The sequence below is a fragment of the Bubalus kerabau genome, chromosome 9, assembly GCF_029407905.1.
Source record: "Bubalus kerabau isolate K-KA32 ecotype Philippines breed swamp buffalo chromosome 9, PCC_UOA_SB_1v2, whole genome shotgun sequence".
Classification (NCBI taxonomy): domain Eukaryota; kingdom Metazoa; phylum Chordata; class Mammalia; order Artiodactyla; family Bovidae; genus Bubalus; species Bubalus kerabau.
Window position 1 is genome coordinate 27094424 of NC_073632.1, and position 144179 is coordinate 27238602.

General features: G+C 41.4%; 1 protein-coding gene across 1 annotated transcript; it reads left to right on the top strand.

Annotated features, from left to right (window-relative positions):
* Positions 1-2421: 2421 nt before the first annotated feature.
* SH3BGRL2 (SH3 domain binding glutamate rich protein like 2) lies at positions 2422-83843 on the top strand. The gene is made up of 5 exons (XM_055534731.1): positions 2422-2431; positions 8823-9274; positions 56421-56606; positions 76744-76824; positions 80828-83843. Exons 1-5 carry the CDS (start codon positions 2422-2424, stop codon positions 80837-80839), a joined length of 741 nt encoding a protein of 246 aa, XP_055390706.1. The 3' UTR covers positions 80840-83843.
* The last annotated feature ends 60336 nt before the right edge of the window (positions 83844-144179 follow it).

Here is a 144179-nt window from a genome sequence, read left to right on the forward strand (position 1 = left end):
ATGATCCAGCAATTATTCCTGGGCATATATCTGGAGAAAACTATAATTCAAAAAGATACAGGCACCCCAATGCTCATTGCAACACTATTTACAATAACCAAGACGTGAAATGTCCACCAGCAGAGAAATGAATAAAGAAGAATACTACATACATACGATGGATTACTTGGCCATATAAAAGAACAAAATAATGCCATTTGCAGCAACACAGATAGACCTAGAGATTATCAAACTGTAAGTAAAGCAAGTCAGACAGAGAAAGATAAATATATCACTCACATGTGGAATCTAATTTTTTTTAAATGATACAAATGACATTATTTACAAAACAGAAACAGACTCACAGATATCAAAAACAAACTTACCAAAGGGGAATAAAATGGGGGGGATAAATCAGGAGCTTGAGATTGACATATACACACTATTATATATAAAATAGATAATAAGGACCTACTGTATATGACAAGCGCCTCTACTCAATATTCTTTAATAACCTATATGGAAAAGAAATCTCAAAAAGAATGAATATATGTATATGTATAACTGAATCACTTTGCTGTATACCTGAAACTAACACAACATTGTAAATCAATTATACCCCAATAAAAATTTTTTTAATAAAAAAATAAAAAGCTACATGCTCTGGGAAGTGTAAATTTGGTTCAAGTAAAATCAGGCATTTCCACCACATTGTTCTCAGGGCAAGAAGAATTTAATGGATTTTTCAAATAAGTTTAGCTTATAACCAGAAAGCAATTAACACTAGAAGGACTAGAGCTTCATTACATTATTAAGTGCTTCATTTTGTCATAAAGTTAGTGATACCTGGACCAGATCACAGCTCCCCAGTACAGTGACTACATTCACAGGGAAGTCTAGTTCCCTGACCTCGTTGTTAAATGGAATTCCACTTAATGCAAAAAAATGCCTTCCCTCTCAAAGATGCTATTTAAATCCAACGGCTCTCATTGCAGTGGAGACCAAGGTAGAGTGATGCCTGCAACTTAAATTGCTTCTAAATAAACTAACTTGAGAAGGATGCAAAGAACTGAGGAAAAGAAATGGTAACCTAATAAAGTACTCTATATTTTTTTGTTGCTCTTTAATTTTACTTTCAGGAAAGAGGTGCAAAATTTAAAGGTAAAGACCTCATCATTCTTTTTAAAATCATTATGGCTCAAGGTATTTAAAAGTACTATAAACAAATGTTAATCATTTCCATTCAGTAGACCCTTCAGAATCCTAGGGAAAGTAATAATAAAAAATAACAATTGCTACAATACCACTTTATATTTGTTTAAGCTGACTTTTTCATTTTCTCTAATTATAGCTATATATAAACATTTTCTTATACTTGCTCTGTTGCAATTATTCTAAATGGCCTTTATGCCTAGCATAATGAGAAATTATAATGAACTGAAAACTCATTAGCAATGTATTCATAAGGAATCAAAATAATTTCAGAATTCAACAACAACCTACATGTAAATTTTTGTTTATTACCATATGGTATTCATTTATAAAGTAGCGAGCTAATAACCAAAACACTAGTGTATTGGGAGTTCCTCTAATAGTGCTGCCTAGAATTACTCAAGCAATATCAACTTTAACCTTTATTTTGTTATGGTGATATTGTCTCCTGATCTGGAATGTAATCTTGAGGGGTGGGGTGGGGTTGGGGTGTGTGTGTATATCTATCTATCTATCTATCTATATGAAAGTGAAAGTGTTAATCACACAGTGGTGCCCGACTCTTTGTGACTCCATGGACTATAGCCCGCCAGACTCCTCTATCCATGGAATTCTCTAGGCAAGAAAACTGGAGTGAGTAGCCATTCCCTTCTCCAGGGGATCTTCCCAGCCCAGGAATCTAACCCAAGTCTCCTGCATCGCTGGCAGATTTTTTCCCATCTGAGCCACCAAGAAAGCCATATCATTTTAAAAAGTTGATTAGGAGAGTCTTATAAGATTATATAACAAAACAACACAATGAAAAGATTCTTTTCATCAAGTACCTAGCATACTCTTTTCATCTTCCTGATTAGCCATAATCTCCATGAGGGTAGGGATTGTGTTTGATCCACTGCTGAATCCTTAGCAGCTAGCATAGCATCTGACACAGAAACGAACTGCACGTAGGTTTTTAGTCCTTCCTGTGGTTACCAGCAGACCTAAAGCTTCCTTGGTATAGTTCTAATAGTGCTCCAAGATGCTGCCTTGTGCCATTCACCTCTCTTCTAACTTTTTTCAGATTCTAGTGGGAATAAGGTATTGGGGAAATGAAAGTGTTTTCTCCTGTTAGAGAGGCTGGGGAACCCTATTCATGTGGTTGAATATTAACTGATTCAAGAATAAGTCCTGGTGTGGAGGAAAAGGAATACTCTAATACTGTTGGTGGGAAAGTGAATTAGAATAGCCAACATGAAGGACAGTATGGAGGTTCCTTAAAAAACTAAAACTAGAATTACTATCAGTTCAGTTCAGTTCAGTCACTCAGTCATGTCCGACTCTTTGCGACCCCATGAATTGCAGCACGCCAGGCCTCCCTGTCCATCACCAACTCCCGGAGTTTACTCAGACTCACGTCCATCGAGTCAGTGATGCCATCCAGCCATCTCATCCTCTGTCGTCCCCTTCTCCTCCTGCCCCCAATCCCTCCCAGCATCAGAGTCTTTTCCAATGAGTCAACTCTTTGCATGAGGTGGCCAAAGTACTGGAGTTTCAGCTTTAGCATCATTCCTTCCAAAGAAATCCCAGGGCTGATCTCCTTCAGAATGGACTGGTTGGATCTCCTTGCACTCCAAGGGACTCTCAAGAGTCTTCTCCAACACCACACTTCAAAAGCATCAATTCTTCAGGGCTCAGCTTTCTTCACAGTCCAACTCTCACATCCATACATGACCACTAGAAAAACCATAGCCTTGACTAGACAGACCTTTGTTGGCAAAGTAATGTCTCTGCTTTTGAATATGCTATCTAGGTTGGTCATAACTTTCCTTCCAAGGAGTAAGCGTCTTTTAATTTCATGGCTGCAGTCACCATCTGCAGTGATTTTGGAGCCCCCCAAAATAAAGTCTGACACTGTTTCCACTGTTTCCCCATCTATTTCCCATGAAGTGATGGGACCAGATGCCATGATCTTCGTTTTCTGAATGTTGAGCTTTAAGCCAGCTTTTCACTCTCCACTTTCACTTTCATCAAGAGGCTTTTTAGTTCCTCTTCACTTTCCTATATGACCTAGCAATACAGCTCCTGGGCATATACCTGGAGAAAACTATGATTCAAAAAGATACATGCACCCTAATTTTTATAGCAGCACTATTTATAACAGCCGGGACATGGAAGCAAACTAAATGTCCATTGACAGATGAGTGGATAAAGAAGATACGGTGCACACATGCACACACACACACACACACACACACACACACATATATATATATATTTATGGGATGGAATATTACTCAGTCATAAAAAAGAATGAAATAATGCCATTTGCAGCAACATGGATGGACCCAGAGATTATCATACTAAGTGAAGTAAGCCAGAAGAGACAGACAAATATCATATGATATCATTTATATGTGGAATCTAAAAAAAAAAACAAAAAACTAAAGCATACAAACAAACTTATTCACAAAACAGAAAGAGACTCATAGACATAGTAAACAAACTTATGGTTACCAAAGGGGAAAGAGGTGGAGGAGGGATAAATTAGGAGGTTGGGATTAACATATACCCACTATTACATATATATATATATATATAAAACAGATAAACCTACAAGGACCTACTGTATAGCACAGGGAACTATACTCAATATTTTGTAATAGCCTCTAACAGAAGAGAATCTGAAAAAGAATATATGTGTATATGTATATATATATAAGTATAAAAGTTATATATATAAATAACAGAATCACTGTGCTGTACACCTGAAACTAGCACATTGTAAATCAACTGTACTTTAATTAAAAAAAAAAAAAAAGAATATGTCCTAAATGTTGGTTTCAAGCCTAATTCCTTGCTTTGTGATTTACCTCCCATTCCTAAACATGAGGGCTGAAACTTTCATCCAATTCAGGGATTGCTCAGTATGACTCTGTTAATTAAGATTTTATTTTATTAAGAATAGACAGAATGGTCCTGATGAAGCCACATAAAAGCACCGGCTGAATTCTCTCATGAAATCCAAGCTGCCTGATTTGACTTTATGCCTGCTTCATTTCTCTAATATTCCTTTTATCTTAAGCATGGCCTCTAAACTTCATTAACATCAAAAAGATTTTGTTAAGCACTTTAATGGAACATGGCACTGTACAAAGAGTCTTATAAGAACCAGATTCTTGTTATTTAGCAAGTTCAAATCACACACTTAAGACAGAAGTATTTATAGGACTCACACGCTTTATGCAAATACAGGCCATTCCTTGATTTACTTTGCATGATTCATAACAGCTAATACTTCCTGAGTCCTAACTATGTCCCAGGCATTATGTGAAAAGCACTTTCCTTAATCTTCTCCATGAAGTCCCCTAAAAACAATGAAGAAGGGGAGACACTGGCAAGTTACATAAACCTTCCTCAGTTAGTTATTAGTGACTCGGTCATGTCTGACTCTTTGCAACCCTATGGACTGTAGCCCCCAGGCTTCCCTGTCCATGGAATTCTCCAGGCAAGGATCCAACCCAGGTCTCCTGCATTAGGAAGGTCCTTAGGAAGGTCATATAGCTGTGACACCAATCCAGGTAGGACTCAGAGGCCAGGCCGGTTCTTTAACCACTCTGACCTGCTCCTGCCCTTTGGCTTATAACCTCCTCTCCCACAAATCTATTGCCTACTAACAGCCAAATACGCTCACTCAGCATTCACGGCAGCTACTGCCTGCAGCGGGGGCACGGATTGTGGTAGGCATGGTGTGGTGACCGACATTCCTTGAAAAGTGAAATTCTTGGGTAGCCAGATAGTATTGGATTAAGTATTGGATTAAGTATTGTTAAAACCAGGGCAATCCTTGACTTCCCTGGCGATCCAGTGGTTAAGATTCTGTGCTTCTAATGCAGAGGACGTGGATTTGATCCTTGGTCAGGGAACTAAGATCCCACATGCCTGCCACATGGTGCACCAAAAAAAAAAAAAAGAAAAGGACAGGGCAGCCCTGACAACACAGAATTATCAATCAAACGCAATTCTACTCTAAAAATAAAATCTGGACAGTTGGGACTCCAGACTGTTTCAAAGAGCTCTTCATTTAATCTGTAAGGAAACCTTAATGAAGAGTGTTTCTGCTCCCTGGCTCCCCTGCAAGCTTCTGTCCTCACTCATCCCCTATTACTCTTCATCCTCCAATTAGGATAGACTAGATTGCTGCCTCTACTGCCTCATTAACCATCAGGGCTCCGGACTCTGCCATTTGACTTCTGCCTCCACCCTTCTGCTGGAAGTGCTCTCCCAAAGGTCAGCAATGATAACAGACCACCATTATAATAATACCCAGTGGTTCCCGTGGATTTACTGGGCTCCAAACCCCATGGTTGGAGCTTTCTTTACACTGGAAAAACCAGGAGAACCTTAGGGTTGTACTGGATTTGCAGATGGTTTTGGCTTGGTTGGCTCGATTTTTAAAAATCAAGTCAGTATTAAAAGATCAGAATATCTTAGACAAAAGTCTGTATTTTGAGCGGTGCTGCCCAGTGTGCTATGGTCCTCACGGTGAATATATGTACATGTGGAGCTATCCGACCTCTCTCATTTATGTCACCTGCCTGACTCCCTATACGAGCAGTATTTACTCTCAGTGCTTTGCATGGATATTCTGGTTGGGACTGTGTAGCTGCCAGGAAAAGGGATATTATACACCTTAAACTTACAGAATGTTATATGTCAATCATGTCAATAAAACTAAGGAAAAACCCACATTCGCCAGATAGTCTATCATGACTTGTAAAAACCATCAAGTCCTAGACAATGCATGAGCACCTTCTGTGATGTCCAGTGGCCTACTCCATTTTCTGAGCTGTCTTTATGTTTCAGCCACCTGCTCTATTTGCAGACCTGCCTTGTCAGATCAGCAGTGTATCCTCTCTGTGCTAGGATACCCTGGGGCTGATCTTGGACACTTAAATTATATCCCAGATTGCTTTTTACTCTCTCTGTCACTCTCTGGGCCTCAGCTCCATCCTGGCTACTGTGGGTTGCTGGACTGCTGACACTTTGTCCTGCATACAAGCTCTGGAGACAATCTTCTTTATCGAGGGTATTTAAAAACAGAGTGAGCCGGGACCAGAATAATCTTCTCAAAGTATAGTTCTGATCGTATCCTTCTCCGCCTCAAAATGCCTGCAAATTAAGTATAAACTTCTCAGTTAAGGCAGCTAGGATTGTAAAAAAAACAGAACCCTACTTGGGGTGACTGAGGTCAGATTTATGACATGGATACAGGAATATTACACAGGCCTCCAGAGCAAAGATCAGGAACAGGCTGAACCATAAAGAGACTGGCAAACTTTCTCTGTAAAGGACTACAGAGTAAACATACTAGGCTTTGCAAGTTATCTGGTTCCTGGCACTCTGCCAGAGACAATAGGAAAAGTAATGTGCTCTAATAAAACTTTATTTACAAAATAGACACCCAGCTGGATTTGACACACAGGCCAGAGTTTTAGGGTCCCTGGGCTTAAGCATTATCAGAGCTCACTGAAACATCTCTGTCATCCTCCACACACCTGCTTTGTTGTTCTCTTCCTGCCAACTACCATCCTTAGCATCTCTGGTGCCCATGTTGGAAAATGGCTTCTGAAAGCACTGACCTTTCAGGTCACAAGCTAAAGTTCAAGTGTTCTCATTCTCTTTCTTAGTCCTCATTCTAAATTCTTCGGGCAGAGATGTGGCCAGGCCTTTCTTGAGTCAGATACTTACCCTGAGACTAATCAGCTGTGGCCAGGAGTTTGGGTCTTGCTTTATGAACCAGAAGGGTGTTGGCACCCCCACCCCCAAAATCTCTTAGATCAAAGCAGAAGAACAGATTCCAGAAAAGGGCAAGGAGTTGGGCAGACAAGTTAGTGAGAGTCCCTGTCTGCATTCATCCAAAGCTGTATTTTCAGCATTGTCCCCTATTAGAACCCTGATATTTCTTCTTGAAATAAAACGAACCCCTTGCTGTTCCTATGGACCCTGCATATTCCATCCTGGATGTGTGAACTCAGTCGCCTCCTACTCTTTGTGACCCTGTAGACTGCAGTTGGCCAGGCTCCCCAGTCCACAGGATTTTCCAAGCAAGAATACTAGAGGGAGTTGCCATTTCCTTCTCCAATATTCCATCCTGTATCCCTTCCATTTGCTAGCAGAAATTCTACTCATCTTTAAAGTCTCTTCTAGAAGGCCATCTTTGCCCTCGCTTTCCTCTTTATATCCACACAACTCTATTGGTACAGTGTGTCTTGTCTCATTGCTATTTCTGTATCTGACTTTTTTGTTTTGCAGTCAATAGATGCTCTGCTGACTGAGGAAAGGACTTACTCAGCATTTCATGCACTCTGGTACCTGTCAGAGCACGGGCTTGGAGTTCTCATTTGTTGAGTTTAACTACATCCTCAAAGCTGAATAATTCCAAATGGAAGAAATTTAGATTTTATAAAATTGCATCAATACAGGAAATACGGTATCTATGTTTAAGAAAATATTTTCCAAGATATAAACATTCATTTCTACATTTAGGGTAGCCAAATTAAAGTACATGTGGAGACAGAGATTATTTACAGCCAGCAAAATATATGTTTAAAAATGGCTAATAATAAGAAGAAATAAAGTCCCATTAGGATTGTCTTTTCTGTTACCGTAATAAATTAAAAAATGGAATACTACAGACATGACGTCTGATAAATAATAGGGAGGGTTATACACGTGAAGTACTCAAAATCGCTCTAAAAAACAAATGCTCCGAAACCAAAATGCTCCAATGATTATGCAAGAATTTTACCAAAGAGCCAGAGACCTCATCATCTAATCTCTTTCTTCCTAGAACTATTAATTAACATTGTTCCCATAACTCTGCTAAAACTCCCCTGCTGAAAGGAAGAAAGTAAATACAGTACTGCAGAGAAAACTGGTTCATTCTACAGGAACTGTGAGAGGCTTGCGCTTTTGCGAAACAGAAAACACTTGCTGAAGAACTATTCCTAAACTATTAGAAACTACCTAAAAGCTTTTTTATTGTAACAGCATCCTCCTTGGAGACTGCGCTGGAATGTGCAGCAGGTCTTAAAACAGCACAGATTTGGCTCAAATCTGTAAATATTAGATGCACAGAGCCGAAGCCATTGTGTAGGGAATCGGGGTGGAGCGGGCGGGGTCCTGATTCTCGATGTTGATTAGTAGAATTCTAATTTCGTTTAGGAATTTTTTTTTCCCCTACAACAATTATTACAGTTTCGCTAGAAAAATAAAATATCGGTTGTGCTCTCACCTGGGTTTCTAATTTTCAGCGTCTACCGGAGGAAAAAAAAAAAAAAAAAAAACCACCTCGTATTTATTCCCCAAGAATCACCCTTCTGCAATCTGCTGAGCCGCTGAGAAAACAGGAGCGCACAGCCCCACCGCGCCCCCAGACCCCGTTCCCACCGCGGCCACCTCCCAGCCGCCCAGCCCACCCCGCGAGTCACCCGGAGACGATGGGTCTCCGAGGCATCACTGTTGTCTGTTGACGTTTCTGGGTGTGGGGAATGCTTCAAACCAGTAAACCACTACACACAGAATCCCAGCTAGGACACCGAACCAAGCTATCCTCGCCTAGCTTTCTTTTCTCCCCGGCCTCGTCTCGCCAGGATCCTCGCCACCCCGGCATAGCGTCTCCCCGCGGCCTCGGGTGGCCCTCGAGGCACCTGCGCGCGCCCAGGACTCAGTCTCAGGGACGAGGCGGCGGGAAGGAGCCCGGCGGCGGCCACTCCGGGAGCGGCCCGGACTACAACTCCCATCACGCCCCGCAGCCGGCTCCCTCCCCGGCCCGGCCCCGCCTCCCTACCTCGGCCGGCGGTCGGGCAGCGCCGAGCTTTTATCTGCAGACCGGGCGGCCGGGCGGACTCCAGGTCCTTGCCGACTCCCCCCTAGACGCGAGCGCTTTGCCGGGCAGCAGCAGCGGCGGCGGCGGCTCCCAGCCGAGTTGTGCCTCCGCGTCCCCGCCAGCCCGGAGCCCGCGGGGGGCGCAGAAGGTCCGTCCCGACCCGGCGAGAGGATGGTCATCCGCGTGTTCCTCGCCTCCTCCTCGGGCTTCGTGGCGGTAAGCACGCAGGGGACCGGCCGCGGGCCGGGGTCGGGTCCCGCGGGGAAAGGGGACGCGGGTCCCGCGGGGCGCGGGCGGCGCTCGCCCCTATGCGTCTCGGCGCGGCGGGCGGCGGGAGCCAGCGCCCGGCAGGTGATCCATCTCCCTCGGACGACAATGAACGGGGCGGGGAGCCAGGGTGTGTGTGTGTTGAGGGGGGGGGGACCCCGGACTCACCCCACACGCCCACCCTGCACGGTCCGAGAGGGAGACCGGAAAATTGATTCGGCGGGAAGCCCCCGGCTCTAGTTGCGAGGCTCGGGGATTTGGAGAGGAGTGGTCAGAGAGCTTCGGTCGGGGGGCGGGGGGGGGGGTCCCACTTTCCTTGATGAGCTTGACCGATTTGGGACATTCAGCCTGATTCCATTTGGTACGGGAACTTGTTAAACTGCTTGGTTTGCTCACCTAGCTCCTGAATGGAACAAGTTTAAGTGGAACTTGTTCTCCACCCTCTGTGCCCCGGCGCCAAGCACTTTACTTCAGTTTTATACCTGCGCAGAGAGGTTCGTAAACCAGGTTTGTCCTGTTGTGCCAGGGGTTTTTGTTTTTTCTTTTTTGCCTAAGGTGCTATAAATATGTTTACATCTATATGTAAATATGGTGTGTTTGATTCATCTTCCTCTATGTGCTTAATTTCATCTTGGGGGTATGTAAATTGTGGTCTCTTTAATTATTTTAAGCTATTTTGTTTGGTCCGATGTTCTCGAATTTTTTTTTTTTAGGGAGAAGTTACATAGCTAGATGTCAGACTTTAAGGAAAAATTCAGTAATAATAGCTCACTGAGTAAGACATGTAGCAGTATGTTTTACATGATTATTAAGATTTGGTTACCTTTAGCTGATTTAAACTGTAGATTTCAGGGGCTCTCTAGTGAGATATAGAGTTAAATACATCAAAAACTACGGTATTGATTGTTTCAAATTTAGTCCGGCCAGTTGATTGCCTGCCCGGAGACTCAACTAGGTTTTCCCCAAATTGGTTTCAGAAGGCAGGTTCGATGGAGAATCGAAGAAAATGTCGTTTGCAACATAACTCTGAAGTTTTTTATTTTAAAAAGAATTAACTTGTGGTAGAAAAAAGGCCCCCTTTTGTATTAGTAACAGGAGGTGGGAAACTCCAGTTTATCTTTATATGCAGGGATGTTCCTGGTCCCCAGACTCCTGATAGTTTTAGTGTTGCTTGCTCTCTGGGGCTGCTTAGTCATACCTGCCTTTTATAGATCCCTCCACCGCTCCACCGAAGCTACACTTCATGTGTTTGGGAACCCATAGAGTTTGTGGATAGATTTGTTTCACAGTCACTCCTTCATAAGTTCTACAAAGCTTTTGGTTTCACCGTCAACTTCCATAATTATTGCAACAGTATTTCATTGACTGGGAAGGGATGCTTTACAGTATTGATATTAAGAAACCTATGTTATCTATGTTGGACAAGTCAGAGTCAAAATTCTGAGGTCATCACGTGGCTTACCCTTCAGTAGGTAGTATATCAAGAGAGTTCTGGAACCCTGCATCTCTGTTTACTTATTTCCATTAACATATTATTGCCTGTCTGCTATGTGCCTTTTTAATTTTTAAATTTAATGATGGGTGTTTTGCACATGAAGCTAGACCTGAGAGAACCCAGGCAGGCTCTGATGAGCGGAATGAGCTTGGTTGAAGTACCTCATCTCTGCCAAAGTTTCTCATCGATAGAATGAAGAGTTGTGATGAAAAAGTCAGCATTCCACTCTAGCTTTAAAGTACTTTGGCTTAATTAGTTGGATAAATGCAGATAAATCCTCATAACAGCTTCTTTCACATTGACAATATACATGCTAGTATCAAAGTGAATTTTTTTTCCCTTTGGTGTTTTACTGGGATTCCCTCCCTGCCCCACCCAGTTTGTGTTCTAACAAGATAAGGTTTGAGCTGGAAGACATACTCTGTTATCATGTACCATATGTACAGCCCATGAACACTAATTATCTATTTTAGTGTACCTGATCTTTTTGGGTCTCAGACAATCCTCAGTCACTGAATCTCTCCACTTGTAATATCTCCTGTATCCCTGCACAGTTTTTCTGTAATTAATATATCATTGATAGTTTTGGTAATGATAAGTTTCTGCTTGTATGCAAGAATAGTGATTTCTAAGAGATAATGAAGTTGTTTAGGTCAGCTACTGAGCAGTAGAGGCTCCCTGCTGGCATTATGCTGTGTTGAACTGTGAGGGCATAGCAGGGTTTTCCCTCCAGCAGTGTGGTACTGGCCATTGGCTCTGTTTTATCCAGTGGCCAACCATGACCAGCAAGTGCAAGGGAGAAAGAATATTCCTAAGTCAGTTTGGTTTTAGCTGAAGTTGATTAAACCACACGGAAGTAATGTGACTGGAAGTAGACTTGGCTAAGTAAGTCCCAGAAATTTCAAAAAAGATGCTCTGCCCCAATCCACAATAGATTTAAATAAACTGTTTAGGGAAAACCCTCATATCTTGTTCTGATTTCCCTGAACTCTCCAGCTTCAACACCTAACAGTGGTAATTGTAATAATTAACACCAAAAGGTGATTGCCCTTTTCTCTTCCTCAGCTCTGTGTAAAATCTGCTTTTATAAGAAATAAAAGCAATGCCACGTTATTATGCTGTGGCTACCTGATAATAAGATTTCTTATCCAGCTGTCATCCATCTCATGGCAAAGGGCATTTTATTTCAGTCCTAAGAATATACTGTAGTCATAGAAGTGCTGTTTTAAGACGTCTTGATTTATTTTGGTTGTATACCCAGCAGGGGTGATCTTGGTAACTTTATCCAGGAAATGTATTATTAATATGACTTTTTAAAAAACTCTATTTTGTATTGGAGTATAGACAGTTAACAGGGCCGTGATAGTTTCAGGCGGATGGCAAAGGGACTCAGCCATACATATACATGTGTCTTCTATTGAAAAACATTGAAATCAGCCCGTTATTTCATAGTCATTATTTTATTCATTCAGCAAGCATTTTATTCATTCATCTAAGTGTCTGCTGCTTGCCCAGCTCTGTAAGGACACGAATTGCCTGGGCAAGGCAATTCTTATGGGAATTGGAGGAGCGCAGAGGGTGTGGTTTCTGTGTTCTCAAAGAATTCCGGTGGGGATCATGCCGGGAGATAAGATAGGAAAGGTGAAACCACCAGTAATAAAGTACAACCCAAGGACACTTGCCTCTTTCAGGAACATTCTTAACAGAGATAGAAATAATATAGGCGGCAGAGGGATGCGTTGCAGGATGTCAGATAAGGAGATGTGCCAGAAGTCATAAAATATGCATGTGGGAGCCTCAGGCAGATGGCGGAGAGAGGGACTGACTTGGATTTGGAAACAAGGGGAGAGTGCCCAAGCCCACCTTGTTCAGGCTGGAAAGGGGGCACCTTAGATGGGAGGGGGCAGGCTGCAGGGTTCCCTGTGGACCTCTCTTGAGGACAGGGCAAACTCTGAGTCCATGAAGTGTTCGCTGCTCAGTCGTGTCTGACTCTGTGACCCCAAGGACTGTGGCCCACCAGCCTCCTCTGTCCACGGGATTCTCCAGGCAAGAATACTGGAGTGGGTAGCCATTCCTTTCTCCAGGGGATCTTCCTACCCTGGGATTGAACCTGGGTGCATTGCAGGCAGATTCTTTATGCCTAAGCCACCAGGGAAGCCCATGATAACAACGTCCAGAGTGCTTAGCGTCTCAGAGATGTCTTCAAAATCTGCAGCTGATGTGCTGTCTGGACCTTTGGCCCCAGGGAGGAAGGTGTGGTCTGATGGGGAGGGACCCCTGGGATGTGATTTCAGAAGAGTCTTTACCTTCCTGCCTGTCTTGACTGAAATTTCTCCAAAAGGAAGGAAAGCTTTTCACTCTTTGTTAAAGTCCTTGGGCTCCAGTGTTGGGGCTGGCAGAATACCGAGAGAGATTTTCTCGTGAAGTCCAACCACCTCATGTCACAGAGAAGGAAATACGGCTGAGACAATAAGTGACCTGTTCTGAGGTCATTTATGTCAGTCAGTGCTGAGCTGAGGGTTAAATGGAGGCCCGGTCACCTGACTCCTGAATGTGTTCATTCCTGTGTTCATTCGGCCCCGTGTGTATTTGTGCCTTGATGGACTCATTCATACATTAATCATTGAAAACCAACTGAGTACCAGGCTCTGTCCGACAAAGGTCTGTATAGTTTTTCCAGTAGTTATGTATGGATGTGAGAATTGGACCATAAAGAAGGCTGAGTGCTAAAGAATTGATGCTTTCCAACTGTGGTGTTGGAGAAGACTCTTGACAGTCCCTTGGACTGCATGGAGATCAAATCAGTCAATTTTAAAGGAAATCAACCCTGAATATTCATTGGAAGGACTGATGATGAAGCTCCAATACTTTGGCCACCTGATGCAAAGAGCCAACTCATTGGAAAAGACCCTGATGCTGGGAAAGATTGAAGGCAGGAGGAGAAGGGGACGACAGAGGATGAGATGGTTGGATGGCATGACTGACTTGATGGACATGAGTTTGAGCAAACTCTGGGAGATGGTGAAGGACAGGAAAGCCTGGCATGCTGCAGTCCATAGGGTCGCAGAGTCAGACATGACTGAGCGACTGAACAACAACCAGGCTCTGTGAGGTGCTATTATGTACTGGGTATATACCATGGTCAGGAGAACAGACACAGACTGCCTTCACAGCATAAATCAGTGCTGAAGCCCCACAGCTCAGACTTGGACTGTAAACCATTTCACCAAAGAGAATACAGAGCTGATGCTGGCCTGGGGGATGTTTCCATGGGACAAGGTGAAATGAGCCAGACAGCAGTAGTTTGGATGTTGGAGGGGACAGTCACTGGGAGGAAAAGATACAGAGAAATGGGAAGCAGAGTTGGAAGACGTGGACCTTTGCCCACAGCTGCAACGCTGTTTTCAAGAGAGGTTGGGAGTGGAGAGGAAACGGAACTGTGCTCAGAGTTGTCTTGCTCTTTTGAGCTTAGAAAGGCATTTTATTTTGCCTGATTTATAACTATTTGAAACATGCAGAGATCTGTTCCATCTCCACAGAATGTATCGTGAAGCTTTATTTGTGTAAGGCAACCTCCGAAAGGAATTCCAATGTAAATCAGAATGTGACCATGTAAAACAGACTGAGCATGAATTCTTAAGTGACTCTAATCCCAGAAAAAGCTGGTGAGGGTAAGCCTGGACTTGCTAGGATCTTTAATTCAATCCTGAGCCACATGGCAGGGTTGATTGCCATCTTGCAAGTGCAGAGGCTGAAGGTAACTGACCTGATTGAGATCATTTGCAGTTGAGGGTGAGACCTTGAGTCAGAGTCTGGCTGGCAGGTGGCTCTAAAGCTTCTGGAGCCAAGTTTCTGCACTGTGGGCACTGTCATGTCCTTGATGGAATGGAAGTGCCAGGGATGCTCGACATCCTGCAGTGTCCTGGACAGTCGCCCAAAAGAGCTGCTCCATGCAAAATGCCAGTGGTGCCCGACAAAAAATACTGCTGAAGGCCTTTGGTGGCGGGAGGTGTGGAATGACTTTAGGGAATTGGTGGGAGCATATAAGAAGATTAGAAGATAAAAGAATAAGGCTTCCCTCATAGCTAAGATGGTAAAGAATCTACCTGCAGTGCAGGAGACCTTGGTTTGATCTCTGAGTCAGGAAGATCCCCTGGAGAAGGAAATGGTAACCCACTCCAGTATCCTTGCCTGGAAAATCCCATGGACAGAGGAGCCTGGTGGGCTGCAGTCCGTGGGGTTGCAAAGAGTCGGGCGTGACTGAGCGACTAACAGACTAACATGGGGACAAAGTTGAAAGAGAATGTCAGGCTGGGAAGACTTGTGTGTTGTTTTTCTATGGCTGCCATTACCAAAGTACCAAAACTGTGGGGCTTAGGCAACAGACATTTGTCTCAAAGTGCTGGAACCTGAAAGTCAAGATCAGAGTGTTGGTCTGATTGCTTCCTTCCAAGGGCTGTGAAGGAGACTGCGCCATGGTTCTCGCCTACCTTCTGATGGTTTGCTGGAAGTCTTTGGTGTTCTTTGGTGTGTAGATTATCCCTTATATCTGTCTTCATGTCTGCATGGCATTCCCCTTGGTGTATGTCTTTGTCTACCTTTCCTCTTTTTATATTGAACTTCAGCCTACCCTTTTACCTAATTTTGACTTGATCATTTGCAGAGGTCCTATTTCCAAATAAGGTCACATCACAGGTACTATGGGCTGGGACTTCAGCATCTTTTGGGGGGGACACAATCCAGTTCCCATAACAGCATGCAAGTTGAGGGTTGAACTAGAAGTACTAATTGATGGCACTTCCAGCCTTTAATTGGAAAGACTACAGGCAAATTTCCTGAATCCTAAAGTCAGCATCAGTGTATGAAATTTTAGTCATTGTATACACTAAGGTCCATCACTAGCAAGGGAGATTCTTCATCATCCCAAGTGAAGACCTGACCTCAGTTTTTCTAATTTTTCCCAAATTTTACATCTTTTTTCCATTCTGTGATATTTTAAATTTGTAAATATAATCAAGGGCATGGACCCCTTTACGAAATTAGGGACTTTTAAAAATCTGTTTGCATTAGGACACTTTAAATAAATATTCCATTCTATTTGAGGAAACTAAATTTTGACAGCTGTTTATAAAAGTATGAGGTGGTTTCCACGTCGCAGGAATGTAAGTCTAGTTGTCTTGCTTTTTTCTGTGTTTTTCAATTTTTTGATCAAAACCAGAGAATAATGGAGAAGGCAGTGGCAACCCACTGTAGTACTCTTGCCTGGAAAATCACATGGATGGAGGAGCCTGGTAGGCTGCAGTCTATGGGGTCGAGAAGAGTTGGACACGACTGAGTGACTTCACTTTCACTTTTCACTTTCATTCTTCGGAGAAGGAAATGGCAACCCACTCCAACGTTGTTGCCTGGAGAATCCCAGGGACGGGGGAGCCTCGTGGGCTGCCGTCTATGGAGTCACAGAGTCAGACATGTCTGAAGAGACTTAGCAGCAGCAGCAAAGAATAACTGTTGTGAAACTAACCCCAACAGTTCTGCAGGAAGCAGTGAGATACTACCACTAAAGAACATTTCTTCCTCAGATTTTTTTTCATGTTTAAAAAGTTGCGAAATGAATTACATGCTTTTTTTTGGTCAGTAAAGTTATAAATGGGTAACAGAGTAGAAAAAATCTAGATTAGCTATGACAAACCTAGAGAGCATATTAAAAAGCAGAGATGTCACTTTGCCAACAAAGGTCTGTATAGTCAAAGCTGTGGTTTTTCCAGCAGTCATATACAGATGTGAGTTGGACCATAAAGAAGGCTGAGTACCGAAGAATTAATGCATTTGAACTGTGGTGCTGGAGAGGGGTCTTGAGAGTCCTTTGAACAGCAAGGAGCTGAAACCACTCAATCCTAAAGGAAATCAACCCTGAATATGTTCATTGGAAGGAGTGATGCTGAAGTAGAAGTTCCAGTATTTTGGCCACTTGATGCAAAAAGCCGTCTCATTGGAAAAGACCCTGATGCTGGGAAAGACTGAGGGCAGAAAGAGAAGGGTTTGACAGAGGATGAGATGGTTGGATGGCATCATCAAGTCAATGGACATGAGTTTGAACAAGCTTTGGGAGATAGTGAAGGACAGGGAAGCCTGGCATGCTGCAATCCATGGGGTCGCAAAGAGCCAGACATAACTGAGTGACTGAACAACAAGATTCTTAGTGAATGTGTCATTTTAAGAAAAAAATTATTTTTTGCTGCACTGGGTCTTTGTTGCTTTTGCATAGCTCTCTTTAGTTGCAGTAAGCAGGAGCTACTCTTCGTTGAGGTGGGTGGGCTTCTAATTCCTATCCACTGTGCCCCTTTTAACTTAAAAATTTATTATGATTTAATGATTTTATGTGAAAGTTTAGAACACTTTTTTGAAATGTGGATTTGGAAAAAAATGGGATCAAGAAATTATTAGTTTAGCTGCCAAATGTTAATTTTTTAAAAATTTGTCCCCCCAACTCTAAACTCAGAAGGAGACCCTTTTAGGTTTCATATGTTTTTCAGTACAGACTGCTTTAATAGGTGTTAGTTTAGCTGCAGGGTTAGTTAGAAACTTAAGTTATCATTTAAATCACATTCCTGTATTTGTTATTTTTCTGTGGTCAACTTTATATTATTTTGTTTATCCATTTTGCAGGGAAGGAGCTTAGCTTTCCAAATTAGAAATTTATTGAAAATTTATTCCTTCTGTAAAATGGTGAATGTTTGTTAACCTGTGAGGGAAATCCTCCCCTTCTGATGATGTACACTTGTCTTTTGGGGTCCTCTTGTAACAAGAAGTCATCGAACTCTTCTGTTTGGTGTTTTTAAACCAATAGGGATCAGTTCTTACCATTGCCAAGTTTCTGATTGGTGGTTGGGATGGCTGGGGTGGGGCAAGGGTGGGGGGAGTCAGAGATTGGAAATTGACACCTGCAGCAGCTAAGCGGCTAGGTTAAAGCACTGGTTTCCCTTCTGTCCTCTTCAGAGGCTTGTCTGGGTTTTCCTGCCAATACAGGCTAGTCCCTCAGGACTGGGATTGTGGCAAATATTTTCTCTTTTTTTGGCCATGCAGCAAACCTTAGTTCCCCAACTGAGGAGGGTCATACCCACTCCCCCTACAGTGGAAACACAAAGTCTTAACCCCTGGACCCTCATAGAAGTCCCAAGACTATAGCAATTTAAAGTTAGTGCTGTTATTTCTTTTACGTTTGATTTTTTTTTTCCCCACAAATGCTAAAAGAGAAATCAACCCAGGAAAAGTACTTCATTGAATGTTTCCGTTCCAGACTCATGACAGCTTTGCTGTAAACTGACAGCTGAACTAGGTGCTGGCAGAGGGGGCTCCCCACCTATAACCCCAGGGCCCTTTAGGCTGGTATGGCCCCTGGGAGGTGCTGGAGCAGTTTGATTGGTCTCCTACATCTGATCCCTTGTGTTAGCTTTGACAACTTATTTATTCCTGAGAGGACCTGACTCCTTTGTAACTGGCAAAACCCCAAAGGGAGTTTCCTGGAACTGACCCCTGACAGTGGAAGGATAGGAGTGGAAGGATAGGAGTGGTCTGCCTTGTTGTGGGACCTTTGTGAGCTCCATGCCAGCATTACAGCCTGGCTCTTGAAACCGGAAATGGAGCTTGGCTCTGACTATGGGCAGAGAGTTCTACTGCTTCAGGATGCATTTTCCACTTCCCAGTAGTAGTCCAGGGGGTCGCTAGGAGTCGGACACAACTGACCAACTTCACTTTCACTTTTCACTTTCATGCATCGGAGAAGGAAATGGCAACCCACTCCAGTGTTCTTGCCTGGGGAATCCCAGGGACAGGGAGCCTGGAGGGCTGCCGTCTCTGGGGTTGCACAGAGTTGGACACAACTGAAGCGACTTAGCAGCAGCAGCAGCAGCGGTGATGAGTAGCCCATATCTGGAAATGGCTTGTTATCACCTTGGCTCTAGTGCCTTTGGGAGTGGAAGGCTAAGCGTGAGAGGTGACTTGCCTGACAGGTCAGTTCAGTGGTGTTTAGTAAATGCAAATACATGGAGTTAAAGTCAGTAGCTGTTGCTACACACCGATCTAGTATTAAAAGCAAAGCAACCAACAAGGTTGCTTGTATAGTACCATGTATAGCTTGTATAGTTCCCTGTATAGCACAGGGAACTGTATCAGTGTCTTGTGATAACCTATAAGGGAAAAGAATCTGAAAAAGAATAGAGATATATGTATGTATGTATAACTGAATCACTTTGCTTTATATCTGAAACTAACGCAGCATTATAAATCAACTATACTTCAATTAAAAGAGAAAAAAAGTAAATTAAAAAAATACACCACCTGTTGTGCATGTTAAGTTGGGAAACAATTTGTGGCTATATCTGATTTAAATAGGTTTATGAATACCATCTGATTTCAAATAGAACGCGTTCAAATGAAAAACAAGACAACAAAGCAAAACAAAACCCTCAAAGCAACGCAACCAACATAACTTTTGAGTCAGTTTGTTTTCCTTCTGTGGGTTGCCCGAGGAATGGGAGTATGTCTCCATTTATGACATCCCCACGTAGATTGATGCTTCCAGCTTCTCTGCTTTATTAATCATGTTCCTTAGGACAGATCCTTTGCCTAAGAGTTGGCCATTTCCATAAGCCTGGATTCCCCCCCTTGACAGGAGGTTTGGGTTGCACTATCCCTTTATGACAAAACAACATATTTGCCAAAGTAGATCTTTGCATTGAATATCTGCTGGTTTATTTAATTTATTTAATTCTCCAGAATTAAATACATTCAACTCAAGAGCCTACTTCTGCCTCGTCTTTGGATTATCTACCCTTGGGTAGATATCACCAGTGCAAGCACATTGGCTACATTGATGTAGCCTCATGGTTAAGGCGGGACTTGGGCCAAATCCTAGTCTGCGATTGGTGAGGGATGTGGCATTAGGCAAGGAGTCTCTGCCCCTTCATTTGTAAAAATGGGACTGGAGTGGTACCTTCTGTATAGGATTGCTGTGAGCATTAAAGATTTCTTCAATGAAGTATTCCATATAGAGTGCCAGGTACACAGAAAGTATTCAGTACCTGTTATCTATTATTTTCATTGTATCATCATTAACAGCAGCAGTAGTAAAAACAGCAGTAATAAAAACATGAAAAATTATAACCCTGAATCGTACAAGATCTTTAATCATAAAAATATTGTGTTCAGTACATAATACTTTACTAAACCAAGGGTACACACTGGTATAATTTTTAGAGAGCTTTTAGTAAATTTAAGTTCAGTTTTTGACTGAAATTTAAATTAAGAGCATTATTATTTGAGGTCATTCCCCAAGCAAATCACTTAATTAGAGATCTTCTGTAATGTGTGAGCACCATATAGGGACACAGCAGGCTGTGCGTGAGTCATTAAGCCATGTTTATTCACAGCCCACGAAGTGCTTACTGTGATGCAAATGGGCACTGTCCTTTGCTGTACATGGTATGTGATTTTAGAGTCCTCATCTGATTTAAGGCTTCCTAAACTTCACAAGTAGGTTTCATCCCAAATGGCAGCCCTGCCCAATGGACGGTGGCTGCCTGGAGAGCTGGGAGAGGGTTTGGGAGCCTTGTCTGGGATGAGCTGGGAACCACACAGTGTGATTGATTGTTGATGTCTGCTCTGGCACCAGAGAAGGCGGCCTGTGCCGGGGCTCGTCCCCGTACTTGGCAGCCCTGTCTCTGCCTCTGTGCACATTTCAGATTCATGTAACTGAATGTAGAATGTTTTCAGTCTATGAGTAGGAGGGAATAGAAATATTCGACAGTGGATCCAATTGATGGATTGTATCCTTTGCAAACATCTACTCTTAAATAAGGGGGTGGCAGCAGAGAAAGGTCAGGATCTCCGTGTTTAATGAAGATGAGTGATACTTTCCAGAAAAGACCATCATGATTCTTCTGACTGTGAAACTGAACACCAAACCTTGATGTGGTGAAAGGTAGGCAGGGTTCTTTCACATCTGGCAGATGGGCAGAGGGATGGTGGTCAAAGAGAGCAGGGGCTTTGTGGAACAAGGTGGTGGAGACAGGAGAGGGAGAAAAGCACTGGAATAGATGAGGATCAGCCTGCGTGCCCTGCTGAGCCTTGAACACTGAAAGATTGGGTGAGTGATGAGTGTTTACCCATGCCTAGCAGTCTTGGACAGTTTTTTCCTGCAGGTAATTCAGTCCTTACAGTCACTCTACAGACTACAGGCTATATACCCATTTTGCAGATGAGAATATTGGGGGCACAAGAGTGGTTAAGTCACATGCCCAGCATCATTTAGCTCAGTGAAACCCATGTCTTCTGGTTTTGTGTCTAGTCCATTTTTTGTTACCCCACGTTGCCTACCAGAAAAGCCCCTGATTGGAGGCCAGTGAGAACCTGGCCATGCTGACCCAGAAAACTTGCTAGGATAACAGTGTGTGAGCCCAAGCTAACAAAGCGGGAGGGGCAAGACTCCACAGAGCCATTCCAGGGGCCTCCACTCAGCTGTGGAGCAGGTCATTTTAGGGACAGTGTCCTCAGGGCTTGTTTAAACAATGGCTTTGCTTCTTTAGAGACTGATGAAAGCTATCAGGAATGCTATAGATTGAGGGACCTCCCTGATGGTCCAGTGGTAAAGAATCTGCCTTCTAATTTAGGAGACGTGGGTTTGATACCTGGTCAGGGGACTAAGATCCCACATGCCACAGGGCAACTCAGCCCTTGCACCACAATGAAGGCCCAGCACAGCCAATATAAAAATAAGTAAGGTTTTAAAATAAAAAAAAAATTTTTAAGTACTGTTGACATGGAAAGCTAGTCTTTCATAATAATAACTGTCATTCACAGCATGTGCAGGAAGTACTCAGGGCTTTGTGTTTGTTATTTGTATTCCTTAAAGGAACTTGGCCTGGTAGCCATTGGAAGCGGAGAGAATGGATTTTCAGCGCAGAAAGACCTGGGTTCAGATTATGCTTCTGGTTCCCCAACTGGCAGTAGAGTTTAGCAGGATAGTTTAGCAAGTCTTTTTATTCCTCTGGACCTCAGCGTTCCCATTTGTAAAGTTGTTGGGAGTTTCAAGAAATGGCAGCTGTCAATAATATTATGAGTTCATTTAAATTTAAGTTAACAGTAATTCTGTGGTCTTTGGTAAATTTTCAACTTCAAGTGAAACTATTAAGATTTAACTAAAGAAAAGAAATTGTTCTTATAACCAAACAATAAGTCCTATATTCGATGGAACACATTCCTAGGAGGACCTGAATTTGACATTGCTTATTGTGGTTAACATGTGCTACCTCATGGCCTGTTTGCAGAGGCTGGAACCCCCTTTTTAAAAAATTTTTTAATTGGAGGATAATTGCTTTACAATATTGTTGGTTTCTGCCACACATCAACATGAATCAGCCATAAGTATACACATGTCCCCTCGCTCTTAAACCTTCCTCCCACCTACCACACCTCTAGGTTGTCACACAGTACCCGATTTGAGCTCCCTGTGTCAAAAAGCAAATTGCCACTGGCTATGTATTTTGAATACGGTAATTTGTAGATTGCTGTGCTACCGTCTCGATTTATCCCACTCTGCTTCCCCAGCGTGTCCCCAAGTCTGTCCTCTGTCCACATGTCTGTGTCTTCATCACTGCCCTGCAAATAAGGTCCATCAGTACCATCTTTATAGATTCCATGTATATATGCGTTAATATACAATATATGTTTTTCATTTTCTGACTGACTTCACTCTATATAACAGGCTCTAAAAACTAGGAATAGAACTACCACGTTGTTGCTGTTGCTCAGTTGCTCAGTCATGAGCGACTCAGTCATCTCTTTGTTGACTTCATTGAATGCAGCACTCCAGGCTTCCCTGTACTTCACCATCTCCTGGAGCTTGCTCAAACTCATGTCCATTGAGTCGGTGATGCCATCAACCATCTCATCCTCTGTCGTCCCCTTCTCCTCCCACCTTCAATCTTTCCCAGCATCAGGGTCTTTTCCAGTGAGTCAGCTCTTCGCATCAGGTGGCCAAAGGACTGGAGCCTCAGCTTCACCATCAGTCCTTCTAATGAATATTCAGGGTTGATTTCCTTTAGGATTGACTGGTTTAATCTCCTTGCAGTCCACGGGGCTCTCAAGAGTCTTCTCCAACATCACAGTTCAAAAGCATCAGTTCTTCGGCCTTTAGCCTTCTTTATGGTCCAAGTCTCACATCTATACGTGACTACTGAAAAAACCATAGCTTTGACTGTACAGACCTTTGTTAGGAAAGTAATGTCTCTGCTTTTTAATATGCTGTTTAGGTTTGTCCTAACTTTTCTCCCAAGGAGCAAGTGTCTTTTAATTTCATGACTGCAGTTACCATCTGCAGTGGATTTTGGAGCCCAAGAAAATAAAGTCTGTCACTGTTTCCATTGTTTCCCCATTTGGGAAGTGATGGGACTGGATGCCATGATCTTAGTTTTCTGAATGTTGAGTTTTAAGCCAACTTTTTCACTCTCCTCTTTCACCTTCAGTTCTTCAGTCTTTCACCTTCATCAAGAGGCTCTTTAGTTCCTGTTTGCTTTCTGCCATAAGGGTAGTGTCATCTGCATATCTGAGGCTCTTGATATTTCTCCCGGCAATCTTGATTCCAGCTTGTGCTCATCCAACTGGGCATTTCGCTTATGTACTTAACCTATAAGTTAAATAAGCAGGGTGACAATATACAGCTTTGACGTACTCCTTTCTGAATTTTGAAGCAGTCCTTTGTTCCATGTCCAGTTCTAATTGTTGCTTCTCGACCTGCATACAGGTTTCTCAGGAGGCAGGTCAGGTGGTCTGGTATTCCCATCTCTTTCAGAATTTTCCACAGTTTGTTGTGATGCACACAGTCAAAAGGCCTTGGCATAGTCAATAAAGCAGAAGTAGATGTTTTTCTGGAACTCTCTTGCTTTTTCTCTGATCCAGCGGATGTTGGCAATTTGATCTCTGGTTCCTCTGCCTTTTCGACATCCAGCTTGAACATCTGGAAGTTCTTTGTTTACATACTGTTGAAGCCTGGCTTTGAGAATTTTGAGCATTACTTTGCTAGTGTTTGAAATGAGTGCGATTGTGTGGTAGTCTGAACATTCTTTGGCATTGCCTTTCTTTGGGATTGGAATGAAAACTGACCTTTTCCAGTCCTGTGGCCACTGCTGAGTTTTCCAAATTTGCTGACATACTGAGTGCGGCACTTCCACAGCATCATCTTTTAGGATTTGAAATAGCTCAGATGGCATTCCATTACCTCTACTAGAAGTGAAATACCACATGACTCAACAATCCCACTACTGGACATGTACCCTGAGAAAACCATAATTGAAAGAGATACATGTACCCCAGTATTCATTGCAACACTATTTACAATAGCTGGGACATGGAAGCAACCTAGATATCCATCAACAGATGAATGGATAAAAAGTTGTGGTGTGTATATACAGTAATATTACTCAGTCATAAAAAGAACCCCTTTGTTTTTATCTTAACAGTTTAAATTTTTTTGAGCAAAGATTTTAAATCCTGGGGGATGTCTTTCTCACCCCGACACATGATCTGGATTTCCCATTCTTGAGACATCAGAAGATTTTTTGGCCTCCATCAAGGCAAAGATCCACTGAAGATGGCTAGTGGTGGCCCCTTCTTCATCAGGGCATATACCCCTGGGGTCACCAAGCTCCCCATCATTCCTGCCATCTTTCCAACTCTGAGCCATTTGTTCTTGAGCTCATGCTGTTCTTTTTTATATTTATTGTTGTTCAGTCCCCAAGTCATGTCCAACTCTCTGCAAACCCCAAGGACAGCACGCCAGGACTCCCTGTCCCTCACCATCTACTGGATTTTGCCCAAGTTCATGTTCATTGAATTGGTGATGCCATCCAACCATCTCTTTTTCTTACACTAGAACCTATTTCTTGGCATCCATGACTATCAAAGTAGGTAAAGCTGAGAGTCTGTGAGAAGGTTAGATATGTTTCATGAAGAATGGATCTAGTGAAAGTCTTTTTTGTGGAAGGAAGGACGTAATAGTCCTAAATGGTTATTAGGTGTTTGCGGGCAGTGGGTATGTGATGGAGTCTCACTATGGTTTTGATTTGCACGTCCCTTGCGACCAATACTATTGCTATTATTTCTTAAGAACTGGTTCAGATCTTTTTTTTCCCAGAGCTAACTCTAACTTTTTAATTCAGATGTTAAAGAATCTGCCTGCAATGCTGGAGACCCGGGATCAATCCCTGGATTGAAAAGATCCCCTGGGGAGGGGAATGGCTACCTACTCCAGTATTGTTGCCTAGAGAATTCTGTGGACAGAGGAGCCTGGCTAGTCTGCCCTCTGTCCATGGGATTGCAGAGAATCGAACGTGACTAAGCAAGTAACACTTTCACTTTTTTTTTCTTTTATTCCACACTTAGACCAATATGACAGAATTGAGTCATTAAAGGATCTCTCTCTCTCTCTCTACTTATATATATTAGGCTTCCTGGTGATGCTAGTGATAAAGAACCCACCTGCCAATGTAGGAGACACCAGAGATGTGCTTCTGATCCATGGGCAAGGAAGGTATAGATTTAAAATTAATTGAGTTAATCCTTTCCCATATGTTCATGAGTACTTTTTGTTGCCCAGTGTTCACCCATGTTCAGGACACAACATGAATACATGGCATGATCCTTTCCTCCAGATAGCTAGTCATCTGATTGAGCAGAAAAGATGAGCACAGAAAACAGAGTCCTAGGGAATATAATGCTAGAATGATCTGTCCTGTTAGTAAGCCTCCAGGACAGGTAGATTTATCTGGATGAGGGCAAAGAAAGCCATATTCTGAACTAGCCAGAAAGATAGCGTCTCTTCAACTGGGAAGATGACTATTTTTAAGATTCTAGAAAGTGTTACTTAAATAAAAGGCTTTAGAGGAAAACTGAGAGACTTTTTTTTTCCAAAATATTTTGTACGAGCTTGTGAACTGGAACAGATATCACCTTTCCTATTCTCTTTTTGTCAAAGAGATGGATTGGATTGTGTGCCATGCTGCCTGGTGTCTTAGCCTAGATGATTCCTTTTCCACTGGCATGCGTTTCGCACTTGTAGAGTGAGAGCATGACACACACATAAGCTGTTGTGAGTTCCACAGTAATATTTAAGTGGTGAGCTTGGTTCTAAGCGATGATTAAGAGAGATGAGATTAGTACTTCACCTTTTAAAATTCCTTTTCCATTAAAAATGGGAAACTAAGCATCTTCCTTATAACAAGATGAAGTCTGTGTTCACTTCAGAGAATGTAGGAAAATCTCATTGTCTGCTGACACCTGCTCCCTTCAGGGCCTCACTTCTTGGGCTGGCACCTTGGGCCCTCTGATCCAATCCTGACCTACCTCTGCAGCATTTTCTCTACTGTATATATCAGTTCAGTTCAGTTCAGTCGCCAGCCATGTCCGACTCTTTGCAACCCCATGGACTGCAGCACGCCAGGCTTCCCTGTTCATCACCTACTCCCGGAGTTTACTCAAGCTCATGTCCAGCCAGTCAGCGATGCCATCCAACCATCTCATCCTTTGTCATCTCCTTCTCCTCCCGCCTTCAATCTTTCCCAGCATCAGGGTCTTTTCAAATGAGTTAGTTCTTCGCAACAGGTGGCCAAAGTATTGGAGTTTCAGCTTCAGCATCAGTCCTTCCAATGAATATTCAGGACTAATTTCCTTTAGGATGGAGTAGTTGGATCTTGCTGTCCAAGGGACTCTTAAGAGTCTTCTCCAACACCACAGTTCAAAAGCATCAATTCTTTGGCACTCAGCTTTCTTTCGGAGAAGGCAATGGCAACTCACTCCAGTACTCTTGCCTGGAGGATTCCATGGATGGAGGAGCCTGGTGGGCTGCAGTCCATGAGGTTGCTATGAGTCGGACACGACTGAGCGACTTCACTTTCACTTTTCACTTTCATGCATTGGAGAAGGAAATGGCAACCCACTCCAGCATTCTTGCCTGGAGAATCCCAGGGACAGGGGAGCCTGGTGGGCTGCCGTCTATGGGGTCGCACAGAGTTGGACACGACTGAAGCCACTTAGCAGCAGCAGCAGCTTTCTTTATAGTCCAACTCTCACATTCAGACATGACTACTGGAAAAACCATAACTTTTGACTAGATGGACCTTTGTTGGCATGCGTATGTGCTAAGCAGCTTCAGTTGTGTCTGACTCTTTACAACCCTGTAAATTGTAGCCCTAAAGGCTCCTCTGTCCAAGGGATCCTCCAGGCAAGAATACTGGAGTCGATTGCCATATCCTTCTCCAACTATATACACATACAGGCTTTTCTCTTTATTAGAGGCTACACGGGCTCTTAGTTGTGGCATGTGAGATCTAGTTCCCTGGCCAGGGATCAAACCTAGGCCCCCTGCGTTAGGAATAGGAATCTTAGCCACTGGACTACCAGGAAAGTCCCCACACCAGGCTTTTTTAATCCTTTCACTCTGGGCCTTTTCTCACGGCGCTTTCTTTCCCTTGATTGTGCTGACCTTGCACTGGGACTAGGCCTCCTCCTTCTTTGAAGCCCGTGCCAGTAACATTTCCCAGTACATCTGCCTCACAACCCAACCTGTCTCCCTCTTTCACCTTCTAAATCAGGAGGACTCGGTTTCCCCAGCCCCGCAAAGTCCAACCTGGGGAACTGCTCTCCAGCAGCCTCAACACATGTAAGCCTTGTGCGTGTGTGCTCAGTCTTGGCTGACTCTTTGTGGCCCCAAGGACTGTGGCCCGCCAGGCTCCTCTGTCCACGGGATTTTCTGGGCACGAATACTAGAGCCAATACTAGTAGCCATTTCCTACTCCAGGGGATCTTCCCAACCCAGGGATTGAACCGGAGACTCTTGCATCTCCTATATTGGCAGGCATATTCTTTACTGCTTGAGCCACCTGGGAAGCCCATTTCACACTTGGTTACAGTGATTTTGTACCCAGGTGATTTGAACTCTTAAGTTCTAAATTCACTGAGGTCAGGTTCTGTTCATTTTTTTTTTTTTTAAGGAAAATATTTATGTTTTACAAGTGCTTTTATAGCGTTATTTTCTCAAGAGCAATTTTAGGTTGGCAGCAAAAGTGAATAGAAAGTAGAGATTTCCCATATGTCTCCTTCCTCCTCATATGCAGTTTTCTAGTCATCCTTTTATTCGCCCCATGCTTCCTGTCATAGCTTCCCAGGTAGCGCTAGTGGTAAAGAACTCACCTGCCAATGCAGGAGACTTAAGAGACTCAGGTTCAATCCCGGGATCAGGAAGATTCCCTGGAGGAGGGTATGGCTACCCGCTCCAGCATTCTTGTCTTACAGTCCATGGGGTCGCAGTGTTGGACATGACTGAGTGTGCACGCACACATTTCCTGTCAGAGAACTTGGCATGTTGTATTTATTGAACAACATGGAAAAGAAATATTGTTTCTGTAGCTTCCACATCAGAAAGGAAAGCTAATAAGAGTTTGTGACCTTGCCAGGGGGTGGCTGGCGTGGAGTAGGTAGATTGAAGTCTGGTTGGAAAACAGAAAGGCTGCGAGGGGCGTGATTCATTTCACTGCTTCTTAAACAGATGGCGTGAAGAATCCACGTCATTAGGGATAATTTTATTACAGTATTACTTCTCTTATCCTGATACCAGGATTCTAGAATCTTCATTTGGAAGGAAGCAGGGAGACCTCTGAGAGGCAGTTGGCTGGTCTCCATTCAGCCAGTCGAGGGGCAGCCCTCTTCCAGACGACTGGGAATGCAGTGGGGTTCTGCAGTCCTGGCCCCATGGGGTGGGGATCGGGGTCACCAGGGGAAGCTCTGAGAAGGGGAGTTGCCTTCTGAAGGCAGACATGGAGCATTCCAGAAGCACAGCTTTGGTCTGTTTGGTATAAAATAAGCCAGCAGGCTCTGACATGTAAGTGGGCTCTGAGAATGTCAGCATACCACATCAAAGGACAAAAATGGGTCAGCAGGATAACGCTCAGTCCAGGAGAGATCAAATCGGAGTTGGGATATTTTGGCTTGATGTACACTGCTGAACAAGGCAGGAACACGTGTGGTGCATTTCAGAAAGGTGTCTAAAATAAAAGTGGCTTAAAATAAGATAGTAATAAATTTGTGCTTAAAGAGCCGGGTTTCAGTTATACAGAAACCCTCAGACTCCAATCCCAGGAGAAAGTAACTTTGGTTGTTGTTAGTTGCTAAGTCGTGTCTGACTCTTTGCGACCCAATGGACTGTATAGCCTGGCAGGCTCCTCTGTCCATGGTTATTACCAGGTAAGAATCCTGGAGTGGATTGCTATTTCCTTTTCCAGGGGATCTTCCTGCCCAGGGACTGAACTTGCATTTCCTGCATCGCAGATGGATTCTTTTCTAGCTTCCCTTGTAGCCCAGGGGCTTCCCAGGTGGCTCAGTGGCAAAGAATCCGCCTGCCAATGCAGGAAACATAAGAGATGTGAGTTTGATTCCTGGATCAGGAAGATCCTGACTCTGACTCTGATGCTGGGAGGGATTGGGGGCAAGAGGAGAAGGGGACGACAGAGGATGAGATGGCTGGATGGCATCACTGACTCGATGGACGTGAGTCTCAGTGAACTCCGGGAGTTGGTGATGGACAGGGAGGCCTGGCGTGCTGCGATTCATGGGGTTGCAAAGAGTCGGACATGACTGAGCGACTGATCTCTGATCTTTCTCTTGTAGCTCAAATGGTAAAGAATCTGCCTGCAATGCAGGAGACCTGGGTTCAATCCCTGGGTCAGGAAGATCCCCTGAAGCAGGAAATGGCTAACCACTCCTGTATGCTTGCCTGGAGAATCCCATGGACAGTGGAGCCTGGCGGGCTATAGTGCATGGGGTCTCAAAGAGTCGCACACTACTGAAGCAACTTAGCACTTGCATATTTGGAAAAAGATAGTAATAAATTTGTGCTTAAGGGGCTGAGTTTCACTTACACAGAAAACCTCACTCTCCAATCCCAAGAGAAATTGACTTGCTTACTCTTAGCTCTGTACCCATATGGCACCTGCTCTTCACTTCCCACTTTTCTGTCTGTCTTTCAATATTATAGATGTTGACTCTTTTTCCTTATCATCCTCAGAGCCATTTGTTTTATATTCCTTCTTTCTGTAGCTCTCATGCTGTGCTTCTGTTCCCATGCACACATTAGCTGTAGTGTGATAGTTCATCTCCAGTGCCCTACAGAACACCTGCCTTTGGGCTGTCCTGAGCCTGTGGGCACTCCTGTGTTACTGCCAGTTTCATAAGGAAGTTGCTTGTTGACAAGCCCTGACTCTGTCCTCTCGCCCCAGTGACTATGCACCGCCTCAAATTGGAGGCCTTGTTTTGTCACCTGTGCTCTCCTAGTTCCCATGGCAACGTTTACAACCTTTCACTGTCCGCACAAGGGCTTGTAAAGCCTGTTGAGTGAACCATGGCTCCTTGACCTTTTAAAGAATTTGGTTTTCCTTTGTACTGCCACCCCCTCTCACTGAATTTTTTTTTTTTTCAGTTATAATATTTTTTTTTTTACTTGAGCTTCCTTGATGGCTCAGATGGAAAGAATCTGCCCATAATGCGGGAGATCTGGATTCGATCCCTGAGTCAGGAAGATCCCCTGGAGAAAGGAATGGCAACCCACCCCAGTGTTCTTGCCTGGGAAATTCCATGGACAGAGGAGACTGGCGGGGTACAGTCCGTGGGGTTGCAAAGAGTTGGACATCACTAAGCGGCTAACACTTTGACTTTTCACTTTCCTAGTTGATTTACGGGGTTGTATTAACTTCTAGTTCTTTGTTAATTTCTTCCACTGACTCTTTGAAGTCAAGACGGAATTCAGAAATGACACAGTTGAAGATAGAAATTTGAGGACGTTTTTCAAGAATTTGGAGACATTCTTCCAGACAGACTTTATCTCATCTGGGCTGCAGGAATCAGGGTCATCTGAGGGAAGGGTGAGTGCCTCCGGAGATATGAGTAGACTTTGAAAGCTCCTCATGGTGGTTTTTTGGGGATCTAAACAGAACAGAGTGTCCAACTGAATGAAGTTGGTGGTGGTTTAATTGCTAAAGTCATGTCCAGCTCTTTCGACCTCATGGACTGTAGCCTGCCAGGCTCCACTGTCCATGGGATTCTCCAGGCAAGAATACTGGAGTGGGTTGTCATTTCCTTCTCCAGGGGATCTTCCTGACCCAGGGATCAAACCCGGGTATCCCATATTGCAAGCCAGTTGTTTACTGATTGAGCCACCCACCCAGGAAGCCCGTGAATGAAGTTTGATAGTTGGAATTTTCAGCAGAGAGGGCGCCCTAGCCTGGCTTTGTAGCCCACCGAGGGAGGAGAGAGCTGATGGGACCTGGCCCATGGGATGTGGGTGAGAATGCCCAGAATGTCTCTGGGGCATCAGTGTGTGCCCACTGTGGAAAGGTGAACTCATTGTGTGATCTCCCATGAAATGTAATTGTGAGAACAGTCTACTGTCCCCATACTCTTTTGTCAAATGTGAATAGTTATCATTTCTAGATTACCTCTTAGGATCTCTTTATGCACATCTGAGGATGGACTGCATAGAAATGGGAAGACTGTGTTGCAAAAACACTGTTGCAGTGTAGCACCCTGGCCATTGATAAAGGCTTGGCTTTTGGCTGCAGTCCTGTCATATTTGGTGGAAAATACCCATCGTCAGCAGGATTTCCTCCTTACTGCAGAGGATTTGGACTATTGTATCGAGTTCTGCTGGAGCAGCTTTTTCTACAAAGTATCCTCCAATTAACAGGAAACGTGTGTGAGAACAGTAGTATATAATTTTTGTAGATAGTCTTGCAAAATAGTGGCATTCTAAGTTGGTATTTTATACTTGGCTGACTTTTTCCTTTGAGGAAATAAACATGTAATCTTGACAGAGAATGTAAAACAATAGCATCAAACCACCCACATCTTTCATTCCAGGTTTTTGCTAATGTTTTTTATGGCTTCACATTGCTAAGTAACACAAGTTTGGTGGTTTTTTTTTTTTTTTTTTTTTTTTGCTAAAGTGCAGAGTAAAAGTAGTTTAATGCATGAGTTGATAGAGAATTAGTTAGAGCCGTATATATTGCATAAAGCAGGTGGGAAAGGAGACAGATCAGCTAACAGGTATGTGAGAAACAGTCCTCAGAGTAACCCTCCCACGTCCTAGGGGGACTCAGAGTGATACACACATGGTCTTCATCCTCCAGAGGAATTTACAGTTAAATTGGGGAAAGAGACACACACACACGACTGTTAATAAACAGTGCCAGGCTGTATATCATTAAATTCTAGGTTGCTGGTGACCGTGGGTATAATGGGAGTTTGGTTAGGAGACAATCTGGGAGGGCAGTGGTTGGCATAAGTCAGGATTCCTCAGAGTCATCACTGTTGATATTCTGGGGGTCTGTCCTGTACATCAGAGGATGTGTAGTAGCACCCCTGGCCTTTGCCTCCCAAATGCCAATTGTATCCCTTAATTGTGACATTCAAAAACGTCTGCAGATATTGACCACTGTTTCCTAGGGGGAACAAAGTTGCCCCGGCTTTGAACCACTGGGTAGGCATAGTTGAGCTCAGTGTAGGTTTAGGGCTGAATCTTGAAGAATAAGTAGAACTTGGATAGGAAGTGTGGACTATTTGGAGATGATTTAGTTACCAGGCGCCATTATGTAAAGACCCAGTCAAGTTTTTGTTTTGATTTTTGATTTATTTATTTGAGTATAGTGAATTTACAGTATTGTGTTAGTTTCAAGTGTACAGCAAAATGATTCGGTTATATATATATATATTCTTTTTTTTAGATCCTTTTCCATTATAGATTATTACAAGATACTGAGGATAGTTTCTCATGCTATACAGTAGGTCCTTGTTTAATCTGTTTTGTATGTAACAGTGTGTATATGTTAATCCCAAACTCCTAATTTATTCTTCCCCCCAACCTCATCTCCCCACCCCCAGACCCAGTCAATCTTGGAGCAACCTGCCCACAGTAGCATCTGTGGACTGGACCTTGTTGCTGATATAAGTACTGCAATCGAGGGTAAATATTTAGCAACTTCTGTGGCAGGTTTCCAACCGGTCCATTCTGAAGGAGATCAGCCCTGGGATTTCTTTGGAGGGAATGATGCTAAAGCTGAAACTCCAGTACTTTGGCCAACTCATGCGAAGAGTTGACTCATTGGAAAAGACTCTGATGCTGGGAGGGATTGGGGGCAGGAAGAGAAGGGGACGACAGAGGATGACATGGCTGGATGGCATCACTGACTCGTTGGACGTGAGTCTCAGTGAACTCTGGGAGTTGGTGATGGACAGGGATGCCTGGCGTGCTGCGATTCATGGGGTCGCAAAGAGCTGGACACGACTGAGCGACTGATCTGATCTGATCTGTGGCAGGTTTACAGAATTAACTTTATGGTTTTCTGACTACAATCACGAAAACTTTAGGCTTCTGTTTTGTATGTTTTTAATCATTTCATTTTTCTAGAAATTCATTTTCTGACAGTCTCTCAGAACATTAAAGACCACTGGAAGGTTGAAGTATGAGAACAGTAAAACAGTAAGAACAATAGCAGAGTGGTCCTTTACCACTGACGCTCTAGAAGCATCGCGACTCTGGCCAGACTGGACTTAGGACGCACAGTGTTAATTAAGATGGGCTAGGTTTGGCCCGTGTGGACCATGGAGTTGGACTGGATTCTGAGCCCTCACTGGGTGCTTGCCACGTCTTAGACCTGATGACTCAGTATTTTCAGGATGACTGAATGAATGCATGCCTGGAAAGCCTCCACCCCAAGCGCAGTGGATCTCGGCGGGGGGACACAGTGGATATTTTTGAGACAGGAGTGATGTTTAGGAGGGTGTTTGTCATTTGGCCCGTCTCTGGTTTTAGTCTTCAGTCATCTGATTATTCCCGCTTAGAAACCTTTTCTAGTTGCTTGCCCTGGGACCATGATTTTGAAACTTTCATTGATATATTTTATACTTGGTGTTCACCTTTTGTGTGTCTTTCCCTCTTGGGATCTGTAAACAATTTAGTATCTTAGGCAGAAAGTAATATTTGTGATTATTTGCCAGTGCTTAAGGCCATTCCGTAAGGAAAGAAAGGAGAATGTGTTTTGTGAATTTGCATTTTCTGTGAGTGGAGAAAGGTCTGTGCTCTTGGCACTGTTTTTATAGTGGCGTTGGTGGGTATGTGCCTCTCTAGTTGTAATTTGGATTCCTGTTTGGACGTGTGGATGGTGTGGGTGTGGGGTTGTGAAGGCCGATTGCTTAGCCTAAGGCTGTGGTCCTTTGCTTATGTCTTCCCAAGAAGCTTTGAAGAACTTTGAAAGTTTGCTTTGAAATTCCACCTGCTGCTTGAACTTTTTTTCTTCTTAAGTTTTATTGAAGTATAGTTGATTTACAATGTGTTAATTACTGCTGTACAGCAAAGTGATTGTTTTATATATATATATATTCTTTTTCATATTCTTTTCCATTATGGTTAATCATAGGATATTCAATATGGTTTGCTGTGCTATACAGTAGTACCTTGTTGTTTATCCAGAGTCTATATATAATATAGTTTGCATTTGCTAATCCGACTCCCAATTCTTCCTTCCCCCAACCCACCCCCTTCTGCCACTTACTTTTAAATTACCCCTCTTTTCTTTCTTTGAACATATTGCACTTACTTATATTCCATATCTGATAATTTTAAGATCTAAAGTGTTCATGGGTTTTTTTTCTTCCCTTCTTTATTTTGCGTCCCTGACTCATGGCGCATTGTGTGTTTCTAGAACGGTTCAATTTTGAATATTAACTGCTTCCTTGCTTGAAACTAGTTGCTTGAAATCATGCATAGAGCTCAAGGCTTTGTATTTTCATTTGGGATAATAGTCTGGGACAGGAATTCTCAGTTTCCCAATTCCTGAACGTAAATTACTTGGCAGGACTTCCCTGGTGGCTCAGCGGGGAAGAATCCACCTGCAGTGTGGGAGACGGGGGTTTGATCTACAGGTTGGGTAGATCCCCTGGAGAAAAAAATGGCAACCCACTCCAGTATTCTTGCCTGGAGAATTCCATGGACAGAGGAATCCAGCAGGCTGCAGTCCATGGGGCCGCAAAAGACTCAGACACGACTTGGCAACTACACAGCAAAAATCACTTGGCAGAGTGGGGAAGTGGATGTGGGGCTGCTTATTAGGAGATGTGGATTCCAGCCCTGTCTACTGGGTAAATTACTTAACTAACCTGTGTTTCTGTTTTATTATTTTGTCAAAAGCGTAGGTTGACAGATCATTGAATAGATGTAGAATAAATGACTCATTTCAGGATCACAGTCATCCAGGCACTGGCAATTTCACGTCCATTGTTGCCGCAACTTCATCATTTGCCGAGGCAGCATGCAAGGTACTTTAAAGTCAAAGAGACATAGCATAAGTTCCCTGCCCTCCAGGATCGAAAGTTCCTTGACTCGATAGGACCCAGTAACTCTTAGACATTCAATGAATGTGGGTCATGTTCTCTGGAAGTTCAGGGGAGGTAAGTGGAAAATATTCTGGACTGGGGTGGTCCTGTGTGACAGAGGTAGGCTTGAAGTAGAGCTTTGTAGGGGGTAGGAATTCACTGTTGAGAAGGCAAGAGGGCATTCCATGTATGGAAAGCAAGGGTTATCAGTGTGGTGAGGACGTAAGTGTAGGAAAGAAGAGGTGGTTGACTGCATGGAGAAGTTGAGACCACGAATGCCAATCCCACACCCCTTACCCACACCTGCCATCCTCCCCACTCCAGCCCTGCACAACCACTCATCTGCTTTCTGTCCATAGATTGATGTACTCTCTGGACATTTTATTTAAATGGAATTATACAATAGATGATCCTTTATGACTAGCTTTTTTTCACTTTAGAGTAATGTTTTCAAGGTTCTTCCATATTGTGGTGAGTATCCATACTTCGTTCATTGATGGATATGAAGTGCAAATTCTTTTTTAAAAATATTTCTTTGGCTCTGCTGTTACTGCTGCTAAGTCACTTCAGTCGTGTCCGACTCTGTGCAACCCCATAGATGGCAGCCCACCAGGCTCCCCCATCCCTGGGATTCTCCAGGCAAGAACACTGGAGTGGGTTGCCATTTCCTTCTCCAATGCATGGAAGTGAAAAGTGAAAGTGAAGTCGCTCAGCCGTGTCCGACTCTTAGCGACCACATGGACTGTAGCCTACCAGGCTCCTCCACCCATGGGATTTTCCAGGCAAAAGTACTGGAGTGGGGTGCCATTGCCTTCTCCTACTGGGTCTTAATTGCAGTATGCGGGATCTTAGTTGCAGCATGTGGAATCGAATTCCCTGACCAGGATTTGGAACTCCAGGCTTCCTGCATTGGGAGTACAGAATCTTAGCCAATGGATCATCAGGGAGGTCTCTGAAATGCAAATTATTGGGCCCCACCCAAGTCTTACCAAACCAGGAACTTTGGAGTCCTTCAGGACAAGCCCTCCAGGTGACTCAAGTGTACTTAGGGGTGGAGAGCCAGGGCTCCCGAGGGATGGGGGAGCTGGAAAGGTGGGTTTTGTGGGCGTGGGCAGGGATTTCTACCTTCATCTCAAGGATAATGGGAGGTTTCTGGAAGGTTCTTAAACAAAGGTATAAAACCCTTAGGTTTATGCTTTTAAAAAATTTCATTTTAAAGAGGATGTTTGGCAACATTCTTGTGGAGAATTCCATGGACAGAGGAGCCTGGCATGTTGTAGTCCATGGAGTTGCAGAGTCAGACACAACTGAGCAACTAACTCTATACACTGTTTGTACAAAATGGGCAATATAGCCAATATTTTGTAATAACTGTAAATGGAAAGTAACCTTTTAAATTATATAAAAATAAAAAATTTTTTTCAATAAATAAAAAAATTTAAAGTCTCATTTTAGCTCCTGTGTAAAAAGTAGCTTCAGGGGAAATCTAGCTAAAAGAAGATATAGGAAGACCAGAGATGATAGCTTGGCATGGACAAGTCAGGGTGAAAATGGAGAAACATGGATGGATTCAAGAAAAAATTCGAAAGCAGAAACTTGATGATTAATTGTATCACTGGGGTAGAGTCAGTGATAGAATCCAGGTTTCTGGGTTGGGCAGATGTGTGGGTGTTGGTACCCTCACTAGATGTTCTGAATTTTCTAGTTTTCTAATATGTGGGTAAATCGTAGTCTCCTTTCCTCTCCCTGGAATCTACGCTTTCAAGCAACCCCTGGGGACAGTGTATCAGATGACATCTGAGTACATACTATGCAGAGAATACTCTCAGGAGACACACCTACACATCTAGAACCATAATATTAATACTATTGTGTATATATAAAAATAATATCTGAGAAGTTAGAAAATAAAGGTGTAACCAAGGTGTTTGGACTCAGGTGTGTGTCTTTGCAAGCACATGAGGTGAATTTCCATAGTTTAGAGAGAAGAGATGGGAGTGTTTGATGAGTGGAAAGAAGAGATCTGAAGTTCTGGTCAATTCTGGAAGGGCCTCCGGGGTGAGGTGAGGTGCTTGGCTGTTAGGGATGTGATCCAGGATTCTGAAGGTGAGATGGAGACAGGGCATGGCTGCTGAGAGGCCTGGGAATCTAGGGGCAGGAGACTGTAGAACTGTCTGAAAATTTTTTTCAAAGTCAAGAGCCAGTGAGGAATTGTGAAAGTCTGGAAAGGTGAGTAATGTGTGCTTGAGAAGAACATTCTCATGGGCTTTTGGAGGGGCGTGGGTAAGATAATAAAACCACTAGGGGTAAGGCTGAGAGCAGCATAATCACTGTGGAAATGGGGGGAAAATCAACAAGATGAAGGGAGTGGTAGAATTTTCAGCAGCTATAAGAAAAAGCAAAGGAACAAAGAGAAGAAGGAGGTGACTTCATGGTTTCTAGGAAGCTGAATGATCTTATGCCCATCATAACTTGTGATGGAGGACTTAGGAAGGCTGACACAGACATTGATTGTCTTTTAACATGAGTGAGTGCTCACATGGAATTAAATAAATTTAAGTGTGGTTTTGAAAAATAAAATCTTTAAAAGTTGAGGTAGCAGATTTTATTGACTCTTTTATCTTTTCCATTATAATTTGGTTTTCATATGGTCCTACTAGCCTATCTTTTAAAATTATACCAAGAATTAGAAGCAGATGTTGTTTCAGTAACCTATGATGTAGAATGTGAAAGGACTTGCCCAAGCTATTCTGAAATGCCAACCCACTCCAGTATTCTTGCCTGGGAAATCCCATGGACAGAGGAGCCTGGTGGGCCACAGTCCCCGGGGTCACAAAGAGTTGGACACAGCTTAGCAACTAAACAACAACAAAGCTATTCTGAGAATACCAGTTCCCAATCAGAAAATACATAAGTTTTCATTAGTGACAGATTAGATTCAAGTTCATGGGAACAGTCATTTTGCCAGCCTCAGGGCAGCAGGAACCTCCCTTTGAAATATTTCTTTAAACTCAAGAACTGTAGACCATAAACTCCAACACCCACCAAAGCTTCAGTCAGGGAACTAAATGAAGTGATTGGATTTAATTCCATCTTAACTTTTTGATCTTAATCTTCGTTTCTAAAACTGAGTCTGACTCCAAATAAGCAGGTGTTTAAATTGATCTTGGTTATCAGTTTAAAAATATGCCAGGATGGACTTTTAGTCTTAGAGGACAGCTCTGGAGACATTTGTTAATTACTCTTTGGTGGCTAAGTTGCTAAGTCGTGTCTGACTCTTGCAATCCCATGGACTGTAGTCTTCCAGGCTCCTCTGTCCATGGGATTCTCCAAGCAAGAATACTAGAGTGGGTTGCAATTTCCTTCTCCAGGGGATCTTCTCGACCCAGGGATTGAACCCTGGTCTCCTGCTGCAGGCAGATTCTTTACTAACTGAGCTACAAGGGAAGCCCTTAATTACTCTTTACTTGTCTGATATTTGTGGTTCTCTCCGTTCCACTTTCCAGTTTTGTTTTTTTTTTGAAGTCTAGTTAATTTACAGTGTTGTGGTAATTTCTGCTATACAGCCAATTGATTCATTTATACTACTTAAACATTCTTCTTTATATTCTTTTCTATTCATTCCACAGGATATTGAATATGGTTCTACGTAGTAGGACCTTGTTGTTAATCCACTGTCTATATAATAGTTTGCATTTCCTGACCCCAAATTCCCAATCCTTCCCTCTCCTCCCGCCCCCACTTTCTTGTTTTAACTCTAGCATTCTTTTTTCTCAGTCCCTGTATGCAGCAGAGGTAGGGAAGTCTAAAAGGTTATTCCTGTGAACAGACAACGAGGGACAGCACCTGCCTGTTCCCGGGTTTGGTGAGTCTGGCCAGGGCAGCTGAGCTGCATTCTGCTGTGACAAGCTCTTTGCAGGGACGCCCAAAGGAGACCCCTTCCTGCCCTCATCACCTTCACGCTGCCCTAGCCTGCTTCCCGGGATGGGAACATGGCAGTGTTAGCATGAGAATACAGCCTCACAGAATCTAGGCTAGTGTGACAGCAATCACGCTTGCGTCTAAAGAGAAACCTATTTTTACCAATGGGTATATTCAGTGCAGGAGACCCAGGTTCGATCCCTGGGTTGGGAAGATCCCCTGGAGAAGGAAATGGCAACCCACGCCAGTACTCTTGCCTGGAAAATCCCATGGATGGAGGAGCCTTGTAGGCTACAGTCCGTGCGGTCTCAAAGAGTTGAACACAACTGAGTGACTTCACTTCACTTCATATTCCCAGGGATTGGATCCTGTTGACAGAAATAATGAATATAACTGTCAGCTATAAGAATAGAAAGCAGCTTTATTTGAGCCAAACTGGGGACTAGCCTAGAAGCCTGCTTCCCAGGCAATTCTGATAAACTGCTCCGGAGAAGCAGGGTTTTCAGCGCAGTTTTATTTCCTGTTAGAACAAAGAACATTAAACAAGTCAGGAATACATTTCTTCAAGGCTTCAAAAAAAGAACAGTCCAACAAGTTCACAGCAAGTCAGCATGGCCTTGGTCCCTGAGAAGGGAGTCTTATCCTCAAAGGAAGACCAGCATTGGTGTCCCAGGAAGAGAGGCATTTAATCTTTATTTTTAACATGGGCAGTCTTTACTTTTGGTCAGTGTCCTCTTCTCTAATAATTAGAGCAGATGTACAATGTATATTTGATAGACCATAAACAGGCTGTTTCAGATAGCATGAAATTCAAGTTAACTCGTGGATACGCCACAGTGACTTTCCTGTCTCTCAGACATGAACATTCCTGTCATCAGTCCCTTCTGCATTATCTAGTTTTACAGTTCAGGCACTGTCGGTGCTCTGACTGGTGACCCCCTGTAACTCCCAGCTTTCTTGGGGGGGCGAGCTGAAGGAAGGCAGGTGCATCCCCCTAAGCCTAGTATAGTGCCTTGCACCTGCTCAACCCTCAGAATGCCCTTCTGGAAAGAACAGATGAGGAGCTCACTGAATGAACGGTGTTGCGTCCTCAGTGACTAGTGAGAGCGGACACTTACCGAAGAACAGAACAGCTAATGAGGTTTGTGGCCTTGGCCCTAGCAGTTCAGTGGTTGAGACTGCGCTGCCCATGCAGGGAGCACGGGTTCGATCCCTGGTCAGGGAGCTAAGATCGCACCTGCCACAGGGCACGGCTAAAATAAATAGATACAGCAAAATAGCCTTAAAAAAAGAGTAGCAGTAGTAGTTAACTAAGTGTGCTGAGCTTTTTCAGGGGGTGCCTGCTATGGCTTAACTGTGAGTATTGATTGCATCATTTAAAATTTCATTGCCACTGTCTGCCCTACATTTTGATCTGCATTTTACCAATAAGGAAACTGAGGCTTTGATAGAAGAAGTAATTTGCTCGAGCTGACACAGATCCATCCCTTGCTGGTTGTCCAGAACTAGAACATAAATCAAAGTTAAGAGGCCCAAGTGAGGATCAGGCCACTGCCCTTGACATCATCATCAAATGTTCTAACCATCAAGGAAAAAGTCATAGATGAACCAGGACCCCTCAGAGGCACTCTTCCAGTACCTTTTCTACACCATTCCTATTCTATTACTGCCACATTGAGCTTGGAGACACTCTTCCCAGAAAGAGAAAAACAAATATTGTGTAATGTCATTTGTATGTGGAATCTAGAAAAATAGTACATATGAACCTATTTGCAAAACAGAAATGGAGGCATAGATGTTGAAAACAAACTTATGGATACCAAGAGGAGAAGGGGGATGATGGGGTGAATTGGGAGATTGGGTTAGACATACATACACTGCTGTGTATTAATGTAAAATAGAAAACTGTTGAGAACCAACTGTGCAGCACAGAGCACTCTGCTCAGTGCTCTATGGTGACCTAAATGGGAAGGAAATCTAAAAAAGGGGCTATATGTATATATATAATGGATTCACTTTGCTGCAGAGCAGAAAATAACACAATGTTGTAAAGCAACTATATTTCAATGAAAATAAAAAAAAGGGGAGAGAGTGTGAGAAAGCGAAGGCTGTCATTTAGGTAGATTGTTAACGATAAGTGTTGGACTGATAGGCAGGTCTGTGGTCGTGCTGAGTCGTATCCTAAACAGAAAGAGACAAGTTAGGAGGAGGTAGATTGGTAGGTAAATCTTGTGATAACAAGGCTTTATCATTTTTGTTGTTTCGTTTTAGCAGTCAAGTTTGAGATGATGGTGGGACATATGAGCATACACTTTGAGAAAGGTTTTGGAATTGTGGGTTGGCCATTTGTGAAAGAGGCCGATTTTGAAATGCAGATTTTAGATGTGGTTTCCATAGAGGGGCTAGTTGAAGTTGTGGAAGTGTTTGATGTCTTCAAAATAGTAGTGTGAAGAGCAAGCAGATTATAAAGGACATTGTAAGATGTTGTGATGATTCGAGCATGTATTGCCTGATTCAGCTATATTAGTATGTGCTTATATTCCTGTCTTTCCTGCCTCTAGATTTATTACCATGTCTCAGTTATGTTAACTCAACATATAATATATTAGCAGGATAGTATATTTATATATTTACAGTGAAACTCTGGTTAGTTTTTTGAACTTTTAGAGAATATGGTGGGATTCATCTCCCTCCATTTTTGCTGGTTTTGCAAGATAGGAATTTATAAGTTGACCTTCAAACATAGTCTAAGAAATAAGACACTAAAAGATTAGAATAATAGAATTTAATGTTTATCAAATGTCTGAAAAAGAGATTTGCCTTCTGACTTGGAAGCTGTTTAGACATGTTATTTTATATTATAAAAAAAAATAATGTAAAGTCCTCTGATTTGCACGTTCACGTTTCTCGTGGTCTGCAAAGTTTTTGATCACATATCCCAATGATAAAAAATTCTTTGAGCATATTTCCCCAATATGTATGTATTTTAAATGAATTTTATGTATACATTACTATACTAATAAAGTACATGCATTTTTAAATGTCAGTTAAAGCAATTATAGAATAATGGGATACAGTTAAAACTGCATTCTTAATTTTATTTTTAATGATAAAAATCTTTCATCAAAAATTTTTTTCTTAATGAGAACAATGAGAGCTAAAGATCAGTACTACAATTTGAAAGTCTGCTTTTAACAGTGGTCATTTTTTTTTAATTAAGTAATTTATTTTTGGCTGAGTCTTCATTCCCGTGCAAGGGCTTTGCTGGTTGTGGTGCATGGGCCCCTCATTGCAGTGGCTTCTCTTGCTGCGGAGCAAGCTCTAGAGCGCCAGCTCAGTAGTTGTGGTTCGTGGGCTTAGTCGCCCCGAGACATGTGGAATCTCCCCTAACCAGGGATCAAACTCATGTCCCCTGCATTGGCAAGTGAATTCTTAACCACTGGACCACCAGGGAATTCCAGCCATTGTAACTCCTAAAAATATGTCAATGCAAATGGAGGATAAGCATCATTAGAATTAAAGGGCAGTGATAATCATTTTTCTGATCCCATTCATCAATAGTGCAGAAGTGGTAAACATGTTGTCATTAAAATCATACTGTCTTCCCTGATATCTTTTAGTTGTTCCTGAAAACTAATTGAAAGATGTTGTTAGATTTCTGCACTTAAAAAAAGGCACTGAGATTTTTCATTTGAAAGACTTAGTAGATTAGAAAATTATGTTTCTAGGTTTTCATAGTGACAGTTTTTATAGATGACGAGCTCTGTTTACAGTAATAGAATAAAAATATCAAACATTTCCTAAAATCCATTTTGTGAGACACTTACTTGACAAAAGTATCATCTTTAGTTTGAAGGAACAAATAAAGAATAGGGTCTGTGTGTACGTGTGAGTGACTCTTGTGTTTTAATATCTGTTAGGTGGCTTACTGTTGATATCATTTGTCACCATGAAAAATGTCAGCCCATTTAGAACTTTTTTTTTATATAAAAGAAAAATATCTCTAGTATATACTTAAATTTCCAGTGGTAGGATACTGTTCTAAATATTAGAGTAAATAAGAGAATGCATCATATGGTAAGATAACTGTGAAGATTCTAAAAACACAAAATTTTTGTAATACATCTGAAACATTCTATCCCAAGTATATATGTTATTGTGGCAACATATAAAATCTATTTATGAATGTTGAATCCTTGGAAAGTAACATGAAAAATAATTACTTCAGGATGATACTATGGGGTTTTTTTTTTTTTATTAAAAAGATGACTTAACATTATAAACATGGGGGAAAGAAGCCAATGCAAGGAAACGGGATCCAAAATATTTACTGGTTAAAAAGAAAGTATGTTAATAGTATTTATTCAAGCTCAGTAATGTTTATTTGTTTAATGCAAACATATGGAGTGCTTCATAAGTACCAGGGAGTTTGCTAATGATACACAGATGAAAAAGCATGATCTTTTCCATCACTGAAAATGTGTTGCTTTAATTCACAACATAGAATAGTGATTCTTTCAAACATTGCCCTGTGGTTCACAATTCCCCTTTCTGACACTCTGATTCGCTGAAACTCAAGTTTCAGTCTCTTGCAGGACAGCCTCTCTCGTTATCTCTGGCGTGGTGACCTGGTGTTTGCTTTCTAGTAAGACAGACTGAAATAGACACCGGAGACACAGCCATTTGTGTGTAATCGCATGTGGAGTTAGACAGCGTTTGAATGTTGCCAGTGAGTTGATGGCTTGTTGGGGTGTAGTCTGCACCCCTGCCCTGCTCTCCAGAAAGGAGACATACCAATGGCTGTTTCAGGAAGGAGTATGTCTCTCTGAAGGTAAAACCTGAGTAACCCGAGCTTAAATGAGCAGGTGTTTTGGTCTCTGTTGGTAAATCAGGAAACTGATTTGTTCAGACCTGTGTTTCTGGGATTCTCTTGACATTTTCCTGACGCCTGCTGCCCAGCAGTGGAAAGGTGGCCCCTGCACTTCCAGCCCTCATGCGTGGTGTTGAGCAAGAAGAGGAAGGAAGGGCAGCTACAGCAGGGAAGCAGAGCCTTGTTCAGAAGCCCTGCCCCGTGGACTTCAGCCCCTGCTCAGCTATGGCCTCTGGGTCCTATGGCTGCCCAGCTGCAAGGATGGCTGGGAACTCGGGGCTTTCACTTTCCAGGCTTCACGGGAGAAGTAGAGAATAGCTTTGGGCTAACTAGCATCTGCCATTTGCATCCTCTTTACGAGAATATAATGCCTAGTGAGTCCCACAGTGTGGTATTAGTTAAAGAATTTGCCACGAAATGATTGATCTTTGAGGCACCCTACTTAATCCCGGGAAAGTTCCTGGGTCTCTGACCAGGGAAGGGTCATGAGCCCATTCCTACCTTTTTGATTGGAAGGAGGAGTTGGCCTCACGCCCCCTCCGCTTCCTAGTTTAGTCCAGCTCCTTCTCTGTAGGTCTCATCAAGTTACAAGAAAATATGTCTTCTCTGCCCTTCCTCTGCCTTTGACTGTTTCCTCATGAGAGACATAAAAGGCCCTAACCAGCCTTACATCTGCCTCAAGTCAAAAGAAAGAAATCTGTGTATTTGAAGTGCAGAAGGAGGTGAAATGAAGAACTATGGCATCCAATTCCTAAAGCCTTTGAAAATTCTCAGAAGTTACTTTGTATTTTTTGCCAAAGGCTGTATGTAGGATAAAGGAAGAAAAGTTAATATGCTTGAATGAATGAAATAATTGAGCAATACCCCTTACTGTTTGCATGCATGATAAGTTGCCATAGGCCTGTCCCACTCTTTGCGACCCTGTGGACCATCACCCACCAGGCTTCCCTGTCCATGGGATGTCTCAGGCAAAAATACTGTTTAGCTCTTTTCTTACTTACTCCTCCCAATAAACCTATGAAAAAAGATACTGAGTCTATTTCACAGATATGAAAACTAGGGCTGAAAGAGAAGCTTAATAATATCAGGAAGGCTCCTCAACTGACAGGGGCAGGGTTAAAACCAGGACAGTCTAACTCTAAAATACTTATTTTTCCTCTAGTTTTTCCTTGTCTTCCATCTGTGCTTTGTCTTTTTTCTTTTTTAATTTCTTCATTGAAGTAGATTTGATTTACAGTGTTGTGTTAGTTTCAAGCGTACTGCAGTGTTTCAGATGTGTACAAATACATATGTTCTTTTTCGGATTCCTTTCCTGTATGTGTATATGTATGTTAGTTGCTCATTTGTGTCCAGCTCTTTGTGAGCCCATGGACTGTAGCCCATAGGCTCCTCTGTCCATGGAATTCTCCAGGCAAGGGTACTGGAATGGATTGACATTCCCTTCTCCGGGGGATCTTCCCGACCCAGGGATCGAACCCAGGTCTCCTGCATTGCAGGCAGATTCTTTACTGTCTGAGCCACCAGAGAAGCCCTTTTTCCCATATTGATTATTACAAAATATTGAGTATTCCCTGTGCTCTAGGTGTTTGTTGTTTATGTATTTTATGTATAGTAGTGTGTCTGTGTTCCTTCCAAATTCCTAGTTTATCTCCCTCCCTCTTCCCCTTTGGTAATCATGTTGGTTTTCTACGTCTGTGACTCTTTCTGTTTTATAAGTGAGCTCATTTGTATCTTTTTTTTTTTTTTTTTTTTTAGATTCTGCATGTAAGTGTTATATTTGTTTCTGTCTGACTTACTTCACTTAGTATGACACTCTAGATCCATCCATGTTGCTGCAGATGGCATTATTTCATTCTTCTTGTGTTTCTGTGCTTTTTCTGTAAACTTGCTTTCCCACAATTGCTCACATTAAATCTTAGTTAAAAAGCAAAAAAAAAAAAGCCCTCTCTTGTTCTAAATGATAATATTTTTATTTACTAGTAGACTCCCAAGATCCCAGGATATAGCCTTGGCTGTGTTCAGCCTGGAATTCAAACATGACTAGACACGTCTGGAAGGAATCTGGCAGGCGCTGCTTAATTATGTAAGTTAACTGGCAGCCTTCTGGGAGAGAACTAATCCTACACAAAGAGAGAGTGGAGGAGTGCAAGTTTACTTATAAGCCAGTGCCTCAGAATAGGGGTAAGTATAAGTCAAGTGCAGTGTCATTTATTTAGCCTGGGTTCCTGGAGTCAGGAGGTTGCCAGTGGAAGCTACCAGCATCTTCACTAGGGTGTCCGCGAGTCATTGAGGGTTCATGCCACGTCAGCAGATCGAGCAGCCCCAGCCCAGACACCTTATCACCAGGGGTGGGTCGTCAGGACTTGAGAGCTTGAGATCTGGGTCCTGCGGGGCTCCCCGGAGTTGAAAGGGGAAAAGGTTTCTTGTCTTAGTCCATCCAGGCTGCTAAAAGAAAATGCCACAGACTGTGTGGCTCCTCAGCAACAGAAGTTTCTCACTGTTCTAGAGGCTGGACATCTAAGAACAGGGTGTCAGCATGGCTGGGTGTTGGGGAAATCCCAATTCCAGGGAGCAGACTGGCGTCTTGGCTGTGTGCCCACATTTGGCCGGGGGCAGGAGAGCTCCAGGCCTCCTTGATAAGAGCACTCCATCCTCATCACTTGATTACCTCCCGTTAACCTCATCTTCCAATGCTGTCATCTTAGGGGTGAGGTTTCAACATAGGAGTTCGGGGGTGACACCTTCAGGGCGTGGCACTTACCAATGCAGTGGCCAAGAAGGCTGCTTTGAAACACGTGTGAGGAGCTCGCTTCAGAGTTCTGGGAGACATGTCGGGGAAAGGGGTTGGGAGGGTTGGTGGGGTTAGAGGTGGTGTTGATAGAATTCTATGGTAGCAGTTGGAAGCAGGGTCAGGGAAATACTGACGTATTTGCTTAATTTTCAGTTGCCATCAGTTAGCAGATATATCAACAAACCTTTTTAAAAATGTTCTCCTGAGCTCCAGATATGTTTCTAATGAGCATCATGTTTAAAAACAATTGGACTATATGATGATGTTTTACTTTCATCTAGTTTGTTTCACTTTTTCTATTTCTGTTCAGGGCTCCCATTTCATTTAGTTTATGTTTTCCAATTGCTCCATCTCTTCATTTTTTTTTTAATGTTTTTTCTCAAGCCTTTATCAACCACAGTAGAAAAGCTTTTGTATACATATATATAAATAATATGTATAGTATATATATATTTTAAAACTTACAAAATTTTTGCCTAACTAAAAAATTTATGACATTTTAATTCACTTGTTTGACTTAATATGAATACTAAATTTTTAATTAAAAAAATAGATACGCGACAAGCAGCAAAGGTTTATTGTATAGCACAGGGAACTACAGTCAATGTCTTGTAATAACCGATGATGGAAAATAATTTCAAAAATAATATATATGTATTTGTATAACTGAATCACCTAGCTGTGCACCTGAAACATTGTAAGTCAACTATACTTCAATAAAATACATATATATATATGTGTGTGTGTATATATTAAGAAAAAATGTATTTATTTTTGGCTGCACTAGGTCTTCGTTGCTGTGCGTGGACTTTCTCTAGTTGTGTCAGGCGGGAGCTGCTGTCTCGCTTCAGCGTGCAGGCTTCTCACTGTAGAGACTTCTTTTGCTGTGGAGTGTAGGCTCTAGGCGTGCCAGCTTCAGCAGTTGCAGCGCGTGGGCTCAGTAGTTGTGGTGCCTGGACTTAGCTGCTCAGCAGCATATGCAGTCTTCCCGGCTCAGGGATCGAACCTGTATCCCCTGCATTGGCAGGTGTATTCTTAACCACTGGACCACCAGGGAAAAATCTATCAACAATCTTACTGAAAAAAAAAAACAAAAAACAAACCATTTGGGCGAAACAAAATACTATGATACATAATGCACTTGCAGTTTTTAAAATTAACTGACTGTAGCATTTATTTCCAAGAAGGCAATGGCACCCCACTCCAGTACTCTTGCCTCGAAAATCCCACAGACGGAGGAGCCTAGAAGGCTGCAGTCCATGGGATCGCTGAGGGTCGGACACGACTGAGCGACTTCACTTTCACTTTTCACTTTCATGCATTGGAGAAGGAAATGGCAACCCACTCCAGTGTTCTTGCCTGGAGAATCCCAGGGACGGGGGAGCCTGGTGGGCTGCCGTCTATGGGGTCGCACCGAGTCGGACACGACTGAAGCGACTTAGCAGCAGCAGCAGCAGCATTTATTTAAACATAGAATCACATCCAACTTCCTTCTTCAAGGTCAGTGGCAACGTTAGAAGGGATGCCTTTTTCACATTCAGGGTCCGGAGATTCTTCTGAATTATTTAGGCCGTTTCCAGTTCCAAGTAGCATGGTAGACCTTTTTAAAGTCATGCAGCTGTAGCATTCGTTGAAAAATATTGGTGTTTGATCTACATTCCTGTTTGGCTAAACTTCAATTCCATTTGTTCCTAAATTAAATTATCAATTCAGTGTGATCTCTTGAATGTCACCTGGAAAGCTTTGATGTTCAGCACTGGGGCGATAACTCTTTAATCATCAGTTAATATTCTCTGAGCGCCTCCTGTGCACCAGGCCCTGTGCGTAAAGAGAGCTGACACTGTGGAGGGAGACATGAGCATAAAAACAAGTAAACAGATAAATAAAACTGTAATAAATGTAACTAATAAAACTTCAGCTGAGGAAGCTAGAGAGGGCTCTCCAAGAAGGGTGGTACCTGAGGTATCTTATCCTCATGATGAATGAATCAGTGAAAGTCCTGGCTGTCCATTAACCACTTACTGAGTGTCTCCTCTGTGCCAGATAACATTCTAGACCCAGGGATACAGCAGAGAACACAACAGCAGACAAAACACCCTGCCCTAGTGGAATTTGTATTCTGATGGGAAGAGGTGGACAAACACATGTGTAAAACGGACCTATACGTCAGATGCTAAGCGCTATGGTGAAAAAGCATTGAAGGAAGAGTGGGGGGGTTGTGGGGTTGGTGGGGGCAAGGTGGTGGCTGGGGAAAATACAAAATCACGTGATCAGGGAAGGCCTCCCCGAGAAAGTGAGCTTTGAACAGGAAATAAGGATCTGTGACCTAGTGCAGAGCTGGCAAACTTTTTCTGAAAAGGGCAGCTGGGAAATACCTTAGGCTTTGGGAACCACGTAGTGCGCCTGCGTGCTCAGCCGTGTCTGACTCTCTGTGACCCTAGTGGACTGTAGCTCACTAGGCGCTTCTGTCCATGGAATTTTCCAGGCAAAAATACTGGAGAGCATTGCCATTTCCTTCACCGGGGATCTTTCCGACCCAAGGATCGAACTCGCATTTCCTGCATTGGCAGTGGTTTCTTTACCACCTAGCCACCTGGGAACCACACAACCTCTGTTTTAATGGCTCAACAATGCTAATTTTTCTAGGGTGGAAGCAGCCGTGGAGAGTGTGTAAATGAATGGATATAGTTGTCTTCAGATACAACTTTTTTTTTTTACTTCTTTTTTTGGTCACACTGCAGGCCGTGTAGGATCTTAGCTCCCAACCAGGGATCAAACCTGCGGCCCCTGATGTGGAAATGTGGAGTTTTAACCACCGGACCCCCAGGAAGTTGCCTACAACTGTATTTATAGACACTGAAATTGGTATCTCGTAGAATTTTCACATGTCATGAAATACTGTTATTCTTTTGGCTTTTTTTCAACCACTTAAAAGATAAAGACTGTTTTTGTGGGCTAGAATTGGTCTGAGGGCCTCCCTGTGTTAAAGCCTGAGAGATTTAACAGTGTACTTTGCCCACCTGATATGAAGAGCCAACTCATTAGAAAAGACCCTGATTCTGGGAAAGATTGAGGCAGGAGGAGAAGGGGACAACAGAGGATAAGATGGTTGGATGGCATTACCGACTAAATGAACACGTGTTTGAGCAGGCTCCAGGAGTTGGTGATGGACAGGGAAGCCTGGTGTACTGCAGTCCATGGGGTCGCAAAGTGTCGGACACGACTGTGTTGCTGAACAAGAGCAACAACTTCCCTTGAATTGCTTTGGATGACATGTAATGGTGTTTGGTTAATGATAAGGTGAAATGAAACTTTCATGCTTCTGTAGATACCTTGCTATTTGAGGTCCAACATCTTTGTTGTTGCTTTACGAAGAAAAGGAAAATTCATCCGTTCATCTAGTGACAGATACTCATTTCACTTATGTGAAATTTATGCCTTACAGCTGTCATTTCTAGACCCTGCTGTGCAATAGTAACTTTTATTTTCAACCCATCATACCACAGTATTGCTGAAGACATTTTATGTAGCAATTAGGAGTTTTACTAAATAGCATTGCATTGGGATGCAAGCTGTAGAAGAGTTGTTATAGAGTGGCTTAACTAATTATGGATGTATTTGTCTAATAGGGAAATGTTAGCTTGGGCTGCATAAGACGAGTGTGGCAGCTGTAAAATACCAAGGGCTCAGGTTTCTGTCACCATTTTTGCATAAAGCATTGGTTTTCACATTTTCCAAATAGTTTGTGTACCTCCAGGCATCACAGGTGCATTTCTGCAAGAGAGAAAGAATTTGTTGTTGTTGCTCAGTCACTAAATCGTCCAACTCTTTGCGACCCTATGGACGGTAGCTCTACACGCTCCTCTGTCCTCCGGGATTTCCCGGGGCTTGCTCATATTCATGTCCACTGAGCCAGGGATGCTATGTAACCATCTCATCCTCTGCCACCCCCTCTCCTTTTGCCTTCAGTCTTTCCCAGCATCAGGGTCTTTTCCAGTGAGTTGGTTTGCATCAGGTGGCCAAAGTATTGGAGCTTCTGCTTCAGCAACAGTCCTTCCAATGAATAGGTGGAAAATGGGCTTCGTCTTTGCATTCATTAAGTGGAGGCGACCGCCTCGCATCTCACTGGGCAGCACTGTGTTCTGTGATCGCCCCTAGCTACGGAGGAGTTTGAGTCAACAAGTTTTTGTAGCTGAGCACATTGCTTTCTTAAATAAAATCAGCCTTTGGTTATTAAGAAAGAATGGGAGATTAGCTACTGCGTAAATAACTAGCATTAGCTGCCATGGCTTGTAAGTGTTTTTGTTAAAACAAAAAAACAAAAACAGCTACAAGGCTAAATTGACATGGGGGTGAAGGAAGCGACAGACGCCCCACCTTGTTCTCTTTCACAAGTTTCTCTCCCCGAGTTCCTTTAATATTCATTGTAAGGTGTGTTTTGTTCCAGGACAGTTGAAATAAAGAATAAAGCTCTTTGTCAAGGAAGTGATGTGTGTTGTTATCTGAACCCTGGGTTTATGCCAGTATGTGCAGTGCCCTTGTTGGCTTCCTCTTGCCTTGATTACCTGGTACCCCAGCCTCTCCCGGGTCCTTCCTCCCCCTCCCTGCCGCTCATCCCTGGCCTCCCACTGTTCCAACCACATTCACCTGATAAGTCTCAAAATCAGCCCTAGTGCCATGACTCATCTTCCTTCCTGAGGCTAATGTTGTAAGCAAACATCCCCTTGAAACTTCCTTCTCTGGGGTAAATCTCTCCCTTTTGTTTATTTGGTTGATTTGCTATCATATCAATTTTCTGTGACCTTAGTTCTTTTTTTTTTTTTATTAATTTTGCTGTCTCTAAATTTCAACAAGAGTAAAGCAAAATAGATTTCGATTCACCTTGTCTCAAAAAAGTGAACTTTTTTAAAACTGATACTGCATTGTAAACGATTTTTTTTTAATGTGCTGTCAAATAGCAAACTCAACACTAATAATTGGAAACATTAGACATTATGTGCCAGGCAGTATTGTAAGCTAGACATAATTTAAGTGTAACCCTTACAGTGATCCAATGAGGTAGGTAATACTATTGTTCCCATTTTAAAGATGGAAAAACCAAGGCATGGAGAGGTAACTTGGCTCAAACTCACCCAGTAAATAAATGAAGAAACCAGGATTTAGAGCTCTCTTTTTTTTTTTTCCCTTTTTCTTATACGTATAGAGAGTCAAGGAGGCCAGCAAGCAGTAAAATGCTCAGAGTCCAGCTTCACACCCTGTTAGGAAGCATGATTTATATAAAATGCCCCAGTTCTCTCTGGACATGGACTACCATCCCCCTCCAGGTTGTCTTCTATGGGACGTTCTTTCTCTTTCAAATTAATTTCTTGTATTTAATCTTGTGGATATAGATGCCTTCACATTTTTCAAAAAAGTGTACAGCCATAGAGTGCTGACTCTTGCTCCCACTGTGTCTCCCTCCTCTATGCGCCGCCCCCGGGCCAGCACTTTTGTTAGTTTCTTATATAACCTTCAGCCATTTTTCTAAGAAAATACAAGTAAATATAGATATGTTACTATTTTTTTCTATTTTTTAAAAAAAGTGCTTAGTGTACACACAAATTTTTTTTTTCAGTTGTAAACCTTAGGAACCTTTTCATAGCAGTGTCAACAGTACATACGGAATTTCTCCTTTTTTATTTTTTTATTGATTAAAAAAATTGTTTAGAAAGTATCCAGGTGTTTTATTTTATTTTTTGGTGGCACCATATGGCATGCAGGATCTTAGTTCCCTAACCAGGGATAGAACGCATGCCCCCCACATCGGGAGCATGGAGTCTTAACCACTAGACTGCCAGGGAAGTCCCTCCTTCTTTCTTTCTAAGATGCATAGTATTAAAGTGGTCTCTTTGCACATAAACTTGGTCATGCCTCTTCTGATTTTCTCTTAAAATACAGATAGAATTGCATTAGCTCCTGATGCTCCCATCAGCCATTGCCAGTGTGAGTGATGGCCTGCTTCCTGAAAGTTGATAGGGTATAATGATACATCTGAATTTTCTTCTTAGAGTAATGACCATTTTTCTACCAGTTTTATTAAGGTATAATTGACATACAACACTGTATAAGCTTAAGGTGTATAGCATAATGGTTTGATGTATGTATACACTGATTTGTTCACCACAATAAGTTTAGTTAACATCCATCACCCCAGGCCATCTGAATTCTAATATTCTGCAATACAGCTTGCAGATGTGGTTTTAAGGAAGAGGGATGTCGAGACATGGACACTCCTAGACATTGCTAACGTAAATTGAGGAATGTAATTTGAGGAATGTAAATTGAGGTGGCCATGTTGAAAGACATTTTTAGCTTGAGTCCTTCAGGAGTCTGAAAAATGTCTTTGCCCTTTCATCTGGCTTTCATTCATAGGGCTTTGTCCTAAAATAGTATTGAGGTGGTGGTGGCGGCTTAGTTGCTAAGTTGTGTCTGACTCTTGTGATCCCATGGACTATAGCCCACTAGGCTCCTTTGTCCATGGGATTCTCCAGGTGAGAATACTGGAGTGGGTTGCCATTTCCTTCTCCAGAGGATTTTCCCAACCCAGGAATCAAACCTGGGTCTCCTGCCTTGCTGGTAGATTCTTTACTGACTGAACTATGAGGGAAGCAAAATAGTATTGAGAGATACCATCAAAAATTTACAGGGACTTCCCTGGTGGGCCAGTGGTTAAGAATCCTTCCAATCCAAGGGATGCAGGTTCAAGCCCTGGTCGGGGAACTAAAATCCCACATGCTGCAGAGCAACCAGGCTTATGAGCCACAACTAGAGAGCTGCAACCAAGTCCTAACACAGCCAAAAATAAATAAATAAAATACTTTTAAAAGATTTATAAAGATGTTCACGTGATATGGTTTCTAGTGGTGAAACTTAGAAGGGTGCTGAGTATTAAACAATAGAGTAATAGTTTTATACATCTACATGATGAAATTTCCAGGAAGATATTAAAATTAGTGCTTTTGAAAAAAGTTTTAAATGACAGGGGGCAGTGCTCATGATATATTTTTGAATGAAATGGGTGGGTGCAGCTATTTTTACTGACTGTGATCCTGTGAAAGAAATGATCAGGTGGGCTGTAGGGAATTATAGTCCAGCAGTAAATACTGTGTGTGTGTATGTGTGTGTGTGTGTGTGTGTGTGTGTGTGTGTCTGTCTATGTGCCTCTATGTTTAGGGTCAGGAGGCTGGGGAGTAAAGAAGTTGTGTATATGTCTCTATATATCCTCATACTGAAAATGTTTGACCCTTTACCCACATTTTGGGGTAGTGGTGGATGTTATTATATGTCTATACCTTACACGTGACAAGTGAAAGTGTTAGTCACTCAGTTGTGTCCGACTCTTTCTGTCCATGGAATTCTCCAGGCAGGGATACTGGAATGAGTAGCCATTCCCTTCTCCGGGGGACCTTCCCAACCCAGGGATCAAACCCAGGTCTCTCACATTGCAGGCAGTTTCTTTACCATCTGAGCCACCAGGGGAAGCCTGTACCTTATATATGGAAAACCAAGATAAGTTTCATTTTTGATCACACTCACGAGTGATTGAAATGTGCTGGGTACGTAGAGCTCCAAACAGGGACATTAAATCCAGACCCTTTTCTCTGTTTAGATTTTGGCAGTGGCTGTTGGATAGTAGAATTGTAGGTAACTTTTTGTTCATTCTTCAGTGGGGGTCCACTGAACAAGGATTTTAGGACAATGACATGATTGTCTTGAGAGGAACACCCACTAGGACTTTGATCAAAATAGGTGAACACTTTCAACCTCAGGGATGATGAACTCTACCTGGTAGGGTTGTAAGGGAAAATTAAGTAGGATGGCTGATAACGTTTTGCACATTGGAGTTACAAAATAACATATTCTGAAATAGTATGAATGAGGAGAAAAAGTTAACTTTTTCAGGCATGAGAAATGGCTTAATTCAACTTGGAAATGGCTTAATTCAACTTGGATTTACAACCACACGGCAATTCTCTCTTTTTATAATATTGAGCTTAAAGATGTCATATTTTGCCAGCCTTTTATTTCTGTCTGTACTAATTATGCCATCTCCTTATTCATTCATAGACTTGAACCCAGTGATCTGGGTTTCCATATATAATGTATGGGTTTCCTGGCATTTAACAGACTTCCACCTCAGAGAAACATGTCACCGAAGCTTTGGGGGAGGAGTTGGATTGGGGGTGGGGCTGGGGCTGGGAGGGATTGGTTGGGGCTATGGTATGTGAAGGTTGGTTCTTCAGCATTTTATTTTCTGTGTCGGGAGGTCTTTCTGGCTGCTTCATTTCTCAAATTATTCTTTCCTTTGGCCATTATAGCATTTACTTCACCTCTTAAGTTTTTTTGTTTGATTTTTTTAATGGCTGCACGTCGGCTTTGCAGGATCTTCCCTGGTGGCTCAGACGGTAAAACATCTGCCTACAACGCAGGAGACCTGGGTTTGATACCTGGTTTGGGAAGAACTCCTGGAGAAGGAAATGGCAACCCACTCCAGTACTCTTGCCTGGAAAATTCCATGGACGGAGGAGCCTGGTAGGCTACAGTCCACAGGGCTGCAAAGAGTCGGACACAACTGAGCGACTTCAATGTCATGTTCAATGTCTGTGTCATTAGTTACCCAACCAGAGATCAAACCTGCATTGTCAGCAGTGAGAACATGGAATCCTAACCACCGGACCACTTGAGAATTCCCTTGTTTGGCATATTTCCCAGAATCATTTAGAAAAAGCACACCTGTTTACTCATATGTTTTATATGCTGTGTTGAAGATACTGAATATTGTCACCCCATCTTGGTTTGTTAATACATACCTTAAAAGACAAAGATTTTTTACAGTTGGAAAACCTACACAGGTGTTTGCAGCTCTTCAAGAGCACACCTGACCCCTAGTGACTGGAAGGAAACATAAAGATCAGAGAAACAAGAAGGGTTAAGAAAGGGAGTTCAAAGTAAGGTGGTGCTTGTTGTTCACTCTCACCTTAGAAGTGGAGAACATTTTCCTCTTGTGAGTTGATGAAAGGATGCTTTCATGACAGTGGCTACAGCTGTGGAATATCTGAAAGAGGCACTGAGGCAAATAAAAATGTGGCCACTCCCAGGAATCAATGAAGTGTCAACATCTCAGATGGGCTATATGTGGTTTTCAAACGGTTGGGGGCACAGGGGGTCTTTGTGACTGTACCTGTCAACTTCGAGGGGTGGGAGGGGGAGTGGTTATGGCTCCCAGAAAGCTAAGTGAATCTCCCACCTTAGACCTGGTCTGTCCCTCCCAGACTGTCTGAGATGTGCCCTAGAATTCTGTGCAGAAATCAGTGTATCAGGGCTTGCTTAGCCATCTGCTTGATAACCAGGGAGTGGGTGGTGTGTGGGGTCTGCAAAAATCACCTGTTTTTGGGGGGGATGTGGTTCAGTGGCGTTTGACAATGAGCAATCAAATCTAGTTCATGTGGGAAACTTGCACATATGGTTTCAGAGGAGCATTTCTCCTTATGTATTTGTCTTCTCTCTGCAGATAAAGAAGAAACAGCAGGATGTGGTTAGATTTCTGGAAGCCAACAAGATAGAGTTTGAGGAGGTGGACATCACAATGTCAGAAGAGCAGAGGCAATGGATGTATAAGAACATCCCCCCAGAGAAGAAGCCTGCTCAGGGCAACCCTCTGCCACCTCAGATATTTAATGATGACCAATACTGTGGAGTAAGTAGCTAGATTATTACTACATCATTTCTTTGCCTGGAGTGCAGTTGGGGTTTTTCAGTGCAGACTGTGACCTCCTCACCTAGTACCTATTCAGGTCCACAGATCTAACAGAGAGTGAAGTTATGTGGGCGTGTGTGTCCAAGGTCACAGACTATGTCTTCCTGTTTGCTTTGAGACAAAGGGATGGGAAGAGAAGCTGTGCATATGCGTGTTTATTGTGTTCTACATTTTAAAGCATATTTTTTGATTCATACATTTTGGGGGACAGAATGGAAAGGGTATGTTCTTAAATATTTATTTCTCTAAAACTGCTAATACCTGATTATAAGTCAGCGTTTTGCTTTTTGATGGTCATGAACCAGATGGATCATTGGTGGTGGTGGTTTAATCGCTAAGTCATGTCCGACTCTTGCACTCCAAGAGCCTGCCAGGCTCTTTTGGGTCATTATGAACAGCTAAAATATATCAGATGCCTTCTCGCTATTTGTGGCATTGAGAAAATGAAGGCATTTTTGACTAATTATCTATTTTCCTTCTTATTGCTTAAGTTAAAAAAAAAATGAGAAATTTCTCTAATGAGTAGTTAGGATTTGCTTTCTGCCAGTGCTCTAAGTATGTAAGTCAGTGTTTATTTTGAGACCTGCATTGCAGTTCTTTAAGGATGGTGTGGAAAGGGGGAAGCGCTACAGTGTGGAGGTACTTAAGGTGAAATAAAGAACTGGGTTGTCGCTAGAATGGAGAAACGGGGTAACAGTGCCTTTGGTGGCTCAAAAGGAAACAGGTCTCCGTGAACATGAGAGAGAATGAGATGTTGAGACATAAAGCTGTAAAGATTGTGCCCAGCATCTTTGCACGTCATGAAGAGAAAATTGAACCTGGTCTAGACCCTGATTTGCGTTCTAGCACCGCTTTGTGTTGGCTTGACCCCTTTGGAAAGTCACTTATCTCTTTATTCCTTAATTTTCTCATCTTTACATAAAGGATGATAGTGTCTATGTTACTTCCCAGGATATTTGTGACTGTCTCTAAAGTGCTCCTAAAATTCTATACCCAGCCAAATTACCACTCAATTACAAGAGCAGAATAAAGGCATTTTCACAGCTGAAGAATCTGAGGAACAGAATCCAACAAAACCGCTGGATTTTGATGTTTTCTTGCACTGTTTAACTAATAGCTTTCTTTTATTTTGTAATATTTACTTATTCATGTGGCTGCACCGGGTCTTAGTTGCCGCATGCAGGATCTTCCATCTTCGTTGGTATGTGTGGCATGTGGAAACTCTCTTAGTTGTGGCATGTATGTGGGATCTAGTTCCCTGACCGAGGATCAAACCTGGGCCCCCTGCATCGGAGTATGAGTCTTAGCCACTGCACTACCAGGGAAGTCCCTAGCAGCTTTATTTTGAATTGTACAGTTTACACAAATTTTCAACTATTATCTCATTTTGGCCTGCAGGCATGAAAGTATTGATACATTTTCTAGACTCTGTGATCATGAGTGGGATACACCCTTGGTTACCATATATTTTCCTTGATACAATATGTGATCATGACTCAAAAAAATCCACAAAAATAGTAACCTTTATTCTTATATAATAATGCAGCTTATTTCTTGTGGATGCTGCCTCTTCAGACACTGAAGTGTGACCATCCTCTGCTCTTGTCTATTTCTCTACCCATTTGCTGCTTATGTGGTTCAGGACTATCGGTGTCTCCTAGTTTTATTTTAAAAGTGGAGTTGTTTTTAATCCTTATTGTTTCATAGCCCTATTAAGAGGAGGCAGGTAGAGACATCTTTGCTTTGTCACCATAAAAGCCAAAGTCTTTAGGGCCCTTTTGAGTAGAGGAATGTATTTAAAGAATAAAAAGGAATGTGATGTGGAATAAAGTTAATTCCTTTTCTTTATTTTCACTTCTTTATGACTTTCAAAATCTCTGTATATCTTTGTCCTATGGAGTCTATGGAATTTTTTTCAGGTAGACTGGCAGCTGGCTAGAGGCTTCCATATTTATCAACTGTGCCAGATAAATGGCGTCTTCTATTGAAAGGACTGATACTGAGGCTGAAACTCCAGTACTTTGGCCACCTCATGCGAAGAGTTGACTCATTGGAAAAGACCCTGATGCTGGGAGGGATTGAGGGCAGGAGGAGAAGGGGACGACAGAGGATGGGATGGTTGGATGGCATCACTGACTCGATGGACATGAGTCTGAGTGAACTCCGGGAGTTGGTGATAGACAGGGAGGCCTGGCGTGCTGCGGTTCATGGGGTTGCAGAGTCGGACACGACTGAGCGGCTGAACTGAACTGAACTGGTAGAGCAGTCAGTCCCACGGCGCTGGTGGCAGCAGCATTGTGTGTGCATCTGTCTTTATAGTCTGTTCTAGCAGCAGTTTTGAAGACAGTGTCTGCTTTTATCAAGGCCCAATAAATTCGACTTTGAGAAAAACAAAAGAATTAGAGGGCAGTGAACCATGGCTTCATTCAAACCACCTGCTCCTATGCACCTTTCTTTGCGCAGTGACAGTTTATGAGCGGGCTTATCTGGCTGGATAACCTGTGGAAACCTGCCGTATTGCAAATGACAGGATCTAGTAAGCACGAAGATTCTCCTATTTCCTAAATTGGCTGGAAATTTTACTACTTTGTTTTAAACTGGATGAGCTAGGCATGTGAGACATTCATAGCTGCTAAGCTATTTGCTAACCAGTGTGGACAATTGCCCTCTCTCTCCTTTAACACTTGAAAATCCTGCCTTTAGCATTTGAAATTTCCCACCAAATGAAAGCATCCTGGCATGGCTTCTTCCCACCCTAGATGTGGACATCGAGGAAATGATGCAGAAATAGCATCAGTTGGAGATGGCTCAGTGAGCATCAGGGAGTGGTGGGGCCAGGTGTAACCTGGTGGCTGGACACCGTATGTTTGGCGCCTTGAGGAAGCTGGTCCTGGGGTTTGGCCTGGATGTGTTCTTGGCTTCCCAGACATGGAAATTCCTCTTGTTTTCTAAACTGGATCTCCAGCCCTAATATGGATTCTGTGAGTTCCCCCCATACCTTTATATATTTCTTTCAAGTTTCCAGTGTCTATTTCAGTTTGTGGGCAAGAGCACTTGTTGCTCAGACTGGTTGCTCTTGCTGTTTCCCTGAAGTGTCCTACCATGAGCAAGATTCTTCTCTGGAAAGGAAGTCCTAAAGGTCAGCATCCCAACATGTAGGCTTTCCTCCTTTTAGAAAGCTCAGATCCTCATGTTCAAGGTTTAAACTCTGTTCTCTGTCTGTGCAACTGGCATGTGTGGAATGCACCAGAAATGAAAATGCACACATCTGCACAAAATGAAAACATTTCCTCCCATTTCTTTTCTCCCTCCCTATTTAGAAGGAAGAAAAAAAAAAAAAAGAAAAGATTTGGATTTCTTTATATATTTTTTTTTCTTAAAAATATTTATCATTAAATTTACTTTCTTTTTTTTTTTTTGGTTGCACCACTCAGCATGTGGGATTTTAGTTCCTCAACCAGGGACTGAAGCTTTGCCTCCTGCAGTGGATGCACAGTCTTCCCCACTGGACCGTCAGGAAGGCCCCCAAATTTACTGTCTTAACCACTTTTAAGTGTACAATTGAGTAATGTTATGTATATTCACAATGCTGTAAAACAGGTTCCCCAGGATTTTTCATCTGGCAGAACTGAGATTCTTATACTCATTAAATACACCTGTTTGTCCTCTCCCCCAGCCCCTGATAACCATCATTCTACTTTCTATATCTATTGAATTCAACTAGTTTAGAGACCTCCTAGAAGTGAAATCATACAGTCTTTGTCCTTTGTGCTATGTCAGAGGACATAGCACAATGTCCTTAAGGTTAAAGAACATACGTGATGTCATCCATCATGTATGTCTTCATCCATTAAGACTGCTGTAACAAAATACAACAGACTGGGTAGCTTACAAACAATAGAAATTTGTTTCTCAGAGTTTTGGAGGTTGGAAGATCAGGGTTACACTAGGGCTGGGTTCTGGTGAAGGCCCGCTTCTGGGTTGCAGATTGCCAACTTACTGTACTATCCTCTTGTAGTGAAGGGGTTAATGGAGCTGTAATCTCATCCAAGAGGGCTCTGCAGACCTAATTGCCTCCTTTGGGCATTGGCGTTGCAATGTATGAATTTTGAGGGGCTTCTATTGTCTGTGTGTGTCACATTTTGGTTTTCTACTCATCCATGATGAACACTGGGTTGCTTCTACCTCTTGGCTATTGTGAATAGTGCTGCTATGAACATGGGTTTGCAATATCTCTTCAAGGTACTGTTTTCAGTTCTTTGGGATACATACATAAAAGTGGAATTACTGCATATCATATACCAATTCTGTTTTTAATTTTTTGAGGAACTGCCAAACTGTTTTTCACAGTGGTTGAACCATTTTATAATCCCATCAATAGTGCACAAAAGTTCTAACTTCTCCATATCCCCACCAACACTTGCTATTTTCTGTTCTTTGGGGGGTTTTTTGTTGTTGTTGTTGTTTTTTAGAGTACCTATCCTAATGAGATCCAACCAGTCCATTCTGAAGGAGATCAGCCCTGAGATTTCTTTGGAAGGAATGATGCTAACGCTGAAACTCCAGTACTTTGGCCACCTCATGCGAAGAGTTGACTCATTGGAAAAGCCTCTGATGCTGGGAGGGATTGGGGGCAGGAGGAGAAGGGGACGACAGAGGATGAGATGGCTGGATGGCATCACTGACTCGATGGATGTGAGTCTGAGTGAACTCCGGGAGATGGTGATGGACAGGGAGGCCTGGCGTGCTGCGATTCATGGGGTCACAAAGAGTCGGACATGACTGAGCGACTGATCTGATCTGATCCTAATGGGTATAAGGATATCTCATTGTGGTTTTGATTTGCATTTCTTTCATGATTAGTGATATTGAACATCTCCTATACTTTGTTTTCTATTAGTATATTGTCTTTGGAGAAATGTCTGTTCAAGTCCTTTGCCCTGTTTTTAATTGGGTTATTTGACTTTTTGTCACTGTGTAAAAATTCTTTGTATATTCTGAATATTAACCTCCTATCAGATAACGTAATCTGCAAATATTTTCTCCCATTCTTAGGTTGCCTTTCACTTTTCTTGATTGTGTCTTTTGATGAACAAACTTTGTAAGTTTGATATTGACTCATTTGGCTGTTTTTGTTTTTGCTGCCTGGGCTTTTGGAGTCATACTCAGGAAATCATTACTTGCCAAATGCAGTGTTATGAAGCTTTTCCCCTATGTTGTCTTTTATAAATTTTGTAGTTTGGGGGTCTTATGTTTAGTCTGTAATTCATTTTTTTTAATGCTGATTTTTTATATGGTATAAGATAAGGGTCCAGCTTCATTCTTTTGCGTGTCATTATCTAGTTTTCCTCTTACCATTTGTTGATGACGCTGTGCTTTTCCCATGGAGTGATCTTAACGCTTTTGTTCAAGATCATTCGACTGTATGTGTGAGGGCTTATTTATTTATTTATATTTTGGACTCTATTCTGTTTCACTCATCTATATGCCTGTCTTTAGGCAAGTACCACACTATTTTGATTACTGTAACTTTATAATATGTCTTGAAATTGGGAAGTGTGATTTCTTTAACTTCGTCTTTCTTCAAACTTGTTTTGGCTTGAGATTCTGTAAGAATTTTAGAATTTTTCCTTATTTCTGCAAAAAAAAAATGCCATTAGAATTTTGATATGGATTTGTTGGATCTTTAGATTGCTTTGGGCAGCATTGACATCTTGACAATATTAAGTCTTTCAATCTGTGCACATGGGATTCTTTTCATTTTAGATGTCTCTGTTCATTTCTTTAAGCATTGTTTTGTGGTTTTTAATGTTCAAGTCTCTTACCTCTTGGTTAGGTTATTTCCTAAGTGGACTTTTTTTTTTAGTGCTATTATAAATAGAATTATTTTCTTAACATCCTTTTCCAATTGTTGATTATTAGTGTGTAGCGACACAAGTGAATTTTATATGTTGTCTTTTTGTCCTGCAACTTTGCTAAATAAGTTTATTAATTCTTTCATTTTATTAAAAAGATGGGAGTTTGAAATGGGAATGCAGTCAAATTTTATTTGACTTGGGGTCAAATTGTTAACCAGTTTGTGGATTCACCATCCAGTGGGGAAAGACACAATGACCATTCATGTAATTGAGATGAGCAGATATGTGTTTGGCTAAGGATGCAAAGCAAAGGAGAAAAGGAAAGATATAAGCATCTGAATGCAGAGTTCCAAAGAATAGCTAGGAGAGATAAGAAAGCCTTCTTCAGCGATCAATGCAAAGAAATATAGGAAAACAACAGAATGGGAAAGACTAGGGATCTCTTCAAGAAAATTAGAGATACCAAGGGAACATTTCATGCAAAGGTGAGCTTGATAAAGGACAGAAATGGTATGGACCTAACAGAAACAGAAGATATTAAGAAGAGATGGCAAGAATACACAGAAGAACTGTACAAAAAAGATCTTCACGACCCAGATAATCACGATGGTATGATCACTCACCTAGAGCCAGACATCCTGGAATGTGAAGTCAAGTGGGCCTTAGAAAGCATCACTACAAACAAAGCTAGTGGAGGTGATTGAATTCCAGTTGAGCTATTTCAAATCCTGAAAGATGATGCTGTGAAAGTGCTGCACTCAATATGCCAGCAAATTTGGAACACTCAGCAGTGGCCACAGGACTGGAAAAGTCAGTTTTCATTCCAATCCCAAAGAAAGGCAATGCCAAAGAATGCTCAAACTACCGCACAATTGCTCTCATCTCACACACTAGTAAAGTAATGCTCAAAATTCTCCAAGCCAGGCTTCAGCAATATGTGAACCGTGAACTTCCTGATGTTCAAGCTGGTTTTAGAAAAGGCAGAGGAACCAGAGATCAAATTGCCAACATCTGCTGGATCATGGAAAAAGCAAGAGAGTTCCAGAAAAACATCTATTTCTGCTTTATTGACTATGCCAAAGCCTTTGACTGTGTGGATCACAAGAAACGGTGGAAAATTCTGAAAGAGATGGGAATACCAGACCACCTGATCTGCCTCTTGAGAAATTTGTATGCAGGTCAGGAAGCACCATTTAGAACTGGACATGGAACAACAGACTGGTTCCAAATAGGAAAAGGAATACGTCAAAGCCGTATATTGTCACCCTGCTTATTTAACTTATATGCAGAGTCCATCATGAGAAACGCTGGACTGGAAGAAGCACAAGCTGGAATCAAGATTGCCGGGAGAAATATCAATAACCTCAGATATGCAGATGACACCATCCTTATGGCAGAAAGTGAAGAGGAACTAAAAAACCTCTTGATGAAAGTGAAAGAGGAGAGTGAAAAAGTTGGCTTAAAGCTCAACATTCAGAAAACGAAGATCATGGCATGTGGTCCCATCACTTCATGGGAAATAGATGGGGAAACAGTGGAAACAGTGTCAGAATTTATTTTTTGGGGCTCCAAAATCACTGCAGATGGTGACTGCAGCCATGAAATTAAAAGACGCTTACTCCTTGGAAGGAAAGTTATGACCAACCCAGATAGCATATTCAAAAGCAGAGATATTACTTTGCCAACAAAGGTCCGTCTAGTCAAGGCTATGGTTTTTCCTGTAGTCATGTATGGATGTGAGAGTTGGACTGTGAAGAAGGCTGAGCACCGAAGAATTGATGCTTTTGAACTGCGGTTTTGGAGAAGACTCTTGAGAGTTCCTTGGACTGCAAGGAGATCCAACCAGTCCATTCTGAAGGAGATCAGCCCTGGGATTTCTTTGGAAGGACTGATGCTAAAGCTGAAACTCCAGTACTTTGGCCACCTCATGCGAAGAGTTGACTCATTGGAAAAGACTCTGATGCCGGGAGGGATTGGGGGCAGGGGGAGAAGGGGACGACAGAGGATGAGATGGCTGGATGGCATCACTGACTCGATGGACGTGAGTCTGGGTGAACTCCGGGAGTTGGTGATGGACAGAGAGGCCTGGCGTGCTGCGATTCATGGGGTCGCAAAGAGTCAGACACGACTGAGTGACTGAACTGAACTGAAAGATGCCAGTACTTAGAATTGGGTTATGGGTGAAGTAGGGGAGAGAGATGAAGTGACATGGAATCTGTGGCTAGAACTACTCATGTAGCGTCCTTTCTAATGAAGAGAGGGCAGTTCAGCTAAGAGACAGATGGAAGACTTGTATAGAAAAACAACTTTTTGATTAGTTTCCATGAGGCAACCTATGAAATTATCTATTATTTTAAAACTATTGAATTACTTTTTTTGCACTTTTAGATCTTACTTGCAAAATATTAAATTTGTACCTAAGCATTGGATGTATTGCTCACCAAATAAGATTACATTAATGCTATTGACTAGTTTTGTTTAAGTAATGATTTGAGGGACAGCTCTGACTGCCTTTCCCCATATTACCTTGCTTACTTGGAGTCTGAAAGTAGATGACAGATAGGGTAGACTTCAGGAGGCACAGAAATGCTAAATGACCAGCAGTGGTTCTTTGTGGAGTCTCCTCCCTTTTCTTTGTTAGTGAATGGACACAAGATATGTTAGCACTTTCTAACTATGGGTAGAGGAAGCACACTAGAATACCTAAATGTACGCAGTTATATTGTTCCCAAGTGCAGTGTTTATGTAACTTTTGAGAAGATTGTCTCTGGGTGATATATTTTAAGTGTGTTTTAGAATCTTTTCTGAAATTGAAGAACCAACTCCTTCAATTATTAGTTTTACAAACCCCTACCTCATACATGTAATTTTATTTTTAAAAAGATTACATACACACATGTACATATATATAGTCATCCCTGGCCAACCTAGACAGCATATTAAAAAGCAGAGGCATTATTTTGCCAACAAAGCTAGACAGCATATTAAAAAGCAGAGAATTGACTTTATCAACAGAGGTCCATCTAGTCAAACCTATGGTTTTTCCAGTAGTCATGTATGGGTGTGAGAGTTGGACTATAAAGGAAGCTGAGTGCAGAAGAATTGATGCTTTTGAACTGTGGTCTTGGAGAAGACTCTTGAGAGTCCCTTGGACTGCAAGGAGATCCAACCAGTCCATCCTAAAGGAGATCAGTCCTGAGTGTTCATTGGAAGGACTGATGTTGAAGCTGAAACTGCAATACTTTGGCCACCTAATGTGAAGAACTGACTCATTTGAAAAGACCCTGATGCTGGGAAAGATTGAGGGCAGGAGGAGAAGGGGACGACAGGGGATGAGATGGTTGGGTGGCATCACCGACTCAATGGACATGAGTTTGGGTAAACTCCGGGAGTTGGTGATGAACAGGGAGGTCTGGTGTGTTGCAGTCCAAGGGGTCACAGAGTCAGATACAACTGAGCGACGAACTGAACTCAACTGGCATCTGCAGGGGAGTGGTTCCAGGACTATGAATGAGCATACTGTATCTACCATTTTGTGCCCTGCTTTGTTTCGCCAACAAAAATAGCTTCCATGTCATTGCAAACTTAATTTTTTAGACGTTGCATATTATTTCCTTGGATGGCTTATTAGATGGTTATTATTATGGCTTCACTGGTGGCTCAGACGATAAAGAATCTGCCTATAATGCAAGAGACCCAGATTCGATCCCTGGGTTGGGAAGATTATTAGAAGGGTTATTAGAACTTAATCATCACCTGTCCTCCCACTTGCCATGGGCCATTGGGTTTGTTTTCGGCCGTTTGAAACAATAGTTTGTAACTGGCAAACCATTCTAATCTCCTAGCTCATGGGCCCCTTCATGACCCACTCACATTTCCCTGTCCTTCCTAGAGTTCAGTCGCGGTCTCATTGGAGAAACAGAATTAGCTCTTCAAGTCTCCTTCAGGAAAATTAAGCATGTTGTCTGGCAGAAGGGCGTAGAACATAGTGATGAGAGCAGCTTGGCCCCTGTTGAAGTCCAGTTGTCTGCAGTAATTATGAGTTAATAGGATTTTTGTTAGAATCAGTAAGAAAAATAAAAAGGAAAGTTAAAGTCCAGTTTTTGTCATCCACAAGAGATGTGGTCTGTCTCTATAAAGTATGGGTGTTGTTTATATAGGTTCAGGGCTACAACATCCATGAATGTTATTTATCTAGGTCCTAGGCGAAGCCCTGAAAGTCACCCCGCACCCACTTTCCTCATCTGCCTACTCCCTTGATTAACAAGTCCTGTGATTTTTACCTCCTACAAAATTCTGCCTGCTTCTCTTTCAAAGCTCAGTTCAGATGGGCCTTGTTGTTGACCCTCTCTAATTCACTACGACGCTGGTTATTCCCCATCCCCCGCATTGTGCCCAAAATCTGTCTCATTACTCTCAACGTGACCTTTAGCTCTTAGGATTGTTTTTCATGACTTTGCCTTCAACCAGTCTCTGAGTTGCTTGTGCTCACCCTCAGCAGACTCCGTGGCATATTTATCTTAGTACCTGTTACCTACGAGAACACTAGGAACATAGAACATATTAACAAAAATTGCTTCTAGGAATGGGTGAATAGCTCCACAGATGTTTTCACTCAAGCAGCTAGCTAACCCATTCTGTTGGATCTTGCCCTGTCAAGGTCTTGAGCATTTTGCATTCCTGTTTATTAATAAAGCTCAAAGCCAAATATCTCAAAAGCAAGCATATTGAACTATCTTCTAAATTTTACAATGAAATCTATTGGGGAAATCACCTCTGTTAGAAGCTCACCTGCACTGCAGGTAGAATTTTCTTAGGAACCTTTTGATCTGAATTTGAAAATCTGTATTCCAAGGTTTTCTGTCTAAAAGATCAGAGATCTAATCAAGGGGAATCTTCTTCTTCAAATGTTCTACTGTAAATGATCTAATGCAACATCCTCACAGATACTAGAGGGTGGTGGGGAAGGGTGATATCAGTCCCTCTTTATTACTGGATGCCCAGAAGCATAGCATTTTAATTAGATATTCTTTGCAGTTTTCTCTCTTCTGTATAACCCTGTTTTTTATTCTCCTCTCTATAAATGTTTAATCTCCCATTTTCACCTCGCTGAGATGTTTGTCTCAATATTCTGCAGTGACACATCCCTGGGACGTGTCTTTCATGAAAACGATGGCTTGTGCTCTGAATGTTGAACATCTCCATCCACTCAGGGCACCCCGGTTGTATGCTTAGCAGTGTTTCTTAATAGATATCCAAACTGGCAGTTTTCCTTTTGTTAAATTTTTTCCTCTTTTCTGAGCCTACGCAGTTAAGGAAAAGACAACAAAACTGTAAAGCGCTAAGACCGTGTTAATATCAGTGTTAAGATAATAAAGTCTGTCGACAGGAGGGTCCATAGTGAAAGGTCAGTCTCCCCCAGATTCCCAAGATACAGCCTCTTTTATGAGGTATGCTGCTTTGTGATTTGAAGTTATCACCTCTCTGAAAACATAGAGGTATAGAGAAACACGAAGATATGTTTCTCTCATCTGTTTCTCTCTATGTTCTAGATACTAGTATCTCTATTCCTTGATTTTAAATTGGACAGTATTTGCTTTTTTCTTTAGAGGATGAGAAATTGGAATTCATATAGCTTCTCTCATTTCTCCCCCATTTTGATTTACAAACGCATGCACACACATCCTGTGGGTACACACATATGGCATTGCTAAAGTTTAGAACAGTGACTTGTCTTCTGTACCTGTAATAACTATTCTATACTATGTAAATATGTCACATTTATATTGTTTTAGACATATTATTCTCTACAGAACTGTTTAGTTGTTTGAGCAGTTGTAGCAGAGGGTATAATCCTATTTTATTAAATTCCTGTGACTTAAAGGAGAATGACTTTATTAATGAGAGATTCTCGTAACTGACTTTAGCCTTTGCACTTACTCCTCTGGGTATTTATTAAACTTTTATTGCTGGTTGCCTTTGCTATGTTTAGCACAAAGTTTTTTCCCAACCACTTTCCATGCGCGCTTAGGTAGATGTGTTTGCTTGCTCTGCCCTCTTGTATCAGAGCAGTCAGAAATGTTAAACGTAAGTTAGGAATCTTAAATCTTCAGCTTTGGGCTTATTCATATTTTTGGCATTTGGCCTAAAAGTTGTTGAATAAAGCTATCTTAGACAATTGCATCTTGCCTGTCCTACCGGGATTGGAGCCGTCAACTATTTTTTCCTTCTATATCAAGATTTCGCAAAATAGACTATAGCATTAATGGTCCTTAACCACTGAAGACATTCTGCTCAGAGGCTACTCTCAGACTTGAAAGAAACTTCAGGAAGGAGTCTGTGTGCATTTGCAGCAGCAGTAACTCTTGTAGTCTTAGCAAGCATGTTTTAAAAGAATTTCTTCTTTGGGGTAAACCACATTCTCTTTGGCTCATTTAGAGGTGGTTGCTGCCACTGTTTCCTTATGGGCCACGTGTTGTTTGTGTTCCCTGTGGTCTTCTGTTTGGAAAGGCCCTCGGCGTGTAGAAATAATATGGGTTTGTCACATAATTGTCATCGACTTAGCGTGGGAAGCGATACCGCTTTTCAGAGTGGCTGCTGTGGGTTTTCCTGGCCATTCTCTTAGGGAACGCTTAAAGGGCAAAGAACTTTAAAGCCTTTGTCTCAAATGCTTGTCCAGTCCATAATAGTCTAACCATGGTGAACGGGTAATGTTCTTAAGTAAGCTCTGTGGATGAATGAAACTATTGTGAGCACTACCTGTTGTAGATTTTATCATGAGCTTATAAAAGTCTCTAACATTGGTTTTCACTTGAAAAGCAAACCCAAGTATAGGTAATGGAAGCTTTTTCCCCCCCTTTTTCTTAACAGCTGTTTAAGCTCTATTCTTAAAATTGCAGCATTTAGATAAATATCCTATTTGTAACAGTGCTCAGTTATGCTGATGTCTTTATAGCCCAGAATTTTTTTCTTTTCCTGAGCAGTTGGCACTAGAAGCAGAGTGAATTTTTCAGCCTTTGTTTTAAATGTACCAGCTTCTGAAACTGAATGTTTTTTTTTTCTTGTATATGCTTTATGTACGTGTACTTTTCTCCAAAGGTGATATTAACTGATTATTATATTCTGTAGTCACAGGAATTGTCTTACAATGTGCAGTTTGCAGATGTGTATTTACAAACACTTTATAGAGAGTGTTTTTGAGTATAAGAAATTCAGCAAGCCCATTTAGAAGCTTTATAGTGAGTTTTAAAAATGCAGTGCTTTTAACTTTTGCAGTATATGCCCTAGTGTGTTTTCTTTTAAATAGAAATGAATTTTGTTAAGAAAGCCAATCTTTCTCTTTTACTGGGGAATGCCTAAGGCCATAATATAAGAACTTCTATCTTAATAGGAGGTGATTTTAAAATTTCTAATACTGTTTTACTCAAATTAGATCATACTGTTTAGTTTATTATCTCTAAAAGAAGGTATTAAGAAGGTCTAGATTTTAAATTATCAATCACTTACTCTTTGTCTCAACATGACAAAGAAAATAACTTCTTACAATTTGAGATTCATCAGAGCACTCAAAAGCTTTTATATGTCAGAGGGTACATTTTTTACATGATGATTTAAAATCTATAAGTAACTTAGAGTAGAAATAGAACTTACTCAAATTACATTACTAGCATGAGATTACCTAAAACATGATCTGTTGGTCATTTATTAACAGACACAGCTCATCAGCTTCTTTGCCTGGTGTGTGTCAGGTACTGTTCTCACATTGACTTTTAAAAATAGTTTCCTTTGAATTATTTTGCTTTTAAAGTTAATTGCCAAATTTTGTATTCATCACTCCAGAAGGAATTAATTACCTTAGGTGACAATTTCTAAACTGTTGGCAGCATTCGATTTAATATTCAGGTCAGAAGCCCTCTGGCCAGAGTGTAATATGTTAAAGGTTCATGAACTAAAAGTAATGGTTATAACTTTTATAACAAAAATACAGTTTAAGAGAATTTTTTATATAAATAAGTAATGTTGCCGTTCTGAGATTTCTAAATGTCTGACATTTCTAAATAACTTTGATTGATGACTGATCTAATTTTTAAGAGTAAAACAGTATTAGAAATTTTAAAATCACCTCCTATTAAGAATAGTTTCGGTTCAGTGTGGTTAAATGGATCGTTTATAATGTTACATATTTTTCTCTATGTGTATATAGTCTGTCTTGTTTTATATGTATGAAACTCGCTTGTGAGAGTTGACTTTATTTCTAGTTTTGTGATGTGGAGAACTGTAATCATTTTAAGATTAAGGTTTTGAACATAGACACTGAAACCTGAATTAAACATATTAAGTCTTGTTGTAACTTGCCTTTTAATCTTTTGCATGCACTATATTTTCATGTTAGCACTTTGGTCTTTAAAGAAAATTTACACTACATCTGTAGAAATCGAGTCAGGTACTGTTTCTCATTTTTCATTTTTTATATTATTAGTTTTTTTTCCATTCCTCTGTTTTCACACTGACATCAGAGATTATTCATTAGGTAGAAACAGGTAAAAAGGTCTTTCTGAATTCAAGAGCAGTGATAACATTTTGATAACAAAGTCACTAGTCCTCAATTTTTTTTTCTCTCACCTTTGGCCCTTCCCTTACCTGTTCTATTAAATCTGTTTCCTGTTCAGAGAGGTGTAAACTCTTCAAACAAGTATCTCTAGGAACTGGAATACATGGACTAGACTTTACATCTGGACAACAGCCAACAGCCCTTTTAAGAGCAACTTCACTGAATGCACCATCATTTTATCGAGTTCTGGAGCTTCAGCGGGCTTTGGTCGTGTCTGATACAGAAGTAAGACGCTGTCTGAGGACGTTAAATGAGTTGGTCGTGGTCGTGACTTAGATAGTAGGTTGTCTGATTGTATGTACCACTCAATTTCCCAGAAACGAAGGTGTGACAGACATTGGTTTGGTTCAGGTAGAACCAGGGCCATTGTAATGAAGACAGGAATGGACAGACTAGAGATATATTTTGGAGGAAGAGTTGATCATGCTCAATTGTGGAACTGATGTAGAAGGTTAGGGAGAGTTAAGAATTAAAACAGCTGTCACATAACTCTCATACAAGCCCCTCTTCTCCCCAAGGAACAATAAGTCTTGAAGGAGAGGACTTAAAGTGGAGGGTGATATGATCAAATTTGCATTTGCTTGTTTGTTTGGGGTTTTGCCCTTTTAATCAGGGGTATAGTTGCTTTACAATAGTGTGTTGGTTTCTGTTGTACAGTGAAGTGAATCAGCTCTATGTCTACATATATGCCCTCCCTCATGAACCTCCCTCCCACCCCCCACCCCATCACAACCCGCTAGGTTACCACAGAGCCCTGAGCTGAGCTCTGATTTACAGCTTTAAAGGATAAGTACATCCTCAGTTGAGAATGACTGGGGGGATAGGTTAGACTGGAAGGTGGTTGGTGTGTTGAGGTGCTATTGCAGATGTCTAGCTTGACTTAGGGCAATGAGACTGATGTAGAAAAATAGAGAGGTTGAAGGGATATGTAAGATAGTTATTGGTTGAGGGAAGAGCGGAGCTCTCTGACGCCTTGGTTTCTGACTAGTAGAGCCTGTTAGATGGCGATGCCACTCTTCTGAGAGGTCTGGCTTGTGGGATAGAAGGAGGACCATGAATTGTCATTTAGAACTATTACATTTAAGAGGCTATGAACAGGGCTTCCCTGCTGATCCAGTGGTTAAGAATCTGCCTTGCAATGCAGGGAACACCAGTTTGATTCATGGTTTGGGAAGACAACACATGCCACAGTGCGGCTAAGCCCACGAGCCACAACTATTCAAACCTGAGCTTTGGAGTCCAGGCTCTGTAACAAGAGAAGCCACCGCAATGAGAAGCTTACACACTACAACTAGAGCCCACACAACAACAAAGACCCCCAGATAAATACATAGCAAATTCAGGTTTTGAGCACAGGTGGACTTAATTCCTGTTGTCCACTGCAGTTGTCCCACAGGGTAAAGGAAAACTGTCATCAGACAGTGATGAGAGTGACCAGTACTGAGGCTCAGGGAATGGGTGAGAGTTGAGCTGTCCTTGAAGACCTTCTCAGTTCCCACAAAATTTAAAAAAAAAAAAATTTTTTGTTTATAAATATAAACAATATTTTTTGTTTATTAAAATAAATATTTATTAAAGTAATCATTGTTTATTAAAATAAACAATATTTATTTATTAAAAACAAACACCTGAATTTATTTTATAAAGTAAATTATTTATAATAAATAAATAATTAAATAAAATTTAAATTAAAAAAATATTTTTAACAAGTCTATAAACAGTTGCTTACTTGGAATCAGAGTTGATAGGAGAATCAGAGCTAGGGATCTGAATTTAATTAGAACCACGGCTTTGAGTGAGATTCCATAAGGGAAAGAATTTAGATCAAGTAGTGGCAGAACATGGTGTGGAGAGAAACAAGTCCACCAATTTTCACATGGTAGATATCTAAAAGGATGAGATAAGCTGGATGTAGTTTATTTAGCACTCGTCCTCCTGTTACCACACTGAATATAAGCAGCAAATGATCAGGTAGAGAAAGTATGTGTCAAGGATTATTTCCTGAACCAAGGCCAGTAAAATGCTACTCAACTATTTAGATCTACCTTTGTTACAAAGAATATCAGTAACAACATTTTCAGTTCATGGAATTTTGCCTAAATTCTACATCAAATTGAGATATAATTTTTATTAAAAGTTTTCTGTGAAAAAAAATTCTATGAAATCTATAATACCTAGAGTCATTTGAAACTTGCAGGTGCTCCATTGAGATCTTCTTCACTCAGTATCTCATAGTTGCTCAGATTTAACATTTTGAAAGTCAACTTCAACCTTATCCTCAAACCTGCTTTTTTCCTCTGGTCTTTCCCCTTAAGTCACAAAGCTCAGACCTTCTTTAATTTTTTTTTTCCAAAAAAAAAATTTTTTTTTTATTGAGCTATAGTTTTTACAATATTGTATGTTTCAGGCATACAACAGTGATTCACAATTTTTAAAGGTTCTACTCCATTTATCAGTTCAGTCAATTCAGTCGCTCAGTTGTATCCAACTCTGCAACCCCATGGACTGCAGCCTCCCTGTCCATCACCAACTCCCAGAGTTCACCCAAAGTCATGTCCATTGAGTTGGTGATGCCATCCAACCATCTCATCCTCTGTCATCCCCTTCTCCTCCTGCCCTCAATCTTTCCCAGCATCAGGGTCTTTTCAAATGAGTCAGCCCTTTGCATCAGGTGGCCAAAATATTGGAGTTTCAGCTTCAACATCATTCCTTCCAGTGAACACCCAGGACTGATTTCCTTTAGGATGGACTGGTTGCAGTCCAAGGGACTTTGCAGAGTCTTCTCGAACACCACAGTTCAAAAGCATCAATTCTTCAGCACTCAGCTTTCTTTATAGTCCAACTCATACATCTGTACATGACTATTTGAAAAACCGTAGCCTTGACCAGATGGACCTTTGTTGGCAAAGTTTGCTGCTGCTACTGCTGCTAAGTCGCTTCAGTCGTGTCCGACTCTGTGCGACCCCATAGACAGCAGCCCACCAGGCTCCCCCGTCCCTGGGATTCTCCAGGCAAGAACACTGGAGTGGGTTGCCATTTCCTTCTCCAATGCATGAAAGTGAAAAGTGAAAGAGAAGTTGCTCAGTCGTGTCTGACTCTTCGAAACCCCATGGACTGCAGCCTACCAGGCTCCTCTGTCCATGGGATTTTCCAGGCAAGAGTACTGGAGTGGGGTGCCATCGCCTTCTCTGGTCATGTCCCCTGCATACAAACAAGTTCTGTTCTGAGAGCACGATCATAAGTCCAATTTGTTCATGAGTCCAATGAAGTTAGCCTAGGTACCCCGCTAACACAATCAGCTTTGTACTGCTGCTTTTATGCTTGCTTCCAGACATCCTGTGCTTGGAATAAAGATACTGTACTTACTGTACTCTGTACACAAAAGCACATATAAGTACACAAAAGCACAGCCAGTTGTAGAGGATGCACACTCAGGACAGTGTATACCAGACATGTGAATTTACGTGATTGGACATGGAAGCATACATTTGCATCTTTGAAAGTTCACAACTTGAAGGTTCGTATGTAGGGAGCTTACTATATAGATCATTCTGCTTGCTCCCCTACTCAGAACCCGCACATGATTTCCTTTTGTGCTTAAGGTAAAATTCAAAATCTTTCTCTTGCTTTCTCAAGTCTGGCACATGCTGATCCCAGTCATATCTGCCAGCTTTGCTCTTCCTTGGTGTTATTTCTTGTCCCAAAGGCTCCTATCCCAGCCCCTCACTTATCTAATTCTGTTCATTCTAAAAAAATTCAGCTTAAAACTCCCATTTTCCAAGGAAGTATTTGCTGAAGAGTCTCCCTCTTTAGAGGTGTTTCTCCTTCTTGGCATGGTCAGGGAAGGCCGCTCTTTGGGGTGACTAGCCTCAGGGCTGATCTGAAATGACAGCAGGAGTGATTGCTCCAAGACCTACAGAAGGAGCTGTGCACGCATCCCTGGGGCTGGGATGACTGGGCACAAAAAATCAAGCTGCCTTCAAGCCAGACGAGACTCAACTTACTAAAACACTTGGACAACAGAGTCTCTACGCAAAGGCAAATCATTAAAAGATTTTTCATCCACCGGGGCCTGCTTTGCAAGAAGCAGATCTCCACTCTGAGTCATCGACTCTCATTTAGATTCCTAGACAAGTTTCAAAAGTATTTGTAATGCCACTGACCCAGCTCAGCAGCGACTTCATTAGGGCTCACTGACTCATGTACAGGGTGCCCTTGGGCAAGAAGCATCGTAGAATACAAAAAGCATTGATTTCAACACCGATGAAACTTGGGCCCAAATCTCAGTCCTCTTAGGCATCGGCTGTTGACCTTGGGTACCATAATTCTTTGCTCTGAGCCAGTTTCTAACCTGGTGGTGGGGATTAAATAATATGCTGGACTTCCCTGGTGGTCCAGTGGTTAAGAACCCTCCTCGCCAATGTGGGATGGGGTTGGTGGGGGAGGGGGGGGGCTGGGGATGGGATGGAGGAGGTAGGGGGACGAGTTCCCTCCCCATTCCCGGAAGAGTCCACATGGCGTGGAGCAGCTAAGCGCATGCACCACAGCTACTGAAGTCCACGCGACCTAGAGCCTGTGCTCTGCAATGAGAGAAGCTGCTGCAATGAGAAAGCTTGTGCGCCGCGACAAAGAGGAGCCCTCGCACACTGCTACTAGAGGAAGAAGCCCGTGTACAGCAGTGAAGACCCAGCATAACCAAAAATTAAATTAATAATTTTGCCAAAACCTCTCCCATTAAAAATTATGAAATAACCTTTGAATGATGTTCGGTGTCTGATGATAAGACACCGAACCCAAAGCAAATGCCTACCACTCATGCTGATCATTGTCTGCTTGCAATGTTTATCCTCTGCATAAAGTGACCCAGGGGACTTATGTCAGATTTTAAGACCCACCTCCCCACCCCCAACCTTCACATCAGCTCAGCAACTGTGTAGTATTATACAGGCAGACTTTGGAAAAGAAAACAAGTGATGAAAACATTGGCCAGAACCCCCTTGATGGCTTCTCTCTCGAAAGTAGGAAGAGAAAAGTGATTCTGTGTCTGAGGCAAAGATAAATGTTAGAATATTTCCTCCTTGAGGTTTTACTTGATCTTGTTTTTTTCTCTCTCTGAAGACATAGTCTCAAAGAATGTGGAGAAACTTCAAAAGCAGAATAGAAGCACGCACATTGACACATGGAAACCTTTACAACTTTTCTGTTTACACAGTGATTTTTTTTTTTAAGCCCTACATAACAAAATATCAAGAGTGGAATTGGGAGGCTGCCTTCCAGATTGAAATGCTTAGGTAAAAATCTTGGGTCAGAGTGATTCCACACAAATAAATGTTAGTTTGACACGCGAGTGAGCATGTTCTGACTTCCTTTCTGTTGTTGATGGTTTACATTTTAATTCCTGTCACAGGCTTTGGATTAAAAATGTGTTGCCTTCATCATCATGCTCACATGTTGAGACTCAAACAGCAAATCCAGTAGATTTATGTAGCTTTTCCCGGCCTGGATGGAACAGCGGTACATTTTTTATTGACATAAAGACTTTGTCAAAAGCACCAAGTACAAAGATGGTTGTTTGCTTTTGTTTATTTTCTGCTTCTCCTTTTTCTAGGATTATGACAGTTTTTTTGAATCCAAGGAGAGCAACACGGTCTTTTCATTCTTAGGCCTGAAATCACAGTTGGCGTCAAAGGTAGGTTAATCTTTTCTTGTTTTAAACGTGTCTTTCTTGAGTTGTTCTTAGGGATTGAGGTAAAAGGAGTGTATGCTAGTCTTCCAGGTTTTCAGCTTTTGCTTTCTCAGGTGCAGTTAGGACTGCCCAGGGTGAAGCCACATAAAGATGCCATTTTTTTTTTTTCTTTCTTTCTCATTTTTAACTGTTGCTGTATATTAGAATTTATCTTTATTTAAAATTCAATTTATTCATAATTTGGACTTCCCTCTTCCAAGAAAAATTGAAGGTAGCAAAAAATCATAGGTGCTTCTTACTTTAAAGTGCAAGCTCACATTACTTTACCTTTTTTGAAAAAGAATCAAAGCCATGCTTTTAAGGTCTTCTCCTATTTAAGTCATTTACATTGGAAGGGACATGATTTGCAATAACAAATGGTCAGCCTTGAAAAAAGGGTAATTCCTAAACTAGTCCCAAGTGTTTTTGAAGCCACTTTATTGTGTCAGATGTCTTTTAGAAAATGTAAAAGCCTCAACCTTTTCTAATATTTAGAACTATAGATGATATATATTATTGTAACTTTGTAAAGCAAATAAATTCATTTTCAAAATAAAAAATACCATTTCTTTGTTAAATAAGGTAATATTTTTAGTGTTATTTTTCCCTTCAGAAAATACTTTTTTTTTCTGATAATGAAAATAGCCTAGACTCATTTTTAAAAATTGGGAAAACGCAAAATGTATAAAATAGAAACTAAAAAGTCACCAGAGAAGACCACATAAACATTTTTGATGTATTTCCTTGCAGTCTTTATGTACATGGCAATGGAGGTTTTGACTGTATTTCAAATTGAGACTGAATTCTAAAGCATCTATTTTTAACACTGAGTTGAAATGAAACAGCATTACTGGGAAACTTTGATGTCTATAAGTAATAGGTCTTTTGAGGCCACCCGGGATCTGTACCATTTCTGGAACACCTGTGGGAGGAAGGCAGAGACTATCAATAATATAAATTACACCCCAGCACCTGTAGTTCCTCGCCAGTGTGAAATTGTGCTTTGTTATACATCAGTAAGTCCACAGATGGTGGTGGGTGGTTTCTGTGCACATGTTTTAAACAGAGGCAAAACCCACACATAAAATATTTAAAGGCTCTTAAAGCTATTTTTATAAAGATGGAACATTGGAATACTTGGGAAAATGAAAGTATTTTTATAACGTGTTTCATACAAAGATATTAAACAATCCAGATTTATCTTCAAAGAACTGGAAAAAACTGGGATAAGAGCAGTCTAATGGATGCATAAATCCAGTGGACAGTGTCTGTGCAAACATCTTTGAAAAATACTGTGTGCTTGCCATCTTTGTTCTCATTTTCCCCGAAGATGTAGATTCCTTTGAGATTCTGTGGGCTGACTTTTTTTACTCTTTGAAAATCTTTATATTCTCTTAGAAAGTTTTTAGGAAACCTATGATCTGTAAAATATGCATTCTCCCATAACTTGTGGTCATGGGATTAAAGTTGGTCTTATGTTTTAATGGATTTATAATTTACATACCGTACATTTCCCTTGTTTTTACAATTCAGCGATTTTTGGTATATTTCCAGGGCTGTGTAACTATCACCACAGGCAGAGAGTTCATTTATTTGTTTTTGGCCGCTCCACATGTGGGATCTCTGTTCCTAACTAGGGATCAAACCCGTGCCCCCTGCATTGGGAGCATGGCGTCTTACCCACTGGACCACTAGGGAAGTCCCAAGGTTGGTTTTGATGGCATTGAGGTTTGCTTGATTTCAGGAGACCATCCCATCAGCAGTGAGGGCTCCGGGCATCCCCACCCATTCCGACCCCCATTTTCAGACTCCTGAGTGAATCATAACGTGAGCAGGAGCCCATGGAGCCCAGGCGGAGGGCTGTGGCGCAGTGTACGTGCTACTCTCATGAACCATTCAAGGCCTTAAGCGTTAATAGCAACTCATACTTCAGTCCCGTAGGAGAGAAGGGCAAGTATCTTTTAGAGCAAATCAGCATCTCCCCCCTTTCTAGTTATTTATTTTGTGCTCAGTCATGTCCCTCTCTGCCATCCCAAGGACTGTAGCCCTCCAGGCTCCTGCCCTTGGGATTTTTCTGGCAAGAATACTGGAGTGGGTTGCCATTTTCTCCTCCAGGGGATCTTCCTGACCCAGGATCAAACCCGTGTCTCCTGCATTGGCAGGCGGATTGTTTACTACTGAGCCACCTGGAAATCTCTATTTATTTTGTACCTTGGTAGTAATTCATTATACAGTCTACACTCTTAAGGCCTAGATGGAGCCTTCATGGGTGTAATATACTATACAATGGAGCCTCCTTTCCTGTCTTCTTTCCTACGCTCTCTGCAGCACAAGCACATGAAAGACAGAGCTAGCCCACCAGGGGACATAAAGACTGCATTAGCATCTGAGTGCTCCGTGCAACAGTGAGGGGAGAGAAGCTCAATAGGAGAAGAACATTCAGCACCCAGGTGTAGACACTGGCCAGAGTTCAGAGTGGACGGGACACAGGACGGTAGAAGGTCACAGAACGGTGGCCTGCAGGGCCACCATCCCATATAATGTGTGTGTGTGTGTGTGTGTGTGTGTGTGTGTGTGTGTGTATAATGGGATGATATATAGTCATGCTTCAGAATAAAATTTAATTACATTAAAGAAAAAACGTCCATGCAGGACAGACACATCCGGAGCCAATGTGCCCTGCATAATAATGAATATGTTGAACACCAAGTTTGCTTCCAACTTTTTGCATTCTTAGTAGTGCCCAGAAACATCCTTGTAGCTACTAACACTCTGCTGTATGTACCTTTTTAAAGAATTCAAGTGAGTTGCTGATACTTAAAATACTAATTTCCCACATTTCTCTATTCCTTGAATTGTACAAACCCTGGTTGGGAGTCAGGGAGCAGAGGCACACCCTCCTATCTGGATGTCTGGAGCTCACTGTGGTACCTACCTACGAGAAAAAGACCTTTTCATGAATAACTGTCAAAGGAAATCATCAACCTCATTCTCATAATAGACTCAAAACAGAGCCTGAAATGGAAGTTTCTGCTTTCGGATCACCCCCATTCAGGGCTGATATTGAAAACATGTAGCCACCAGTAAACCCTGAGCACTGAACCAATAGGGGGCTCCTCTCAGAGCTCCCAGCCCCCGCCCACACCAGGGGTCAGCCATCCAGCTGTTGGATCATGGTGGCTCTTGGGGGACTGGGGTATCAGCTGTTTACCAGTAGGTGTGGTGGTGTTCCCCTCGGGTTACCCTCTGCGGGGCCCCTGAGTGAGGTAACTGCCCCCACCCCACTCACCCAGGTGCAAGAGGCATTTCATCAGTGTTGGAAACAGGTGGCTTCCTTTCCCCTTTTCTATTTGGCAGGTCAGGTGGGTGTGACTTACATCTGGGCTCTGATCCTAAAACCTAGGATTCGCTCTTACCTATTACATGAGGGGAGAAGACAATGGCAACCCACTCCAGTGTTCTTGCCTGGAAAATCCCATGGATGGAGGGGCCTGGTGGGCTGCAGTCCATGGGGTCGCTAGGAGTCAGACACGACTGAGCGACTTCACTTTATTTTTTCACTTTCATGCATTGGAGAAGGAAATGGCAACCCACTCCAGTGTTCTTGCCTGGAGAATCCCAGGGACGGGGGAGCCTGGTGGGCTGCCGTCTATGGGGTTGCACAGAGTTGGACACGACTGAAGCAACTTAGCAGCAGCAGCAGCAGCATCACATGAGGGTGATTATTGTGATTCCCAACCTCTCAGTTCCCTGACGTTTCAAATATCACTGCCAGGGTCCAGTGGTTAAGACTGCATGCTCCCAGTGCAGAGGGTGGGGGTTCAATCCCTGGTTGGGGAACTAAGATCCCACGTGCCGTATGGTGCGGCCAATAAATAAATGAATAAGTAATATAGATCACTTGCCAGGGTGAATTTTCTTGTCCATGTAATGCAATAACTAGCTTTTTTTTTTTTTTTTTAAATAGGCAGAATCTTAGCGAAGACAAGTGGAAGAGATGGAGATGCATTTCAGAGTCCCCTCTGGTACTCGGCGCACACCTGCTTACCTAATGCATCACTGTGACAAAGCCACATGCGTTTTCAGTAACTTTGCTTGCCATGGAAAAGGTGTTTTGGGAAGACTTGGGTCTCATGGGATTGCATGATTGCTTTAAACCAAATCAGGACTGTGGTGGGTTTTTTTCTTATTTTCAAAATTACCTGCAGTTGCCTCACTTTACCCGGAGGAACTGTGACCTGTTCCAGGTGTGCTTCCTGAATGACTGAGTGCTAAGCGGGTGGCACCATCAGAGAGAAAATACTGGGTCTGCCCTGGTTTGTCGTTGATGCCAGGATTGCTCAAACCTGCTTCTCTTCTAACTACCTAGGTGATATCCTTGAAATTAGTCTGCCAGGCTTTTAGAATATTTTGATCAGAAAGAAAAATAGCAATGTTGGTTGACAAAGGGCTGAAGGTCTTTGCTGCAGAATCACAAATATTCCAGTGCTTTGTCATAACTGTAGAAAAAGTTAGGTGCTCTAGCTTCCTTTTGTTGATGGAAATTCTTACCCCTATAAATCCTCCAAGATCCTCCTGATGTGTCCAGAAATCATAGTTGATTATAGTATATGATCAGAACCGAGTTATTGGGATGAGAAGAATTGCTATTTTGAAAAATACATGCTTCTTTATCTCTTGCAAGGGGCAAGTCTCACTTAATACATAAGATTGCATAAAAGGTATATTTCAAGAGGTGCACTGATTAGATAGTAAATTTATAGGGGATATTATCTGACTCATATCTGAAAGCATTTCAGCTCTAGCAACTTAGTATGCATAAGTGCACATATATTTTTGAATGCAGCTCCCCTAACTAGTAGCTGCTTATATATTTTGTGAAAGGATTATATTTTTTGAGAAAGGAAGATCTTGGTTATATGTATTTTGGGAACCCTTGATGAGGCATATTAAAAAAATAACTAATATTGCTATACATTTTAATTTTTTTTTTTCCTGTGTTACTTTTCACTGGTCCTCTCACTCTGCCAACTCATATTTCTGGCCAGTGCACAGTCCCAGATTTTCAGAGTAATGTAGATAACAGGTTCTTATTCCACGTATGAGCACTAGTGACTTTTCAGAACAGAGTACGTATAAGAAAGAGGCTGTCAGAGATTCACTCTGGATAGTACATGGCATGTGAAGTCTCTGCTCCCTTTGAAGTGGATGCAGACAAATACTGAACCTGTCTACTCCATTAAGGCAGAGGCTCCTTTTACTGCATCCTTGTCCCTGCTCACATTTCTTAAGAGTTTTTAGTTGCCAAACCTGGAAATAGTCTTGCATAGGATAAACTCTTAGAGGACTGTGTAAGATATTCTGCTATTCTCAGCATCCTGATGGTGGACCTGCCCTTTGGATTCTGAGCAGGAAGCTTGTATGAAAGGAAAAGAACAAAAGAATTGAGTTCCTGTCACCTGTGTTTTCTCTCCCTCCAACTTGCTAAATGTGAACTCTTCTAAAGAACTTGTTGAATGCTAAAGCTGACATCCCCAGCCTGAGGTTTGCAGTCCAGGGCTATAACCAGAAGGAAAGCATTCCACTGATTCCTACTTGACTGGAACAGACACATAATCCAGTTTTCTCTCCAAGGAAAGCTGCTGTGAAATCATGAGTATGACTGCTTAGTTGGCATTAGGTACAATCCAGGTCACATTCCACTTGATAAATCCCAGGGACTATCCAGGAAATTGTTTTTGAACTGGGTATTGTGTTAAAGTCTGATAAGACTTAGTATTTCTTTTTAAGATACAACAGTTGAAACATTAATGTTACTGTGATCTAACTTACATTTTGTCTGTTCTTGCCAGTGAGTACCAAGAAGCAACTTGGTAAGATTGAATCTTTGGGAGTTAAATTCTGGGGTCATAGGATCAATACAATACTTGCCAATACCAAGAAAGCTATTCAGACTTGTTTGTCTCAAAACCTTTGAATTACTCTGATTGTAGTAGATTCTCCTAAGCAGACTAGATGAATAGGAGAGCTAAATTATTATCACAGTTATACACCATCTACCTTCACTTGTACTTTTTTTTTTTGATCAGCAAAGAAATAGGAGAGACCAGCTTGAGCTGGTATTGTGCTTGTTACGAGTGAGCTTAGAAGTGCATTGTGTGGTATTTCCCGTGGTATCCAGGCTCTGCGAAGTCCAGAGGGTATTGCTGTCTGGGCTTACCTGAGCCACACTGTGTTCAGATAATATCATGTCCTTACTTGTGTTGTTTTACCAGCTAAATTCCAAACACGTAATGATTTTCTTCATCCCTTCTTTAACTAGCTGCCTTTAGATCTGGATAATCACCTAGGAAAGAAGTGGATGGGAATTGTAGACATAGATATTATATCAGGAGCATTTCAAGACAGAATTTTTCTTTCCTATAGCAGGCTTGTTGGAACAAAGGAAATGTGCTGCTAAAAAATCAGATTATGCCTTTTTAAAATGAGACAAAATACAGAGTGCCATCCTGCTAGGTATATGCAGACCAGAAGAAAATTTATTTGGGGAAGTACTTGTTTTTCCAGATTCTGGCATTCTATTAAAATCAAAGAGGAGAAAAGGAAGATTTTTTTTTTTCTCTCAGGCTCTAATATATTTTAGATTTGTTTCTGTTTTATAGATTTATCCAGTACTCCCACGTAGATGTTTTTATATTACATCAATTTAATAATGAACTAAACTTATTTGTCCTCTGTTGTTGAAGGGTACCAAAGCCTCTTGCTGTTTTTTTTTTTTTTTTTAATTTGATTCTGCTATATAGGGTTTTGCTTTTTCTACAGATGCTTTTCATTTAATATCTTTTCTAAAGTGTCAAGACCCACTTTGATCTGCAAAATTATTGTTTTTAGATTTCAATTTGTATGCATTTGTTTCTAAAGGCATTGGTGAAATGTCAGATTTTATATTCAGCATTAAAGAGGAATAAATTCCCGAAAACCCATAGTCTGGAAATGGAGTGTTTGTTCCCTACCGTGTCTTAGACCTGTCCTAATTTTACTTTTGTGTTTGTTTGAATCTTCCTATTTAATTGGGCTGCTCAACTCCATACCTGAAAGCTATAGATTAGTTGTAAAAATGCATATGGCTCATTGAGCACTCAAAGAGACAGTTACATATATGTGTGTGTGTGTATTGGTGGTGACTGAAGAATCATGTGTGTGTGTGTGTGTGTGTGTGTGTGTGTGTGTGTATTGGAGGTGACTGCAGAATCATCTCAGTGTGTGTGTGTGTGTGTGTGTGTATTGGAGGTAACTACAGAATCATCTGTGTGTGTGTGTGTGTGTATTGGAGGTGACTGCAGAATCATCTCAGTGTGTGTGTGTAATTGGAGGTGACTACAGAATCATCTGTGTGTGTGTGTGTGTGTATTGGAGGTGACTGCAGAATCATCTGTGTGTGTGTGTGTGTGTATTGGAGGTGACTGCAGAATCATCTGTGTGTGTGTGTGTGTATTGGAGGTGACTGCAGAATCATCTCAGTGTGTGTGTGTGTGTGTGTGTGTAATTGGAGGTGACTGCAGAATCATCTGTGTGTGTGTGTGTGTGTATTGGAGGTGACTGCAGAATCATCTCAGTGTGTGTGTGTAATTGGAGGTGACTACAGAATCATCTGTGTGTGTGTGTGTGTGTATTGGAGGTGACTGCAGAATCATCTGTGTGTGTGTGTGTGTGTATTGGAGGTGACTGCAGAATCATCTGTGTGTGTGTGTGTGTATTGGAGGTGACTGCAGAATCATCTCAGTGTGTGTGTGTGTGTGTGTGTGTTGGAGGTGACTGCAGAATCATCTCAGTGACCAGGACCAAGAATGGCATTAAATCACTCATCCCTTGCTTGGTTCAAATGCCTGACAGTGGTTTCCTGAGTACACTGAAGCGCTGGGCTGTAGATTCTCTTCCCTTGGTTGGTTTAGTCACTAAGTCATGTATGACTCTTGCAACCCTATGGACTGTAGCCCGCCAGGCTCCTCTGTCCAGGGATTTTCTAGGCAAGAACACTGGAGTGGGTTGCCATTCCTTCTCCATCGCTTCCCTAATTCTGTGCGAAAAAGAAAAAGAAAAAGTAGTGTAGCCGCAACCTGTAGTAGCAGGGCTCCGTTTGCTGCAGCCACCTCTGAAGGCAGAAGATATTTCTGAAGGCAGCGTCTGAAGTTAAGCGCGTCCCTGAACTGTTTCTAACTTTAGACACCAAGACGAGGGAGGCGAAGGAGGAGATAAAGAGTACAGGCTGTCAGTTTCCAGAAAAGTGCTAAATTGTGAAACCAGGGAAGCCAAGTAAATCCCCGCCTACTTGTAACCCAGAGTTTCCAACTTGCTAGTTTTCTGGCAGTGCGGGCCAGGTTAGTTTGGTCACCCGGTTAATCAGTGTGTGCTGCGCCCCTAGAACATGAGGAGGACTGTCTGAGCAGGACAGTAGTCTCAGGCCTCCAGGAGGAGAGAAACAGAGAAGCAGTCACAGCAAGGACAGCGGGTGGTGATTTGAGAGACAGGTAAGTTCAGTGTTCTGGGTGATGGTTCATCTGAAACATGGTGTATAATCTTTTTCTTTGTATGTTTGAACCATTCTGGTTTTTTAAATTATCTCATACCTGCAGTGGAATCAGCATGCACATGCGTGCGCACACACGTATGTGATATATACACTGCCACATAAAGAAAAATACACACACCCGGTAGTGTCTGCCAGCAGCTTCCTGCCGTCCTTTTGTGGCACCATGTGGCCTTCCCTGACCCTACCCTGTCCCCATTTAATAGTGGGAGACCGTCCTGAACGCTGTGTTGATCGTAACCTTTCTGTCCTTTATTATTTTACCTTTGTGTAGATACCTAAATGGAGAAGGCAATGGCATCCCACTCCAGTACTCTTGCCTGGAACATCCCATGGACGGAGGAGCCTGGTGGGCTGCAGTCCATGAGGTCGCTAGGAGTCAGACACGACTGAGCGACTTCACTTTCACTTTTCACTTTCCTGCATTGGAGAAGGAGGTGGCAGCCCACTCCAGTGTTCTTGCCTGGAGAATCCTGGGGACGGGGGAGCCTGGTGGGCTGCTGTCTATGGGGTCGCACAGAGTTGGACACGACTGAAGTAACTTAGCAGATACCTAAATGTACATATCTTGAATGAATGGAATTAAACTGTATTCTTCTGTCCCCTTCGTTTTTATGTTCACTGCTTTTGGGCATAATCATCTTGAAGCAAGTACCCTAGCTTGTTTATTTTCACTGCTAAGTATTAGTTCACTGTATAAATATATCACAGTTTTTCCCTTCTCCATATGGAAACACACCTTTCTTCGAAATAGAAAAAGGAAATGTTGCTATGAACATTCTTCTGGTGATTTCTGGGGCACATACACAAGTAGATGTAAACCTTGAATGGAATTGCTGTATCACACGTGCTATAAGGCACATCGTTAACCTAAATAGACAAGGCTAAGTTGTTTTCCAAAGTAATGGTACCTACTGACAGTCCTACTGGGGTTCTAGAATTTCTGGTACTCTCGATCTCACCAGGGTTTACGATCATCAGACTCAACATTTTGGCAAGCTGAGGAGTGTAAAATGGTATCTTGTGGTTTCATTTATTTGATCACTAACACGACAAATATGTTTTACTATGAGAATTCCTATTTCTTCTTCCTGGAAATCCCTCTTAGGTCTTCTACCATTTTTTCTATTGTGTGTGTGTTTTTTTTTTTAATTAAATTTTGAAAGTTCTTTCTAGTTTTATTGGTAAATGCTTAACTAATAAAGTAGAAACCATATTTAGAGTTAAAATTCTTCTGAAATTATTTCCAAAATTATGAAAAAAGCATGTGAAACTTTATTCTATTTGAAGGAAATAAATGCGTAAATTATGTGTTATGTGCTAATTTTCACCTTCTCAGCATCTCAGCCTAGAGAAGATGTACTTTGGAAACCTCTCTACGTCCTGGAGGAGGAAATGGTTACCCACTCCTGCATTCTTGCCTAGAAAATCCCATGGACAGAGGAGCCCGACGGGCTACAGTCTAATGGGTTGCAAAGAGTTGGACACGACTTAACAAGTGAGCACACAGACACACACACAAACTATGCTCTCAAAGTGTTCTTTCTTTGAGGTAATTTTAAGGCTCATCAATTCCAGTTATTTGGTAGGAAATTAATGTGATTTATTTTCCTGCTGCAGAATAAAACCAAAAGGAAATCTTTATGTAGACTGCATGTTTATTTATGCACAATTCCTTTGTATGTCAATATAGAATAGGCTTACAGCAATAGGCCAAAATGATGTTATACTTAAAAGGACATTTAAAAAATAATTTTTTTGTAGGGCACACAGTTTTGAGGGCATTAGCCTGTTAAGACCCCCTTTGCCCGGCAAAGGAATAAAGCTATTCTTTTCTACTTCACCCGTTCTCCACCAGAATAATTTTTTTGAGTTGGAGGAGATTGCATTGAACCTATTCTCATGACTAAATAATTCTTAAACTGAATGAAATATCACCATCATGTGAATAAACCCAGTATGTCGTGACTGTTGTTGTTCAGTCACTAAGTCGTGTCCAAGTCTGTGGCTCCATGGACGGCAGCAAGCCTGGCTTCCCTGTCCTTCACTGTCTGCCGGAGTTCGTTCATTTGTCCATTGTGTCAATGATGCCATCCAACCATCTCATTCTCTGTCGCCCCCTGCTCCTTCTGCTCAATCTTAACCCAGCATAGGGGTCTTTTCCAGTGAATCAGCTCTTCACATCAGGTGGCCAAAGTTATGGAACTTCAGCATCAATCCTTCCAATGAATATTCAGGGTTGGTTTCCTTTAGGATTGACTGGTTGGATTTCTTTGCAGTCCAAAGGACTCTCAAGAGTCTTCTCCAGCACAATTCGAAAGCATCAATTCTTTTGTACTCAGCCTTCTTTATGGTCGAACTCTGACATCTATGTATGACTACTGGAAAAACCATAGCTTTGACTGTATGGACCTTCGTCAGCAAAGTGATGTGAATGTTTTCATATCTGGTTGGCAGGTAAAAAAACAAGAAACTATAATGCAGTCTTCTGAGGCTCCTGCTAATCAGGGGGCAGAGTTTTTCATGGGCCAAGGACTCTGGCATTTGCAAGCATACTAACTGAAAACTTGGTACTGCTTACAATGAATGGCACAAAGATTTAGACCTTTTTTTTTATTAAAACAGCAGTCCACACTCTTGTAATATACATCCTTTTGGGTTCTATAATCATAAACTTCACTGTCACCAGACTTTCCACTGAAAAAGCTCTAGTGCAAATATCTCTCCATCATTAATGTAATGGAAATGAAAACTCAATAGTACAGAAGAGCTGCTCAGTGTGGTTCCAGCAAGCCACATAGAATTATTGGGCACTTGAAATGTACTTGGCTGACTTTGTTATATGCTGTGAATTTAAAATATGGTTAATATTTTGAAGACTTATGAAAAAATAAAATATCAATTTTTATATCGATTACATTTTAAATGATAATATTTTGGACCTATTGGTTTAAATGTTAAAAACTGATTTCACCTTTTTTTAATGTGGCCACTAGAAAATTTTCAGTTACATATATGGCTTATATTATAGTTCTCTTGGACAGTACTGTTCTTTACCTGAATTTATAAGAAAGACCTTAAATGGGTTTTTGAGTTTTGGCAAAATATCTCCTTTCTTTATTTATAATACGAAAGGAAGTGTGAACATCCTCTGGAATATAATTTTCTAATATGCTGCCTAGATAAATGCTTTTCTCATTTGGTTTTTCTGTCCCTCTAGCTTGAACCATTCAAGGCAGAGGTTCTTTTTTTTTCTGGAACAAAAGAGTAATGTGTGTGTCTTGTAACACGGGACATCTCTCTGTGTCCAGCCTCTTCCTTTATTATCATATCATGTTGATGTCCCCTGTTGAATCAGTTCACACCTGTGAACTAAGTCATGGTGGCATTTGTGTGTTTTTTTTGTTAAAAGGAGGGAATTTAATGAATCACAGATCCCATCTATAATCTGCAGAATAGTGATGAATATTAATAGGATTTTCATCCTAGATTTCCTAAAATGTTCTCTGTATCTGTAAAACTTGAGCTCAGAAGAATATATGGATCATCTGCTTTTTAAAAGTTTCATTCTGATCTCATTGCCAAAGATTAAAACAAAATGTGAGTATTAAGGGAGAATAGCTTCCTTTTCATGCCCAGAATTTTTAGCCTTTTTCATTATTGTTATTACTCTCTTAGCAAAATAGTTTGGGAGAAAACATGTATTATTTTTGTCGTGAAAATAATCGATGGAAACAGTACTTACTAAGTGCAAGAATGTTTCTTCAGATTATTTCGTTTAGGACCCTTCTCTGAAATAAGAGAGAGATTGTAATATAGCCCTTGCCAGCCCAGAGATGTCAGCCATCTGTGTTGCTTGCTGCTCTGGGGCTCTTGGTTTGTCAGTCTAATGAGCTACCACACTTAGACAGGATTTAGTCTCTGGGCTCCCCTGGTGGTGAAGTGTTAAAGAACCCACCCGGCAATGCAGGAGATGCAAGAGACGCAGGATCGATCCCTGGGTGGGGAAGATCCCCTGGAGGAGAAAATGGCAACCCACTCCAGTGTTCTTACCTGGGAAGGACAGTGGAGCCTGGTGGGCTGCAGTCCGGGGGTCACAAAGAGTTGCACACGACTGAGGGACTGAGCACTAATGGGTGGAACAACTTGTCTGAGATAAATGATAGACACATTTTTCATGCTGATTTTATTTCGCATATTGGTACTATTGTCCTATCTATTCAGTTGAGATCATATTTTCCTCTTAATTTTCTCCCTGTCAATCCATTTCATGTCGTGTGTTAATAGTACCACGAGGTTGAAATGAAGATCCTGGGCTCCAGGACAGTCCACGGTTAGGCTCAGAGAGCACTCTGAGCTCAACAGCTGGGGCAGGAAGACCAGCATTTCGGCACTGACTCTCTTCCCCTTGCCCAGACTTGTCTTTTTCTCTCTCCTTGCCTGTCTTCATGGTAGACCACTCAAACAATCCGCTCCTAGCCACATCCTAAACAACAAGTACAGGGAACAGAAGTGATGACAAGAGCAATATTTTTACTCCCCAGATTGGCAGCCAGAAGGAGGGACTCAGACAGCTGCTTCCCTTCCTGTACTGTTTTACACGCCTAAGAAATATTTATTCTACTGTGTCCCAGTCATAAATGAGAAATCAGATGTGACAGGATCTCCATCCTAGTCAAAAAATGACTGGGCACAGACAATGTTATCGGTTACGTATTCACCAGGTAAAATGACTGTAGCATTCAGACTGGTGGGTAGTTTCTGAATAATGACAGCAAGCAACCTCTTTCCTGTGCATGCGTGCTCAGTCGTGTCCGACTCTTTGCAACCCCATAGGCTGTACCCCACCAGGCTCTTTGCAACCCCATAGGCTGTACCCTGCCAGGCTCCTCTGTCCATGGGATTTCTCTAGCCAAGAATACTGGAGTGGGTTGCCATGCCCTCCAGGGGGTGTTCCTGACCCAGAGATCAAACCCACATCTGCGTCTCCTGCATTGCAGACAGATTCTTTACCACTGAGCTACCAGGAAAGCCCAACCTTTTCCCTATCATGGACTCATTCAGTGAACAGGTTGCCTCTTAGTAAGACCATTCCAGAGTGACCCAGTTCTCTGCTGCTGCTGCTGCTGCTAAGTCACTTCACCGTGTCCAACTCTGTGCGACCCCACAGGTGGCAGCCCACCAGGCTCCCCCATCCCTGGGATTCTCCAGGCAAGAACACTGGAGTGGGTTGCCATTTCCTTCTCCAATGCATGAAAGTGAAAAGTGAAAGTGAAGTCGCTCAGTTGTGTCTGACTCTTCGCGACCCCGTGGTCTGTAGCCCACCAGGCTCCTCCGTCCATGGGATTTTCCAGGCAAGAGTACTGGAGTGGGGTGCCATTGCCTTCTCCGACCCAGTTCTCTAGGGACAGCTTTACTCAAGTCACAAAGTGTAAACGGTTACATCTGCAGTGAGGATAGGCAGCTATTGCTGCAGTCAGGGTAGTGCAGGCAGAATAATAAATGATGGGAATTTCAGTGGTACCAGTGTCTATCCAGGGAGAGGGCTATCTTCCTAAATATGGGTCATTTTAACAGAGAACGGATTTTGTTTTCTCTAGTGTTCCTGAAAATTGTGTATTATTCATTCTCATTGCAAATAGCCCTTTGCATGTGTGCTAAGTTGCTTCAGTCATGACTGACTCTTTGTGACCCCTATGGACTGTAGCCTGCCAGGCTCCTCTGTATCTTTTTCCTGGTAAACATCTGACAAAGGACAGAATATGCCCTATCCTCTTTCAGAAGTGGCATAATCACCAGTCAAACTCAAACATGATGTTATTAAACCAGATCCATATCATTTATATTATCACGTGGAGTTTGTTGATAGCTACATTGGTACCTGTACAGATATTTACATTTATATGATATAGTGCTCTTTGTACCAGCTTCCCTGGTGGCTCAGCAGTAAAGAATCTGCCTGCAGTGCAGGAGATGTGGGTTTGATCCATGGGTTGGGAAGATACCCTGGAAGAGAAAGTGGCAACCCACTCCTATATTCTTGCCTGGAAAATCCTTGGACTGAGGAGCCTGGTGGGCTGTGGTCCATAGGGTCGCAGAGAATCAGACCCGATTGAGCACAGCACAGCACAGTGCTCTTTGTACCTTATCTGGGAGCACAAATGTGTACTTTTTAGTATCTCAAAAGCTTCTTTTTTTCATTTTTTTTTATCATATTATTTGGCATGGGTCAGCTTTGTATTAAGAGAGTGGAATTATATATATATATCCTCTTTTTTACTTGTATACAGTAAATTTGTTATGTAATAGTTTACAGTCAGATGAAATACATGGCTTATTAGCATGTGTTAATGGTGTATTGGATAATTAAATGTATGACCAGGTACTGAAAAGTTGAATTGTTTTCTTACTGTGTCACTAGTAGCTTTGATGCCTTGTGTCTTTTCTGCGGACAATTACTGGTTGTGAAGTGGGAAATGTGTTGTATCAGACTGTGACCAATCAGAAGATACACACCATTCGGTGATTTAAACGAGGGAAATTAAATGTCAAGAATTATTACGCTTTGATGAAAGGGTGACTCTCAGATATGAGAAAACTGCATTTTACCCTGTGGCTAAGGGAGAGCGTCTAAGGAAGGACAAACTTGGGCGGAAGGGAGGTTGGGCTTCAGAGTTTGTTGGAAAAGTTGTATTTACAGTCTGCAGGTTGGCAGAGAAGTTAACAGGTTTCCCTGGGCAGGACTGGCCTACGGTTGCTTGGCAACAGGAAGCAAACACCTCCTCCTGCATGGGGCTGGGGTGGGTGGTGGGGGCACAAAGTGAGCATGGCCAGGCCAGAGCTGCATGTTCCCCGAGACACCGCATGTTCTAGGACCCGGAGTTAAAGCAGCGCCATCAGAACCGACCCACTGACCCACCATGTTGCAGCCTCACAGGAGCACCCCCTTCGTCCTGCATTGTCCTCCAGCACCTTCTGTTGAACAAGTGGAACAGCGTGCTCACTGTGATGGGAAGATGCTCACAGGAGTTCTGTCCATCCTTACAGAACATGTGTTGGCAGGTGAATTTGGAGCTAAGACACAATACGGTGATAGCTGGCACATATCATAAAAGGATTCTCTTTGTCATAACTTCTCATCTGGAATTACACATGTTCATTAAGAACAAAGGACGATCCGTGTTTTGTGAAGTACCCTGGTAATTTAAGTGAAAATCTGCATCCCAAACAGTACCTGAGGCCTGGCTGTCAAATTTGGAAAGCTGGCCACTCAGTTGCTAACTAAGCTGGCGAGCGTCTTGTCAAAAACACAAATGTTACAGGAAGATGTGAAGCTCAGGATGTAACCTTGATTCCCAGTCATCCTTACTTTGTGGTTCTCAGTTTTATAAAGCTGTTGAAATTTAATTTAAAGAAAAAAAAAAAAAACATGATGCTGAGGAATATATTTAAAGTTTCTAGAAGTGACTCCTCATGTAATCAGTTCTTTAGAGGATATACGTCAACCTATTTTTAGAGCATTGATCTTGGCATAGCACTAGAATTTCTCTTGAATTCCCTAACAATAAATACCAAGAACCTAATACTTGCATAAAGGACATAGCTTATGGCTCTTTCTCTTTTTGTTTTTAATTTACTCCTGTGGTGAGCAGAAAATTGCAAAGACTCTTTGTAAAGTCTGACCTATTTACTCACCCTAAAAGATCTACCTCTAATGGAAGACAAGGCATGAAAAGTTATTAGGAAACGGTAGGTGCCAGGTCCAATTAAATCCAATGATTAGGCGCTTTCCCAGACTTGCAGTCCATGGTGGCTAGTGATTAAGCGGATGGGTAAAGGAGAGATAGATTATCCTGCCAGATAGCCTTCCTTTATTAACTTTTAAGTGGGCCTGAAGTGAAAGAAAAATTAATTTTACTGAGAAAGTAATTGGCTTCACCAGATGACCTGTCCAGGATTCTCTGCTCCTTCCCAATGCCTTTCTCAGCTTGCTGCTGGAATGCTTGTCTTTGGATTCAGTTTCTCAACAGTACTGGAGGGGTTTGTGTGCCATCAAGCCATGTTTACTAAATCAAGAGTAACAGATATTCATAGTACCAGCACCGTTCTGGACTTTGTTGGGAATAGAAAAGTAACTTCCGATGTGGCTCTGTCGTTTAGGAGCTTACCGCATTGATGTCACTGTTGGTGGTACAAAGCCCACCTGTAGAAAAGATTTCTGGGGTGCTGAGGAGCTGCCCTGGGCATCTTCTGCACTCTTTTAATTCTTAGATTGTATGGTGTATATTTCATAGGTGTCAGTAAATCTGTGGTAACATTGGTGTTAGTTCCGGGAATTAATTTCCTTTACCCACAAGCCCAGACTTGTCAGCTGTTATTAGGTATGCCAGGGAGGTTTGAGACCTTATTACTTTACAAAAGTATTAGTTATGTAAACATTCGAATTTCCCCAGTAGTCAAGTAGAAGAGTCACTGTTGACTTACAATGGAAGCAGACCCAAATTTGATACTTTCATTGTGCAATTATTCACTTCCTCAATTTTAAAAAATATTTATTTTATTGACGTTTAGCTGATTTACAGTGTTGTGTTCATTTCTGCTGTATAGCAAAGTGATTTGGTTATAGACATGTATACATTCTTTTTTCATTTTCTTTTCTGCTATGGTTTATCACAGGATACTGAACTCCCTGTGTTATACAGTGGGACTTCGTTGTTCATCCATTCTATATGTAGTAGTTTGCCCTACCTTTTCAATTTGGTTGCTATTCTTTTATATACACACTTTAAAACAACAAGACTTCATGAGCACAGCCAATTCATTCACTAACATAGCCTTTGGGTTGTTTCTCTGTTCAAGGAAAAACCCTGGCCTTCCTGGGCTCCTTATTAATTTTAGCTCCAAAGTCAGAAATCAATGTGAATTGCTTTTAGAAGCCTGACAGAAATCTGCCAGTTGAGCAGTGACTAGACATAGGCCTTAATATGAGCTCACTGCTGTTCAGTATTTTTCTTGGGTAGAACAAGGGGGTGGATGATAAAAACAGCATGTTCTCTTGTCTTACAATAACCTTGATTACAGTCAAAGTTCTTTGCCTAACAATAGCTTTGGTTATATTCAAAGTTCTCAGAAAATGGCTGTCTGAATCCGAAATGTAAGATGCGGATTTATTTGTCTGTGTGCACGCACACGCGTGTATGTGTGTGTGTGCACATGTATACACATACATACATGCAGGTCTTGATGGATATTTGTCTCAGTTTCTAGTTCTACCAAACCTTAGTTTTTTTAAAAAAGGAGAGGCAAGAAATAACTGTAAGCACAATGTTCTTTCTAATTATTTGTCTTGGCCTAGCCTATGAAATGTGACCTACATCAGCTATTAGAAATAAAATGCAGTAATTACAGAGTCAGGAGCAAGAGAAATCCTAGGGTGAGAGTGACCAGCAAAACCACAGAAGCCGTAGCCCTGCCATGGTGTAAATAAAGACTCGGGAACAAAGGAGGCAAGTTTCAGCGTAAAGAGGAAAAGTAGAACAACTGAACTGATCATTTTTGTAGAAGTTTGTCATATGTTTGCAAATTGAAGTGGCTACTTAGAGAAAACCTTCTTAAGATCACAGAGGAGCAGAATTGGAAGGCAGACTTGCAACTCTTCTGAACCCTTCTGAATTCACCCACCCAGCATTCTTATTTCAGATTCCACATGCCATATACATACAAATACGTAAGCTTAAAACTTCAGAATGGGAAAGAACTGAACATTAATGGAGAAGGCAATGGCACCCCACTGCAGTACTCTTGCCTGGAAAATCCCATGGATGGAGGAGCCTGGTAGGCTGCAGTCCATGCTAAGGGTCAGTCACGACTGAGCGACTTCACTTTCACTTTTCACTTTCATGCATTGGAGAAGGAAATGGCAACCCACTCCAGTGTTCTTGCCTGGAGAATCCCAGGGACAGGGGAGCCTGGTGGGCTGCCGTCTATGGGGTCGCACAGAGTCGGACACGACTGAAGCGACGTAGCAGCAGCAGCAGCAAAAGTGACATTTTGGAGTATTTTTAGAACTCTAAGTGCCTCCGTTCTTTCCTGTTTGCTACTTTGTGCTTGCTTTGAAAACCAACTCACAGTAATCTCCGAAAACAGATGAGACTCCAGAGGAAGGGAAAACACTGACCATGCTATATGAAATGAACAATTTTTTGTGTGTATCTGTAGAACTGGGTTCATCTTTAATGAATATTTTGATAGTCAAACAAAATCCAGGATGTTCCAGTGCTAATGTGGAAAACAGAACAAAAGAATAAAATTTAAAAGTAGCCAGGTACATCATTTACTTTCTTGTATGGTATGTGCTCAGACATGTCCAACTCTTTGCGACCCCATGGACTGCAGCCCGCCAGGCTCCTCTGTCCATGATATTCTCCAAGCAAGAATACTGGAGCGGGTTGCCATTTTCTCCTCCAGGGGATCTTCCTGACCCAGGGATCGAACCTGTATCTCTTGAGTGTCCTGCCTTGGCAGGTGGATTCTTTACCACTGTACCACTTTTACTCTCTTATTTGAATTTTGCTCAGAAAACTAGAGCTGGAATGGGGTGGAGAAAAATGCCAATGTTCTTTATATGTATATAAGATCTAGGCCAAAAAATTTGTTATATGTGTAATATAGGCACAAATATATACATTGTATATTGGAAGTGTTAGTTGCTCAGTTATATCCGACTTTTTGTGGCTCCATGGACTGTAGCCTGTCAGGCTTCTCTGGAATCCAGGCAAGATACTGGAGTGGGAGCCATTTCCATCTCCAGGGGATCTTCCCAGCCCAGGGGTCTTACCCAGGTCTCCCATGTTGCAGGCAGATTCTTTACCATCTGAGCCACGAGGGAAACTCATACATTGTATGTATAATATATATAATGTATACTTTACGCATTTTTTTTCCCCTGAATAATCTTGAAACAATACTGAACACTGAGTTCCTCTGTGCAGGGCCAGCGCCCTCTGATAACAGGACTTGGGTGGTGGCGACACCTAGAGGCTTGATGACTGAATGCAAGTTACAGAGTGGACTTCGTCTCTTGCATTTTAACCATCATCATTGCAATTAAAAGATTTATGCAGACAGCTGTGAAAAGGAAAGCTACCTTTCAAAAAAGGTCTTTTTCAGTAACATCCCTTACACTGGAAATAAAGGACTAAGGAGGGGTAATTTTTGCAGTATTTCAGAAGATTAACCTAAGAGGGTCAAGAAACCTAGGTTCTCCAAGGAGGTAAGCCGTCCTGTGTTCCTGGGGGAGAAGGGGAGCATGGAGAGACCCGGTGGAGGGTAGGGGATCAACAGCAGTAGTATGCTTGAATTTACCTTGTTGCAGTCTCAAAGAGTGCTAGAGAATCTTAAACTAGAAACCAAATAAAGATTTCCTACAGCACCAACCACGGGGCCTGAGCCACTAGGTGACAGAAAATATTTAATGAAGCAGGACTTTGCATTTTAGTGGAGTGACAGTGTATTACATAAGCCCTTCATTATTCCCCTCCCAGCCCTGCCCCAGCTGGACCAACAGAACACAGTGGGGGCGGTGGGGGCTGGGAACAGTGGTGGGGGTGTGCAGTAAACCTCTGCGTGTGAAAGGTATCTTGCTGAGGTCCTAGAGCCATCATCTGCACCTTGGCCTGCAGCTCAGGACAAAGAGGAGACAGAAAGAGCACAAAATCGAGGAGCTGGGCCCAGAGGCATTTTTCTATTCCTGCGTTCTGTGAAAGAACATCGATTGAGCACTGTATTAGTTTCCTTTTGCTGCTGTAGCAAATCACCCAAATGTAGTGGCTTAAAATAACACAAATACTTTTTTTTGGCAGCACGGTGCTGGCATACGGGAGCAGCATGTAGGATCTTAGTTCCCTAATTAGGAATTGAACCTGTGCCCCTTGCATTGCATTGGAAGCTCAGAGTCTTAACCATTGGGCTGCCCGGACAGTCTGATGACTGAATAGCTGAGCTAGCTTCTTAGTGAGTTACCTATGAGGACTTTCCACCATCTGTAATGTTGAAAATCTGATTTTCAAAGAGGTCATGCATGTGTGCTAAGAAGCTTCAGTCACATCTGACTCTTTGCTATCTGGACTGTAGCCCACCAGGCTCCTCTGTCCATGGATTCTCCAGGCAAGAATACTGGAATGGGTTGCCATGCCCTCCTCTAGAGGGCCTTCCCAACCCAGGGATCGAACCCATGTCTCATGAATCTCCTGCATTGGCAGGCAGGTCTTTAGCACAACCTGGGAAACCCATCTTAAGAGTTCAGGAGGTCAGAAATCCAAAATGGGTCTCACCCGCCAAAATCTAGGTGTTGGCATTCCTTTCTGTTGACTTTTGGAGATTTTTTTTTTTTTTTGCCTTTTTCAGCTTGCACAGGCCTTAGCTCCAGGCTGTATCACTCAACCTCGTGTCTCTTTCTCTGACTCTGACACATCTTTCCTCTTAGAAGGATCCTTGTGGCTACATTGGATCCACCCAGATAATAATCTACGGAAAACTCCATTTTAAGATCATGAGTTCCATTTGCAAAGTCCCTTTAACCAATGGAAAGCTGGTGCAAGAGACAAAGATACGAATATCTTTGCAAGGAGAGGGCATTCTTCTGTCTACCACAAGCACCATGTGATTCAATGCTGTGCCAGCAGGCGCGGGAGATATGAGGTCTCTGCCTCTAACGGAGTGGGGACTGGGATCCTGCATACAAATCAGATTTTCCACATTACAAATGGTGGTCCTCATAGGTAACTCGGTAAGAGGCTAGCTCAGCTAAGGCCAGCAGCTCAGGCTTCCTGATCCAGGTGATGTTTGACCTAGTTCTGAAAGATCAGGATGAGTTAGCTACAGAAGTGGGAAAGGGAATTTTAAGCAGATCAAGTAGCATATGCAAAAGTACAGATGAGTGTAAAGACAGCTCAGCAGTTTTCACAACTAATATAAAGTGTTGGGTTGTATTGCTAGAGTTGGGAAGAGATGAGGCTGAACCTAACGGCTCAACTAGGTGATGAGAGATTTTTTTCTATAGTGGGTTCTGTTCTGGGCTCAAGGAACAAGGAAGTTAATTTTTTCTCACATAAATTAGGAGGTTGGGATAAACACGTATACACTACTATATATATAATAGATAACTAATAAGGACATACTGTAATGCACAGGGAACTACGCTCAATATCTTATAATAACTTATAATGAAAAAGAATCTGAAAAAGAACGTATGGAGAAGGCAATGGCAACCCACTCCAGTACTCTTGCCTGGAAAATCCCATGGGCAGAGGAGCCTGGTAGGCTGCAGTCCATGGGGTGGCAAAGAGTCAGACACGACTGAGCAACTTCACTTTCACTTTTCACTTTCATGCACTGGAGAAGGAAATGGTAACCCACTCCAGTGTTCTTGCCTGGAGAATCCCAGGGACAGGGGAGCCTGGTGGGCTGCCGTCTATGGGGTCGCACAGAGTTGGACACGACTGAAGTGACGCAGCAGCAGCAGCAGCATGTATAAGCTACCCAGGTGGCGCTAGTGGTAAAGAACCCGTCTGCCAATGCAGGAGATGCAAGGTTCAATCCCTGGGTCGGGAAGATTCCCTGGGGGAGGGCATGGCAACCCACTCCAGTATTCTTGTCTGGAGAATCCCATGGACAGAGGAGCCTGGCAGGCTACAGTTCATAGGGTTGCGCAGAGTGCAGCACAACTGAAGTGACTTAGCACTCACATGCATATATATATATGTGTATGTATATATATATGTATGTGCATATATATGTATGTATATATAACTGAATCACTTTCCTATACACTTGAAACTAACACAACATTGTAAATCAACTATATTCCAATAAAAACTTAAAAAGAAACGTTGCTTCCCAACATTCATGGTGTTCAGCTCTGGTCAAGCAGCCGAATGTATTTTAATCTACCTTTTTATTAGATATTTTAATGATAAAAGCAAAAAAATCTATAAAGCTAGACTGAAGATAAGCAATTGATCATCTCAAGAAAATATTAAAGACAATATCTAGAAGAAGATGTATAATATATTTTTCATAAGATTCAATATAGTTCTGTTCTCTTACCACTAGCCTCATGAAAATTTTAGTGAGATTTTCATTAAGGAAAAAAAAGATTACTGTGGTAAAGACCCAAAGGTGAATTGCTAAGAAGTTTGAAACAAATGTGATATTATTGAACCATTTCACACTAAAGAGCTTGTAAAACATGTATTGCCCTGCTATTATGGAAATTTTATCTGATTTTTATCTTTTAAATATGGACTAATCCCCAGCTGGTGCTTATTTCACCGGCAGACAAAAGAAAGGGGAAATGTATCTAGAAACTCTGAGGGTCCCTGGATTCAGGTAGAATGAAGGTTTGAAGTGACTAAGGTTTGACACGTAATTCCTGGGCAAGGTCAGGGGTCACAGATGTCATGTCAAGCAGGAACCAGACTGTAGGGGCTGTGGGATTTGAACATGAACTTGGAACTCTTTCTACTCAAAGTGTAATCCAAGGAGCTATAGCAGCGCAGGGAGCCGGCTATGTCCCCACCCCATCAAAGTCACATTTTAACAAGCTCCTGGGTGACTGACTCATACTGATGTTTGAGAAGCAGTACTGTAGAGATCTGAAGACATCGAAGTGTTGAAAGCAAGAATGTCAAAGAATCATATTTACATTTTCAGAAAATCATAGAGTTGGCAGTGAGAGGAGAAGATGGAGTGAAGGGAAAGATGATGTTGGAAAGACTAGAGACTGGGAGAAAGGTAACTTGGGATGATAAGGGCTTGGGCAAGGGTCATGGCTATGCAGAAGTCTTATTAGCTGTTGGGGAGAGAGACGTTGATACCCACATTTTCTGACTTGATGGGTGGAGGCAGTTAAAACAGGGAGATAATGATGCTGGCTGTGGATTTGAGAAGGAGGTGAAACACCCAGGTGCTTAAATTCAGCATCAGACAACACAGTGGCTGTAATGTTCAGCAAGTCCTGGAGAACGGAAAACGAAGAATCACCCAGGGAAGTAGGAAAGCCAGGAGAAAGGATTCAATATCATGTGGAAAGCTGTCTCAAAGAAAAGTCAGATCGGACAAACACCAAGTATATCCTTTGGATTTGACATTTTGGAAATTTCGGTGAGCTTCTTAATTATTTATATGCCAAAAAATGTGGGAATGAATTGCTGAAATTAGGAGAAAGTGAAGAGAAATGAAATAGGATGCATACAGGGAAGTCACTAAAAAAATCTAATTTAGGGCAAGTGGACTTGTCGTAGCAGGTGTGATTTTAAGGACTCTTGTGGGAAACAGACAAGCCACTTGAAAAGGAGGGTGCCTCAGCAAAATTCTTGTAAGAGCCAACTGAAGCATGGAGAGCCCAGAAAAGAGAAGAAAAATGGAGAAAATGGAGATCAGAGGTATTAGAGGCTCTATGACGATTTTTACAGAAAGAAAGCAGAGAAGAATGCTGGGAATAAGCGATCGAGATGGGTGACTCTTTTAAACTGTGGTCATTACGACTTTCTTCAATTTTGTGCTATTTCATTAACAGCACAATGTTGTGGAAATAGACCTGCCACTGTCTTACTTAACGAATAGCTTCCCTGGGGGCTGTTTATGCTACACAATGTGTTCCTTTCTTTCTATCTTTGTGTGTCTATTGTAGGTTTTTGATATGTGTTTCCCATGGAGTTCATATATGTTGATTTATAACTGTACCCACTTGTTTTAAACTGGTAGTCTTTTAAGTTCAGACACATTCTAAAAGAGCTACATTTTTACTCCCCTCCCCCACATTTTGTGTTTTTGATGTTGTATGTTACATCTTCATGTCTATCCCTTAATTGTTTATTGTAGTTGCTTTTACAGTTTTTTGTCTTTTAAGCTTCATATTGGCTTATTAAGTGGTTGATTCTCAGTCCTTATTATATTTTTGTCTTTTCTATTGGGATTTTCCCTTTATATAAATTCTTACTTCTTTTCCACTTAGAGAAGATCTTTAACATTTCTTTTAGGGTTGGTTTAGTATTGATGAACTCTTTTAGCTTTTGCTTATCTGCAAAATTCTTTATTTCTTCTATTCTATATGATAATCATGCTGGATACAGTATCCTAGATTGTAGGTTTTTCTGTAGAGAAATCAGCTGATAGATTTATGGGGGTTCCATTGTATAAGCCTCTTTGTTTTTGTCTTGCTTCCTTTAGAATTTTCTTTTTCTTTAACTTGTGCTATTTTAATTATGATATGTCTTGGTGTGGCTCTATTTGGGTTCATCTTGTTTGGGACTCTGTGCTTCCTGTACCCGAATGTCCATTTCCTTCTTCAGGTTTGGGAAACCAAAGTTTCCTCAAATACATTTTCAATCCTCTCCTCTCTCTTCTCCTTCTGGGACCCCTATACTGTGGATGTTGATGTGTCTCTGTGTGTGCTCAGTCGTGACTGTCTCTTTGTGACCCCATGGGTGAATGTTGATACACTTGGTATTATTCCAGAGATCTCTTAATAAACTACTTTCATTTTTTAAAATTTGCTTTTCTTTTTGGTGTTCTGATTTGATGAATTCCATTATGTGTCTTCTAGTTAAGTTAAGCATTTAAGTTAAGCATTTTTCTGTATCACTCATTCTGCTAGCCATTCCTTCTAGTGATTTTTGATAGCATCTATTGAATTCTTCACTTACAATTGGGCCTCTTTTATATATTCTAGGTCCTTATTACAATTTTCATCGTGTACATCTATTCTTTTCCCCAATTCAGTTAGTATTTTTACTACCAATGCTTTGAATTCTTGATCTGGCGAATTGTTTATTTCTAGATTATTATTTTTTTTTCAGGGATTTTTCTCTTGCTCTTTTAATTCAGAGTAGTTCCCCTGCCTTTTGATTTTGCTTAACTTTCTCTGCCTCTAGGCATTTAGCTGAAACAGTTACTTATTACAGTCAGGAGGCAGTGTTCTCATGTGGGAACATCCTTATACAGACTGCACATGCCCAGTGGCATGGGGGGAGGGGAGCTGAATTTGGCATGAATGCCACATGTCTTTTTGTCGGGGGGCTTCTGGCAGCCATCACCTTGGTGGGGGGATTAGCTTGGAGATGGAGGTGCTTGAGCTGGAGCTGGATATGAGGTGGGACATTCCATCTGCTCAGTTGCTGTCACTGCCTCATTAGAGGCAGGAGCTGATCCCACGTTACTAGAGCAGAAGCCCTGAAGGTCAGGTCCAAGCTGGCTTTATTCCCTTTTAAGTGTGTGTTTTCTCCTCTGCCCACACTACTGGGACCCCCCACTCCAGAGCTCTGAAGCAAGTGGGGCCTGAGCGAGCTCTTGGCTTGTGTCAGCCACAGACAAAGGTCCAGGCTGTCTCTGGTGAGCTGCCTGTGCAGACACCTGCAGTTGTGTCCCTCGCTCTGCTCAGACACAGCTTGGGTTCAAGTCCCCTTTATCCCTCACAGCGCCCACGGTCCCCTGCCTCTCCAGCCCTATTGGGAAGCCTCAAGCTACGACAGGTGGGGCCCGCAGAGACTTCCGGCCTGTTTGAGGAGATGAGCTGTGGTAGAGCAGCCACCGTCAGAGATCTGGGCTCCTGAGGAGCTGCTTGACTAAGAGTCAACAGCGGCCACCACCGCCCCACCCAGCTCTGCCCTGGGACCAAGTTGCTTCTGCATCTGAGTTTGAGTTTTCTCCTGGTCATGGCCATCCCAGCATGGGGGCAACACTGTGCCATGGGGTGAGCGGGGCTAGAGCATTTGCTTGGCTTGGGCTGGGGGTACTCGCCGAGGTGGTCACAGGAGACACAGCACCCCTAGAGCAGACCTCTCTTCACCCTGCCTGGAGGCAGGCCAGCACACCGGTGCTCCTCGCTAGCAGTCTCCAGGCTCCCCACATTCCTCCTATGAGTCCCTGTGGTCCTCCAACCACCCAGGAGGGCTCTTCTGCCTTGCATAGAACCCAGGACTGGGGTGTCCAATCTATGCGTCTCACCACTCAGAGCCATATTACACAATATTTACTCTTTCAGTCAGCTTCTCAGGTGACTCAGTGGTAAAGAATCTACCTGCAGTTCAGGAGAAACAGGTTCAATCCCTGATCAGGAAGATTCCCCTGGAGGAGGAACTGGAAACCCACTCCAGTATTCTTGCTTGGGAAATCCTGTGGATAGAGGAGCCCGGTGGGCTACAGTCCATGGGATCAGCAAGAGTTGGACACGACTTAGTGACTAAACAACAACAACACATTCAATATACAGAGGTTCCCTGAGATTTTCCATGCTATCTATTGCATATTCCTAAAGTTCTCTGTATTTGTTTTCTGGGGCTGCCATAACACAGTATCATACACTGTGTAACTTGAACAGTGGAAATGTGTTTTCTCACAGTGCTAAACTCTAAAGTCCGAGATCAGGGTGTCAGCAGGGTTGGCTTCTTCTGAGGCCTCTCCCCTTGGCTAATAGGCAGCTGTATTTTCCTGTATCCTCACATGTTCTTTTCTCTGTATGTGTCTGTATTCAAATGCCCTCTTCTTATAAAGACATCAGTCATATTGGACTGGGACCCACCAGAATGGCCTCATGTTAGCTTAATTCCCTCTTTAAAGACCTATCTCCAAATACCGTCACATTCTGCAGTCCTAGGGGTTAGGACCCCAACATATAAATTTGGAGGACACAATTCATCCCATCTATAACATTTCAGCCTTGATTTTTTTTTTTTTTAACTTGAGATCATTTTGTTCCATCCTGACAAGTAACCAGTTCAGGGATGGTCTCTCTGAGTGACTGGGTCATAAAACTCTTAAGTGTGACATTTTACATTTTCATCCTTTAGCATAAGCACAAGCTGGAATCAAGATTGCAGGGAGAAATATCAATAACCTCAGATATGCAGATGACACCACCCTTGTGGCAGAAAGTGAAGAGGAACTAAAAAGCCTCCTGATGAAAGTGAAAGAGGAGAGTGAAAAAGTTGGCTTAAAGCTCAACATTCAGAAAACGAAGATCATGGCATCTGGTCCCATCACTTCATGGGAAATAGATGGGGAAACAGTAGAAACAGTGTCAGACTTTGTTTTTTTTTGGGCTCCAAAATCACTGCAGATGGTGATTGCAGCCATGAAATTAAAAGACGCTTACTCCTTGGAAAGAAAGTTATGACCAACCTAGATAGCATATTCAAAAGCAGAGACATGACTTTGTCAACAAAGGTCCTTCTAGTCAAGGCTATGGTTTTTCCAGTAGTCATGTACAGATGTGAGAGTTGGACTGTGAAGAAAGCTGAGTGCCGAAGAATTGATGCTTTTGAACTGTGGTGTTGGAGAAGACTCTTGAGAGTCCCTTGGACTGCAAGGAGATCCAACCAGTCCATTCTAAAGGAGATCAGTCCTGGGTGTTCTTTGGAAGGACTGATGCTAAAGCTGAAACTTCAGTACTTTGGCCACCTCATGCGAAGAGTTGACTCATTGGAAAAGACTCTGATGCTGGGAGGGATTGGGGGCAGGAGGAGAAGGGGACGACAGAGATGAGATGGCTGGATGGCATCACTGACTCGATGGATGTGAGTTTGAGTGAACTCTGGGAGTTGGTGATGGACAGGGAGGCCTGGCGTGCTGCAATTCATGGGGTCGCAGAGTCGGACATGACTGAGTGACTTAACTGACTGAATACAAGCTTTGCAAAAGCTTGTATATCATCATCACTATCATTGCTTCATCTAGATATGTTAGCATCAACAGAAGTTGGGAAATTAAAATGGAGCATGAATGGGATGCTACTTTGTAACAAAGAATTGTATTCATCTCAGTCTCAAACATTGCAATTAAAAAAAAAACAGAAAACTACTTAGCTATTAGATTTAAACTAAAATATTCAAAGCATAGCACTAGTCTATTGCATTCAGCCCTGATATCTACTCAGTAACTTAATTTCAGCCCATTATTGGCTTGTGACATCCAGTTCCTAAACTGTTCAAGGAGAAACAGAGGGCTCCTTCTGTCAAATAATTGTCCAGCTCAGGGCTTGGTGTGCTTTTTCTGTAAAGGACCACAGAAAATGTATCTTAAGCTTTGCTGGTCACATGTGGTCTCTTTTGTATTTTTCTCTCTGTTTTTGTTTATAACACTTTCATTCTTAGCTCAAAGTTCATACACAAATGGGCCACAGGTTGGATTTAACCTGCGGAGATCTAGGCAATTGCCCACTTGGCAGGTACTTCCTTCAAGCCTTATAGAAGCAAATACCATAGTAAGATAATCTAATTCCTCCATTCTGATTTCAGTACTCTTTTTACAACCTCTGAAAAGAATTTGTATTTTCAAGTAGATTGTCCAACTTCTAAAGAAAATTGTCCTGATCACAAAACACAATATTCTAAATTACTTAGCAGCTATTTTCTAATTTCAAATTAATAAATGGGCAATCTGAGTTTTGTGACCTGTGTGTGTGTGTGTTTGTGTGTGATGTGTTTGAAAAATTTTAGTTTGGAACTAGACCTTGGAACATGGTTCCAATGGTTACTCCATGCTGGGTGGTCCATCCAGGAAAGCAAGCAGGATACCTCTTCTATGGTAGGGACAAGTGATTGATAGCTGAAATGAGCGAATGGCTGAAATCTGACAGTGGCATTGCATTCTTGGTACCAAAAGTATAGGTTCCATTCCATCCTACTTTTTGGTCCTTTTAGAAATCATTTTACTTCTCTACCCATCTCTTTGCACATAGGCTGTCGACAAAGATGGCTGCTAACACATTTTCTGCTCTTGTACCTGCAGACTACTTGCCCCACCAAGAGGCAGAGCCTGTTTTCCCAGCCTTGGAATCTAGCCAGGCTCAGTGACTTGCTTCGACCAGTGCAACATGCTGGGAGTGATGCTGCACTAATCCCAGGCTTTACAAAGTCTGCTGTTGCTCTCATGGGCTCTAGCTCCTGTGTAAAGAAGCTTACTCTGTTGTTGTTTGGTCACTAAGTGATGTCTGACTCTGCAACCCCATGGACTCTAGCCCACCAGGCTCCTCTGTCCATGGGATTTCCCAGCCAAGAATACTAGAGTGGGCGGCCATTTCCTTCTCCGGGGGATCTTCCCGACCTAGGGTCAAACCAGCGTCTCCTGCATTGGCAGGCAGGTTCTTTACCACTGAGACACCTGGGAAGCTGCAAGCTTAGTCTACGCTACTGAATAATGGCAGACCATGTGGTGAGAACCAGCCTGCCCCACCTGAGGTCTAGACATGAGTGAAGACATCCTGGGTGTTCCAGTCTGAGCTAAGGGCCTGGTTAAATGCATCTTACTCATATAATCACTATGTGGGCAGCCAAGCCAATCCATCTCACACCATCACAGGAAATAAGAGGTTACTATTTTAATCCGCTAAGCTTTAGTGTGGCCTGTTTCAGTGCAGTAGACAGCTGAAATGCACCAAGTCTTCTATCTTTCTCTCCAGCAGAAGGCCTCACACTCTGCCCCTCCCAGCATCAGAGGACAGCAGAACGGAGGAGGAGGTCGCTTGGAAACCTCCCCAGGGGATCCTAATACTCCCCTCTCTCAGTTAAGGATAGTTTGGGCTGCAACCAATAGACAAAGCCCTGGTTACAGTGGCTTAAATGACGTGGAAGTTTCTCTCTCATTTGAAAGCTAGATGCACTTTGCGAAATAACTGCTCAGAAACAGTGCAGAATGTCACAACATTTTCCTTTTTTTTTTAATTAAGTATACTAATATCTTTTTAAATTTGAATTAATTTATTTTGTCTATGGTTGCACTAGGTCTTCGTTGCTACGCATGTGCTTTCTTTCTCTAGTTGCGGTGAGTGGGGGCTCCTCTCTAGTTGTGAGGCGTGGGCTTCTCATTGTGGTGGCTTCTTTTGTTGCCAAGCACAGGCTCTAGAGCTCAGGCTCAGTAGTTGTGGCTCCCAGGCTTAGCTGCTTCAAGGTATTGGGATCTTCCCGGACCAAGGATCAAGCCTGTGTCCCCTGCATTGGCAGGTGAATTCCTAACCACTGGACCACCAGGGAAGTCCCACAGTGTTGTCTGCTTTGGTCAAGAATATGCCTTTTCCAACTTAGTAATTCTATAGCTTTGTCTGTTCCCTAATTGACACTTTTTATTTCAAATAGTATTTAAGATCATTCACTGTATTAAAAAAAAATTGAAATGCCCTGAAATCTTACAATACATACATGAAAGAAATTTCCTAAAAATATACAATCCATTAACAATAATGAGATGTGAAGTTCCAATAAACTTTCCTACACTATCAACAATTTCTTAAAAGTTCAATGAAGTCTTTCAGAGGAAAGAATGAATGGTTTTTATCTCCAGAAAACTGGATATAAAAATAATTTTAATTTTCTTATGAAGTGATTGAGGAATATACAGTAAAATAATGCTTGATGTATTAGGGACTTCATTATAAGAGACATACTTCTTTTTGCATTTGGGAATGTTGGTACTTGTCAGTCTTTTATTTCATAATTTCAGGTGTTATCTTTCCTCACTCTGCATGCCTGCATGCCAAGTCACTTCAGTCTGATTCTGAGTGACGCTATGGACTGTAGCCCACCAGGCTCCTCTTGTCCATGGGATTCTCCAGGCAAGAATACTGGAGTGGGTGGCCATGCCCTCCTCCAGGGGATCTTCCCAACCCAGGAATTGAACCTGTGTCTCTTACATCTCCTGCATTGGCAGGCAGATTCTTTACCGCTAGTGTTACCTGGGAAGCCCCTTTCCTCACCCTAACCAATATTTATTTTCATACCTAATTTTATAAAAACTCCATAAAATTTAAATGCACCTCTGAACACTAGAAGAAACTCCCTATCAGTTCAGCCAGATAAGACTAGCCTGTTGTTCCAGGAGAACAACAGCTTCCTGTTCTGCTATATCGCTGTGAGGCTGAGGGGCCAAGATGACGCTCCGGACCTGCAGACACTTGCTTACAAGAGCGGTAGCTGTAGAAAGCAGGGCTCCCAGGCTGTGTGGACCGTGTATTATATTATCTGGGGATGGCCTATCTACTGGAAAGCATTATTTTGTCACTATTCTGGGATTGTTCAAGTCTCTGATAGGGACAGTTCTAGTCTGCTGAGTTCTGCATTCTATCAGAGCAACTGGAACCTCCCTGACATAGGTTCACAGTCAGCTGTCTCAGTGGCTACTGCTGCTCTGCACTGAGGTAGGTTGTGTCAACCACTTGTGCCAAATGCCCTGGTTTCTATCTCCTTAATTTGGGTTCCAAACACTAGTTACTTGAACACAAAGATGGGACATCCTGATTCTTTTTTTTTTCCTGGCAAAAAAGTGAGTCTTAGATAAATTATTTGTTTTACATTTAAGTTTCATCTATAAGTATATCTTTGCCCCATAAACAGTGAACTTGGTTATATTTATCTTCATTTTCCTTATTTACTCTTTACATTTCTTTACAATGAAAATGTATAACTGCATCGTTCGCATACATCTGAAACTAACACAGCATTGTACATCAACTACACTGTGACTGTAGCCATGAAATTAAAAGACACTTGCTCCTTGGAAAGAAAGATATGACCAACCTAGATGGTGTATTAAAAAGCAGAGACATCACTTTGCAGACAAAAGTCTGTATCGTCAAGGCTATGGTTTTTCCAGTAGTCGTGTATGAATGTGAGATTTGGACCATAGGGAAGTCTGAGTTTCCAAGAATTAATGCTTTTGAATTACAGTGCTGGAGAAGACTCTTGAGATTCCCTTGGACTGCGAGGAGATCAAATCAGTCCATCTTAAAGGAAATCAACCCTGAATACTTATTGGAAGGACTGATGCTGAAGCTGAAGCTCCAACACTTTGACCACCTGATGTGAAGAGCCGACTCATTGGAAAAGACCCTGATACTGGGAAAGATTGAGGGCAAGAGGTGAAGGTGATGACAGAGGATGAGATGGTTGGATGGCATCACTGACTCGATGGACATGAGTTTGAGCACACTCCATGAGATAGTGAAGGACTGAGAGCCTGGCCTGCTGCAGCCCATGGGGTCACAAAGAGTTGAACAAGACTTAGTGACTGAACAACAACAAAGTACTCCAATATAAAATAAAAACTGAAAAAAACATATAAATTTCTCTCAAAACAATTTAATTTTAAGCAGAGAAGAAAAAGACATGTAATAATCAAGAGTAATCATTACACAAAATAAGCTCTCCCTTTATTTGAGCATATGTTCCCTGGACAGTATCTCGACTCCAACTATGTTAGCAAAATGTTTTATGCATCACCCTCTAATTAGGGTTCAGGAGGTGGTTCTCCCAGCAGATGAGAAAAATATTCTTTTATTTTGACATTGCACCATTGTTAAATTTATGGCATGGGAGAAAGCATCTGAAATAAGGTTTCACTATTCATTAGTATTCATGACAGGAACTGACCTGAACTTCAAGAATTTTTAAAATAACCTTTAAAGAAACCAGACATTGAAATGTGCTTTATTTTCATTTGAAAGGTACACAAATGATTTTTTTCTGAGCTGCCAATTTGTCTATTGAAGTTTTGTTTTTCCTTTCCTTTTGGAAGCATTTCCTTGAGTTTTAAAATCTAATTCTAATTGCCTAAAGATTCACATTACAATGTAAAAGGAGGAATTTAATCCAGAAGTTATGTTTTAAATGGAAAAATGTAAAAGCTTTCACAGTAAACCAGTTACATTTTATTTTCAGGCTTAACTCTTTATTTTCCTTCTCTGTTGGTAGACATAAATCATGCAAAATTAGATCATGATACCCTTTTATTCTTAATAGAATTTAGTTCATTTCACAATATAATCACCCTATTTTACAGAAATTAGTCTAGCTAGAAACATGTTTCAATATCAACACTGTCAATTCCTGTCCATTCTAGTTACTCATATAGTTGTAAATTAATTAGCAGAAGATTTAGATGTTTTGGACACCTTTTTAAATATAAAACTGGATAGTCTATGTTTTTTCATGATCACATTAAATCTACTTTTACATAGAAATAATTAATTCTGTTCATCAAAAAACAGTGGTCTAAAGTTTTAATTTTTTTCCAAGCCAGTTTCCTCAAGTATACAAGATCAATCTGATAACTGATTATCTTCCATTTCATATCTACAAGGAGCCATCTTAATCATGGAATAAATAATTTTTATTTATGATATTTTTTTCCCAGTCTCATGTAAACTTTTTGCCTTTTTCTCATGCAAGCAATAAGTGCATTTATGGCCAGTGTTGACAAGAACCTCCATGTCAGATGAACATGACTTTTGGGTCATTCATCCCAAGCCTGTCTGATCTGCTCAAATCAGGGCTCACTGATGGCGTCGCCAAAGTCATCTTTTTTAAAAAAAAATATTGATTGATTGATTTGGCTGCGTCAGTTCTTAGTGCCACAGATGGGCTCTTTGTTGGGGTGCAAGCACTCTCTAGCTGTGGTGCTTGGGCTCCAGAGTGCAGGGGCTCAGTAGTTGTGGCGTGTGGGCTTAGTTGCTCTGTGGTGTGTGGGATCTTAGTTTCCCAACCAGGGATTGAACTAGCGTGCCCTGCATTGCAAGGCAGATTCTTAATCCCTGGACAACCAGGGAAGTCCCTATTCATGGACTCCTGTTATATTTTGTCTTCAGAAGCTCTAGATGTTGTGTCCATTAGGACTCTTTCCCAGCTTGTAAAACCCGAGACACACAGTCTTGCTTACTGCTCATCTCTCTTCTACTAGATATTCTAGAATATCTAGTAGAATATCTAGTCTACTAGACTTGTCTGTTTTCTTTATGTTTATGTAACTCTTCTCTGTGCTATAGCTTTGAAGAATACTAGTTTTTTTTTTCTTCCTTTTTACTTAGACAAACTAGGTTTCTCCATGATCAATCTGGGAAACCCTTCATCCTGGCTTTTGAAAACTTTCCCAAACCCCAGTCCCTGCCCTACTCCTCTGTCTCCAGCTTCTCCCCATCAGACTGATCTGTTTCAGCCTGGTTGATCTCCCCATTTTGGGAAGGGTGCCTTTCTCCCCACAATGCTGAGCCATCGCTTGTCAATTTCCCCATCCAGACTTTGTTCCCCTCCCCTCTGCCCAACCAGCCTTCAAGCTCCAACCTAGTTCCTTCCTTCCTTCTTTAGAAGGGCTTTTTCTTTTTTCATCTATTTATTTATTTGGCTGCCTTGGGTCTTAGTTTCTTAGTTGCATCATGAGGGATCTTTCTATGCGATGCACAGGCTCTCTAGATGTGGTGCTCGGGGCTGGTTGCTCCATGGCTTGTGAGATCTTAGTACCCTATCCAGGGGTCAAACCCTCGTCTCCTGCTTTGCAAAATAGATTCCTTATCACCAGACCCTCGGAGAATTCCCTAGAAGGACTTTCTTGACTACTTCTGCTGATTTGTAGCTCATTCCTTTCCATCATTTGTTTCCAAAATTTCTCATTTGTCACGTGATTATCAGCAATAATCCAATATATTTTCTTATTTCCCCAAGGAGATTACATATTTTTTGGAGAACAGGAGCCAACATTCAGGCTTCCCATCCTTCCTTCCCATTGACTTTGGCACAGGGCCTTCCCATGGGAGGCACTAAAGAGGTACCTCTTGACCAAATGAGTGGCAGCGTCTGGTGCTAGACTCTACTGTCTCATAGATGGATATTTGCCTGGTGTTTAACTGAGCCTCAGAAAAGCTAGCTGACTCATTGGTCAGCTGTTTATGTGTCTAGTTTCCTGCTATCCTTATCAATAAAAATCTAACAGTTTACGTTTGATGGAGAGGTTTTTTCCAGTTCAGTAACTCTCTACACCTCTCACCATCTCTAATCTTTTAAAAACTTCTCTTTCATTCCAGTTCCCCATGACACAGCCGTGTTTTAGTGACACCCATTCCTGGCCTCCATGTTTTGCGATATCTGGTAGACAGATCCCTTTTCTCACTATTGATCATACAGGATGAGGTTGACTAACTTTTTCTGTAAAGAGCCAGGGCATAAGTATTTTAAGCTTTGCATGCCCTGTGGTCTCTGTTGAGACCACTCAACTCTGCCATTGGAGCATGAAATAAGCAATAGACAATATATATGTAAACAAATGACATGGCTGTGCTTCAACAAAACTTTTTATCAACTTGGGAATTTGAATTACATATTATTCTCATATGTGATAAAATATCCTTTTTTTGTTTATAATCATTAAAAGTGTTAAAAAAAGATTCTTAGCTGGTGGGCTTTACAGATACAGATGGTGGGTCAGACTGGGCTTGCCAGCCCTGATATAGTATATCAAAGTGCAGCTTAGACATCAGCCAGGGTAATTTAATTAGAGGCAAGATTGGCTTGAATCCAGTTTCAGCTTGTGGAATTTCAAAGCTGTCCCTAAGATTCCCGTCTATTCTTGGTGAATACAAGACTTCCTCAAACCTCTAGGCTCCTCCTTCCTCATTTCAGGCTTCCACTCTACACCCTGCTGACCCTCCTGTAAAATAGAGGCCCTTTACTGAGCAACTCAAAAAAGTCCCCACCCACAGAGGCCTTCTTGAACAAAACAGACTTTACTGAAGATTTCAGAGGAGAAATTTGCCACAAACCTAAGTGGGATCATGACACTATACTTTTCAAAAAAAATTTTTTTGGCCATGTGGCATCTTAGTTACCCAACCAGGGATCCAACCTGCATCCCTTGCATTGGAAGCACAGAGCCATACCCATTGGACCCCCAGGGAAGCCCCAGTTATGCTCTTTAGAGGTTGTTCTATCACTTCACCACTGAGTTCTATTCCCACCCCCACCCCCAATAAATATGTCTTCTTTAAGAAGACTGGGAGCTTCTCAGGTGGCACTAGTGGTAAAGAATCCACCTTTCAATGCAAGAGAGGCAATACACACAGTTCCGATCCCCGGGTTGCGAGATCCCTTAGAGGAGGGCATGGCAACCACTCCTGTATTCTTGCCGGGAGAATTCCACGGGCAGAGGAGCCTGGCGGGCTACATCCATGGGGCTGCAAAGAGTCAGATATGACTGAACACACGGCTCTTAAGAGGACTGGCTCAACTTTTGCCAAAGTGGTACCTTTTTTCCCCTCTTGAACTTTGGGCATTCATTTGTTCATTCAATTTGTGTATCAAACTTAATTTATTTCTTGACTATCTAATACAGTTCGGTCTAAAGAAACTTTCCACCATGAGGAAAATGTTCACCGCTCAACATAGTAGCCACCTGTGACTACTGAGCACTTGAAAGTGTCTAGAAAGACCAAGGAACTGAATGTTAAAGTGTATTTCATTTAAATTAATTTAAATGTAAACAGCCACAAGTGGCTACTGCTATCAACCTGAACAGCACACATCTACTATGAGCAGGCCACTAAGGTTCCCTTCGAGGCTCTATTAATACTCAGTTGCTAAAACTTAGCACAAATCTGGGACTGGGCTTGCACTGCCAGTGAGCAAGATTTAATTAAAACTCCATGGTTCATCATGGCTGCCTTGGAATCAATAATGTTTAAAGCTTTCACTCTTCGCTTCCGTCATGTAACTGAAGAAAGTCCCTGGCTTTCAAGGTTCTCTTCTATTTTCCACTTCAGTTGCACACAAAGGCAAAGGCTTTTTCCCCCAAGGGCATATTCCTCACACAGAACACATCTTCAGCCATGTGTCCAAATGCTGTATTGATTCCAGCTGTTTCTTTACCAAGTTCATAGACACAACAGCTGGTCTTTGTTTTTAACACCTCTCCGTTTAAGCAAAATATTTCATTTTAAATACTGCTTTAATATGTTAACGTGGGGACGATCCATATGGAAACTATCCTATGGAAATATCGATAGTTTGTACACAGGAGGATTGATCTACCTGGGTTAGGAAGGTTTTGAAATAGTGCTAGGACATTTCCCAAAAATGTCAAGGAATACTTTTTAATCACTATAGATAAACACAGTCCCTTTGGAAGTGAAGCCAAACTTTTGGCACCATCCCAAGGATATAATGAACCTGTGTTCTATAGCAAAGCTGGAATTTATGTTACCACATCACCTGGAACATTCTGCAGGAAAGAGTGGTATTCAGATCCATATGGATCTAGGAGAAGCTTGGGTCTATAACCCTAGAGACTAAATAAGTGTAGGAATACATTCCAAAATTATGAATCAAAACAAGATGGTACCTAAGAGGGCCAGCGTTTTCAGGAGACCAATTATCTCTAGTCTTTCCTGGTTGTTTGAGTCACCTAGCAAGTGGTAGGAGTGTAGGGTTCAAGATGTGAGATATTGATAGCTAGTTTCCAGATTAAAAGACAGATTAAACATAGGCAACCAATTTGGGGTGGTCCAGTGGTTAAGACAGGGCTTCCCAGGTGGCTCAGTGGTAAAGAATCCACCTGCAATGCAAGAGCCACAGGAGACACGGGTTCAATCCCTGGGTCAGGAAGATCGCCTGGAGGAGGGCATGGCAACCCACTCCAGTATTCTTGCCTGGAGAATCCCATGGACAGAGGAGCCAGGTGGGCCACAATCCATGAGGTTGCAAAGACTAAGCACAGCATGCATGCAGGCAGTGTTAAGACTTCGCCTTCCAACACAGAGGGTGTGGGTTCAATCCCTGGTCCTGAAGCTAAGATCTCATAACTGAAGCCCAAACACCAGAACATAAAAGACAACAATAGCAATCTTGTAAGAAATGCAATAAGGACTTTTAAAATAGCCCACAGAAACAACAAAAAAGTTTTTTTAAATAAAAAACTACCCAATTTGGACCTTGTCATACAATAACTGCACTGAACTGATACAATAATCACCTAACAAATGTTAATTCCCTTTTCCTCGATTTTACTCCCTGGCCTTTGAGATTTCAGTCATTGCGGAGGTGCCCCATTGAAAGTTCTCTCTCCCAGGGCTGCTGTGACCAGACAACCTTCATGGACCAGAGGTGCCCTGGAGGGACTGTGAGCCAGTCCAGAGGTGAGCATTAGCTCTGACCAGCGGCTCCAAACAAGGTTACAATAGTGGGAGATGGTATTGTTCTCTACTGTAAGAGCTGCGAACCCAACACACACAAAAAAATCTTTACAGAAGACGTTCCAGGAAACACGAGTTCATTAAAAACCTCTTAAATGCAAGAGGAAATAAGCTACCATAACCAAGATTTAGCCAAAACAGCAAACCGCAGAAGTAGAAGTTTGGTATTGCAGATATTTGATACTAGAATATAGTAAAATAAAGTTTTACTATGCTTAAAGTAAAATGAAAAATATTGAGAATATGAGTGGGGCAAAGAGACTTACAAAATGACTAGGTAGGGTAAAAAAAAGAATAAAACTTTTGGAAAATAAATATATAATTATTGAAATGAGAAACTCCACAGATAAAGGAGACTTGTGAACTGGAAGCTAAATAGATCTGAAGAAATTACTCAATTAAATTAGAGATAAACAAGATCAAAAGATATAAAAGGAAGGTCTCTAGTAAAAAGTTTTAACTATATTCAATCCAGAGTTTTAGAAAAAGAGAATAGCATAAAGGAAAGGAAATATCCAAAAAGATACTCAAAATTTCCAAAATTGTAGAAAGACTCAAATTCTCAGATGTAGGAAACCCAAAAAAATTCCAAACCAGATAGTCTGAATGGAACTTTGGGGAGAAACCCAGACAGGGTGGACTTCAAATGGATTAAACCTAAACATGAGACAGAAAACTTGAAAGGACAATGAATGAACAGATGCACTCAATTATGAAGAAAATGTTACTTTATTTCACGGTCAAATAGTAGATGAAAAGTCTCTTAGCAAAAAAACCAATGAAATTCCAACTGCATATCTGCATGATTCTCACGTAAGTAACCGTCAATGGGCCTTTCATGAGAAAGTCCTGAAAAAAAATTTTTAAGTTAATGACAGATTGACAAATTTGTAGAAATACAACTGGAGAAATCTGCCTTCCTAAAATCTAAATTTTCAATGCTTATAGATCAAGAGAATAAAAAGTTGTGAAATTAGCTGTGAAGAATACTAAAAAATGAGCATTCCTACAGGACAAGGAGAATCATGAAAGAGAGGATCAGCAGGTGAGGAACTATCAGGACTGAGGTAAATCAGATAGAAGGCTAAACCTCCTCTACCCACACCCCTAAGGGTTCTAGGAATTCGCCATGAGACCAGGCTGGAAGTTATTATAAATACCACTGTGCACAGTGCTTACAGTTTGTAGCAAAGAATCATGCCCAAGCTAATTCAGAGTAATGTGTTTATACTTCTTATACCATATGGTCTTCATTAAGTTGTCCTCAATTACTCCTTTAGTGATCTCTATGCAGGGTTGCGTTAATGAGGGTCTCTAGTGCCAAAGTCTACATCTGATTGATCTCATTTGGTGTATTAACCAGACCTTTGCTTTCCTGAGGCTTTGACATCTTGAGAGCTTGCTGACCCTGGTGGGACTGCCCAGAGACAGCAAACAACTCACCTGTGAATGCACCTTTCCTAGGGAAACCAGCCAATCCAGAGCCCGTGCTCCTCAAGCACCTCCTTTATCAGGGTCTCACACTCTGGGCCACTATCCACCTGCCTTAATCACCCCAGGGTCAGGCGCCAGACAACCAGAGACTGCCCCTATACCCCCAGGGCCTGCTGATATTATCTCAACTAGTGAGTCCTAAGCCAGTTCAGCTTGCCTCACCAGTCTCTTCTCACAGGAACTAAAATAAAGCCTCATGCCCACATTTTCCCCTGGTGCCCTCTGTCTCCTGATTTAACCTGGTGCATTCCCGTGTGACCCCCTTAACATGGCATGTCCTCTCCTCTTAGAGTCTATGAGTTTAACAAACTCTCTCTTCCATGGCACTTGTCTCAGTCTGTTGACCTTGCCATATCTGAATGATAATAAAAACCTGTATTCTATAAATGAGTGATAATTACCCTTCAGATTCTGGTACCCTAGGTGGGAAGACTAGGTCAGAAGCTCTCTTGACTAAGTGTCACGTTGGCCAGTTATGCCCTTCTCTGGATGTGTGATACACATTTCTAAAGACCTTGACAGTGTTCTTTCCACCCTGCCCATAGAAGAAAAACACGTGATCTGGCAAATGTGGTTATTCTGGCCACTCAGTAAAGAATTCCTGTGGGTAGGTGAAGTGGGTGAAATATAATTGTATTCAAGCTTCTTCTGTAGCCAGGGGAGGAAGCAAAGAAGAAGGGTGCTTTGGGGCACAACCCCATTCAGGGCTGGCCAGTGAGTGGACGCATAAGAATGCACCAGAGGGGAGGAAGGAAGGAATGCAGTCAACAAACCAAAGTCAAAAGTTATACACAAACCAAGGGTAAAAATACTTAAATAAAAGAAATATAAGGGTTTTCTTTTCTCTGCATCTTCTACAGCATTTATTGTTTGTAGATTTTCTGATGAGGGCCATTCTGGCTGGTGTGAGGTAATACCTCATTGTAGTTTTGGTTTGCATTTCTCTATTAATGAGGGATGTTGAGCATCTTTTCATGTGTTTATTGGTCATCTGGATGTCTTCTTTAGAGAAATATCTGTTTAGGTCTTCTGTCCATTTTTTGATTGGGTTGTTTGTTTTTCTAATATTGCTGCTTGTACATCTTGGAGATTAATCCCTTGCTTTGGGAAACCTCTTGCACTGTTGGTGGGAATGTAAATTTGTACAGTGACTATGGAGAACACTATGGAGATTATTTAAAAAAAAAAACAACTAGGAATAAAACTACCATATGACCCAGCAATCCCACTACTGGGCATAAACCCTGAGAAAAGCATAATTCATAGACACATGTGCCCAGTGTCCATTGAAGCACTATTTAAAACAGCCAGGACAGGTATACATGTGTTTCCCATCCTGAACCCTCCTCCCTCCTCCCTCCCCATACCATCCCTCTGGGTCGTCCCAGTGCAAGGAAGCAACTTATATGTCCATCAACAGACGAATGAATAAACAAGTTGTGGTATATGTATATATATAACAGAATATTACTCAGCCATGAGTAATATTAGTAATAATCTGAGTGAAATGAATTCAAGTCAGTTGAACTGAGATTGGTGAATCTACATCCTGTTATACAGAGTGAAGTAAGTCAGAAAGAGAAAAACAGATGTCATGTATTAATGCATATATTATGGAATTTAGAAAAATGGTACTGATAAACCTATTTCCAGGGTGGAAATAGAGACACAGACATAGAGAACAAACAGACTTGTGGACTCAGTCGGGGAAGGAGAGGGTTGGATGAATTGAGAGACCAACAATAAAACATAAACATTACCATATGTAAAATAGCTAGTGGGAAGTTGCTGTATAACATAAGGAGCTCAACTCAGTACTCTGCGACGGCCTATAAGGGAGGGATGGGGGAGTGGACAGAGGTTCAAGAGGGAGGGGGTATATGTATACTTAGGGCTGATTCACATTTTTTACAGCAAAAACCGATACAACATTGTAAAGCAGAAAAAAAGTGTTAGTTGTCACTCAGTCGTGTCCAACTATTTGCAACTCTGTGGACTGTAACCCACCAGGCTCCTCTGTCCTTGGAATTTCCCAGGGAAGAATACTAGAGTGGGTAGCCATTCCCTCTCCAGGGGATCTTCCAGACCCAGGGATCGAACCTGGGTCTCCTGAATTGCAAGTAGATTCTTTACCATCTGAGCCACCAGGGAAGCCCCTATAAAGCAATTATCCTCCAATTTAAAAAAAGAGAGAGAAATATGAACCATTCTCATGGGCAACATGGAGACTTGAAGGGTGGGACAGAAAAAAAAATTGTATGTCTTGGTGTGATGAATGTTTGATTTTCGATATTTTAGGAGACAAGGAGCCCAAGCTAGATTTGAAGATCCCACTGCCCCCACCTCCTCCCTTGGCATCACAAAACTAGGATTCCTGCTTCCCTTCTAGACCCCAGGGGCCCCCAGGAGTCAAGGGATCAGAGGGAAGAGAGAGCCGTTTACCCACTTCTCCTCTGGGAGCCAGGAGAAACCTGCAGAAGTAGCAAGCCCTTCTCCATGAAATGGGACAGTTCTTAAAAGCTGTCACAGTGGGGCTGGCCTGTCGCTGTTTCTGCAGGGAGCAGCAGGGCCTTGGTTTCCTCATCAGTCATCTCTGAGGCTTGTTGTTGGTTGAGAGAAGTTTGCAGAGTGGTGGGCACATAGCCAGATCCAGAGTGCTCACTAAGAGTTATTAGTATTGATCACTACTATCCATGGAACATTTCAGAGATGGAACTGCAGCTTTAAGAGAAGCTGCCTAGCTATCTATTTTATATGTGGTGGTGTATATATGTCAATCCTAATCTCCCAGTTCATCCCACTCTTTCTTCTCCCTCTGTGGCCACATATTCATTCTCTATGTCTATGTAATTATTCCTGCCCTGGAAATAGGTTCATTTGTACCATTTTTCTAGATTCCACATATATGTGTTAATATACAGTATTTGTTTTTCTCTTTCTGACTTACTTCACTCTACATGAAGACAGACTCTAGGCCCATCCATGTCTCTACAAATGACCCAATGTTTTTCCTTTTTATGGCTAAGTAATAGCATATTAAAAAGCAGAGACATTACTTTGCCAGCAAAGTTCTGTCTACTCAAGGCTATGGTTTTTCCAGTAGTCATGTATGGATGTGGGGGTTGGACTGTGAAGAAAGCTGAGCACTGAAGAATTGATGCTTTTGAACTGTGGTGTTGGAGAAGACTCTTGAGAGTCCCTTGGACTGCAAGGAGATCCAACCAGTTCATTCTAAAGGAGATCAGTCCTGGGTGTTCTTCGGAAGGAATGATGCTGAAGCTGAAATTCCAGTACTTTGGCCACCTCATGCGAAGAGTTGATTCATTGGAAAAGACTCTGATGCTGGGAGGGATTGGGGGCAGGAGGAGAAGGGGACGACAGAGGATGAGATGACTGGATGGCATCGATAGATGTGAGTTTGAGTGAACACCAGGAGTTGGTGATGGACAGGGAGGCCTGGTGTGCTGCAATTCACGGGGTCGCAAAGAGTCAGACACAACTGAGCGACTGAACTGAACTGAACTGGATATTCCATTGTATGACTATATCAGGACTGATGCTGAAGCTGAAGCTCTGATACTTTGGCCACCTGATGTGAAGAACTGACTCATTGGAAAAGACCCTGATGCTGGGAAAGGTAGAAGGCAGGAGGAGAAGGGGACAACAGAGGATGAGATGGTTGGACGGCATCACTGACTCTATGGACATGAGTTTGAGCAAGCTCCAGGAGTTGCTGGATGGACAGGGAAGCCTGGCGTGCTGCAGTCCATGGGGGTCACAGAGTCAGACACAACTGAGAAGCTGAACTGAACTGAAGAATATATCACATCTTCTTTATTCATTCATCTGTTGATGGACATTTACATTGCTTACTTGTCTTGGCTATTGTATTAATATATGCTATAAAGCACAAAGCTCAGCTTATTGCTCTGTGGTGACTTAGATGGGAGGGACAGAGGTCCAGAGGGCAGGAATATATGTATATGTACAGCTAATTCAGTTCATTGTACAGCAGAAACTAACACAATGTTATAAAGCAATTATATTCCAATTAAGCATAAATAAACTAGAATAATAAAGCAGCTGTCTAACTCTCTGGGGGCGATTGTTGGTAAATGGCTAGGTTGAGCCAAAACCCAGATCTGACTCCCCAATCCATCCACCCATCACTATGGCACTTCCTCCCTAGCAGCAAAGACCATTTGCTTTGTGAGGCTGTGCTGAGACCTGAGGGACTCAGCCTTCTGACTCCCACCTTCCTTTGTTCCAGTCCTATGCTCACCAAGTAGCCTTCTGATCCTCCCCAGATCCTGGTGGCAAACAGGGTACTCCTGTGGCAGAAATGTAGGACCAGGGATTGTCCTGATCATGGATCTCTAGACTAATAAATTGACATTGTCACATAAAATGATTTGCTTGGCTTTTTGTTTTTTCATATCACTCGAGCCTGATGCTTCTGAGAGGGTTTGAAAAATTCAGTTCCTGACCCCAGGGAGCTGGTACATAGATGCTGGCCATGGTGACCATAATAAGGACATGTCACATTACATCCACACTGTCCTCTGGTCTGGTCAGTCTTTCTACCTCGTCCCTCTCAATCTGTCTCAGGCAGCATGGAATTCTTCTGACAAGGTCCCAATTTATTTTGCTTTCTATGTCATTTTATGACCTTAATGTCGGTCAGTGTTAATTTTCTTCTCAACACTGAAATAATTTTCCATCTCAGCAGCTGTTCTTTTCACTCTGAAGAGAAGTTTTAAATGGGACCATTATTCCTGGCTTTTCACAATGTACAAACTTTCTCAATATTATTCATAGGAAACGAAGGTTACGCTTCTGAGTGAGGGCAAAAGGAAGGGAAGGCCGCTGGGGGACTCCTCCAACTCTTGAGAAGAAACATGGATATTAAGTTAAATAATGTGATTTATTTGTTTGCTTTTTCCCAAGTTTGTGAGAATATTGGAAATTATGGTCTGTCATTGGAGGCCGCATGGTAACTAGGTTTTCTTGTGCATTTAATGATGAGATGCATTGGTAAAAAGAAATAGCAGACCTGCTCAGTCTTCTTTCAGAGAAGGTTTTCTTTTCTTTTTTTTTTTAGAGGGGAGAGGCATCCTTTGCAGTTAGCTCTAGCACTCCACATGGCAATGGTAGGCACTATATCATTGTATTCAGAAATCAAAAAGAAAAATCCTCCTGTGGGTAAATGAAAAAAAAAAAAACAACAACATGCTCACCTACCCTGTCATAAAAGTGATAATATACAGCTTTGCCCCTATCTGAATGAATTTAAAAATCCAGAGGCTCCCCTGGTGGTCCAGTGTTTAGGGCTCCAAGCCTTTGAGGTAAGGGTTGAGGGTTTGATCCCTGGTTAGGGAACTAAGATCCCACATGCTGTGTGGCATGGGCAAAAAAAAATAAAATAAAATAATACAATAAAAATCCAATCTTTTTGCAGATACATGGGGTTGGGGGAGGTCATTATTTTTGCTTTACAAAGTTAATTTTTCCCAGGATTCTTCCCAGATTCCTTTAAAGACTAGACATTGGTTTATCTGAAATAACACAGAAAAAATACACGTAAGCATAACTTTTGATACACTTTCTTTCCTGTGTCCTGTACTTACATTCCAGCTGAGTGACACATTTTCTTGTTCCTAAATCTGGTTCATGCCTCTGGGCCTTTGCACAGGCTGATCCCTTCACCTGGAATGCCCTCCCCCACATTCTACCAATACTTTGGCCACCTGATTCAAAGAGCTGACTCACTGGAAAAGACCCTGATGCTGGGAAAGATTGAGGGCAGGAGAGGGGGGGCCACAGAGGATGAGATGGTTGGATGGCATCGTTGACTCAATGGACATGTGCTTGAGCAAATTCCAGGAGACAGTGAAGGACAGGGAAGCCTGGTGTGCTGCAGCCCATGGGGCCTCAAAGAGTCAAATACAACTGAGCAACTGAGCAACAACAACATTCTACCTGTTGGAATTCTGTTAGAATTTCCAGGCCTTTTCAAACTTTCATACCTACATGGTACTTATATTGGTCTTTCCCTCATGTCTTTTCACAGTTTCTGTTTGTGTTCACTGTGAATATATTTTCTGCCTCCTAATGATAAGCTCCATGAGTGAAAGGAAAATGACTCTTTGCACTTCTCAGGGCTACGGGACTAATTCCTTGTCTTGCATAGTACATTCTCACATTTCCCTCCAAGTATTACTCAGAGTAAAGGAGTATGTGCCTCCATATTGCTTTAGGATAAAATTTCTTTGAAGCTGTGCTTTATCTTAAAAATTCAAGTAAATTTTACATTCAAATCTATCGTGTAATATCAGTAATTTTCATGAAAAAATGTTTAAACTGACTCCTGTGTAAAATTTAGACTCTAGAGACTGCCTCCCAGTTTTTGCTTTTTAGCTAGTTAGACTTTCCAGCACGCGGCCCTTGGGATACACATTTCTCAGATAAAAAGGGTACAAGTAGAAGTTTAAAATGTTTATTGAATTGAATTCAACAAGTGTAACATAATGGAAAGTGAGGTATTTGTTCAAAATACCAAATAATTGAAAAAATACAGTCAAGACTGATAAAGGCCACTTGTCATTAGGAAGCCTAGAATAATTTTTCAGAGAATTATTTAAAATAGCAAAAGAGGGACTTCCTCTGCGGTCCAGTGATTAAGACACATCCATTGCAGGGGGACAGATTCAATCCCTGATCAGGGAACTAAGATCCCACATGCCACGTGACACAGCCAAAAATAAACCTAAAAAATAAAAAAAATAGAAAAAGACCCCCAAAATGCTTTGTATTCACATTTGCTGATGTTTTCTCCCCAGGTCAACTTGTGAAGTGATTAACATGCAGTTCTTCTGAAAACCCACAAACACAGACCATCCTGAAATTTCTCTTTGTCAGTTATTTTAGCCTATGAGCTTCTGAATCCATGTTCATTTCAAGATTATATTAGAATAAAAGCTGACAAGACTGTAAAAGTAGCTGACAGGCATGCACACTAAGTCACTTTAGTCATGTCCAATCCTTTGTGACCCCATGGGCTGTAGACCGTCAGACTCTTCTGTCCCTGGGATTCTCCAGACAAGAATACTGAGTGGGTAGTCATTCCCTTCCCCAGGGGATCTTCTTGACCTAGGGATTGAATTTGCATCTCTTATGTCTCTTGCATTGGTAGGAGTGCCATTTGGTAAACCCAAGTTACTGACAGTTAAACTAAACACTTTATCTAGCCTCTGAGGAAGTAAGATTCAGTTTTAATGGGCATGTCTCATAGAAATTTCTAAAATGACCTGGGAAAATACCATATTAACAAAAAGCCTTAGGATAGAAATAAATTGCCGAATTTGAGCATATAAATAAATAAAACACCCCTAACTCTTACCCTTTCTTGAAATGGATCCTAATGCTCAGGCACTTGAAGAAACCACTCCCCAAACAACATTCTGATGGCCCCAAAGATGCTAAACACCTCCCAAAGTAAATGTCTCTAAGATGACATAATAACAATGGGATCTAGCATAATAAAGAATTCACTGGACTCTGGGAAAATGTGTTCATGCAAGAACAAGATGTTCTTCATTGTAACCTCCAACTACAATCACATCCATAATGGTAAAGGGCATTGTCAACCAAGCAAGGCCACCTGAGCACAGACATGACCTGTTCCCTTGGCATTTTCTGTATTCCCTAACAAGATCCTTACTAATATCTGTTGAATGAAAAGTGAAGTCGACCTGCACAGACCACATCATGATGGAATTATCTTTCCTTGTAGCCATGCCTCCCTCTCTAGGTCTTAAACTTCTCTTCTAATCTAGCATAGTGGACTTGGGCCATCTGTGAAGAGTGCTTTTCCAGTTTTCTCTCCTTGAATATTTGCTTATCTTTCTCATTCCTAGCCTGCTTACAAACCCAGCAAAGACAAGATTTTTCTCTAGTCTGGCTTTGACAATGGAGTGAAATGCCAGGCATCCATTGCTCCTTTCTTAATGCTTATCAAGCTGCCCTGTTCCTGGGGTCTCTGAAACAGCCAGTCTGTCATTTATGGCTTGGCTGTCTTTCCAGCGCTGCCCTTATTTTGAGCATCTTCCGTTGCACTTGCCTGAAATCGTATATAAGCAGTAAAATCCCTGAACTGTGGAGGATCTGCTCCCTGCTGCTCCCTCAAGGCAAACAGCCTCTGCAGGGCCAACTCATCATGGATACGACGATATTTCAGTCACGCTGTGACTGCGCGTGCAGGTTTAATCAACTTCGATGCAGTCATAATTCACAGTGGATCCCTTTTGTTTCACTTATCATCTGAATTGAATACATACAGGAAGCTCATCTAGCCCCCAGCATTCATCATCGGCTGCCATATTAAACATTGATTTTATAGTCCCAGGTCAGAAATGATGAAATCAATATCTAACATGGCAAATTGTATTTGCTCATGGCTTTTTGTTCAGATTCCCTGACAAACTTTAAACATTTGACGTTGCATTCATTTTACAGATTAAATGTGTGAGCTTATAGATTTACATGTCAGTAAAGGTTAAGAGTTAATTGCACAAAAAACTATGTTAAATTTTAAAGTGAGAGTTATTATTAAATACACAATGAGATATTGCATTATTTTATCACTATGATCCAGTAATTTATTCATCAGTTAATTTGCTGATTATTCTTTTAACATATATGAATGCAATGTTTGGTATTTTTTCAGAGAGCTTGAAAATAAAAGGTTAGGTATTTTACATATGAAAGGATTCTCAAACTGTGAAACTATCATATCTGGAATTACTTTTTGTATTTCAATTAATTTATTCATCTGCAAAATGTTAGGCACTCATTGTGCTGTGCTGAGAAATGTGGATTCACAGACAACTAAGAACTAGCTCCCACTCTCAAGCAACTCATAGTTTAGAGGGAGAGATGCAGGCACAGCAAAGAAGAAATTGGTAAAGAAATCACAGAAAGGTGATGTCATCCATGACTATCTCATCTCATAGGTGGTCTCCTGCTCCATGGCTCCACAAAGGGGCAGAGGACGCAGAAATCAGAGAGAAGAGAAATATCAACTGTGAAGCAGTTTGAGATGTTCAGGAATGCTAAAAAGTTATGGAACAGGGGTAATAAGCAAAGAGACCAGAAAAATGTAAGGAGGAGCCAAGGTATGGAATGCTATGGGGCTTAGATTTTGTCCTTCAGTCATGGGAAACTGCTGGGTAATATTTCTGTTAAATAATTGTATGTCACATCAAAAATTTTTACCCTATACCATAGTTAATTGTATTTTTTGTTAATTGTATTTTGTTAATTGTAATTGTGGTTTATTTTATGGTAAAGTTGATAACAGTAATGACAAGTTAAGGGTGGTACGATAGACCCCATTGATTTCCACAGGACTTCCTTTGGTCTTGGACCTTACTACACACACCACCATTTCTTTGTGTATATATTTATATTGCACTGGATCTTTGTTGCTGCATGTGGGCTTTCTCCAGTTGTGGAGAGCAGGAGCTACTCTTCGTTGCAGTGGTCAGTTTTCTCCTGGTGGTGGCTTCTCCTGTTGCAGAGCACAGGCTCTAGGTACATGGACTTCTTGCGGCACATGGGCTTAGCTGCTCCAAGGTGTGAGGAATCTTCTCAGACCAGGGACTGAACCCATGGCCCCTGCATTGGCAGGCAGATTCTTATCCACTGCACCACCAGGGAAGTCGACACATCACTATTTCTCTGAGAGTGTTGTGAGTGCTGTTTTAGACTCAGAAGACTTGAGTCCAGTCAACATTCAAAGCTTTGTAACCTTGTGAGCTTGTGTAAGCCACTTGGTTTCACTAAGATCTGGTTTCCTTATTTAATAAATGGGAGTGATGATACCATACTCCTAAACTATCCCAATCTCACAGGATTGCAATGAGAATCAGGTTAAATAATGGACGTGAATCATTTTTAAGATGGTGGAACGTGACACATGAGAAAGGTTTTATCACTAACGTTATAATCATCATTATTGGCAGACTACCGTCCATGGGGTGGCAAAGAGTTGGACACTACTGAATGACTGAGCATACACACACACTTATTGTTTTATTATTGCTATTTAAAATCTGAGACAGTTCTGAATGACTTAGCAATTTGTCATCAAAAACAGTCTTCTTATGTAGGTAGTTACTATTTTACAGACATGTAGTAGAAATTCCTGAATTAAGCATCAGTTCTTTGAGAACTGACAAAGCAGTCTCTATGCTAATTGGCTGAAATGAGTTAAAAATTAAAGGCTCGTAACCTCTGCTGAGAATGGTGCCCCTGGAATTGTGCAGTGCACTCCCTGCTCAACCTTTATCAATACAGAAACTTGATAAGAGAACGAAAAGAGAATAATGGAAAAACGTGTTTGAAGAGATTTGAATGGGGAATTTTCCAGCGTTGGAGGACACGATTTATTAACCCCACAGCACATTCAGAGTACTGAGCGTGAGAAAGATCAATACACTGTTCCAGCTCTGCCACCAACTGACTGTGGACCCTGATCAAGATGCTTTAACTCTAGGCGTGCTGGTTTCCTCATCTATAACACAAAGATATTAACAATGCTTACCTCAGAGGGTTGCTGTGAAGTGTAAGTTCCTATTTGTGCTTAGCACACTGGGACAGAGCAGGCAGTTAAAGAGTGTTAGCCATTATGACAGAGAAATCACGATTTCTCTCTCACTGAGAGCCTATTTGTTACAGGCAGCAAAGAATGACAGAGGGCAATACACTAATGTCTTCCAAGTGCAAAAGGGGCAGTAACTATCAACCTAGAATTTTGTTAAACTTAGGTAAATTACTATTCAAGAATGAGATCCAAAAATAGGCATTTTCAGACCAAAGCTAAGTATTTTTTAACCCATAACCCCACTAAAGGATTCTTAAAGAATGCACTATTCAAAAAGAAATGAATTCCTAAGTCTTGAATTACAAGAAACAAAATTCAACACAAAAATAGATTAAAGTAAGTCTTAAATTAGCTACTGAAAATACAGCTTCTACTATTTTTTTGTGTCAAAAAATTAAAAGATAAAAATAACAGGAAGGAAGGAGTTTTTCACTTAACAGCTGAAGCATGCTGTGGCTTGTGTCTTATTCAGGAAAATAATTGAAATACTGAAAAACTCTAAGTACTGTTTGAAAAATATATAGTTAAATATTTATATTTAAAAATTAAAGGTAATTTGTCATGCATAAAATACAAGCCACAGCTTCCAAACTAAAAGAGGGAAAACTAAAGAAAATAAAAATAAACAAAAAAATATGAAATAAGATGGTCGAAACAAGACATTATTGTTGGCAATAGCATCAGTCAGGAAGCAGCATTACCAAGAGGACAATGGATAAATAAATGCTTTTATCAGTCACTGCTCAATGGCTAACAATAAAGTTGGTCACACTGAAACAGCAGGTATCAATCTCAGGCTAAAATGAAGGGAAAAGCAAGTTGCTAACCATATATCGAGCATGAAAACATTTACCTAAATTTCTAAAGTATAAAAACTTGGGAGGGAAAGAAGAGAGGAGAACTAAAATTGACTAACAATTTTGTCTACAGTTAACATTTCTATGTGTTAGTAATTTTTGTCACAATTTTTCAGGCTTTTATTTTTATGAAAGCTTAGATAGTTTTGTAACATCTCATGTGCCTATTTGACAGTAAGAAGAAGATATTTTAATAATCCCCCAATATTTGGAAATTTAATACACTATTCTAAATAATAATACATGGGACAAAGAAGAAACCTCAAAGTTCCACAACATTTTGAACTGAATGGAGATCAAAATTTCCAACTGTAACTAAAGCAGTATTTTATTGCTGTTGTTTAGTTTCTAAATAGTATGCCACTCTTTGAGACCCCGTGGACTGTAGCCCACCAGGCTCCTCTGTCCATGGGATTTCCTAGGCAAAAATACTGGAGTGGATTGCCATTTCAAACGACAAGTTTCATTTCAAAGATACAAGGCTCATACAGAAAAATCAACTGTATTTTTATGTACTAGTAATATTAAGAAATTATCCTTTCAAAAACATCCAGATACTTAAGTATAAATTCAACAAAACATATGCTGTTTCTCCATACTGAAAATTATAAAATCCTGATGAATAAAATCAAAGAAGAACTAGATAGTTAGAGACATATGCCATATTAATGGAAAGCTTAATATCATTAAGAAGTCAATTCTTGCCAAATCTATAGATACAAGAAAATCCAAATAGAAACTCTGACAGAATATTCTTTAGTTAGCAAAAATTTGATTCTAAAATTTATATAGAAAGGCAAAGAAACTGGAATAGCCAGAATAAGTCTGTCAAAGCAGAACAGAGTTGGAGAATGAATGATACCTGATTTCAAGATTTTTTTCCTATAAAGCTACGGTAATTAAGATAGTGTGATAGACGTGTAGTTCCATGAAACAGAAAGTCCAGAAATAGACTCACTCAAATATAGTCAACTGGCTTTTAACAATAATGCAAAGGCAATTAAACAGAGAAAGAATAGTTGTCCAGCCATAAACAAAGAAATGGACACCAAATAGGTTCTGATTCTAAATATAAAAAATGAAACTGTAAAATGTTCAGAAGAAAAGATAGGAGAAAAGCTCTGTGACCTTGAATTGAAGAAAGAAATCTTAGATATGACTCCAAAAGCATGACTGCTACAAAATGATCAGACTTCATCAAAATTTTAAAACTTGCTCTGTGAAAGACACTTTCAAGGGACTGAAAAGAAACAGAAAGAAAACATTTACAAATCACATAGGAGGAAGAACTTGTATTCAGAATATAAGAAAAAATATAAAAACTCAACAATAACAAGAAAGCAAAAAACCCAATTTAAAAATAGGCAGAAGATTTGGATAAACTCTCTACCAAAGAAGATAGATGAGTAGCACCTAAAAAGATACTCAACATCATTACTCAACAGGGAAATTCAAGTTAAAAGCATAAGATACTATTACACTCAGATATTAGCATGGCAAAAAAAAAAAAAGAAAAAGAAAACAGCTAGCAGTATCAAGTGTTAGGGAAGACAAGGAGCAGATAGAATCATCGTGTATTGTGGGAGGGTGTGCAAAATAGAATATCCTGTCTAGAAAATGGTTTGGAAGTTTTTAAATAGAAGCTAAACATACAAAAACCAAACCACCTTGCAGTCTCATACCTGGATATTGTACCCCAGAGAAACTAAACAGGTTCATACAAAAACGTGTATGCTATGCAAAAGTTGATAGTCGTTTTATTCATAATCACCAAAAACTGGAAACCATCCAGGTGTCTTTTGATTGTTGAATGGATAAATACACTATGGTACATTCACACAATGGAATATTACTCAGCAATCAAAATGAATAAACGGGTAACATGATGGAGGAATCTTGAAAGCAATATGTTAAGTTGGTAGTGGTTTAGTCACTAAGTTGTGTCCAACCCTTGGATCCCATAAACTGTAGTTCTCCAGGCTTCTCTGTCCATGAGATTTTCCAGGCAAGAATACTGGAGTGGGTCTCCATTCCCTTCTCCAGGGGATCTTTCCAACCCAGGGATCGAACCTGGGTCTCCTGCATTGCAGGTGGATTCTATACTGAGTGAGCCACCAGGGAAGCCCTATGCTAAGTTAGGAGTCAGCAAACTATTTGGTCTGCCAACTCCAGCCACACCCAGTCATTTATGTATTGTCTGTGGCTGCTTGCATGCTACTATATCAGAGTTAAATAGTTGCAATAGAGACCATATGGCTCACAAAACTATTTCCTACCTGGCCTTTTACAGAACAAGTTTGCCAATTCCTGTGCTAAGTGAAGGAAACCAGACACAAAGGACAACATATTCTATGCTTCCATTTATATAACATTCTGGAAAAGGCAAAATTATTGGAATGCAGAACAGATTGCTGATTCCTAGGGACTGGGCTTGGGTACAGGGAGTGACCATATAGGATGAGCCTAAGGACATTTTGGAGCCTGATGGAATTGTTCTGTGTTTTGTTACAGTGGTTGTTACATGACCCTAGGCATGTGCCAAAGCTAACTTAAGTGAAATAACTGCACATCCAAAAAAAAAAAGTGAGTTTTCCTGTATGCAAACTAAAACCTAAATTTAAAAAACAGGGCAAAAATGAATGCTGTAAAAATGGCTTATGTATGAGTCTGGACTTTGGGGTTGCAAGTCACAAAAACAAATGATTCTCTTTTTGTTTTTTAAATTTTTTGGCTGAGTTGCACAGCACGTAGGATCATAGTTTGCCCACCAGGGATGGAACCTACGCCTATCTGCATGGAAGCACGCACTGAACCACTTAACCGCTGAACAGCCAGGGACGTCCAGAAGCAAATGATTTTTAAGCAAAACAAAAAAAGAGAGAACTGATTGACTGCTCAAGTAGCCCGGATGAGCTCCTGTGGTAGATGACAGACCTAGCGGCAGGGCTTCAGGAACCAGAGCTAAGAGACAGACCTGGAGGTCACTGGGGCCATTCTTTCTCCGCATCTGGCTTTTGGGTCTTCTACTTGTGGTCGTCCTTTCCTAATGCTTTCCTGTGGCAGGGGAACCTGTCCTCTGGCAGTCCTAATTAGCAGAGAGAAAGAACTTTTTTCCTCTGTGTGTTTATTAATTAATTTATTAAAAAAATTATTTATTATTTATTTAGCTTTGTTGTGGCTGTGCTGGGTCTTCGTTGTTGTGCGGGCTTTTCTCTGGTTGCAGCGAGCAGGGGCTACTCTTCTTTGAGGTGCGAGGGCTTCTCATCGCAGTGGCTTCTCTTATTGTGGAGCGCAGGCTGTAGGGCACGTGAGCTTCAGTAGTTACGGCTCGCAGGCTCTAGAGCACAGGCTCAGTAGTTGAGGTACACGGGCTTAGTTGCTTTGTGGCATGTAGGCTCTTTCTGGACGAGGGATAGAACCCACGCCTCCTGTATTGGCAGGTGGATTCTTTACCACTGAGCCATTAGCCACCTCCTCTGTGTGTTTCTTTATCAACTCTGAGGAAAGAGTTGCCCTGCATAGACAAGGACACACTTTGATCAATATAGTTGCCAAAGTAGAAAACCATGAGGATTAATTAGCTCATCCTAGCCCTGTGTTTTGAGAAGAATGGGATTGGCAAATTTGTTGAGAAGACAAAATCCAGTCGCGGGCTCAGTCAACTTCATTAACCATACATTAGTAAGACTCACACAACCAGTATTTTTTTTCTGCTGCTGCTGCTGCTACTAAGTCACGACAGTTGTGTCCGACTCTGTGCGACCCCAAAGATGGCAGCCCACCAGGCTCCCCTGTCCTTGGGATTCTCCAGGCAAGAATACTGGAGTGGGCTGCCATTTCCTTCTCCAATGCATTCATGCATGCTAAGTTGCTTCAGTCGTGTCCGACTCTGTGCGACCCCATAGACAGCAGCCCACCAGGCTCCTCGTCCACAGGAATTCTCTTTCTAGTGAGTGTCTATTTAGAGTTTCACAGCTGTTTTTCTTACAATGGGCATACACTACAGGCATTTCAAAAAGGTTTTTAGGCACCCGACCCAAGTGGTCTGGGACTTACAGAACAGGAAGCCAAACTTAATTACTTGGGAAAATACTTATTTCAGGTCCCAGTGTATTTTATTGAAGTATTGCCATTTCAAAGAATGATAAAAAGGAAATTTCCTAATGCTGGTAGTGTGGCCCAATTAAGTAACCTTATTGTATAGATGGAGACCATATTGTGACCATTATGATTAAGCTTTTTTCCTTTGAAGTCTCAGTCTTTAAACATTTTTGGACTTTAAAAAAAATCAGATCTAGATAACCTCTCGTTAAAAGATAAAAGATACATGATTTTAAAACTTTTCTCAGGAAGCCATCAATTATGTTGACTGAATTCATCTTAGCAACTTTCCTGCTTCTGTGTCCCTGAACCAGAACCAATATTCTCGGTAAATGGAGAACAAAGGTTCAAAAACCTTTGTCCTTACGTGCAGTGTATATTGTAGAGAAGTCACTAAACAAAGTACAAACACCCTTCCAAAGTGAGAGACACACAAGCTTCATGATTTTGTTTTTCTCTTTCCCTTTCTGCAATGTTACTCCAAGGGCTGTACCTGAAGGGCTTTGTTACACAGAGAAAGGTCAAGTACACACTGATCTCAAGATCCTAAATCGCCAACCGGTAACAGGAAGAAAAACAAACAAAAGCCGTCTTCCGTTTGCCCAGCTTTCTGGCTCATCCTCCAAGGACCACAGCCTCACTGCTCATGTTCGGTCAGTCCTTCACTGATGACTCCCCAGGAGGGAACCACACAGATAATTTGCCCTCAAACTCTCATTCTTGCAGCCTGGAGGAGAAGCAAACGCAAATAAGAAACCAGAAGATGACTTGCCTGAGAGCAGCTCTGAACAATTGCAGAGAGGATTTTTGTAACACAGTCTCAAAATTTTAAACTTAATCTAATAAGTACACATCTTTGAAAATAACTGACTATGCCTATCAGAACCATTTTTGTCCTTCTCACCCGGGAATAAAAACAAAGTATCCATTACCGACAGATCCTGTCTGTATTGCAGCAGCTGCAAAGAAGTGAATTCTGATTTTTTCTCCTGTGCATTAAAGGGGTATGATCACATATTTTAAATGTCTCTACTGTTCTATTTTGTGAAAACTATTTGTGGAAAACTCTTAAAGAGATGGGAATACCAGACCACCTGACCTGCCTCCTGAGAAATCTGTATTCAGGTCAAGAAGCAACAGTTAGAACTGGACATCGAACAGCAGCCTGGTTCCAAATTGGGAAAGGAGTCCATCAAGGCTGTATATTGTCACCCTTGTGGTGACCCATGGGGCGAATGAGCAGATAAAACCAAGGAGGGTCTTGGAGTGCAGAAATGGAAAAACCAGACCCTTATCATCCTTCCCTCCCCCATGTTGTAACTATTAATGGATTTCAGGTCCTCCTGAACAGTATAACCTGTCTCCCCTCCTACCCTTTAGGGAGAAGGTATTTGCCTTACTCTCCACGCCCACTCACCCAGTATATGTGCCTCATTCAATCAGCAAATGACATGCAAGACCTCTATTCCACTCCTTGTACCCTGGTTATAATAGTGGACTAGAGTACTCTGTTCAATGTCAGTTCTCCCTTGAGCTGGCCCGCTGTTCTAACAGCATCTCCCACTCTAATAAACTTTATTTCCCCCTCATTCTGTCTCATGTCTGGAAATTCTTTTCCAACCTGTGCCCGGACCACGACAACCCTGCTTATTTAATTTATATGCAGAGTACATCATGTAAAATGCCAGGCTGGATGAAGCACAAGCTGGAATCAAGATTGCCGGGAGAAACATCAATAACCTCAGATATGCAGATGATACCACCCTTATGGCAGAAACTGAAGAAGAACTTAAGAGCCTCTTGATGAAAGTGAAAGAGGAGAGTGAAAATGTTGGCTTAAAACTCAACATTCAGAAAACTAAGATCAAGGCATCTTGTCCCATCACTTCACAGCAAATAGATGGGGAAACAGTAGAAACAGTGAAAACAGTTACAGACTTTATTTTGGGGGACTCCAAAATCACTGCAGATGATGACTGCAGCCTTGAAATTAAAAGACGCTTGCTCCTTGGAAGAAAAACTATGACCAACCTGGATGGCATATTAAAAAGCAGACATTACTTTGCCAACAAAGGTCTGTCTAGTCAAAGCTATAGTTTTTCCAGTAGTCATGGATGGATGTGAGAGTTGGATTATAAAGAAAGCTGAGTGCTAAAGAATCGATGCTTTTGAACTGGGGTGTTGGAGAAGACTCTTAAGAGTCTCTTGGACTGCAAGGAGATCCAACCAGTCTATCCTAAAGGAAATCAGTCCTGAATATTCATTGGAAGGACTGATGCTGAAGCTGAAACTCCAATACTTTGGACACCTGATGTGAACAACTGACTCACTAGAAAAGACCCTGATGCTGGGAAAGATTAAAGGTGAGAGGAGAAGGGGACAACAGTGGATGAGATGGTTGGATGGCATCACTGACTCAATGGACATGAGTTTGAATAAGCTCTAGGAGTTGGTGATGGACAGGGAGGCCTGGTGTGCTGCAGTCCATGGGGTCACAACAAGTCGGACACAACTGAGCGACTGAACTGAACAAGTCTAAGTGACAGATACTTAAAGGTGAGAATTTAAGAAAAAGATTATTAAGGAAAGTCTCAAAGTTATCCCATTAAACTAAAATTACTTTATATTCATATTAAATAATGCCAATCTGGTACAATCAAGTTCAGTAGAAGAAATTGATTCAAGAACTGATCTCCTACTTGTTTTAAAATGTGTGGTAGTGTGAGGGCTGATCAAAATCTTTCCTGTTTTCCAAAATTGAAAAGAACAGCAATTCTGAGAATAAATGGTACTAAGTACCCGACATTCTAGCGCAAAGAATGGTTAGGCAAGTTGGAGGTGGGGTTGTGGTTTGCTGATTGTCCTTAATGGCACAAAGCCTGCATTTCAATCTCAGCCTCTCCTCTGTGATGGAGATGAGATGGCCCAGAGGGAGAAGGAGAGGCTGGGTGGGAGGCAAGTTTGTGGGGGGAAACTGAGGAGGGGGCTCAAACAGTGGTACATCTAGAGGTCCCCTAAGGTATTTGAGAGTATCTTCATACCCTTCATCATAAAATTATTTCAGTAATTATCACAGGCTGAAACAAGTACATAAAAATGGACAGAAAAGAAATGCAAACAGTGAAAAGTGTGTTGTTAATTTCTGTAACTATGATCATGCCAGAAAAATAAAATAAAACATTAACAAAATATTTCAGAAAAAGGTAAAAAATAATAGCTTAATATATTTTAATTATATTAATACATTTCCTGAAAAAAGGAAAAATATATTCCTTCATATTGGCCTAGCACAGTAATGAATAATATTACAATTTCTATTTTCAAGCCTTAATATTTTCAAAATGGATCTTCTTCACATATTCATATTTTGCTGCCTTTGTCCATCTATCTTCCCTCATGGTCCGTTGAAAAACTACTTTCTATTCATTTTAATTTCAAAAGATTTTTTCGCATGATGCATTACATATACAAATAACAGTGAAAAGTCTTAAGCAAAGGGTAAGTTTGGCAGAGATTTATAAAATTTGCATTTCAAAATAAATTCCAAAAATTGCAGTACTGAGCATGTCATTGATTCTTTGGACTCAATTCTGGCAGCTTTCAAATGTCTCTGTTAGGTAGCTACAATAGGAAAAAGGAGTCCAAAATGGCAGTGGCTAAAAGACAAAGAAAGGAAAAGCCCATGAAAATAGAACAAAGGAAAGTCCAAGGACCAGAGGGGAACCTCAGGTGAGCCCCCAGTTTACACAGGGTAAGCTCAGGGTGAGGAGAAAAAATACATAAAAAGAAGAGCCAAAAATTGAGCCCCTCTGTCTCTCTCTCTTCTCTTCTCTTCTTTTGTGTCAGCCTGCGCTCATGCCTCAGGGATGTATTTTCCTTTGTGTTCCAAATACAGTTAAGCTGTAACACTGAGCTGTAACACTGGTCCATCCATCACTTCCAATTTTTGCTGTGGTGAGACAGAACTGAGGAAATCACATACTCCCCGGACGTCTCCATCAAAAACCTTTCCATTAGAATATCTTCAGTTAGTAAATTCAACATATATTGTTATCTTTTTTCATACAAACTTGCAGATTTTTCTTTCTTCTGAAAAAATCAGAGAGGCTATTTGATCCCTCACTTTAGAACAAAAGTCCAGTTCTTAGTAGACAATGAGGTGGTTCAATCCTTTGTTGTTGTCCAGTTGCTCAGTCATGTCCAACTCTTAGCGACCCCATGGACTGCAGCAAACTAGGCTTCCCTGTCCTTCATCATCTCCTGGAGTTTGTTCAAATTCATGTCCATTGAGTCGGTGATGCCATCCAACCATCTCATCCTCTGTCAAACCCTGCTCCTCCTGCCCTCAGTTTTCCCCAGCATTAGGGTCTTTTCCAATGAGTTGGCTCTTTGTGCCAGGTGGCCAAAGTATTGGAGCTTCAGCTTCAGCATCAGTCCTTCCAATGAATATTCACGGTTGATTTCTGTTAAGATTGACTGGTTGATCTTATTGCTGTCCAAGGGACTCTCAAAAGAGTCTTCTTCAGCCCATAATTTGAAAGCATCAGTTCTCTGGCACTCAACCTTCTTTATGATCCAACTCTCACATCTGTACATTACTACTGGAAAAACCATAGCTTTGACTAGACGGACCTTTTCTAGCTGTTTTTAATATATTCTAGTAATGTAAGACTAGCATCTCTTGCTATTCCTCTTGGCATTCTTCTTTAAATTTTAATTTTTTTTTCTATGTAAACATCCATTTTCTTGTATCTTATTGGGAAGGAAAACTTTTTCTCTACCACCTTAGAACTGTATGGTCAGGGGCCTGCGAATTAATTGGCAATTTAACAGGACAAAATTTAACAGACATATTAACAGGACAAAAATGTATTACACATGTGTGAGTACTTTACAGAGACACGTGGGGATAAAGGTTTCTATACCAGCTTACCCCGTATAGGAAGCGGTGCTGAGTTAGAGCATTGAAGGATGGAAAAAGATTCTGATGAGGCTTGTTTACCCATTTTTTAAAAACATATTCCAGTGCCTAAGGACAGTTGCCTCTATGATAGCTGATTTTTGTAATTCAGGTATGATTTCTTTCTGCTTCTGCTCTAGCTCAGATGTTTTCACTTTGATAACATGTTGGTTGACTTTTGTTCCTTTCAATGTAATGTGGTGTAATTACAGCCTTCCTCAGAATTTTTGGGTGTTGATCTTCAAGCAATCATTTTAAAACTTGCTGTTTCACTATATGTTGCTCAAGGTTGATTTGGGCTGTTTGCAAATAATTTGAGGTCTGATTAACTTCATCTAACACTTCACATTAGAAAAAAAGGTAACTCAGAAAAAAACACTGCATGCAACAGAGAGGAAATGTAAGCTAATTCTCTTGTGTCCACATTTTATTTTGGATTGTATTGTACTTTGAAGATTGAAATCAATTTTTCAAACTTGTTTTGACTGTATAGATCCATAATGGGTGTGACATTTAGTCTGGGAAGGTCTTTTCACTGTTCAACACATACTCTGCAGTGTTTTCCACCAGTGAGGGGGAAACTGAATGAATGAATAAATATTTTCCAAAGTTCAAGAAGAACCATGACACTTTCAAAAGAAGAGAACTCTGCAAAAGTTCGGAGTGCTTTACATAAGACACACAGGATTGGGAGCAGTTTTTTGATTGACGCCTGACACCACTGTAAGTATTTGTCATAGTTTCAGCCTTGTCACCATTCAGTTGTTTCAACATCTCTTCTGTGGGTTCAATAATGAGTTTTCCAGAAGTAGCAGATGAACCAAAAGTGAGTCTCTTATTTCAACCTTTCCATCTTCAATATGGATCTATCTGACCACTTTGCAAGTTTGATTAGTGTATGAAACATGGAGAATAATAGCAGAAATGGTTCCTATTCATTTTGCTTTTAAAATATCTGCCTCTATTAAGTGGTACTGATCTCAGCAAGGCAGCAGTGAGCTGAGACATGAAGTGAGGTGGCATGAAGTGAGATTTTAATTCTCTGACCAGAAATTAAACCTGGGTAGTCTGGATGAGAACCAGGAATCCTAGCCACTGGACCAGCAAGGGCTAGAGGCTGGAAGCTATTTTTTCCTGGATCTTTACCTCCAGTGAAAAAATGCATTTATCATGGAGGCAGAAACTGTAAATGTAGGTACAGAGTTTATTATTAGAGACACAGCACAAGAGGTGGAAGAGCACATAGAGAAATAGTTTGTCTAGTTAAGACAGAAGCAAGGCAAAGATGCACACCTGGAGAGAAAGGCTGTGGGTGGCCCCCTCATGAGGAGGAGCACAGTAAAGAGGCAGTTAAGTCACTTGTATAGGTCAGTTCTTCTGGGTCTTTTTCTTCCATCAGGCCAATTATCTGGTTTCTTTTTATACACCTGACCTACCCTGGGACCCTCCCCTGGGTGTGCACATATCCCTCAGCCAAGATGGATCTCAAAGTGAAGGCTTCTGGGAGGAGCAAGACTCGCTATGGCCTGGAATTACTCCTTGACTTTTGACCCACAAGGAGCCTTTCTGCCCATGTGTAGTGTCTCCCTTGTCCTAAAAAAGGGAGAGTGGAGATCCCTTAACCCTTAACTCAAACAGGGTTTTGCCCCTCTTTCTCCTTCCCAACAATATTACCTTAACTATTGCCATGATGATTATGTAAGGTATTTACAAGAGACATACACTAGCTATTTAACCTGCTTCTATTGCTACTTCCATTTCAGAGGGCAAACAGGAGGCTGATTGTAAATGCTTTAACAGGAGCCCAACTATCTCTTGTCTCAGAAAATGCTAACAGTTGTAAGCATCCAGCCTGTAGCCCACTTCTTCATACACCATGAAATACAAACAGGAGACCAGTTATTCATATTTATATGTAACCTGGAGCCCATCTATCTCCTACATCAGTACCATTGATTTAATTGTTTTATTTTCTTGATCCATTCCTTAGTTAGCAATTTTAAAAGACTGTATTTCAACTCTTTAAAGATAGCAATCAAATTCAGTAAAATATTTCCTGTATAAACTGAAATTTACACAAACCAACCAGATGTATCATACCTCACAGTTTGCAGTTCTACTCTTATACATTTCAAACAAAATAAAAACTCTACGTGGCTGCATAAAGTAACAGAATTGAAGTTCTTTAGTTCTGTTTCTTTCTCTTCACAATTGCTATGCTATCATTATTTGTTTCTTTAAAATTAGAGAATTACAATTTCTTTCTTCTTTTTGCTTCTTTAAAATTGAAGTTTAGTTGATTTACAATGTTGTGTTAGTTTCAGGTGTACAGAAAAGTGATTCAGTTATATATACAGCTATATCTTCTTTTCAGATTCTTTTCTCTTATTATTATTACTACAAATTACAAATTTTATTACAAATATTGAGTACAGTTCCCTGTGTTATACAGTAGATCCTTGTTGGTTATTTACCTTATATATGGTAGTGTGTATATATTAATCCCAAACTGCTATTATTTAACTTTGAGTCACTGAAAGAAGGATTCAGCTGGAAAGAAGGAATATGGAGAACCATAGTGGTTATGACCAAATTGAACCTTAAAACACACTGAACTTACTCTTGGAAGGAATGCAAGTAATGGTATTCCTGTGTGTTGAGAGCCAGCTGATTAAAGGAAACTTCTTCAAATTAACTTCCACACAGAATAAATATTTACTAAGAGGTAAACAAGAGACTTCTTTGACAGTCCACTAGTTAAGAACCTGCACTTCCACGGCAGAGGGCACAGGTTTGAGGGCATGAATTTAATTCAGTTTTAATTAAACTTAAAAGCCTTTGCACAGGAAAAGAAACCATAAACAAAATGAAAAGACAGCCCTCAGAATAGGAGAAAATATTTGCAAATAAAGCAACTAACAAGAGATTAATCTCCAAAATATACAAAAAGCTCATGTAGCTCAATAAAAAAACAGACAAACAACCCAATCAAAAAGTGAGTGGAAGATCTAAATATTTATCCAAAGGAGACATACAGTGGCTAAAAAAGACATGAAAATATGCTCAACATCACTAATTATTAGAAAAATGCAAATAAAAATTATAATATGGTATCACCTCATACTGGTCAGAATGGCCATCATTAAAAAGCCTACATATAATAAATGCTGGAGAGGATGTGGAAAAAGGGAAACTCTGTTACAGTGTTGGTGGGGATGTAAATTGGTACCGCCACTATGGAAACAGTATGGAGGTTCCTTCAAAAACTAAGAAGAGTTATCATATGGTCCAGCAATTCCACTTCTGAGCATTTATCTGGAGAAAACCATAATTGGAAAAGATACAGCCACCCCAAATCTCATTGCTGCACTATTTACAATAGCCAAGACATTGTTGTTGTTGCTGGGACAGTAAGTCATGTCTGACTCTTTGCGATCCCACAGACTGCAGAACACCAGGACTCCCTGTCCTTCACCATCTCCTGGAGTTTCCTCAAACTCATTTCCATTGTCACTGATGCCATCCAACCATCTCATCCTCTGTTCCCCACTTCTTCTGCCCTCAATCTTTTCCAGCATCAGGGTCTTTTCCAGTGAGTCAGCTCTTTGCATCAGGTGGCCAAAATACTGGTGCTTCAGCATCAGCATCAGTCCTTCCAATGAATACTCAGGACTGATTTCCTTTAGGATGGACTGGTTTGATCTTATTGCTGTCCAAGGGATTCTAAAGTCTTCTACAGCACCACAATTTGAAAGCATCATTTCTTTGGCACTCAGCTTTCTTAATGGTCCAACACTCATCTGTACATGACTACTGGAGTAAATCAGAGCTTTAACTATACGGACCTTTGTTGGCAAAGTGATGACTCTCCTTTTTAATATGCTGTCTAGGTTTGTTGTAATTTTCCTTCCAAGGAGCAAATGTCTTTTAATTTCATGGCTGCAGTCACCATCTGAAGTAATTTTGGAGCCCCAAAAGATAACATATGTCACTGAACCAAGACATGAAACAATCTAAACATCCATCAACAGAGGAATGGGTAAAGAAGGTGTAGTATTTCTATAGAATGGAATATTACTCAACCATAAAAAAGAATGAAATAATGCCATTTGCAGCCACACGGATAGACCTAGAGATTGTCTTACTGAGTGTGGTAAGTCAGACAAAGAAAAACAAATATATATGATATCATTACATGTGGAATCTAAAAGAGGGGTACAAATGAACTTATCTACAAAACAGAAATAGAGTTATAGGTATAGAAAACAAACTTATGGTTTACTGAGAGTAAAGAGGAGGAGGGATAAATTGGAAGTTTGGGATTGACATCTACACCCTAGTATATATAAAATAGATAACTGATAAGGACCTACTGTATAGCACAGGGAACTCTACTCAGTACTCTGTCATGGCCTATAAGGGGAAAGAATCTAAAAAGAGTGGATATATGTATATGTATAACTGAAGCACTTTACTGTATACCTGAAACTAACATAATGTTGTAAATGAAGTACACTCCAAAAAATTTTTTTAAAGTACATTCTGAATAAGGAGTACAAGTTATAGCCTTTTGTCTATAGCTGTCTTTTGTTTAGATTATATTATTTAGATCTATTAGTTCCAGAAAAACATCTATTTCTGCTTTATTGACTATGCCAAAGCCTTTGACTGTGTGGATCACAATAAACTGGAAAATTCTTCAAGAGACGGGAATACCAGACCACCTGACCTGCCTCTTGAGAAACCTATATGCAGGTCAGGAAGCAACAGTTAGAACTGGACATGGTACAACAGACTGGTTCCAAATAGGAAAAGGAGTACGTCAAGGCTGTATATCATCATCCTGCTTATTTAACTTATATGCAGAGTACATCATGAGAAACGCTGGGCTGGAAGAAGTGCAAGCTGGAATCAAGATTGCCAGGAGAAATATCAATAACCTCAGATATGCAGATGACACCACCCTTATGGCAGAAAGTGAAGAGGAACTAAAAAGCCTCTTGATGAAAGTGAAAGTGGAGACTGAAAAAGTTGGCTTAAGGTTCAACATTCAGAAAATGAAGATCATGGCATCTGGTCCCATCACTTCATGGGAAATAGATGGGGAAACAGTGGAAACAGTATCAGACTTTATTTTTGGGGGGCTCCAAAATCACTGCAAATGGTGATTACAGCCATGAAATTAAAAGACGCTTACTCCTTGGCAGGAAAGTTATGACCAACCTAGATAGCATATTGAAAATCAGAGACATTACTTTGCCAACAAAGGTCTGTCTAGTCAAGGCTATGGTTTTTCCAGTGGTCATGTATGGATGTGAGAGTTGGGCTGTGAAGAAAGCTGAGCGCCGAAGAATTGATGCTTTTGAACTGTGGTGTTGGAGAAGACTCTTGAGAGTCCCTTGGACTGCAAGGAGATCCAACCAGTCCATCCTAAAGGAGATGAGTCCTAGGTGTTCATTGGAAGGACTGATGCTGAAATTGAAACTCCAATACTTTGGCCACCTCATGCGAAGAGCTGACTCATTGGAAAAGAGTCTGATGCTGGGAGGGATTGGGGGCAGGAGGAGAAGGGGACGACAGAGGATGAGATGGCTGGATGGCATCACTGACTCGATGGATGTGAGTTTGAGTGAACTCCAGGAGTTGGTGATGGGCAGGGAGGCCTGGCATGATGCAATTCATGGGGTCGCAAAGAGGACACGACTGAGTGACTGAACTGAACTGAACTAATTATCAACTCTTCTATGTCATAATCATTTCTGAGGTATATGTGAAGAATATTGCTACTTATTGTAATTATGATACTGATGTTTTTGAATAGACAAATCAGTATGGGTTCAAGATTAACCTTTAAAATAACACTTTCAGTTGCTCACATTCTCATGTAAACTCTTATATTGTGAAGAAGGAAATAATGATAGTTGGCAGCTTGTAATTGTAAATCAGTCACAGGAATGTATCCTATATGTGTCATCAATCATGTATCTCAGCAGAAAAGTAAATATTTAAGATGAGATGTTCTGTAGTAAGATCCTTGTACATAAGGATAGTCTTCACTTATTTGTGAATCCTTAGTGCTTAGCAGATAGTAGTTGTTCAATTATTTTTTGAACAGATGGATAAAAATACAAATAAGTGGGGTGAAAAAAATACCATGCTTCCCCTACAGAGGGCATGGGTTCAATCCTTGTTTGGGGAACTGAGATCGCGTATGCCAGGGGTGGAAAAAAAAAAAAGCAATAAAAATTTATTCGTTTGAAGCACACAAACACCAATAATTGTTTAGAACTTAGACCAACAAAAGATACTTACACAGAGAAATATTTTGTCACTAATGTTTAGAATTGGTGATATATGGTGATGATCAAAATCATTGCGACTGATAGTTTATTGCTGTTTTTTAAATTTTTAAAATTTAATTTTTGTTTTATATTGGAGTACAGTTGATTTACAGCATTGTGTTAGTTTCAGGGGTACAGCTAAGTGATTCATTTATACACATATATATATCCTTCTTTTTCAGATTCTTCAGATTCAGTTTACTATTGTTTGTAAATTCTCCACAGGTAATGTACTGCCTCACCTCTGGCACCCTGTCTTTTTACAACACAAGTCTCTAATGATTCTCCAGCCTAGAGAATGACTTTTAAGATCTG

Bases quoted from the DNA above. Each gene is read 5' to 3' on its own strand.
- SH3BGRL2 (XM_055534731.1), top strand. The intron at 9,275-56,420 runs GTAAGCACGCAG...TTCTCTCTGCAG, and splicing joins CCTCCTCGGGCTTCGTGGCG to ATAAAGAAGAAACAGCAGGA. The intron at 56,607-76,743 runs GTAAGTAGCTAG...TCCTTTTTCTAG, and splicing joins ATGATGACCAATACTGTGGA to GATTATGACAGTTTTTTTGA.